This window comes from Trachurus japonicus, chromosome 12 (assembly GCF_045865225.1).
Source record: "Trachurus japonicus isolate A0001 chromosome 12, Traja_1.0".
Lineage (NCBI taxonomy): Eukaryota > Metazoa > Chordata > Actinopteri > Carangiformes > Carangidae > Trachurus > Trachurus japonicus.
Window position 1 is genome coordinate 3751887 of NC_140918.1, and position 142362 is coordinate 3894248.

General features: G+C 42.9%; 12 protein-coding genes and 1 pseudogene across 12 annotated transcripts; 2 read left to right on the forward strand and 11 right to left on the reverse strand.

Moving 5' to 3' along the window:
- Positions 1 to 20377: 20377 nt before the first annotated feature.
- Positions 20378 to 24728, reverse strand: cox5ba (cytochrome c oxidase subunit 5Ba). Its single transcript, XM_085792631.1, has 4 exons — positions 24611 to 24728; positions 23527 to 23597; positions 22370 to 22469; positions 20378 to 20952 (listed from the first exon to the last, which is right to left on the reverse strand). Exons 1-4 carry the CDS (start codon positions 24714 to 24716, stop codon positions 20840 to 20842), a joined length of 390 nt encoding a protein of 129 aa, XP_085648757.1. The 5' UTR covers positions 24717 to 24728; the 3' UTR covers positions 20378 to 20839.
- Positions 24729 to 25587: 859 nt separating this feature from the next.
- LOC146976861 (drebrin-like protein B) lies at positions 25588 to 37105 on the reverse strand. The gene is made up of 15 exons (XM_085794302.1): positions 36791 to 37105; positions 36652 to 36707; positions 35186 to 35298; positions 32670 to 32744; positions 31966 to 32109; positions 31712 to 31789; positions 30769 to 30920; positions 29977 to 30031; positions 29823 to 29888; positions 28756 to 28867; positions 28435 to 28670; positions 27232 to 27361; positions 26272 to 26375; positions 26109 to 26169; positions 25588 to 25862 (listed from the first exon to the last, which is right to left on the reverse strand). The coding sequence occupies exons 1-15, from the start codon at positions 37039 to 37041 to the stop codon at positions 25726 to 25728; spliced, it is 1770 nt and encodes a 589-aa protein (XP_085650428.1). The 5' UTR covers positions 37042 to 37105; the 3' UTR covers positions 25588 to 25725.
- A 9382-nt stretch (positions 37106 to 46487) lies between these two features.
- Positions 46488 to 47969, reverse strand: LOC146976862 (E3 ubiquitin-protein ligase TRIM39-like). The gene has a single exon (XM_085792632.1). The coding sequence runs from the start codon at positions 47967 to 47969 to the stop codon at positions 46563 to 46565; it is 1407 nt and encodes a 468-aa protein (XP_085648758.1). The 3' UTR covers positions 46488 to 46562.
- Positions 47970 to 55338: 7369 nt separating this feature from the next.
- On the reverse strand, positions 55339 to 56736 carry LOC146976863 (nuclear factor 7, brain-like). The gene has a single exon (XM_085792634.1). It carries the CDS (start codon positions 56734 to 56736, stop codon positions 55339 to 55341), a length of 1398 nt encoding a protein of 465 aa, XP_085648760.1.
- Positions 56737 to 65585: 8849 nt separating this feature from the next.
- On the reverse strand, positions 65586 to 66989 carry LOC146976864 (E3 ubiquitin-protein ligase TRIM39-like). Its single transcript, XM_085792633.1, has one exon. The coding sequence runs from the start codon at positions 66987 to 66989 to the stop codon at positions 65592 to 65594; it is 1398 nt and encodes a 465-aa protein (XP_085648759.1). The 3' UTR covers positions 65586 to 65591.
- A 1355-nt stretch (positions 66990 to 68344) lies between these two features.
- Positions 68345 to 70542, reverse strand: LOC146976865 (nuclear factor 7, ovary-like). Its single transcript, XM_085792636.1, has one exon. It carries the CDS (start codon positions 70013 to 70015, stop codon positions 68618 to 68620), a length of 1398 nt encoding a protein of 465 aa, XP_085648762.1. The 5' UTR covers positions 70016 to 70542; the 3' UTR covers positions 68345 to 68617.
- A 2-nt stretch (positions 70543 to 70544) lies between these two features.
- LOC146976866 (nuclear factor 7, brain-like) lies at positions 70545 to 73803 on the reverse strand. Its single transcript, XM_085792635.1, has 2 exons — positions 72989 to 73803; positions 70545 to 71672 (listed from the first exon to the last, which is right to left on the reverse strand). Exons 1-2 carry the CDS (start codon positions 73801 to 73803, stop codon positions 71066 to 71068), a joined length of 1422 nt encoding a protein of 473 aa, XP_085648761.1. The 3' UTR covers positions 70545 to 71065.
- Positions 73804 to 80755: 6952 nt separating this feature from the next.
- LOC146976867 (nuclear factor 7, brain-like) lies at positions 80756 to 82258 on the reverse strand. The gene has a single exon (XM_085792371.1). The coding sequence runs from the start codon at positions 82256 to 82258 to the stop codon at positions 80858 to 80860; it is 1401 nt and encodes a 466-aa protein (XP_085648497.1). The 3' UTR covers positions 80756 to 80857.
- Positions 82259 to 83309: 1051 nt separating this feature from the next.
- Positions 83310 to 84707, reverse strand: LOC146976868 (nuclear factor 7, brain-like). Its single transcript, XM_085792637.1, has one exon. The coding sequence runs from the start codon at positions 84705 to 84707 to the stop codon at positions 83310 to 83312; it is 1398 nt and encodes a 465-aa protein (XP_085648763.1).
- A 3548-nt stretch (positions 84708 to 88255) lies between these two features.
- Positions 88256 to 89652, reverse strand: LOC146976869 (nuclear factor 7, ovary-like). The gene has a single exon (XM_085792638.1). It carries the CDS (start codon positions 89650 to 89652, stop codon positions 88258 to 88260), a length of 1395 nt encoding a protein of 464 aa, XP_085648764.1. The 3' UTR covers positions 88256 to 88257.
- A 1448-nt stretch (positions 89653 to 91100) lies between these two features.
- Positions 91101 to 92530, reverse strand: LOC146976870 (nuclear factor 7, ovary-like; annotated as a pseudogene).
- A 13728-nt stretch (positions 92531 to 106258) lies between these two features.
- Positions 106259 to 133149, forward strand: LOC146976871 (transcription factor 7-like 2). Its single transcript, XM_085792640.1, has 12 exons — positions 106259 to 106752; positions 108387 to 108456; positions 109804 to 109943; positions 120737 to 120814; positions 121244 to 121349; positions 122343 to 122424; positions 123975 to 124031; positions 124354 to 124476; positions 128269 to 128437; positions 128962 to 129069; positions 130346 to 130394; positions 132431 to 133149. Exons 1-12 carry the CDS (start codon positions 106555 to 106557, stop codon positions 133147 to 133149), a joined length of 1899 nt encoding a protein of 632 aa, XP_085648766.1. The 5' UTR covers positions 106259 to 106554.
- A 2974-nt stretch (positions 133150 to 136123) lies between these two features.
- Positions 136124 to 141139, forward strand: casp17 (caspase 17, apoptosis-related cysteine peptidase). The gene is made up of 4 exons (XM_085792372.1): positions 136124 to 136334; positions 138076 to 138239; positions 138370 to 138499; positions 140624 to 141139. Exons 1-4 carry the CDS (start codon positions 136142 to 136144, stop codon positions 140938 to 140940), a joined length of 804 nt encoding a protein of 267 aa, XP_085648498.1. The 5' UTR covers positions 136124 to 136141; the 3' UTR covers positions 140941 to 141139.
- Positions 141140 to 142362: the final 1223 nt, after the last annotated feature.

Genomic DNA, 142362 nt, shown 5'->3' on the forward strand with positions numbered 1-142362 from the left:
GACTTCATCTGAATCACCCTTAAAAGAAAAAAGGAAAAAAATCAATACTTCTCATCTAACAGAGACACTTTTCTGAAATATATGGGGTTAATAAACACAGACAGATGCTTCACTTCTCCAGTATTACAGGCAGTAAAGTTTATGGCAGGCTGATGTGAGCTCTGATCAGATTCCCGAGGTGTCGTCGTCGTCGTCGAGCCCAGGAGGGGATCAGACGGCTGAACCGCCGCCAGGCAGCACGCAGCAGACCGATCCAAACCGGTTTGTTTTGTAGCTCGCTTCCTGCCAAAGAAGACGGAGCAGCCGAGTGTTTAAAGCTGTCGGAGCGGAGGCAGACAGACAGATGGGATGAAGAGCTGCCACCACCGGCGAGCAGCACGAGACGCAACGAGCTGCGAAAACATGAAACACTCAGACAGGAGAACCGAGGATGATGGATTCATCCACGACGCCGACGTTTCACTGACTGACGCACCGAGGCTCTGAGTCAGACGTTGGTCCGGATGGTCCACCGATGAATGAATGAACCCCTCGGATGGAGCAAATGTCCACCGAAAATTTAGGGGCGCACACTGTAAATCAACGTTTTTTTATTATTTTTTCTATTTAGCACAAACAATATCATATAAAAACCAACATGAACAATCAACATGGCTGGGATGTGCAAAGGGGAGGTATGAAACCCAAAAGGGCTTATATGAAAACCTCACCCACATATTGAAAGATCAAATTTGTTACGGTTTGTAATGGGAAATTTTGGTGTAACCCAGTGTATGCTTTAAGACTAGAGCACAAACATGTTGTTCAAGTGAACATTCCTGTGCTGACAATTTATGTGGCCTTATCAGGGGAAGCAATATCCACACAGAGCAGGCCCGAGGTCAGGACCTGAAGAATCTCTTTGACACAGTGCCTGTTCTGTGTGGATTTACCACTCTCACTATCAGGTGGTAAAGCCAGGCATAGCTGTCAGGGCGCCATATATTTTGTCTGTTCAAAGCTTTGTTTTACTATAAGATAGCGTGTCTCTAAACTTCTTCAGCTCACTCACTCACTGACTGTTCTCCTGTTCGGTTGTGTGTGTGACTCCATTCATGAATGCCTTTTATTAAAACTCAAGAAAGACAGCTGACGTGTCCAGTTATCCTTTTTTTTTAATACTTTGGTGAAGGAACAACATTTTTTGCCACCACAGGTTTAAAAACAATAACATAGGAAAATAATTAAACAATAATGAAAAATAAGTAGAAAAGTAATTAAACAGTAAATATAAGGAAGTAAGGAAAAAAAACATACATAAATGAATAATACAAAACAAAAATAATGAATGAGATGATAAGGAAAGAATAAGTGTGAGACTTCCAAAGCAAATATTGACATTTCCTTTTCATTCATGATCCTCACACACTTTGACCTCACACCTGTAATGACAGACACCAGATTCCAGATTGACTAGCCGGTCCAGTCTGCACGAACTGATGAAGCCACTTGGATGAGGGGCAAAATGTCTTCAAAGACAAAAACAAAGTCCAGTTGCCTAGAGATGCCTTTGACCTGGACAAATGAGAATTTGCACAGACGGATTTTCCAGTTTCTTTGAGTCGCCCCTTCCACATTTCACCAATGTTAAAAAAAAAACACACATCAAATTTACTGGTGCAAGTCGATGAAAAATTTTTAAATTTTAGGGGCCAAATGTGTCTTGAAGCCCTGATTCAATACAAAATAAATAAATAGATGTCTGTCCATTTGTGTCTTAATGAAGTACTTAATGAGTACTAGTGCTAGTGATGACATAACTCTGAGTTTTTATGCAAACTTTGCTATGTTTTTGTTGTGTTTTTCTATGTTTTAGTGGTATTTTATCAACTACTGATGGATACCTTTGTGGAGAGAGGAGATTCTTCAGGAGAGGAGCTTCTTTCATTGAAAATGGAGAAGATGTGGAGGACATCACCCTGTTCCAGCTGAGATGAAGAGGTTCTTTTGTGGTTGCCATGCTGCAGGGATGTACCTGAACCCGAATACGTTATTTGGAAGTAGGCTACACAAATAATGCTTTGATCCAGAATAGTTTTTCTGTCCAAAGTTTCTCCTCATTGTTCAGGAGCTATCTTCTAAAGAAAAAGAAACGTTTGGATGCGTGTTTTGAGCATGATTTTCAGCTAACTACAAGAGATAAAAACAAAACAGAACAAAAAAAAACATGTTAATGCGTGTTTTGAGCCAATCACATCCATGCATGAGACACTGCCACAGTTTGGTTTTGGTGCAGACAGCCCTCAGTCTCAGTCGACTACGTTATCGCACAGGAGCAACAACAGCACATAAACGGGTGACTTGGTTCACACTCCAACACAGTAGGTGGCGCTAATGCACCTTAACGGGAAAAGAAGCGGCTAAAAACGGTGGATACATTTTTTTGAGTGTCACTAGAGCACTGGAAAAGAGAGTAACAACACGCATTGGTTCAATGGCAGCGCCTCCTGGTGGAGGAATATGGGTTTTGCAGAAGCGCCCAAGAACTGACATCTCTGCATTGTTGGTGGATGAGCAAGTGTGGTGTTTTCAATAATTTAAGGACATTTATAGATCACCCACGTTAATAGCATCATTGAGGATCCTTTACAGATAAATATTAAAGCAGAAGGAAGTGGTCCGGTCGTTTTCGCTAATGCTGCGTTCCAGGCAGGCTTTTGAAATCGTAAATTACAGCTTCAAGTCACAACTTACGACTTTGTAGCGTTTCAGGCAACCCACTCGTGTTTTTCCGACCTGTTTTACCGGTGAAAGTCACTATAACGGCCACTCGTAACTTCTGACCCATGAACTTGTACCAGATCGAACTGGTACCACTTCACGGTCGGAAAAATACGAGTTTCCTTGAACGCACCATAACAGTCCTCGTCCCTACGTTGCCACATTCACGGCGTTTCTTGGCTGCACACACAGCCCTGCATGCCGTTCTCTCTCCTCATTGGATAAAAACTGTAGGATACGATAAATGTTTTCTCCTCGGCTCAGAGCAGAGCAGAGTGACTGACAGACCTGTGTTTCAGACCAAACACTCTATGTAAGTGATTGCTGTCGGAAGATATAACTATTTAAGACTTATATTAACACAAATATATCACTTACTTCTGCTTTAACACATAAAAAAAACAACAACAAAAAAAATAGTCTACAAATGTTTCAATCTACATTTTGTAATAAACAAATTATAAGTATAGTTTGATATGACCAAGACACCTAAAAACAAAAACACGGCCGTTTTCATCAACTTACAAGCAAGTGGGCAACACACATACATTGGAGTGAATGAGTTTGGGCGCTTTTGCAATACCCATATCCTGCCACTCGGGGCGCAAAACCGTTACCACGGGAGTCAATGATGGTGTCATTACTCTCTTTTCCAGGGCTCTAAGTGTCACAACCCCGTGAAAAAACTTGTTTCACTACCAGAATTTGATCCATTCAGTTTATAAAGTCTAGAAAAGCTGCATGATTCTGCTAGCTCGGCGGAAGTCTCCAGTGCGCCCACTTCCGGTTTCTTCCCAAATACGAATAACCTCTTGATCCTAATCTGAAGTTTATTTTAAAAGCCTGAATCCAAACTCGAATACAAATAGTGTATTGCCTGTGCTGCTAGTCGTGCAAAGATGAAGGCTTTGAAGTGGAGATGAACTGGAGGTCCTTTCTGCCATCAGTCATTATGGGAAATATCAACTCTCAGCTCAGATCATCCACGGTGGGAGATCTTTACACCTACAGACATCCGGCTTTTTAATTCTTCTGCAAATGGTCGATGAGCTGACAGACAAATGAATTTCCCTTTGAGGATTAATAGAGTAATTCGTATTCGTATATATCATAAAAAAGTTTCCTTTGGTGCTTTCTGAGAGAAACCAGAACTAACCGGATCAAATATAATATAGGCGACGGAGCAGAAACACCAACCTTGGTTCAGTCTGCTAATTAACAGACTTTTTTTCTTAGAAATCTTGTTAAGACCAGAGTCTGCTTCTCAAATAACCAGCTGGAACTCATCACCATCCGGAGCAGAAAAGTCCGTGTTCTTACTTTAGTTAAACAGATTTTACAAACGGCTGCACAGACACCGACACCGAGACATGAAAGAAACACAAAGATCCGGCTCTGCAGCTCTGCAGGGAAACGTTCAGATCCGCCAGTGGTGAAACACCAGTTGTTAACTGGGCGCACTGGGACCGACAGGTGTCAGACTTAATTAATGGAGCAGCAGCGTTAGAAATCTGAATGAGACAGAAGATGCTGAATTTAAACAGGAGGAGGAGGATTCTCTGTGAATAATTTTCTATTTTCTCCAGCGTTTGAAGAGAAGATGGAATAAAGAGTAAAGTCGACAGCTCTGATGTGTGTGTGTTTTTTTTTTTAACTTTAGCAGCTTCTTCTCTTTTTCAGTCTTTATACGTTAATCTGACAGCAGCTAATTCAGCCGTGATGTGTTCAAGTGCAGGCTGAAGTGTCAGTCAGAGCCGGAGCAGTGACACCGCTCCACCCGGCCTGCAGAGAGCCGTCATCTTCATCCTCATCATCACCTTCATCGACGTCTTCATCATCATCATGTGATGCTGTTGTCCAAGGTGACCGGAGACGTCTGGACGGTGTCAAGTGTGATGTTCGTCACAGAGAAGTAGAGCCGCCGCCTCCTCCTCGTGGTCGTATCCATCCGCCAGCGCCACTCAGACTATAGTCCCAGGTTTCTTTTTCTCTATTTATGAACCTTTTATGTGAAGGTCTGTCATAATACATCTGTGGGCCCAAAGTGTCACAGAGATAAATAAATAGATTTTCTGAGGTGATTTTGACCAATGACCCATTTGACTCTTTAACATTTAGCCGCTAAAATAAAATGAGCTGATCCCTGAGTCCAAATGAGTGTTTGGGCCAAATCTGAAAATGTTCCATCAAGTTTTTCCTGAGATAGTGAGTCCATGACGATGGGACAGACGAAACAAAAGGAAACGAAACTAAATGAAATGAAACAAAATGAGACGAAATGAAACGAAACCAGACGAGACGAAACAAAATGAAACAAAACGAAATTAAACGAAAAACGAAACTAAACGAAACCTGAACTAAACTAAACTAACTGTTCCATCAAGTTTTTCTGAGATATTGTGTCCATGACGATGGGGCAGACGAAACGAAATGAAATGAAACAAAACAAATCAAAATGAAACGAGACAAAACTAAACTAAACTAAACTGAACTGAACTGAACTGAACTGAACTAAACTAAAGGAAAGGAAACGGGGAGCTGGTGGAGACCAAACACGGAGCTAAAAGACACTGAGACTCACCAGGTGAAAAACAAACACCTGGACGTCACACATTTCAGGATTTGCCTGATTCTGATTGGCTGCCAGTACTGTCAATCACATCAACGTGGGTATAGCCTCATTCTATTGGCTCTAACGGTTCGAATGAGCTGTCAATCACTCGACTCAACCAATCCGCTGCAGAGACAGAGCCAGGCGTAACTGCACCCAAATAAGCTGCTCTCAGGGCAGTTTTACACAGAGGAGGGCCGAGGAAGGAGCTGTTATTTAGTAGGCTACCGGTTGATGCTTTTTCAGTTAGTTTATGCAAATTGTGTGAAAATGAAGATTAAACAATGGTTTATAGTGGTAGGTGGTTCCAAGCTGTGCCAAAAATTGACATTTTGGAAAGTCCGCCCGAGTATTTTGTAGTAAAATCTCAATAATTTTGTCCTGCTTCACTTTATCAGAATCAACCACTGCAGAGATAATGTCCATACATCGTGCAATCATTTAATAGAGGTTTTGAGCTTTATTAGCATCATTCTGAAGGACACTCATCTAAAATGTGATTTTTTGGGGGGCAAATATTAATTTTATTTTTTTTTTCTGTGTGCCATCTTCATTTACTCTTCACCAGTAGGGAATAGGGATGTCACAATTATAGATTTTCTTGGTACGATTATTGTCAGAGAAATAGTCATGGTATTACGATTATCACGATTATTATGCACCAATAAATTTCACAACACTATGAATGTGTAAAATCAATTATAGTCAAAATATAATTACATTACTAATCTCTTACAGTTTTTCTCTATTGGTTTGGCTCAATTCTTGAAACAGAAATTACATTCTCAAAATAACATGGACAAATCTCCAAACCACCTTGCAAATGTTCACAACAGAATGGCATTTCTCATTGATTTCATCAAATTGCAAATGTCTTAGTACATGTCTCAAGTGTCTTAGTGCATCTTTGCAAATGGTTATGTACAAGTACCCTAGAGTTAGCACAATGAGCATACATTTAGCACATTTTCCAAATGAATAGATCTTGCTGATCTAAGCTGATTAGTTGATTCTCAGTCTAATGGTTGCTCTCTCCAAAACATGTCAGCATGATTTCACTGTGTAAATCATGCACAATAGTCTGTTCAACTGTCAAAATTAGTCAACATACTGTAGGCTAATACCATGAAAACCATATGAATTTCTTGCAGCATTTCATAAATTCATGACAGTAATTGACAGTCAGGTGAAATTAGAACTTGACTAACGAAGGAGGAGTTCCTACATCTCAGATGACCAATCAATCAGCTGTTTAGCTACCTGACTGGTGCTGTCTATGATTGTGAATGCTGCCAAACGCGTATATACTGTATAGAGCTTGGCTAGGGCCTGTACCTTTTGGGCTCTAGGGTGATGTTGATGAAAATATGTGGCCAATCAGAGCGCAGCGTATGGATGGTCAGGAGGATGAAGATGGTGGCCAGGAGACAGAGGGTGATGACAGTGATGACCAGTGAAAATGTCTCTATTCGTGAAACTTTGTTTACTGCACTATAGACTTGGTATATTTTTTCTGTTTTTTTTTGTGTTCATATTTCATACATGTAGCCTACAGAGAACTGTAGGCCTATACATTTTGTTTTTACAGTACATAATCTTGAGTTACTTTATGTAGGCTATATGTGAATAAAAATGGTTACAATTTCCTTGGCAATATGAGTGCAGTGTGTGTGATGTCAAACTTTGGAGGCTGCTCTTACTGTAAAGTCCTTTTCTTAGGTTTTATACGTCTCTGCCATAGTGACAAAACATCTAAGCATTTTGACTTGCAGTGCTCACAGAATGCCACAGGGATGATGCATTTTGGGGGCACTGACTACTTACATGAGAAAGAAGTTTGGTTTTGACACATAAGTAAACTGTTTTGGGAGAGATATGAGGTTCTGCAGCTCATCCATGGTGTTATGCTGAACCATCCAGTTTATTTTTTGTAAAAGCACTAAGTGACTGCAAATGAGCCAAAAGCAATTGAGAAAGATCTTTGCCATTTTGATGGTACTGACACTTTACATGGTAAAGGAATCTAGTTTTGAAGCATGTGTGAACAGTTTTGGGAGAGATATGCGCTTTTGCTAGTGAGCTGTAATGTTGTGCAGAACTGTAAGACTGTTTGGCCAAATGGTCTTGTAGTTTTAAGAATGTAATTTCTGTTTCAAGAAATGAGCCAAACCAACAGAGAAAAACTGTAATATAGGTCCAGTTATTAACCCCCCGGGGGAAGTGTTTGACATATTTAAGTCATTAATTCTCATCTATACCAAATGTTTAAGTTTATTTTAATCATTTTTTACAATAGGCTACAAATAACAAGCTAACATTTAAATTCCTACCAATTCAGTGTTACTTTAGATAAATGGACCAGTATCTGTGCATTTACCTTTACTTTGGCGCACATTTGCCAATATGGTTCCGACATAATTTTTGTGTGACGGTATTTAGGAATCTTTGCGATCAATTAATTGTGGCGTTTAATACCGCAATTAATTGTGAAAACAAGTAATTGTGACATCCCTATTCACCAGTAACACAGATATACTCATTTTATTATGAATATGCAATTTTTGACAAAAGGCCTAGAAAATAGGCTTGGTTTTTAACACGATACCAAACCAAACTGGAACAGTTCAGTAGCAGCTGCTCTGTGATCGTCCTGATTATTGTTGTTGAATTATCTCACAACCACCAGGTGCAGGATAATCAATCAATCAATCAATCAAAAATCTAACACGTTTTTATAATAAATTGATTCAGACGAGCAGTAAAACAGTTCAACAGATGAGAAAATGTTGTCAAATCAGCAACACCGACTACACAACTTGTTTGTTTTTTTACTTTTCATTGAAGAACGTGTTCACAAGACTGACTGTAACATAAAACAGACGCTGTGACTTTAAAATATTTAGATTTATTCGTCTCTTTAGTCGTTTGCTTTCTCTACATCTTCATGCTTCACACGGCGCGGCGGCGGCAAAGAGGAAATGAAGCCAACAACAACACAACTTCCTGTCCTTCGCTGTCAGACGTAGAAACCCGTCTCTCTCATGACATTAAAGTGATGCACAACGGTGTTGAAATAAAACAACAAAAAGAAACTTCCTCCTCCTCTTTGCTCACTCACATCGCTCCGTTCAAACAGAGTCGTGATGAGTTCTATTATTATTATATCAGTATTAAAGTCAACACTGGTGCATGTGCACGTCTGAAACGACCTAATAATCTCCTATACGTCCTCCACCGGCGGCAGCAGGAGATGATTTGTATGTAAATTACAGGATCCTCCCCTCTGAGACTCGGCTCTCAGCTCCGTGATAATCTCTCTCTCCCTCTCCTCTCTCCTCTCTCTCTCTCCCTCTCCTCTCTCCTCTCTCTCTCTCTCTCCTCTCTCTCTCTCCCTCTCTCCTCTCTGCCGTTGTTTGTCGGCTGCTGGTTGAGTGACAGTCGGGGACATTTTCCCTCTTGATCCTAAATAAGATTTAACTGAGGGGAACAGATCGTCCTTCACTCGCAGTCCTCCCAAAACTTTATTTATTTATTTATTTCTCTGAGTCTCTGAGTTCTGCAGCGACTCTTCTCACACTCCATTTCTCTTTTTTACCCCTTCCCCTACCCCTTGCCCCTCGCCCCTTGAAACGGAGCTACAAGGGGTAGGGGTAGAAAGTCAACCCCTATGAATTGGGACACCCCTTCAACAATCACATACGTCATCACGTAGTCTTTTTTAGAGCTTTTGCCAGAAATCAAATAGCCGTGTACCATATAACTTAATCAAATAAGATAAAACTTAATGCAGACTGATCAGTTCATTGTAAAACATTTATTTACTGATGTAAATGTGGTGATTTCTGTACGTACAGAGCCTAGAGGCAGCACTGCCTGCTCCTCTGTCTGATACACACATGAAGCTTCACTTTTCATTCAAATAAACTAATGCTACTGCCACAATTGTCAGATTTCATCAATGAGACCAACATTTAAATGCTAAAAAGAATTTAACCAGCCGGTGGTAAACCTCTAAAAACCCGCGGATAAGTTAATTAGCGATCGTCTTTTCCCCCGGGATGACGACGGAGGTTGGCCGGCGGAGCAGCTCTGCAGACCGGCTGCTGCCTCTGTGAGGAGCCGCTCCTCCTGGAGCTTCACTTCTCCGAAAAAACGTCGGAGCAAACTTCTAACCCGCCGTCATTTGGGTAAACTAACCGCACATTTGGGACCTAAACAGTTACTTTCTCGCAAGAAAAAATATTAAAACTTAATAAAGTGACGTAATAACAGCGCTAGAGCGGGAAATAAAACAGCTTTTCGATTTACAGCCACCGCTGCCGGCTGCTGCAAGATGCATTCTGGGAAACTTTTCATACCCCTCTGTTTGGAGTGTGCCTCTGAAAAATCTCCGTTTGGAGGGGTATGTAGCCCTACCACTTCCTCCTACCCCTCTGTCCTAATGGGAATTAGGACCCCTACCCCTACACGTGAACGCGCAAAACGGAGGGGTAGGGGTAAGTGGTAGGGCCAAGGGGGGAAATGGGATTGGGCCTCAGAGTTTTAAACCTCGTTATAACGTTCACATTGTGTTTTTATATGATGAGTGAAATAATCACCAGCGTCTCACCACTCAGTAGCTGAAAAAAAACTAATTATGGCCTTGATCCATCTCTAACTGGACAAGTTAAGTGCCTGTAAACGCGTTAGTACAACCAGTGCTTTAATAAAATGAAAAAAAAAACAAGTGCCAGTTCTCCTCTTATTCAACAGTTGGCTGGTGAATTAGGCGGTGGGCGGTCGGTACCAGAGGATTATTGAGTGATACATTCAAATACTAGAACAAGATACTGATTCTTTTTTCCTTTTAAAAAGAAGTAAAGTAATTTTACTGAACTATCCATGGAGAGTTTAACGAGTGTTTTTTTGTTAAAATCCATCTATGAATAATCTATGAAGACAAATGAATCTATGTTTGTCATTTGAAATTCACCCACTTCATAGAAGGTGTCTCTATCCTACTGAAAAGTCCTTTCTCAGTGTTGTGCACTTGAATACTGGCCCAAGGGAGGTCTTCAGGGGGGGTCCTCAAGTAGCTGCACTAGAGGAGGCTGATGGACATGGGAGCTCGAACTGGCACTAACCATTCATTCCCTGTGGACACACACACACACACATTAGTAGATGGATAAAAGATGGTGACCAGGCATGGAGAAAATTGGAGAAGTAAGCTGCAGTTGACAAGTAAATCAATCAAATGACATATTCCTGTTTGTTTCTATTGTAACAAAACAGTAGACAATGACTGTCTATTGTTTAGTGTAACTTTAAGGGATAGTTCAACATTTTGGCAAATTCGCCCATTGCCATAATCCCTATAGTCATAGCAGTAGGTTCATTACCTTTAATTGTCGGTGCATGTTGTTTTGTGATCAGCGGGGCAGACACGCTAACTGCATGGTATTTCCATGTTTCCCTCATTAAAACTCATCAAATACACAATCCAACAACTCCAAAACGCTCTGGTGGACAAGTTGTGACCTGCACATTCACCACGCTATGAGATAATCTTGTATAGCTACGACACATGACACAAATACTCAGAACTAGCCTACTTGCGCTTTCGAAATCCCTCCGCCCAGCAGTTGTGTAGTTCCGGCTGCATTTACCTCTAAAACAACTCTGTCTCGTTACATGATCATTAGCTAGCTGACTACGCTAGCTAACATTAGCTAGTAGCTAATGCTCAATCTCCGCCGATCTCCCGTTTCTCCTCGTAAAACTTCACAAAGTCCGAAAGACATTAGCAACGATAACGTTACGTTTGCTAGATAACTAAGGTTGAAGGTTTTTTTTTTTTTTTTTGTATATTTTTTGGCTTTTTCGCCTTTTATTTGATAGCACAGTAGAGATAGACAGGAAAGGGGGAGGCAGAGAGAGGGGGAATGACATGCAGGAAAGGTCTGCTTGACGCGGGACTCGAACCGGGGACGCCTGCGTTGAGGACTGTAGCCTCTACATGGGGCGGCCGCTTTAAAGGTGTACAGAAATGGCCGTTTGTCCTGTTTGTCGCGCCGAGTTGTCACGAGCTGCAACACGAGTTTACCCGAGTAAGGAAAACGAATTTGATTGGTCGTTATCGAGCGGGCGGGATATTCAAAGCTTGGGGTGAGACCGAGCTCCGTGTGTCTCAGACGTTTGAATGACGGATGATGGATCCAATATCAGTGGCTGATGAATCGTGAGCAGGCTGACGTATAATCCGTGCGCCTGCATTATCCAATGCGAAAAAAAACAACCACACTTTCATCCCAGATTTACTCAAAAATAGAATTTTGCACAAAGTTTGGCCTACATCGTCTGATAGATGAGTTATTACATTAATTTTATGATCCAGAGTGGGCTTAAATTCAGTTTTCTTTTCTGTACACCTTTAACCACTGCACCACGCACCGCCCCTAAGGTTTAAGGTTAACGTAAATATTATTGCTGGAGGATGGGTTGAATGTGGTCTCCCACAGAGCCGTATCCAAATGAGACATTTCTCATGTCTTGGGTTTGGGGAATGGGATAAAAATGACTCTGGGAATACGTTCTGGATATGGTGAGTCACTGTTGCAGGAACCCCAGGCACATCTTAAAAAGTAGTTTTTGCCAAAATAATTACAGTCTACCTAGCTTTTTCCTTCGGCTTCCTCCCAGGGTTTTCCAGCCTTAGAACATTGCGCACCTCGTAACGTGGGGAGAAGCACTCTGATTGGTGGATCATCATCAGACCAATCAGAAGGCCAACAAAGGGTCGATAGCTGCTTATGTTGTGTGTTTGTAGGAATAACAAAACAGACAAACTGCTCCTTTTGGACATAAAACACACACCTGAGGAGGTGAAGATGAAGATGAAGATGAGCTGGTGCAGATGAGGGAGATTCAGCAGCAGAGACGCCGGCGCTGCTGCATGTGTGATGATGAACCTGTGAAATTAATGATGCGTGTGATAAATCCTCACGCTCCTGTTGTGATTGGACACAAACACAGAGAGGAGGTCGACATGTGGTGTCAGCGGGGGAGGGGGGGTGGTGAGGGGGGGGGTGAGGAGGGGGAGGCAGAGAGGCCGGCTGTCAGAAACACATCAACCTCCCCCTGCATTAGCCGCCGGAGCTCCACGGCGCCGTGACCCAGAAGAAGATCGGACTGGACGGTTTGATCTGCAGACGGCTCAGCCTGAGGCCGAGAGACACAGAGAGACACAGAGAGGAGGGAGCGAAGGATGCTGGGAGACGAGTGAAGAGGAGGAGCTGGTTAAAGGGATAGTTCACCCAAAATTCAAATTTCACTCATTATCTAGGCCTATCTATTATCTCTAGGGCTGGGAGAAGTTTCAGAGTCCTCCGTGCCTTCTCTGAGTTACGGGTGGGTCCGTGCAGCAGTATTTGTCCGTATCCCAAACAGAATAAAGATGTTTTGTGCTAGAGCTAAACATTGGCTTAAGCAGCAGCAGAAATGTGAACATTAAAGGGGACATATTATGCAAAACTCACTTTTTCATTGCTTTAGTATGTGTATTTGCGTATCTGGAGTGCCTCCTCACCCCTTAAACGTAAGTTCTGACAACTACTTCAACATTTTGTAAACTACCATAGTCAGAAAATGTGTCTCTTAACAAGCCGTTTTAATTTCACCCGGCTTATTACATCACAAGCCGGGTGATGTGAATATTCAAGCCCTCGCTCCCATGGTTACCTCAGCTACCAGAGCGAAGACTCTAAACCGACCGTTTAGAGCAGGGCTGTGAAACTGGTGTGTAGAGAACCCAGCTGTGCTCAATCTTTTGGTTTTTCTGGCCAAAGCATGTTACTAACATTACTTTTAGACATCAATGTCAAGAAGCAGAAATGAGCATAATATGTCCCCTTTAACTTCTCTCAAGTCACTGTCAATACAGCATTTTACTAATGTTTAATGTATTTAATCTGTGCAATTTCTTAATCTAAATTTTGTAGCTGTGTTTATTTATTCATGATACCTATTCACTGTATTATTCACTGTATTTGTATTATTGCACTTATTGTATTCAGTATCTTTTATCCGCCTGACCAGGGACAAAGACTGCAAATTAGCTGAAGCTAGACGTCTTGTATGCATCGCATTTTTCATTCTTTGTGGCAATGTTGTATGTATCGTCCCTGTTAAATAAACATTAAAATAAAATAAAAAAATATAATGATGTTGTGAATGGATACCAACTTTCAGACAACAATTTCTCATGTCGGGGCTTCAATACAAGACAGACATTACATACGAGCAGCATGGAGGTATTTGGATGTTTTTTGGTGTGTCTTTTTGTTACGAAGACAGTTGGTATCCATTTGCAGCCGTTATATTGACATGCACTGCTACGCCGAGACCCCCTGTAACTCAGAGAAGCCACGGAGGACTCTGAAACTTCTCCCAGCCCTTAGTCCACATGAGGGGGAGGAGATGATGAGATGATGAAATTTCAATTTTGGGTGAACTATCCCTGAACTCTGTGTCTCCGTGTGTCGTACCTGTGTCTCTGCTGAAATGTGGAGGTGTTTTATTCTGAAAGGCCGGTGTGTCTGACGTGCAGCAGCTCGTTATCTGCAGCTCAAAGACAGGAAACACTTCTCGCTCCCGTCAGGACAGGAAGTCCCGGGTCACACGTGTTCGGGGCGGTCAGCGTCTTATCAGCTCCGCTCCGTGTTCACAGGAAAAACTCACAAACTCATTTGCACTTCATGCTTTTTTTTTTTCTTCTTATTATTACATTTTGGGAGAAAGCCAGAAGCTCCGTGACTCCGTTAATTAGATGGTTAAACGAGCAGCTGCAGGTCGACTGCTCCCTGGATATTTTCTAATTGGAAAAAGAAAAAAAAGAAAGAAGTTTGGTCTCATAGTTTGAAGTTGCAGAACAGAACGATTTAAGATGCAGCTGGAGAAATGAAACATGATGGGTTTTTTTTCTTTAGGCTACAACAGTCAGGTCGAAAACATTAAACCTGGACTTAAAGGGATAGTTCAACATTTTGGCAAATTGGCCCATTGCCATAATAAACCCCTATAGTCATAGCAGTAGGTTTGTTACCTTTAATTGTCGGTGCAAGCTATTTTTAGAACGGCGGAGCAGAGCCGTGAGCTGAGGCTCATGGGATTTCTTGGTTTCCCTCATCAAACTCATCAAATACACAATCCAACAACTCCACAACGCTCTGGTGGACAAGTTGTGACCTGCACATTCACCACGCTATGAGATAATAACACAACGTTACCACACAGAGTTGTTTTAGAGGGAAATACAGAGACTGCTTGATGAAAAACTGTCCCTGAAGGCAACGTGCATCAGCGGTTTTGCATGAATGTGAGTGGAACTAGTTTAAGTGGCGGAGGGATATGACCACGAGGAGGAGGAGGTGACTCTATTATCTCTTTGTAGCTAATGAGCCTTCACATTATTGATTAATCTGTTGATTATTTTCTTGTTTAACTGACTGACCAGTGACCTCACTAAACGAAAGACTTAACAGAGAGAGAGAGATAGATAGATAGATAGATAGATAGATAGATAGATAGATAGATAGAACGATAGATATATAGATAGATAGATAGAACGATAGATAGATAGATAGATAGATAGAACGATAGATATATAGATAGATAGAACAATAGATAGAACGATAGATAGAACGATAGAACGATAGATAGATAGATAGAACGATAGATAGAACGATAGATAGATAGATAGATAGATAGATAGATAGATAGATAGACAGACAGACAGACAGACAGATACTGTAGATAGATGGATGTTTTTTAAAAGGAAAGAAGAGTTGAAACACATCAAAATACAGGAGTTATGTGAAAATATTGATCGTCTGTAACCTGGGAAAACACACAAAATGAATAAATAAAGCAGAAAGACGAGTGTGATTTTAATAAAACCTCATCATGACCTGGCTGGAACTAGTTTCAGCGGCGGAGGGATACGACGAGGTTGTAGTAGTCGTAGTTTTTCAGCCAAGGCCTCAGCTCTGTGATGGATGTCGCCACCTTGGTCTGACGGCAGCGTAAATTGGGTGGAACAGGAAACTGTGGAGCTCCTCAGGGTCGTCAGGGGGGGGGGAGGGGGGGAGGAGGAGGAGGAGGAGGAGGTGATGTGGTCTGTGATGTGAACTGACCTGCACTGTCGCTGTTTTTATCTTTACAGCTTCGTGTTTACACTGAGACAAGACAAGAGTTTATTTAATAATCATTAATAATTAATAATTAACAGTCAGATATAAGAGATAATAAATGAGCCAGTGTATGGAAGACAAAACATGGCTGAATTATGAATAAATACATTAAAAAATGTAAAAATAAATCCAGTATTTCTGTTTTTATACATTTATACTTTTATAAATGAATAAATCATATAAAAAATAATGCAAACTGTTTTAATTCCACATTATTTCTGTGTTTCTTGGAAAACGTTACACCCGTTTCATTTATTCACTTATTTATTTGCCAATTTGTATTTGTTTATTTATTCACTTCCACATTTCTGCTTTAATTTATTCATGAATGTCTTATTTTTGTTGATGAAAAATGCTTTTCAGTTTTATATATTCATTTATTCATTTGTGTGTGTTTATGTATTTATTTTCCCATTTCTGGTTTTAAATATTTATTTATGTACCGGTATTCATTTTCATATTTCTGCCTTTATTCATTTCTGTACTTCTGTGTCTGTACGGTAATTAGCAGAAATGTGAAAATGTTTATGTCTTTATGTATTTAAACTCTCGTCATGTTTTATCTTCCGTATCTGTTTGACTTTTTATTGAAACATGAATCCTCTCAGTTTTTTGGGGTTTTTTGTTTCACGACTTTGAGCTGCTGCAACTTACGAGCTTCCTGAAACACTGAGGTCCCTGCTGAGGCTGCGTTTCTATGGCGACCAAGAGGACAGTGATGCTCCATTACCCGTGTTGCCAAAACCAACCTCCCCCCCCTTCCACCTCCTCCTCCTCTTCCCCCTCTTCCTCCTCCTCCTCCTCCTCCTCCTCCTCCTCCTCCTCCCCAGATGCAACCCACGTTTGAACCTCCAGTAGATAATGTAACTGCACTACACACACACACACACACAGAGTCGATCACTAAACACAGTGAAGAGGCTCCGACTGACAGATCAACTACAGAGAGAAGAACTTGTCAGTTTTAGAGCAGAGGAGGAGGAGGAAGAGGAGGAGGAGGAGGAGGAGGAAAAGGAGGAGGGGGAAGGAGAGGAGGGAGATAAAGAAAGAAAAAGAGGAGGAGGAGAGGGAGGAAGAGAAGTAGAAGAGAATGAGGGGGAAGAAGAAGAGGAGGGAGAGAAAGAAAGAAGAGGGGAAGGGGAGGAGGAAGTAGAGGAGGAGGAGAAGGGGAGGAAGAAGAGGGGGACGAGGAGGACAAGGAAGAGGAGGAAGAAAAAGAGGAGGAGGAAAAGGAGGGGGAGAGGGAGGAGGACAAGAAAGAGGAGGAAGAGAAAGAAGAAGAAGAGGAGGAAGAGTAGAAGGAGGAGGAGGAAGAAGGAGAGGAGGGAGAGAAAGAAAGAAAAAGAGGAGGAGGAGAGGGAGGAAGAGAAGTAGAAGAGAATGAGGGGGAAGAATGAGGGGGGAGGAAGAAGAGGAGGGAGAGAAAGAAAGAAGAGGGGAAGGGGAGGAGGAAGTAGAGGAGGAGGAGAAGGGGAGGAAGAAGAGGGGGACGAGGAGGACAAGGAAGAGGAGGAAGAAAAAGAGGAGGAGGAAAAGGAGGGGGAGAGGGAGGAGGACAAGAAAGAGGAGGAAGAGAAAGAAGAAGAAGAGGAGGAAGAGTAGAAGGAGGAGGAGGAAGAAGGAGAGGAGGGAGAGAAGGAAGAGAATGAGAGGGAGAAGGAGGAGGGAGAGGGGGGGAAGAAGGAGGAGGAAGATGAGGAAGAGGAGGAAGAAGAGGAAGAGGAGGAGGAGGACGAGGGGGAAGCGGGGAGAAGGAGGAAAAGAAGAGGAGGAAGAAGAGGAGGAGGATGAGCTGTGAAGTGAAGCAGCTGAGCGTCAGAGGAACTAAACTGATCCGTCGTCTGTTTTTACTTCACCTGGCAACTGATGATGTCACACACCTGTTGTCATGGGAGACGACGACATCAGGAGTTCACTCAGCTTCTGCTTCTAGTTTATCAACACCTCCACTAAAACATCTGGCTGGTTGTAGAAGCAGCCAGATGTTCACGATGTGTCTTCCTCTTCTCCTTCTTCCTCTTCCTCTCCTCCTTTTTTATTCTTCTTTTAATGAACAGAGAGAAAAGTTGAAGTTTTTTTTCCTGAAGACAAAGAAAATGGTGGCGATGTCCCTGAACGCCTCGCCGTCTGCACAAAGAAGGAGAAGAAAGAAAAGAAAAGAGAAGAGAAAGAAGAAGAGGAAGAAGAGACTCGGTCGTCTGATCTCAGATCAGTTCACAGACAGAAAATTAATTGGCCACAGTTAATTATATTAATGAGTGTTTCCATGGCGATAAGAGCGGAGACGTCTGTGAGGATGAAGGAGATAAGAGACAAAGAGACGCTACACAAACCTGGACACACACACACACACACACACACACACACATAGAGACACACTCACACACACACACACACACTGATGTTGTGTTTGTTTGTGTTTGTTGTTGTTGTTAACGAGCTGATGTGTGAAGCTTCAGTCAATGATTCATTAAACATCAATACAACCATTTATTACACACACACACACACACACACACACACACTCCTCCTCTTCTTCCTCCCCCTTTTCTTCCTTCTCCTCCTCTTCCTGTTCTTCTTTTCCCTCCTCATCTCTTCTTCCGCCTCTTCCTCCCTCTTTTTCTCTTCTTTTTCCTCCTTCTCTTCCTTCCCTCTTCTCCTCCTCCTCATCTTCCTCCATTTTCTCTACCTCCTCCTCTTCTCCTGCTTATTCTTCCTTCTCTTCCTCCTCTCTTCTTTTCTTCCCTTTTCTCCTCCTCCTCTTCCTCCCTTTTCTCTACCTCCTCCTCCTCTTCTCCTCCCGCTATTCTTCTTCCTTCCTCTTCTCCTCCTGCTCTTCTTTTTCCTCCTCCCCTCTCTTCTCTTCCTTCCCTTTTCCTCCACCTCTTCATCTTCCTCCCTTACCTACTCCTCTTCTCCTGCTTATTCTTCCTCCCTCTTCTCCTCCTCATCCTGCTCTTCTTCCACCTCCTCTCTTCTCTTCCTTCCCTCTTCTCCTTCCTCCCTTTTCTCTACCTCTTCTCCTCCTGTTTATTCTTCCTTCCCTTCCTCCCTCTCCTCCTCCTCCTCTCTCTTCTCCCCCTCTTCACTTCTCCTCCTGCTTCATCCTCCTCCTCCTCTCCATCTGTTCCGGTCTTTTATTCTGAAAGGACGCCACATTTAGAAGAACCTGTTTTATATGAAACATTGAAGCAGGAAACAGTTGATTGTCTCAGACTCAGAAGAGTTGAACTGAGTTCATGAGAGACTGAGTGAGCGGCCGGCGCCCCCTGCTGTTTAACACCAACACACACTGTTTCATCTAAATTAAGAGTTTAGGAACATAAGCCGTGTTTCCACTGCAGGAGTTCCTGGTAAAGGGAGGGGGTAGGAACTTCTACAGGAACCGTCCTCTCACTCGGCCCTCTCGGTGGCCGTGTTTCCACTGCAGAGTAGGTTCTGGTTTGTGTGTTTGTGCGCATGGCGGTTGATTGTAATCCTGCTTGAGTTTTTTTTTTTTTTTTTTTTAACTTTTCACGGCATTGTTTTGCGGCGTGATGGATCCCCAGTGTGTCGAGGTGTGCTGATATTTGAATTTCGCCGCAATGACTCAAACCCCCTCTGAATCTCCTCGGTGCTGTAGACTGCATCAATGTCTGCACCTCACCGTCGGCCCATTTGTGTACATCTTCCTGCTGCTTTCTTGTTGTTTACAGCGGTGTCTGCTAGGCTAATGCTCCCCTTCTGCTCCCCCTTTTAAAAATGCCGGTTGTTTTGGTGCTTTCTGGTGGCGTCAGAGATCTAGCTTTAGCCAATCAGTGCCGGGTTAACCTCGAGCCCCACCCAGGAGCTTTTCAGGGCCGAACGGAGTACCTACCCTGGAGTAGGTACTCCGTTGGCCCCTGTAAAAGTTCCTGTAAATGGCCCTGTGGGGGAGGTTCCTGCAGTGGAAACACGCACCTACGGGGCTGGCCCCGTAAAATTACCCCGAAGTTCCTGCAGTGGAAACACGGCTTAAGACATGAATGAAACCAAACAGTTTTAAAAAGTTGATCTGAACCATTAAACTTCACTGACTTTCATATAAAAATGTTTTATTGTTCAGATTCTTCACCGTGGAGATTTCCTGCTTTTCCTTTTTTAACCATAGTGTTTTCTTTACAGTGTTAAAGTTTCACTATTTCTTGAAGCTTCATAAATTATTAAATCACTTCCAGATTATAGTATATATTGAATCATATATAAATATAGAAGGGGTGGGATTTAATAAGTTCCGGCTTCTTCCCACTTCTATTGAATATAAATGTCAAGTTTTGTTTTATTTTTGCGTTGTCGTCTTATATCTATCGTTTGCTCTTATTTTGTTCTTTTATTGTGTTTAAATAAACTTGTATTCACATTAATTCATTCAGATCAATCCAGACTGATGATCATTGGTTTCAGTGTTAAATGCAATGACTATAAAATGCTCTTAATACATTTGTTTGTATTTGTATAATTAACATTTTCTTTTTTTTCCACTGAGCAGCTGTTTCACTATGTTTTAACCAACTGCATGTGTTTGATGTATATTAGCATTTATTTATTAGCATATCTACTCATTTTTAATTGATTAATATATTTTCTGAGCACAGCAGCTTTACAGGAAGTCAGACACTTTGAATTTGTGATCACTTGTCAACTTAAAAACATTTGATTTATATGTATATTAAAACACTTGAATTAATCCATTTATGTCCATTTTTGTTTGTTTCACTGTAGACAACATAACAACAAAGGGCGCAGCAGCAGCAGCAGCTTTAGGTTGAAGACTTTATTGTTCAGTAAGAGCAGTAATGGACCGAGTGTAACATGGTACAGTACATGTGTGGATGTAAACTGCAGTTCAATGGAAATGTTTGAAAAGTCGTTGTCGTTGTTGTGTCCCAAACCAGATCTGATCCCTGTGTGAGGTCACGTAACATCATGTAAAGCAAAAGACTGACGAGGTTTGCAAGGTGGGGTCAAGTACTCGGAGTCAGAACGAGCCCGAGGACCAATCAGACCGCGACGGACTCACTCAGGTAACTCGATTAAGACCAGGACGTAGACCGAGCCGCAGCCCTAGATCCTCCTGGAGACTGGAGACGTCGCGGTCTGATTCTCCTCGCACTCGTTCTGATGGAATATTTCACAAAAAGAAGCTAAATGATGCTGCGCCGAGCCGACGCAGCAGTGAAAACAAACGTCTAACGATAAGAATAACTGATATTATTATAAGTTAGTGCGGGATCTGGCAGTGGACCAGTTTGTAGTAGGAGCCGCAGGACGGGCAGCGCTGGGCGTCGCCCTCGTGGATCCAGAACCAGACCACGGCCGTGTTGTCCTCCTCACCTGCAGACAGGAACATTCAAAATAAAAGTCAGCTCATCATCATCATCATCATCATCGAGGAAAAATGTTGCAGTACTGTAATGATGAAGTGGCTGGAACAACTTGTTTTGTCATGTGCAACAAAATTACCAATACAAACTAGGTATTTTATTGTGAAAATCTATTCAACTCATTGAGTGCCGCGCTCCTTTCCAAAGTTTTAGTCCAGTGTACCGGCAATTTAGACAATTTTTGACGATTTCTGCAGAGCCATAGTGTATTCTATATTATTGCCACCAACACATACTGTGGCTCATTTGAAAGGTGAAACTTTATGCTTCAAATGGCCACAAACCGTTTGTTTCTACGTGCCTCCGTTCCTGAGAAAAGTCAAGCTAAACATGGCTGGGTTTCACCAAAATCCCTGCTGCTTTTTTCCTAGAAAAGGAGATAGAGCATCTTTTATGAACGGTGCTCTGTTTGTGCCTGTCGCTCTTCTGACACTCGCATTTCTGGATCAAAGGGCTCGTGTAAGATAAATATACACAACAATTGTTGTTCTATTCACAAAACCACCATCGGGGGCGGGGGGGGCGCCACTAAACAACAATAACGCAGACGCACCGTGCCGTAAAAAATACACTTTTTAAATTATTAGTGTCTCTTGATTGTGTGTTTATCGTTTGATTTGTTTTTTAGCTACTTTCCGTTCTTTTAAATTGCCCGTTGGGGATAAATAAAGTGAATTGAAATTGAAAACTGAGCTGTTTGGTTGAAAGTTTTATTCTGTGAAAAAACTGTTCACCTCTTTTTAATTAACTCAGATTTCATTCTGTTGGATCCTGCTTTTTGTTTGTAAGTTATTTCCTGTGTGATTGAAGCACAACTGTGCATAACCACAGTCTCATTTGTGTAAAAAGTCCTTTTAATGTCTTGTATTGTAATATGTCCTTACTTTGTCCTTTTGTTACAGTAGTTTTAGCAAATTTTAATTAAAAAAAAGATAAAGAAATAGATCAGATTTGATCCTTTCAGCATCGTTCAAACATCTGATCAATAAAAACCTTTATCAAACCTGTTCAGCATCAAACTTCTGACACTTGTAGATGATTAAAAGTCAAACACGGAGGTTTAACTGTGAGTGAGAAGCTGTGAAGCTGCTTTAACTTTAATGTCCTGAAGGTTCTGGTTCATATTGTTCATGTGATTCAACCTGGAAAACCACACTGTTGTGTTTATTGGTTTCATTTTCACAGAATAAAACTTCATTTAACAAAGTTTTCTGTTGGCGAGTTGAGAAATCTGAACTCAGAATCACTTGAGCGCATCGTAACCGGCTGCTGTGAGACTGAACCGATCCGCTCCGTCTGATAAGAGGTTTAAACCCCCGAGCGTCGTCATTGATCAGCAGCAGATAAATAATCACAATCACACTCACAGATACATCCCACAACCCTCTTGTTGGTGATGGAGGGGACGATGTTGGGGTCGTCCTTGGTGCCGCTGTACGCCTTGGGCTTCAGCATGTTGTAGGGGTCCTGAAACAAGACGTAGAGGCAGTTAATTACACACTCAGTTTAATTACCTGTCCACACACACACAGACACACACACACCTGACACTGAGCGATGGGGAAACACCCCGACGGTGAGTAAACAGCTCGTGTGTGTGAGATAAGTGAGCAGCTGCTGGGCTCAGATAACGAGCCGGCGACTCGTTATCTCCTGGTTGCCGTGTCGACTCAGAACCGGAACCGACCGCTCAGAGCAAAAACTCTGATTGTGATCGATGTTCTGATCGTTGGTCCGTGTCCGAGGCCGGTGACGTATCGATCCGTCCACCTGCTGCGATCGTTATCACCTGATGAGCTCCCGCTGAGACCAGATCAACTCACTCTGTGTGTGTGTGTGTGGTTTAAATCAATGAGCTTCACCTCATCGGTTTCATTTAACTTTGCTCTTTTCAGATCATTATTCTCTTTAATAAGTAATTCACAACTCAATCTCCGAGTCGCTGAATGAAACAACAGAATAATAAAACACTTGATGCTTCAGCCTCATGTGAAGTTTTCCTTTAGAGTCTCAGTGACTAATCAATTCAGTGATTTCATTTAATTTATTTGTAATGGGACTCTGCATATTCATGAACATAAAAAAACTAATTTTAAAATAATATGCCAGATTTAGCTCAAGGGCTAATTTCCATCTGTAGTCCCACGGTAAATTAATTGATAGTTAATAATCATCAGCTTCAGACTCTAATTTATTGTCTTGGTGGGTTCTGTTGAGTTTCTGTGAATTCGAACAGTCTCTATTTGTAAGTTATATTGTGAATAGTAATAATGAAATTATAAAATAAAGTTGACTAGACCTGTATTTTCTGCTGCCTTGTAAAGCACTTAAAAAGTGCTCTATAAATAAAGATTATTATTATTTTAAACTTTAGTTTCATCTATTTTAATTGTTATTCTTTCCCTTACAGGGTTTATGAATGGCATTTTATTGTTGTTTGTTTCTTTAATGTTTATATTTGTACAGTCAATCACAGAGTGTGATTAACTAACAGACAGACGTCAGCCACGTCATCGTATCGTACCTTTCCCTCCTTCAAGTTATCCATGATGATCCTCTCCAGACCGGTGGCCTGCTCCTCATCGGTGGGGATCCCTGTGAAAAACATCAGCAAAAACACGTCTCAGGAGGAGGCAGTGAAGGCAACACGACAATCAATAACCCTCTGCTAACAACTTATCATCAGGGGACTACATAACTTATTCTTTTTTTTTTACTTTATGGTTCATGTTGAGTTTCTGTTTTGGATCACGGTTCTGTTGATGAAACCTGCTGTTTCTAACTTTATCTCTTCTAACAAACTAACAAATTACAGGTCGACTGTTTCCTGAATCTCCTGAGATTTACTTGAGTCTATTCTTCCCTCTGTCTGACCTCGGTGACACATTCACTGCCCAACTAGAGAACAACTAGAAAACAGGTCAGTAATAAGAACTGATTTATTTAGATTCCACAGTTACTGGTGAATTTCAGTGTCTCTTACTGAAGGAATATAAATACAACTCAACATTAATATAAAGAAAAGTTCATAATCTCAGTGTTTCATTTTCAAAAGTCACACAAACATGAAAGACTTTTAATCCCTGAACTCCTCACGTTGTTTTCCTCCTTATCACCCTCCGTGTGTCCGTGAACTCAGCACCAGTTCATGACCTTGTTGTAGTGTGAAGGTCTGGAACAACTAAACCGACCTGATACAACTTAATAGTCTATAAATGTAATAAAAATAAAGTAAAACAGCTTCAGTTTCCTGATCTAAAGGCACATTGTTATCTGCTTTAACACCACCGTTAGCCCTGTGTGGCTAATGTTAGTTAGCTAAGACAGGTTCTGTTAATGTGACTGAAGGTTAACGCGGGTTTCTTCCCGGTAAACCTCTAAACACACACACATACCACACATAAAACTGTGTATCTGTCACTGAAATTGTTAATTAACGTTATTTGGTTAATAAAAATCCCGTTTGACCTTTCGCCAAGATAGCGCTGCTGCTGCTAACGATGCTAATGCTAACCGGTGTCTTCCGCCTGTCACAAACCGCCGTTTTAAAACCTGGTTTCACCGCTTTTCTCCCGGTTCTAGAGTCTCGGTACCGGTTCGGTCCTCACCTCCTGCCGCCATGCCGCGGGTCAGAGCCGGGGCTCGGACAGCCGGGGCCGCCCTGCAGGCTGTGGCGGCTCTGACAGCGGAGCGGAGCAGTAACCTTGCAGCCATGTTTCCTTCTTCTCTGACACCGCAGTCTGGGCGCTGCGTGATGACGTCGGGGATTTTATCCATAGAGCGTCGCCACGTCTAAACGTCACGCCCGACGTTTAACATGGGAATCCAATGTAGGAAGTGAAAAAATATAAAATACAAATAAAAAGAGTACAAAATATTACAGGAATAGTAGTGTCCAAGTTATATTTTACATTTTGAACATTTATTTAAATGAAATGTGTTTTATTTATATATGTTAAAACTGCAGGACTAATTTCACTGTAAATATTTTTTAACCAATTATCAATATTTTCTCCTTGATGGTTTTATTTTACATATGAATATGAATTTATATACTAATTATGAATATAGGACATTAAAAAAAAGAATTTCCAGATAAAAAATATCTTAAAATACATAAATGATTTTGACATATATGTAGAGGGTTATTACTGTGAGTGGGATTTAAAGCAACACTATGTAGTTTTTAGACCTTAAAATAATGTTTCTAAATGCATTTAAGTAGTAGAAAAATGGGTAGGCTAATAGGATGAATCGTACCGGCAACGGCACTGTCAACAATTCTACGCGACCCCACTCAGACTGCAGCGGTGGCACGATTCATCCTATTAACTGTTTTTCTACCACTTAAATGAGTTCAGAAACATTAGGGTACTTTAGGGTACATAGTGTTGCTTTAATGTTCATTTGTACTGAAATTTCTCCTCTTTTCTTCTTTAATTAATTAAAAGATAATGATGAATGATGATTTTTTTTTTTACAGTGTGTCAGTTGAAGTGTTTTATTTGATCACGACTAGTAAAATAAACTATAAAATGTGTTTGTCAAGAGATAATTCATTTAATAACATTTGATATTAACATACATTCTGAATCCAGACATGATGTTACACAGTATTTGAACCAAGACGTGAGAAACAAGTTGATTTCATGGAAAACCTTCCCTTCCCCTTCCCCCTGAGCTTTGAGATGTAATGTGACATCATGACATAAGAAGATGAACGTTAAAGAAGCTCCACGTAATTGGCGGGAAACATGCCGTAGTGTCCGTCAGGTCCGTAGCCTCTCCACCAGCCCTCGTCCAGCATCTCTATCTCCGTGATGATGTCATCGGGGTCGAAGGTGATCTCAGAGTCGTCGGCTGTGGAGCCGGGAAAAGAAAAACAAAATATAAAATACAAACTATATAAACTATATGTGCACATCTACAATCTGCACATGCACATCTGTCTTGTCACTATCGTCTATGTTATATCCTTCATACCTCTACTTGTCCACCAGGTGGTGCTTATGACAAAACTGAGATTGCCACATGTCGGTGGTTCGATTCCCTGCTCTCCTAGTCCCCATAACACCCCAAATAAGTGTGTGTGTGTTTACAACATACCAGCCTGGTAGTCATACAGAGCTTTGGCGCGGATGTTCTGTCCGTTGGTCTCGGCCTGCTGCTCCTCATGTTTGACACAAATCAAAACATTTCACATCATCACCTTTTTTTTTCTTTTAAAGTTGATAATTATTAAACTTTGAACGTTTGAACTCAGACTCACTGTGTTCTGCTGCTGCTGCTGCTCGTAAACGTTCTCATACAGGCCCACATCCGTCTCCGCTGGCTCCTCGGCCTGATACAGGTCGGTGTGAGGCCGATACTCCGCTGTGGAGCAACATCAGGTTCATAGTGACGTTAATGATGTGACAGAGAGAGAAAACAAATGGTAACACTTCATAATAAGTAGTTAAGCATTAAATACTGAATTCATTCATAACACATATTCATTAGTATGTAGTTTATAAACACAGTTAAAAATGTTTTACTCATTATTGATCAGCACTAACTGTATCTGTAAACTACAAATTAATATTTATGCTTTATACATGAAGAATTCAGTATTTATTAATGCTTAACTAATGCTTAATAGTGTGTACTTATTATAAAGTGTTACCCAAACAAACAGATCCTCTGATTTCAGGAGGTGAATCTATGACACTTTCAACATCTGTCACATAGTTCAGTTCAGCACCTAAAAGCCTTAAAGGAGACATACTCTGCCCCTTTTACACAAATTAAAATAGTTCCCAGGTGTCTTAAAGACATCTGTCATCATATCTGAGACATGCTTTGGTCAAAATCCCCCAAGGATCAAACATCACAGCTCTTTTCATCCTCTCTAAACAGCCCTGTTCAGAACGGCTGGTTTCAGTGTCTGTCCCTTTAAATGCAAATGAGCCACTGCTCACCAGGCCCCGCCCCCTTCTACCCGTCCCAGGTAGGGGTGGTATAATGTAAATTTTAAAACTAATGACATCATTGTCAGACAACTGAGGGAACAGCTGGTAAAACCACATGGATTTCAACCTCAGGAGCCTGAAAATTACAGATTTATTTAGTCAATTCTCACATTTTTGGGGCCAGAAGGCAAAACAAACACCCAAATATCTGCCTCCAAAAAGTGATATTTACATAATATGTCACTGAATTAATTGATTGATTGACAGATCAGGTGTCGTACCTGGAGCCGCCTCCTCTGCGTCGTCCTCAAACTCGTCGGACCACTCCCCCTCCTCGTCCTCCACCTCGTCTGTGGAGAAACGACAGAGACACTGAGTCACATGACGATGATTCACCTGCTCAGGCTGCAGCTGCATGTGAGTCAGAAACTGTTGTTTGTTTCAGGTGAGATTAAACAGGTGTGAGGCCGAGGCTGGGCCGGGATTGGCCCAGAATGACGAACAAGTAACAACCAGAAAGAGGTGGGTCAGAGGTGGTTGTTTTGCAAGTTCAGACTTCAGCATCTTTCTGCAACTTTAAAGCAACTACAAATAACTTTTAACTGGATATGCAAAAGTCTCTGGTTTCTGCTGAAGTCTCTGTTTGACCTACAACAGTAAATGAGGCCATGGGTGGGAAGATGACCTGCTTCTAAATAGTGTAACTCTTTACCTTCAGTAGGCAGGTATATTTTTATCATGGTTGATAAGATCCACAAAGAGAAACACTACGCTTTTGTCCACAGGGGGTCACAAAAATGCTTTAAAGGCTGAACAAAGTTGCAAGTTGTTTCTGTTTGTAACTCTTGTTTTGCATTGTTTCAAAAACACACGTAATTTTTTTGTCAACCATGTCCGAGTTTTTGTACATGAACAAAACAATCTTTTGTAGCATGTTCACGCAGCAGTCCGTTAGCTTTTTAAAAAAAAATTCAAATCAAAAAACCTGCACCACTGTTATTCATTTGCACTTGTATTGCTGCTATTGTGCCTTCTACTTTTTGTTCTTTTAATGTTTTCTTTTTCTTTAGTTTAATATTCCTCTATTTATATATATGTTCGATTTGTAGACTGTCTTAAATGTTTATTGTCTGCACCGAGGGTCTGAGAGAAGTGTAATTTTAATCACCTGTATGTCCTATATGCTGTAAAACTGACAATAAAGCTGACTTTGACTTTGACTTTTTAGGTTTAGCTGCTCTAGCTATCCTTCAAACAAGGAGGATTCTGGGAAAAAAGCGTCTTCTCATTGGGAGTGAATGAATATCGTCGGTGTTGTTTGATTCAGAAGTGAAGGGAAATACTGATGTGCTTCATGAGGCTAAAGAACAAAACAGCGTTTAATATGTAAATCCATTATGATTTCAGGCTGACGCTGTGTTGGAGGTTTTGTTGTTGTGTGTCTGACCTGCTTCATGGTGGTGAACAGGTGAGCCTGTGGTCACCGGGGGCAACAGGGCCGCAGCAGGCGAGTACGACACCACAGGTGAGGCAGGCGCGACCGGAGAGGGCGGAGCCACGGCGACCGGAGAGGGCGGAGCCACGGCGACCGGAGAGGGCGGGGCCACGGCGACCGGAGAGGGCGTTGCCACGGCGACCGGAGCTGCAGGACGCTGGTGATGCTCAGCTGGTGTTTCTGTCTGGAAGGACTTCTGGGACATGAAGGGACTCTTCAGCTTCCCTGAGGGACGGAGCAGAGGAGAGGTGACGTTATCAGTCAGGTGAGTCACTTCCTGTCTGTTGTTGTTTACACCTGAGTTGTTTACCTGGTCGCGGCGCGGCGGGCGCGGCTCTGTCGCCGCCGTCGAAGCTCTGCTCCTTCTGCTTGAAGACGTCTCGAGGGTTGAACGACCTCTGGGAGATGAGCGACCGCGCCTCCTGTTGAACACACACGTTGAACAAAATACGTTAAATTTACGTTAAGTTTATTTTCATTGGGATTATTTATTTGTTTCAGACATTTTTGTAATAAGGAGAGTTCATTTTTATAGGAGCAAGACATGAGGGCGGAGGTTTAGAATACTGACACTTGTGTAGGTAATGTTTTTTAATAATAATGAGATAACTAGCTTAAAGGGATAGTTCAACATTTTGGCAAACTGGCCCATTGCCATAATCCCTATAGTCATAGCAGTAGGTTCGTTACCTTTAATTGTCGGTGCAAGCTGTTTTTAGAACGGCGGAGCAGAGCCGCGAGCTGCTCAGAGCTACGCTACGGAGGCTAATGGGATTTCTTGGTTTCAAACTCATCAAATACACAATCCAACAACTCCACAACGCTCTGGTGGACAAGTTGTGAGCTGCACATTCACCACGCTATGAGATAATAACACAACGTTACCAGACAGAGTTGTTTTAGAGGGAAATTCATGCAAAACCACTGATGCACGTTGCCTTCAGGGACAGTTTTTCATCAAGCAGTCTCTGCATTTCCCTCTAAAACAACTTCAACCAGAGCGTTGTGGAGTTGTTGGATTGTGTATTTGATGAGTTTGATGAGGGAAACAAAGAAATCCCATGAGCCTCCGTAGCGTAGCTCTGAGCAGCTCACGGCTCTGCTCCGCCGTTCAAAAAGTAGCTTGCACCGACAATTAAAGGTAACGAACCTACTGCTATGATGGTGATAGGCGAATTTGCCAAAATGTTGAACTATCCCTTTAAGTATTTTGTTTGAATAGTTGATATTTCAGATTTGTTATAATCTGTAAGAGTAAGTGTGTTTTGTGTTATAACTGGATGTAAGATGTTCATTAAGTACTGCCTTAAAAACATATTGTTACATTTTTTGTTTACAAAAACATCATTCTTAACTCTGTGTGACCTTTGACCTTACGTTAGCTTTCTGCACCGACGCAGCAGCGTTGATTCCCGTCTTCCTGTTCTCTGACTGCATCTCGTTCTGGAACAGACACATGAGGTTTGACACAGTGATGGGACACAAAGGGGACTATTTACAGCGGCGGATTGATACACGTTCAAGCTCTCACCCTCCTCTGCTGCTCCCGCTCTCGTTCCTCCTCCTCCCTCTGCTTCTGAGTGATCCTAACACACACACACACACACACACACACACACACACACACACAATAAATATGTTTCTAGATCGGTTGAGTGACACAAAATCGATTGGGAACAAATTTGGTAATTCGTTAATCCATTAAATAATTTTTAAAGGGATAGTTCAACATTTTGGCAAATTGGCCCATTGCCATAATCCCTATAGTCATAGCAGTAGGTTCGTTACCTTTAATTGTCGGTGCAAGCTATTTTTAGAACGGCAGAGCAGAGCCGCGAGCTGCTCAGAGCTACGCTACGGAGGCTCATTATGGGATTTCTTGGTTTCCCTCATCAAACTCATCAAATACACAATCCAACAACTCCACAACGCTCTGGTGGACAAGTTGTGACCTGTGAACTGCATTCAGGGACAGTTTTTCTGCAAGCAGACTCTGCATTTACCTCGAAAACAACTCTGTATTTGATGAGTTTGATGAGGGAAACCAAGAAATCCCATAATGAGCCTCCGTAGCGTAGCTCTGAGCAGCTCGCGGCTCTGCTCCACCGTTCTAAAAATAGCTTGCACCAACAATTAAAGGTAACGAACCTACTGCTATGACTATAGGGATTATGGCAATGGGCCAATTTACCAAAATGTTGAACTATCCCTTTAAGCAAAAAAAAATTAAAGTAAAAATCTGGATACTGATGCTAACATGGGCTCCAGTGGCCGTGGTGCGTTCAGGGACTCCCCCCTCCACTCTGTGATTCTGGACGCTCACCTCTCCTGTTCGATGTGCTGGGCTCTCTCTCTCTCCCTCTTCTCCCTGTCTCGCCTCTGTCTCTCGTCCAGCTCCTTCCTCTCTCTCTCCACCTTCTGTCGCTCCTCCTGCGCTCGTTTCTGCTCCTCCCGTCGACGGACCTCCTCGTCCCTCTGACCAGGAGGAGGAGGAGGAGGAGAAGAGAAGGAGAAGATGTCCCATGTTATTGAACTACGCACACTCAGGTTTGATGAAGAAGAAAAAGAAGGAGAATAGGAAGAGGAAGAAGATGAAGGAGAGAAAGAAGGAGAAGAAGTCGCTATCTCTCGTGATGATGTCACTTTTGGTATGATCTTACAAAACAAATATGATGAACTCTGTTGCAATTTAATTCTGTCTAGCAAAATTTTTCATCCACAAGAACAGAGTTATGAAGTCATCCCCCAAATGTATTGTCTTCATGTATGAATTTAAATTGTACATGAAATCACTAAAACTTGTAACAGAAATAAAGGCACAGAAACTTTATGATAATTTAAAGAATTTTCCCACTGAAATGAATAACTAAAATTGATTTGAATTCCCCCTTATGAAATCACTGTTTATTCTATTTTATATTTAATTTATTTTTGACTATTTATTTTGAGATGTTTATTTTAATTTTAATGTTTTACTGCTCTAAATGTATTCTTTTGAAGCACTAATGTGTATGTTCCTATTGTGAGTTAATTTGCACTAATGTTGAATGATGTTCATATGGCATTCCCTTGACACTTATGGTACTATGCACTATGAAAAATGCCAGTATTGTTTATTTTTGTACTTTTTCAATAAAAAATTAGGGAAAAAAAGAAGGAGAAGAAGTCGTCTCATGTCTTTATACTACACATACTCAGGTTTGATGAAGAAGAAGAAGACGAAGGAGGAGAAGAAAGAGATGAAGAAGGAGAAGACGAAGAAGAACCTGAGTCTGGTTCCAGAAGTCGTCCTTCTGGGTTTGTTGAATCTCCTCCACAGCGTTGACCTTCCTGTAGACTGAACCCTGAGGAGGAGAGGACCAGTTAGACATCACTCATCAATGTGTGTGTGTCCGTGTGTGTGTGTGTGTGTGTGTGTGTGTGTGTGTGTGTGTGTGTGTGTGTGTGTATGTGTGTGTGTGTGTGTGTGTGTGTGTGTGTGTGTGTGTGTGTGTGTGTGTGTGTGTGTGTGTGTCCTCACCACCGGGCCTCGGGGAACGTCTCTGAACTCGTTCTGTTGCTTGTGGAAGTTGAAGTTCGCTCCGGACGTTTTGGCCACTTTGGACAGGACGGCGTCCGGCTCCACGTCGTGGTCGCCGCGGGCGTTGATGGTCACGTGGGCGCCCTGGCAACGCAATGTTTTATATTATCAACATTTATTTAATCTAAATATGTTTTATTGAATCTGCAGGATTCATATTACTGTAAATATTTTATAGCCAATTACCAATATGGGACATTAAAAAAAACAAAGTCATTGATTTTGTCATGTGTTATTTGCCGTACAAGGTTATAATTTTGCGTTTAATTGCGATTTAATGGGTTAATGTATAATAAAGTTCCATTTGAATAAAGCAGCAGGTTCGTCCATTATTAAAAAATCACTTTAATGTTCATTTAGACTTGATTAGTTTGCAATTATCCACCACGACTGGATATTTTCATTGATCGACAGCCCTGTAGGATATAAAACATGATAAAAAGAAACACACACGTTGAACAAAAGGGGGGAGTTAAGCATACCGACACTTGTGTATGTAATATTTTTTAATAATAATAATGAGATAATTAGCTTAAAAATTCTTCTTTTTAAAAATATTTTATCTTTTATCTTTTTTTTTTTTACAATAAACAGGTCAAGAGAGAGAAGATATAAAAGGTCAAATAATAATAAGTCAGTCTGACCTTCAGGAAGTTGGCCATGGAGCTCACGTGGTTGGCACAGAGTCCTTTACGAGAATCCTTCACTCCTTCACCTGTCTGATGAGCAGGAACACACACACACACACACACACACACACAGGTGAATACAGGTAGAACCGTGTGTGTGTGTGTGTGTTATGTGTGTGTGTGTGTGTGTGTGTGTGTGTCTGTGTGTGTGTGTGTGTGTGTGTGTGTGTTTATTTCTTTATTTTATTTAACCTTTATTTAACCAGGAATAATCCCATTGAGATTCAGAATCTCTTTTGCAAGGGGGTCCTGGCCAAGAAAGCAGCACAGTACATCCACATCAAGTACACATTTGGACAACATCAACAAAACAAACATAAAAACAGCTAAAACAATAACAGCAAATCGCATCAATACATTATAATCACCAGCTGCGTTCGGTGAGAGAACATGTGCATTCAGTAGTCAAATAGTCCTTGATCCTATAGCTTTAAAATCTTCCATACTGGGGAGATAATCCAATTTAAGACTCTGTAATTTATAACAGGACGAGGGTGCGAATGCTTTGAAGGCACTTTCCCCAAAAACAGTCCGTGTACGAGGAATAGTAGATACATTATCAATCTATCGTGCCTGAGACGACAGCTTCTGGTGTTAAGGAGGCAAGTCACACAGGACGGCCTTATAAAGAAAACAATACCAGTGTTCCCATCTACGATTGTACAAAGAAGGCCAGCCAACACTCTCATAAAGACCACAGTGATGAGTACGAAAACCTAAATCTGTTACAAATCTTAATGCTGCATGATACACCGAATCCAGCATTTTCAGAGAGGAGAGATTTGCATGCATGTATAAGATATCACCATAGTCAAGTATTGATACATAAGTTGCCTGAATCAGTCTTTTTCTCGCATTAAAGGAGAAACAACTTTTGTTTCTATAATAGAAACCAAGTTTAACCCTGAGTTTCTTTGTAAGACACTCAATATGATATTTAAAAGACAGATTTTCATCCAAGTAAAATCCCAAGTACTTGTAGACTGAAACTCGTTCAATCACTTTTTCATTTTGTATAACAATCTGACAAGCATCATCTGTCTTCCCTGATTTTGAAAAGCACATCAATTTAGTTTTGTCAGAATTGAGCACAAGTCTTAATTGATTAAGATTACTCTGAACGACATTAAAAGCAGATTGTAGCTTTTGTATGGCACTTGTTAATGATGAAGCAGAACAGTACAAAATAGTGTCATCTGCATAAAAGTGAAATTTGGCATCATTTACATTTTGACACAAGACATATAAATAGTAAATAAAATGGGACCCAATATGGACCCCTGGGGGACACCATTTTGAGTCAACAAAGGTTTGGAGGATACACCATCAACCTGAACACTTTGTGTTCTGCCGCTCAAGTAGTTTCCAAACCACATGACAGCTTTTGAAGACATTCCAATATCTCGCAGTCTCTGGCAAAGGACCAAGTGGTCAACTGTGTCAAAAGCCTTTGACAGATCTAAAAACAATGCAGCACAGTATTCTTTAGAATCAATAGCACTTATGAGATCGTTTAAGACTTTCATAGTGGCAGTGGCAGTACTGTGCTTTTTTCTGAAACCAGACTGCAGTTCATTTAAAATGCTATTTGTTGTCAGAAAATCTTTCAACTGGTCACTTATAAGCCCTTCTAAAACTTTGGCTAAAGCAGACAGTTTTGATATCGGCCTATAATTATTAGGATTTGATTGGTCACCACCCTTCAATAAAGGAGTGACATATGCTGACTTCCAGACACTAGGAATTATTCCAGTTTCTATAGTCAAGTTGAAAATATATGTCAAAGGTTCTGCAATATGTTCAGCAGCAATTTTCAAGAAGTATGGGTCTAACCCATCAGGACCAGAGGATTTCTTGGTATTTAACTTAATGAGAGCATTGTATACCTCCTCTTTAGTAATGAGAGCAAGATCAAAATCACAAAGTACATTTTCACCAGACAGAGAGTAATCCACTTGACTCATATCTTGTTTCATTTCCTGCTCAAACAACAAACCAGAAGATATAAAATGCTGGTTTAAGGAATCTAACATACTTTTCTTTTCTGTAATGATCTCATCATTCAGCTTTAAAGTATTCGGAAGTACAGTGTCCCTTGTGCCTGAAGACAATGATTTAATCATCTTCCAGAATTTAGAAGGGTTGTTTGTGCTATCACATATTTCATTAACATAAAAATCTGCTTTAGCTTTACGTATTTGGGAGACACACTTGTTTCTCAGGTACCTAAAATGTTGCCAGTCTGACTTATTTTTGGATTTTCTTGCAGTTGCCCAAGCAAGGTCTCGTTCATGAATTAGTTCAGACAGTTGCTCTGAGAACCACGGGTTATCACGTCCTTTAATCTTGTGTTTTCTAAGAGGAGCATGTTTATTTATAATGTCTAACAATAATGATTTAAAATACTGCAATGCTATCTCGGGCTCTGGGATCAAATTTATTTTGGTCCAATCACAGAGATTGTGTCTCACCCAGTTGATGAGGACGAACTTGGACAGACCAGAGTTTGGGTCGGGGACTCGACAGAAGGCGTACATCACCTTCCCACTGCTGAGCTCCTCCACCATCTCCTCCAGACCGCCGGCTACACACACACACACACACACACACACCAACAGGTCAGTGAGTAAAAACAGAGAGAAACTCCAAGGCTCTGTGTCTTTAAATCAATAAAATGCTTTTATTTATCTGCCGTTGTCACAATATATCGAAAATAACTGCAGTATCAGGGAGTCAGACTGATCAAGGCTTGATGCTGAAATGCGTTGCAGTTATTTTCAATATATTGTGACAATGCCAGATAAATAAAGGCATTTTATTGATTTAAAGACACACTGCCTTGGAGTTTCTCTCTGTTTTTATATCTCCTATATCCCTCTCTAAAGAGCATCTCAAACTGAGAAACGACTAGTCCAGGAAGCGCTCCTGTTTGAACATTTTTTAAAACCAGTGAGTAACTAACATGAATCTTCTTGTGATGTGTTGTTTATATTTTTTACTAGTTGTGACCGGTGTCTTTATGTGAGTTAAAATATGTATTTCAGATCAAACTGAACTCTTTTTTTTCCAGGTTCATCTTTCTATTCTACTGTCTGCAGTAAAATCATCATTCATCAGGTCATAAACTGTTATTGACTTTTGACCTGTTGGTTTGTTCAGCCGTTACACAGTGTTGATGAGAAAAAGACGTGACGGATGCAAATAGTTATTTGCGGTAACCCTTTAATTTACAGGCCGCTAATTACGTGATAATGTAAAGAAATAACCTAGAAATAACAATTAATTACCTGATAATGTCAAGAAATAGCCAAGAAATAACAAACAACTTCATAGTAATGTCATGTTTTCCATAAAAGTAAAAGATTACACATGCTTTTCATGCTTTTTTCTCCACCAAGTCCTTGCAAGTGACCGATATTTCTGGGCTTTTTCTACGCAATCAATCATCATTTCCTGGCTTATATGACAGTGAACATTATTTCAATTTCTATTTCTATTTCTAGACATGATGACGCAATTACTTGTAATTTCTTGGCTATTTCTTGACATTATCACGTAGCTAGTAGTTATAGCGGCCTGTAAATGAAAGGGTTTCCTCGTTTGTTTGGTTTGCAGAAGGTTTTAACAGAAGCTAATGCTAATGCTAATCAGGAGCACAGTTTTACTGAAGCACTAATGACTCGGGGTCAATAATTATAATAGCCTATATAACACATATTAAAAGTCATATTATAATCATAATTTAAAGTTGGTAGCAAGTCGTTCTATGTGTCAGTTTCTATGTGTCTCTCTCCTGATTGGTCGACTTTGTCTCTCCACTTCCTGTTTTCTGTGACTCTGAATGAAGCTGCAGGTGAAACAGCTTCAACTTTAAAAACTTTATAACTTCATAAACGTCCACCACCTGTTGTCTCAGTCTGATGACATCATCTCTCACCTCCTTTCTCTGCCAGTCGGATGTCGTTGCTGTTTCCCTCGTAGGTGAACAGCACCCTACGAGGAACAGAGAGGAAAAGGTGATTCAAATAAACAGGAAGTGGAGTGTGCACCTGTTGTTTTCTAAATTGAAAACTCACCAGTTTGTGTCCGACTTGCCGTCCACCACCTCCTTGTAGGCGGCCATGAGAGCAGGACCGTTCTTACTCAGGTTCACCGCCATGTTGGTCCAGCTAGGTCTCCTCACACACACAGAAAAGTCCAGCTGTGTGTGTGTGTGTGTGTGTATGACAGAGGAGTGAGTGAGTGTGAAGTCTGAAGAGTTCAGAACCAGTCGGGGAGGAAAACCCAAACCTGATGAACCACATTCTGACAGAGTTCCTCCCTCCATCGGAGAAAACACACGTATTCATGAGAGTCCTGGGCGTGTCCTCTGATCAGTGTGTGTGAGAGTGTGTGTGGCCCAATTCCAATCCGACCCCTCACGGACTCACTGACTTAGAGGCGCGTTCACGGGAAGTCCGTGAGTGTGTGAGGGCTGTTCCATTGTCAGATCATCAAGTCAGTGAGTCAGTGAATGAGCCCTTACTGCCCCCTTACCGTAAGTCAGCACCGATGCTGACTTTGGGTAGGGGAATTACCCACAGTTCATAGCGTTGTGAAGTCAAACCATAACACATGGGATGCCGTCGGAACGCAAGTGTTAAAAAAAAAAGAAATTAACACAAGTGGACAGAGAGAGCTCCGCCAGTCTCTTTATTGTTAATGGACAGGAGCCAAAAAAAAGAAATAAATAAAAAGAAAAGAGTAAGTTTACTGTCAGTGTTAATGTGCAGTTTGTGATTATTGATGATGATTTGATCAGATCTGATCCAGTAATATTTTGTTTTGAGTCCGCCTCCCTCGCACACCTTGTGCGTATTGAAAGTACAGTAAATTTATCGGTCCAAGGGCAGAGTTAAAAACATTTTGTTGTCAAGGTAACGTGTCGTGAGAGTGTGTAAGTGCTGTTCCATTCATGTTTACAGCATCTGGACCCTCACAGACTCTCACACTCTGTCACTTAGAGCTGACGTCACTTTAGTCAGTGAGGGTTCAGGGCTTGAGTCTTTAGGGGGCGGATTGGAATTGGGGGCGTGTGTGTGTGTGAGAGAGAGTGAGAGAGAGTGTGTGCTTGTGTGTGTGTGGGATTATTCATGTTTGTTGTGCACAAAAAGCAGAGAGGAAGGAGAGGAAGAAGAGGAGGAGGTATCACCTGATGGTTCATGATGTGTTCAGGTGCAGTCGCTCACATCCGATCAGACCACAGATCTCCTCTGTTGTGATGTCACAGACACATTTGATGCTATTTTTGACTTTGTTCGATTCCCACGATAATGTGTGTGTGTCATATATTTGATCTCTGTCTGACTCAGTGGACGTGTGTTTTTGCAGGAAGCAGCAAAAAATAAACTCACTTCCCCATTGGACAGCGAGCTCCTCCTGCAGCAGGTGGGGGAAGGGAGGGGCCTCTGATGTAACTCTTCACTGCAGGTTTCTGAATGTGCAGGTCACAACTTGTCCACCAGAGCGTTGTGGAGTTGTTGGATTGTGTATTTGACGAGTTTGATGAGGGAAACCAAGAAATCCCATGAGCCTCCGTAGCGTAGCTCTGAGCAGCTAACGGCTCTGCTCCGCCGTTCTAAAAATAGCTTGCACCGACAATTAAAGGTAACGAACCTACTGCTATGACTATAGGGATTACCAATTTGCCAAAAATGTTGAACTATGCCTTTATGGAGCAAATTAATCCTTTTAAAAAACAAATTACTAGATGCAATATGTGTATTTTCAGATTTTTGTCATGATAACTGGATATTTTTGGTTTCAAATCTGCCTGCACGACAGTGAATGTTTTACTCAATTTATGAAGCCACGGTTGAATTGCCACTTGCCAATTATCTCAGAGTGATAGACGACGGCATTTGGTTGCAGAAGTTATGGGCTTGAGCTTCAACTGGTGCAAAATGAACATTATAATGTCAACTGTCTTGTCTTCGTATTCTCTTGTTTGTTGCTCAGTGTAACCCCTTTAAAGGCCTCATGCTGTGCACTTTTCTCTGGGTTTATTTACCTGCTGATATCCCTAACAAGATGTATCATTGGTTTTGAGTACCTGTGATCTGCTGATATATCGTTTCTACTGCCCCTTTCTGTTGCCTCTTTCTGGAGCTCTAGCAGGCACAGGTCATTTGGCCAATCAGAAGAGAGAATGAGAACCTCTCCTCTGATTGGCTGACTGCTTTTGAGTGGCATGTGGTCGGGCCAATCACAGGCAAGTAACTGAAACCTAAGCTGCATTCATAAAAATTGAAAAAAAAACCAACTGGTCACGGTGGGCGGAGTTGCCTTGTGTGTGACATCACAGAAAGGAGGAAGTGCTATCCGCTCGTCTTAAACAGAATGTTCCTACAAATGGGCGGTGTGTGTTTCTCCGTTTATGACCAGTTTGATGCATGGGGAAGTATACGTGGCTCAGAGACCTCCCCAAGCACGAAAAAATAACCAAAATCACATTTTTCATGCCATGGGGCCTTTAATATATTAGGCTATATAAATAAATTAGAAAAGAAAAGAAACGGAAATGAATGTATTATTAATCGTTTAGTTGAATAAGAAAACTGCATAATGTTCTCGTCCAGTATCGAATTTTCCCATGTTTTCTGTCCCCTGAATGCAGCAGGTCAGATTGGCCAATCAGAGAACTGTATACACAGTTAAGCCCCGCCCACCGGTTTGTTTCGAGGGTGTTGTGTGTGTGTGTCAGTCACAGACAGCATCAAGTTGGAGCAGAGTTTTGAGAAGTGAGCCAAGTGAGAATTGAAAGAAAGGAAGAAAACGATGAATTCAATGAAGTCAATGAGTCTACTGAAGGTAAATGAGCTGCCGGGGAGTGTTTGCTGAAAAAAAAAAAAAAAAAAAGCAACAGAAAGCGAGTTAATGATACGGTAGGTGTGGTAACGGCTGTTGTTTTTAGCCGTTACTGCCATTAGCCGTTACTGCTGTTGGCTCTTAACTACCGTTAGCTCGTCTGCTAACGTTTGTAGCCGTTACTACTGTTGGCTTTTAACTACCATTAGCTCACCGGCTAATGTTTGTAGCCGTTACTGCTGTTGGCTCTTAACTACCATTACTGTACCTGTCAACTTCTTTTAAATAAAGCTGTTGATTTAAAAAAAAAAATCTTAACTACCATTAGCTCACCGGCTAATGTTTGTAGCCGTTACTGCTGTTGGCTCTTACCGTTAGCTCGTCTGCTAGCCTTAGCTGTCGTTCCCAGCTCTCGTCTGTGTGTCTGTGTCAGCGTTGCCAGGTGGGAAATGTAGGATTATCGTACCAGAGGCATAAAATTATCGTATTTTGAGGGAAATTATCGTACACCTTTTATAACCAAAATAACAAGCCTATTGATGCACTATAGTCAAATATGCTGATGCACTATAGTCACTCTTGTGTATAATAGCGTCCTACAGGCACTCGCGGCTTTGTAACGTCAGTACGGAATGGATTTACGGCACCACATCACCCCCCCTCCTTTAACCATACATCCATGCTAACTAGTCGAGAAAAATAAAATGTTTGGTCATCCAATCCTTAAAGGACGTCAAGAGCAAATAAACCTAATTATGATCACACAGTTTATTTTAGTGGTGGTAGATTTTTAGCTCTCCTGAAGCCACACATTAAAAACGACAACCAATTTGATCCTTAACAGCGGCTGGCAGGCGCGCGCGCACGCACACACACACACACACACACACACACACGGAAGGACGGACGGATGGACGAACGAAATTTCAGAGTCACGATCAACATGACATGATGTCGAATAAACGTGCGGCGGTTTCGGACAAAAACACAACAACAACTGTGCAAGGGCCTTACTGTCTCCTTCAGGGGCTCTCATTTCATTTTCCCTGCTTTCTTCTGTTTTGAATTTCGCTCGCTTGACTTCTGGACCCGACCTGAACGCCTCATGGGGCGGGCGCAGCTGACCATTCAGCCAATCATGCTCGTTTTTCTGAGACAAACGTATGAACGTCACTCGTGATTGGCTGGAAACTTGTCACATGGGAACAGATGCCTTCAGGGTTCACAAAAAAAATCCGGCAGATAGTTGCGGCAGGCTGATTACAACCACACATTCACGAAATGGTCAAATTATCGTACATTTGGCCTTTTTTGGGATTATTGATCGTACATCGTACAGAGGGCCAAATTATCGTACAAATACGATAATTATCGTACACCTGGCAACACTGGTCTGTGTGTGGACAACTCCCCCCTCCTCTGCTTTCAGCAGCAAGGTAAAGGCATATTCCACAAACTATGTGTTCCCTTGTAATGTTACCGAAAGTACATTTGTTTATTAGTTTACTTTTTTTATTTAGAACCCCTGCGGCTATACCGGGTACCAGCGCCATTTTGTGCCAGTTCCCGCCGAACACAGAGACCGGTGAGCATAATTATTAGTTTTAATGAATTATTTTGTTTTATTTTACACTTAAATTAGTTCATGATTGTATTATACTGAATATAGCTGTTAAAATTGTTATTTACAAGGAACAGTTTGACCAAGATGTGCAATATTGCTCATTGTTTTGTTGCCATGGTAACTGTGAATGACGAACTGTATTACTGAATAACTGATGCTATTTCTCTGACCCCGTCTTTTGAAAGGTCAGGTTTTTTTTTTTTTTAATCTTTTGGATTTTGTTTTGTTAGTTTGGACCTTCCAGTGAAGTGACGCGATGGAGCCACCCACTTGACGTAGAGTGAAGTGAACCCCAGATATCCCGTGGTCACCGGACAGGTCATGCTACACTCTGTGGTATGGTAGGCCCAGCATCTGCCACACCCTCACACTCATCCCTGTCACACAATTCCCCCTACACTCAATTCCCCAGACTTACATTTTCTCCATTCCTGGAACACTGGACCTACACTCACCTTTTGGCTTTTCTTGGACCTTTTGTTGAAAACAATTCAGATTATTAGGGTGCACCCAAATCAGAATATTTAGCTAAATTAGATACTCACCTGATATTATTGTATGTAATATCTATTTAATTGTTTTTGTCAGGGAATTTTGTTTGGATTGTTTTAACTATTTATTTATCTATCTATATGTTTATCTATTTATCTGTTTACTCTATTCTATTCAATTCATTTTTTCTAACTTAAAGCCGGCATTACTTTTACATTTAAACCTTTGCCTCCTGAATCTCATTCTCACATTCCACGGTGCTCCAGTAGTCGAACCTATCTGATACACTAATCCAGAAGTCCTGGTATTGTGAAATCCCTCATAAGTGTTACATGTAAATTTAGAATTGTATAAATTTGCCAAAAAATAGCCCGGACCCGACCTATCGCTGTGCAGCAGCTACGATCATTAGTTGAGCCATGTACCAAGTTGTTAAACCACTTTGACCAACGACAACAGTAAAATGCTTCAGCACTGACATGATTGATCAGCCAATACTTTCCTGAATATAAATTAAGTGCAGTACTTATACCTGTGCAGAGAACTTCCTCCATCTCTGCTGCTAATTAGAAAGAGAATGTGATGTTGTGTAAATGCAGGAGACGTTAAAGACGAAGATGAATATGAATCCAAGTCAAGACAACATTTTATTATGTTGTTGACGAATGTACATTCAGCTTTTGTGATTAACTGACATGTTGATACATTTTAGATCATTTCATATGAACAGATACAAACTTTTCACATATGTAATTAAACCAGAATCACTTTTACTGTTTGACATTTTATCATCTGGAGAAGAAGAATCAAATGTTAAGTAATGTATAATTTTTAAACTCATCACTCCACACAAAGTCATAATAACAAATGTAATGTGAAATGACTCATAAAGATAAAAAAGAGTGAAAATATTTTACACATGAAAAGTAGATAAAAAGTGTAATAATGAGGCAGCAGGAGGACAGGTGCAGTTTAACAGGTTCAATTCACTGACTTTTCCCTTCAAGAAATAAACAACATTATAAATATAATCGTCCTCTTTATCTCTAACTGCTCTGCTCCACTGTCACTGACACCTTCACTGGTAACAGCTTCAAGGGGAGTTTATCAAAAGTGTAAATGTCTGGAAACATCTTCTGAGTGAAAGTGTGTGTGAAGGTGTGTATGTGTGTGTTAGTATCAGGATCAGAGAACGACAGTTTTCCTCTGTTCAAGTCCAGATTCACTCTGATCCTCTGGAACTTCTTCTGCTCTGGGAGAACAATGTCTGGGGCTGATGGTGACTTTGCTCTGTATTTATATCCATTGAACCATAACACCCATAATCCAGACCCTATGTTGTCTCCATTCCTCTGCACAGACTCTGTTAACACACCCAGTCTCCAGTTTGTATTGTCTCCAACATGGACATCCCAGCTGTGAGTCCCTGAGTTAAAACCCTCAGAGCCCAGGACAGAGCAGTAAGTATCAAACCTCTCTGGATTGTCAGGAAGCTGCTGTTCATCTCCTCCTCTCACACTGGTCAGATCTTCAGACAGGATGAGTCGTAGACCAGCAGTGTTTGGGTCCAGAACCACAGGACTGTAGGAGACCATGTCCTTCATCTTGTTCCAGATGTTGAAGCTCAGGTTGCCCAGGTGTTTGGCCTGGTCTATCAGAGCTCCTGAGTCCAGCTGTGGATCCTCCAGCAGGGGGCGCTGCTGGGCTCTTTCCACTGCAGCCTTGTAGTTGAGCAGGAATGAGACGTCTTCAGCTCTCAGCTCGTCCTCTGTGGCTCTGACTGTGTGTGAAAGAGCTGCTATCTCTCTGCTCAGAGCCTCCATCTTCTCCTTCATCCTCTGACTCTTCTGCTCCTCTTCCTCCCTCAGTGCAGCCATCCTGGCCTCCTCTTCCTCTTCTAGAAACTGGTGAAGCTTCTTAAACTGCTCCTTAATCTGCCTCTTTGTGTGTCGGGCCTGGACCTTAATGTGTTCTGCTGTTTGACCAAACTTCACTTGAACTTCTTCAAAACCCTTTAACTTCTTCTTTAAGGGCTCCAGAGTTTCCTCAAGTTCCTTCTTGAGGTCTGAAGAAGCTTCATCGATGGGTTTGATTCTATGGTTGGTGTGTGTTTCTGAATCTCTGCAGACCTCGGTACAGACCGGGCAGTAGAGATCCTCCTCTGGTCTGGAAGCCATTTAGTCTGTGAGTGAAGCTGAAAACACAGCAGACAGGAAGTAGAGTCAGTCATGGCTCCCCTCCCTCCTCTACTGACTTGACTGAATACCCAGGGGGCAAAGCAAAAAAACAGACACAGAGCGTTGTAAAAGGTTTGACACCAGAAATGATATCTAGGAACTTCAAGGATTAAAACCTGGGTGGACAACCCGGTCAACTAGCTGCTGGAAAGCTACAGGGGCCAAAACCCCTTTCTTGGGTAATTTTCCTGGTGAAATTATGTAAATGCAAATATTTAGGTACTACAATGGCATAAATAGTCATACAACTATAACATTTGGCAGAGAGTATCTTGACACATAGGGGGAGGCATGAAACAAAGATTCTGGGGTTTGTTGCAACTCAATTTTAAGATATCACCCTCAACATCCCAAAAAAGAAAGCCTAACATGTATAGAAAACTTCCTTAATTCATAAGCTTCCATTTGAGTCCAAGATAGCCTTTCTACTAGCTACTGGAAAGCTACAGGCTGTCTCCAAACAATGCAACACCTATTGTGAAAAACTACATGTTAACTGGTCTGATCAGAAACCATTCTATTTCTGGTCTCCCCAAAGTGAACAGATAGATAGAGAAGACCGTCGGCCACAGCAAGTGGGGCTTCTGAGATAGAAAGGCTATCTTGGACTCAAATGGAAGCTTATGAATAAAGGGAATTTTCTATGTACATGTCAGGCATAAATATTCTCCATAAAGTGCTGAAAAATCATAATTTTCATGAGAATTTGTCAGGCGAACAGTACTTTGTTTTTTGTCTTTTTTGGGATGTTGAGGGTGATATCTTAAAATTGAGTTGCAACAAACCCCAGAATCTTTTTTTCATGCCTCTCCCTATGTGTCAAGATACTCTCTGCCAAATTCTAGAGTTGTATGACTATTTATGCCATTGTAGTACCTAAATATTTGCATTTACATACTCTTGCCAGCAAAATTACCCAAGAAGAGGGGTTTTAGCCCCTGTAGCTTTCCAGCAGCTAGTTGACCGGGTTGTCCACCCAGGTTTTAATCCTTGAAGTTCCTAGATATAATTTCTGGTGTCAAACCTTTTACAACACTCCGTGTCTGTTTTCCAAAAAACTGGGATTTTGCCCCCTGGGTAGAAGTTTACTGTGACTCTGAGTCCAGGTTTTAGTCAAACTCACCTTCAGTGTGTGGAGTGTCAGCAGGTTGAAGCAGCGGTGTTGTAGCTGGACTCACTCACAGGAAGTTGTTGGTTTGGTCTGAAGCTGAATCTGATCGTCTCTTCTTCAGTCTGCGTCTCTGGGACTGACAAAGTCCACTGCACTGTTTCCTGGTTTATCTCAGGTGAGTCATGTGAGGGGGCGGAGCTTTGAAAAGTGACTGAATGAAGAACAGGTTAGTCCAGGTGAATGTAGAGGAGCAGTTCTGGGCACATGCCTCATATTGAAAAGGACCTTTTTGTGTGTTTTTTGATAAATAAATAAATTACTGTTGTGCATAGGGAAGTAAGAAACAAAGGTTATCTACTGTACTACACATTTACCTTGTAAAACCGTGTCATGTGTGTGTGGGAGTTAAGACATATAAACTCATGCACATTAATAACCCAAGCTCTGACAGCTTTGAAACTTGATATAATTGTGGTCAGCAAGTTGCTTTACTTGTTAGAAAAACTTGGGTGTGAATATCTTGATGGGTGTGACATATACCGACCTATATATACAGTATATAAAGAGATACACTTTTTTAGTTACTTTTACGTATTATTTTCATGTATTCTTTGTGTGGAAGGGAGCGACTGTTTAAAAGACAACAATAAAGAACATTGGTGGGGAAAATACAATAAAACCTCAGATTCCAGATGCTCATGTTATTTTATACATCCATATTTTGGGGAAATAAATTACACGTAATAATTGTGTGAAAGCAAAAGCCATTTTTGCTCGGGCAATAATTGTACCATCAAACTCTATCCCTAATGTATCTGTTCATATGTCATGCATTCAACATATTTGCCAAAAAAATAGCCCGGACCCAACCCATCGCTGAGCAGCTATAATCACTAGTTGAAGCCTTGTACCAAATTGTTAAACCACTTTGACCAACGACAACAGTAAAATGCTTCAGCACTGACATGATTGATAAGACAATACTTTCCTGATGATATATTCAGTAATATTCAGTGCAGTAGTTATACCTGTACAGAGAACTTCCTTCACCTCTGCTGCTAATGATAAAGAGAATGTGATGTTGTGTAGATGAGGAGACGTTAAAGACGGAGCTGAATATGAATCCAAGTCAAGACAACATTTTATTATGTTGATGAAAAACAGGAATAAATGAACATTCAGCTCTTGTGATGAAAAGACATGTTGATACATTTTAGATCATTTCATATGAACAGATACAAACTTTTCACACATGTAATCAAACAAGAATCACTTTCACTGTTTAAACATTTTATCATCTGAAGAAGAAGAATCAAATGTTAAGTAATGTATAATTTTTAAACTCATCACTCCACACAAAGTCATAAAAACAAATGTAATGTGAAATGACTCATAAAGATAAAAAAGAGTGACAATATTTTACACATGAAAAGTGTAATAATGAGGCAGCAGGAGGACAGGTGCAGTTTAACAGGTTCAATTCACTGACTTTTCCCTTCAAGAAATAAACAACATAAATATAATCGTCCTCTTTATCTCTAACTGCTCTTCTCCACTGTCACTGACACCTTCACTGGTAACAGCTTCAATGGGAGTTTATCAAAAGTGTAAATGTATGGAAACATCTTCTGAGTGAAAGTGTGTGTGAAGGTGTGTATGTGTGTGTTAGTATCAGGATCAGAGAACGACAGTTTTCCTCTGTTCAAGTCCAGATTCACTCTGATCCTCTGGAACTTCTTCTGCTCTGGAAGATCAGTCCATGCTTGAGTTGATGGTGAATGTGCTGAGTATTTATCTACATAGAACGATAACCTCCATGATTCAGACAGTATGTTGTCTCCCTTCCTCTGCACAGACTCTGGTAACACACCCAGTTCCCAATTTGTGTTGTCTCCAACCTGGACATCCCAGCTGTGAGTCCCTGAGTTAAAACCCTCAGAGCCCAGGACAGGGGGGTAAAAAGGAACATCAATCCTCTCTGGATTGTCAGGAAGCTGCTGTTCATCTCCTCGTCTCCCACTGGTCAGATCTTCAGACAGGATGAGTTCTGGATGAGCAGTGTTTGGGTCCAGAACCACAGGACTGTAGGAGACCATGTCCTTCATCTTGTTCCAGATGTTGAAGGTCAGGTTGCCCAGGTGTTTGGCCTGGTCTATCAGAGCTCCTGAGTCCAGCTGTGGATCCTCCAGCAGGGGTCGCTGCTGGACTCTTTCCACTGCAGCCTTGTAGTTGAGCAGGAATGAGACGTCTTCAGCTCTCAGCTCGTCCTCTGTGGCTCTGACTGTGTGTGAAAGAGCTGCTATCTCTCTGCTCAGAGCCTCCATCTTCTCCTTCATCCTCTGACTCTTCTGCTCCTCTTCCTCCCTCAGTGCAGCCATCCTGGCCTCCTCTTCCTCTTCTAGAAACTGGTGAAGCTTCTTAAACTGCTCCTTAATCTGCCTCTCTGTGTGTCGGGCCTGGACCTTAATGTGTTCTGCTGTTTGATCAAACTTCACTTGAACTTCTTCAAAACCCTTTAACTTCTTCTTTAAGGGCTCCAGAGTTTCCTCAAGTTCCTTCTTGAGTTGTGAAGCAGCTTCATCGATGGGTCTGATTCTGTGTTTGGTGTGTTTGTCTGAATCTCTGCAGATGAGACACACTGGCTGCTGATGGTCCAGACAGAAGAGTTTGAGTTTCTCAGAGTGCAGACTGCAGAGATCCTCTGAAGATCTCTGCTCTCTCTGCTGTAAGAAGCTCTCACACAGGTTCTTCAACACCAGGTTAACAGGTGGTTGTTCTCTTGAAGATCTTCTCTTACAAACTGGACACAGTGGATCTTGTTTCTCTCTCCACCAGCTCTTCAGACAGTTTTTACAGAAGCTGTGGCTGCAGGTCAGAAGAACAGGATCTCTGAAGACCTCCGTACAGACCGGACAGCAGAGATCCTCCTCTAGTCTGGAAGCCATTGAGTCTGTGAGTGAAGCTGAAAACACAGCAGACAGGAAGTAGAGTCAGTCATAGCTCCCCTCCCTCCTCTACTGACTTGACTGAAGTTTACTGAGACTCTGAGTCCAGGTTTTAGTCAAACTCACCTTCAGTGTGTGGAGAGTCAGCAGGTTGAAGCAGCAGTGTTGTAGCTGGACTCACTCACAGGAAGTTGTTGGTTTGGTCTGAAGCTGAATCTGATCGTCTCTTCTTCAGTCTGCGGCTCTGGGACTGAGGAGGAACAAACTGTTTCCTGGTTTATCTCAGGTGAGTCATATGAGCGGGCGGAGCTTTAAGAAGTGACTGAATGTTGAACAGGTCTGTGCAGGTGAATGTAGAGGAGCAGTTCTAGGCTCGTGCCTCCTATTGAAAAGGGCCTTTTCTTGTGTTTTTTAATGAATAAATATATTTCTGTTGTGCATAGGGATGTAAGAAAAAAAGTTTATCTACTGTAAACATTTCCTTGTCATTCTGTGTCGTGTGTGTGGGAGTTAAAACATATAAACTCATGTAGATTAATAACACAAGCTCTGAAAGCTTTGAAATTTGACATAATTGTGGTCAGAACAATTGAACAATTGGAGTCAATGTAACAATGGCATATTTAAACATCGGTTATTCACTTGTGGAGCAAATCAATCATTTTTAAAAACAAATAACCAACATCTCCATGCTGTCTAGATGCAATACGTGTGTTTTTAGATTTTTGTCTTGATAACTGAATTTTTTTGGTTTCAAATCTGCCTGAACGACATTGATTGGCTTACTCAGTTTATGAAGCCACTGTTGAGTTGCCACTTGTCAATTAGCTCAGAGTGATAGACGATGGTCTTTGGTTGCAGAAGATGTGGGTTTGAGCTTCAACTGGTGCTAAATGAACATTATAATGTCAACTGTCTTGTCTTCCTATTCTCTTGTTTGTTGCTCAGAATTGTCTAAATTTGCCAAAACAATAGCCCGGACCCAACCCATCGCCTTGTACCAAGTTGTTAAACCACTTTGACCAACGACAACAGCAAAATGCTTCAGCACTGACATGATTGATCAGCCAATACTTTCCTGATGATATATTCAGTAATATTCAGTGCAGTACTTATATCTGTTCAGAGAACTTCCTCCACCTCAGCTGCTAATAATAAAGAGAATGGGATGTTGTGTAGATGCAGGAGACGTTAAAGAACGAAGCTGAATATGAATACAAGTCAGGACAACATTTTACTATGTTGATGAAAAACAGGAACAAATGTACATTCAGCTTTTGTGATGAACTGACATGAATACATTTTATCATTTCATATGAACAGATACAAACTTTTCACACATGTTATTAAACCAGAATCACTTTTACTGTTGGACATTTTATCATCTGGAGAAGAAGAATCAAATGTTAAGTAATGTACAATTTTTTAACTCATCACTCCACACAAAGTCATAATAACAAATGTAATGTGAAATGACTCATAAAGATAAAAAAAAGAGTGAAAATATTTTACACATGAAAAGTAGATAAAAAGGAAAAGTGTAATAATGAAGCAGCAGGAGGACAGGTGCAGTTTAACAGGTTCAATTCTATTATTTTATTTAATTTATTTAAGGTTTAAAGGACAATTCCGGTCGAATTCAACACGGGGGTGTATTTTCATATCATTTTAGGTCTAAAAGAATGAATCTGAAGATTTTCAGTTTAATCGCTCCTGTTTTGCGGTAGCTGCGTATGTCCGCGCATCGCCACGGCAGCAATGAATGGGAGTGGATGTAAGTTCCGCTGTTTAGGCTGTTTCCAGCCCTCAAAGCCGCAATTTTTTTCCACAGACAGCGTCAGATGGCTACTCAAACATGCACCGAGAAGTTTATTTACTTCAAGCAAGCCGACATGTTTGTAAAACTAGATCTAATTCAAAGTCTCCCGGAGTCTCGCGCGAGACCCAGTTGCCGTGCGCGGTGTGTTCAGGAGCAGTGGGAAAAGCTACCGTTGTGTCATAAACACAGGAATATCAACTCTTGACTTGCTTCAAGTAAAAAAAACTTCTCGGCGCATGTTTGATTAGCCACCTGACGCTGTCTGTGGAAAAAAATGTACACTTCAAGCAAGTAAAGAGTTGATATTCCTGTGTTTATGACACAAGCGGTAGCTCCTACTGCGCCTGAATACACCAGCACTGCAACTTCGGGCTCGCGCGAGACTCCGGGAGACTTTGAATTAGATCTAGTTTTACAAACATGTCGACTTGCTTGAAGTAAATAAACTTCTCGGTGCATGTTTGAGTAGCCATCTAACTCTGTCTGTGGAAAAAAATTGCGGCTTTGAGGGCTGTAAACAGCCTAAACAGCGGAACTTACATCCACTCCCATTCATTGCTGCCGTGGCGATGCGCGGACAGACGCAACAACCGCAAAACAGGAGCGATTAAACTGAAAATCTTCAGATTCATTCTTTTAGACCTAAAATGATATGAAAATACACCCCCGTGTTGAATTCGACCGGAATTGTCCTTTAAGAATCAGGGACTACGGAAGCCGAGAACGGCCAGGTCCGTATACATTTTTTTTATTACCGTTTTCTCGTGATAACGACTTATTATTTCGTTATCTCGAGATAACAAAGTCCGTTTTCTCGTGATAACGAATTAATTTATTTCGTTATCTCGAGATAACAAAGACCGTTTTCTCGTGATAACGAAATAATCATAGAATGTGTCGTTGACATGGTTGCCTAGCAACAGAAGGCTACTGTTCAGCTCGAGCATGGGGCAGTTAACTTTTCTACTCTAGCCTACTCACTGGTGTGATTATTGTCCACACCAGCTGTCAACAATAACTTACCAGTAAGTTACACGTTAGTTTGTATAACGTCACTGTGCTGGGTTTATTTAAGGGGCTACCGGCCGGTGGTCCCATCTATCCTGTTTCAGCTAAGCTAACGTTAGCTACTGGCTGCTGCTGCTGTCAGAAATCACAACCTTATCTCCAACCATCAGACACCTGTTGCCTGCGACCACTGACATGTAGGCTAATGTTAATTTGGCAAGACAGCAGTGTTCATGAGCTTTATCTGAGCAGCAACTAGCTAACATTACCTTAGCTGAAGCTGCCATAACGTAGTCAACTCTCATGTGTTTATGCTAACCTGTAGCCCAGCTCAGTAAACAAACTAACGTTAAGTGTAACTTACCGGTACTTCATTGTTGACAGCTCCTCAGAGCAGACTAACGTTAGTGGCAGCTCTTGAAGGCTGAAATCAGGATGATGTGATCACATTAATCAGCTCACTGATTTGAGTTCTACACATGGTTTTGGGCAATTATCCCACGAAAAACATCTCTTCTGTTACGTTAGATCTGTAGATGTGTAGTGTTTCCAACAGACTCGCTTTAGTAGCCTCCTGCTACGAACATACAGCGGCTAACCAGCTGCTACCATGGATGTATTATATAAACCGTCTTTGATTATATTAACCCCGTAAACAGAAGCGATTGCACCGGGGAAACATGTTGCTAGGCAACCATGTCAACGACACATTCTATGATTATTTCGTTATCACGAGAAAACGGTCTTTGTTATCTCGAGATAACGAAATAAATTAATTCGTTATCACGAGAAAACGGACTTTGTTATCTCGAGATAACGAAATAATAAGTCGTTATCACGAGAAAACGATAATAAAAAAAATATTATGGACGTGGCCGTTCTCGGCTTCCGTAAGGGACAATGCATGTTAATAAAAACATTTAAACAAACGTAAACATGCTAGAATTAGCCAAAAGGCTATTTTACATTGTCCCTGGACTGGTGTTAAAAGTCACCCGAGAAAAGAATAGAATAACGTAATTATTGACATACAAATAATACATTCAATGATTAGAAAACTAAATCTTAATAGTGGTTAAAAGACAGAACTAAGCAAAAGTCCATCCATACACAAACTAACAAACTCAACTCAAACAGTATAGGCGCTGCAGACAAAACAGCAACATTAAGCAGCAGCAGCAACATCAACATCAACAAAACAAAATAAAACAAAACAAATACACAAGGCACAATAACAAACTAGCAGGTCACAAACAAGCAAAACATAAACACTAATCACACTAAAAACCATGCACAAAAAGCAACAGCAACACTAGACGACCAATACACTGACAGAAAACATGACGGCCATCAGAGGGCAGCAAGTGTGGGGGAAAAAAAACAGGATTTAATGTTCACAGCCTTGACCACTAACCAGCCACTTTAAAAAAAAAAAAAAAAAAAGACTTTTCCCTTAAAACATTAAGCAACATGATAAATATGATCGTCCTCTTTATCTCTAACTGCTCTGCTCCACTCTCACTGACACCTTCACTGGTAACAGCTTCAATGGGATGTTCTTACTAGTGTTAACGTATGGAAACATCTTCTGAGTGAAAGTTTGTGTGAAGGTGTGTATGTGTGTGTTAGTATTAGGATCAGAGAACGACAGTTTTCCTCTGTTCAAGTCCAGATTCACTCTGATCCTCTGGAACTTCTTCTGCTCTGGGAGAACAGTCCATAGAGTTGATGGTGAATATGCTGAGTATTTATCTCCATCGAACCATAACATCCATAATCCATACAACATCTCGTCTCCCTTCCTCTGCACAGACTCTGTTAACACACCCAGTCCCCATTGTGTATTGTCTCCAACCTGGACATCCCAGCTGTGAGTCCCTGAGTTAAAACCCTCAGAGCCCAGGACCGACCAAGTATCAATCCTCTCTGGATTGTCAGGAAGCTGCTGTTTGTCTCCTGCTCTCACACTGGTCAGATCTTCAGACAGGATGAGTCCTGGACCAGCAGTGTTTGGATCCAGAACCACAGGACTGTAGGAGACCATGTCCTTCATCTTGTTCCAGATGTTGAAGGTCAGGTTGCCCAGGTGTTTGGCCTGGTCTATCAGAGCTCCTGAGTCCAGCTGTGGATCCTCCAGCAGGGGGCGCTGCTGGACTCTTTCCACTGCAGCCTTGTAGTTGAGCAGGAATGAGACGTCTTCAGCTCTCAGCTCGTCCTCTGTGGCTCTGACTGTGTGTGAAAGAGCTGCTATCTCTCTGCTCAGAGCCTCCATCTTCTCCTTCATCCTCTGACTCTTCTGCTCCTCTTCCTCCCTCAGTGCAGCCATCCTGGCCTCCTCTTCCTCTTCTAGAAACTGGTGAAGCTTCTTAAACTGCTCCTTAATCTGCCTCTCTGTGTGTCGGGCCTGGACCTTAATGTGTTCTGCTGTTTGATCAAACTTCACTTGAACATCTTCAAAACCCTTTAACTTCTTCTTTAAGGGCTTCAGAGTTTCCTCAAGTTCCTTCTTGAGTTGTGAAGCAGCTTCATCGATGGGACTGATTCGGTGGTTTTTGTGTGTTTGTGAATGCAGACAGATGAGACACACTGGCTGCTGATGGTCCAGACAGAAGAGTTTGAGTTTCTCAGAGTGCAGACTGCAGAGAGCCTCTGAAGATCTCTGCTCTCTCTGCTGTAAGAAGCTCTCACACAGGTTCTTCAACGCCAGGTTATTAGGTGGATGTTCTCTTGAAGATCTTCTCTTACAAACTGGACACAGTGGATCTTGTTTCTCCTTCCACCAGCTCTTCAGACAGTCTTTACAGAAGCTGTGGCTGCAGGACAGAACGACAGGATCTCTGAAGACCTCCTTACAGACCGAACAGTAGAAATCCTCCTCTGGTCTGGAAGCCATTTAGTCTGTGAGTGAAGCTGAAAACACAGCAGACAGGAAGTAGAGTCAGTCATGGCTCCCCTCCCTCCTCTACTGACTTGACTGAAGTTTACTGAGACTCTGAGTCCAGGTTTTAGTCAAACTCACCTTCAGTGTGTGGAGAGTCAGCAGGTTGAAGCAGCAGTGTTGTAGCTGGACTCACTCACAGGAAGTTGTTGGTTCGGTCTGAAGCTGAATCTGATCGTCTCTTCTCCAGTCTGCGGCTCTGGGACTGAAGAGGAACAAACTGTTTCCTGGTTTATCTCAGGTGAGTCATGTGAGGGGGGGGGGGGGCTTTAAGAAGTGACTGAATGTTGAACAGGTCTGTGCAGGTGAATGTAGAGGAGCAGTTCTAGGCTTGTGCCTCCTATTGAAAAGGGCCTTTTCGTGTGTTTTTTAATGAATAAATATATTTCTGTTGTGCATAGGGATGTAAGAAAAAAAGTTTATCTACTGTACACTTTTCCTTGTCATTCCGTGTCATGTGTGTGTGAGAGTTAAGACATAAATTCATGTAGATCAATAACACAAGCTCTGAAAGCTTTGAAACTTTACCTAATTGCAGTCAGAACAATTGAACAATTGGAGTCAATGCAACAATGGCATATTTAAACATCGGTTATTCACTTGTGGAGCAAATCAATCATTTTAAAAAAACAAATTACCAACATCTCCATGCTGTCTACAGTAGATGTAATATGTGTATTTTCAGATTTATGTCTTGATAACTGATTTTTTTTTCTTTTTGGTTTCAAATCTGACTGCACAACAGTGAACGTCTTACTGAATTTGTGAAGCCACTGTTGACTTGCCACTTGTCAATTAGCTCAGAGCGATAGACGATGGTCTTTGGTTGCAGAAGTTGTGGGTTTGAGCTTCAACTGGTGCTAAATGAACATTATAATGTCAACTGTCTTGTCTTCGTATTGTCTTGTTTGTTGCTCAGAATTGTCTAAATTTGCCAAAACAATAGCCCGGACCCAACCCATCGCCTTGTACCAAGTTGTTAAACCACTTTGACCAACGACAACAGCAAAATGCTTCAGCACTGACATGATTGATCAGCCAATACTTTCCTGATGATATATTCAGTAATATTCAGTGCAGTACTTATATCTGTTCAGAAAACTTCCTCCACCTCTGCTGCTAATGATAAAGAAAATCGGATGTTGTGTAGATGCAGGAGACGTTAAAGAACGAAGCTGAATATGAATCCAAGTCAAGACAACATTTTACTATGTTGATGAAAAACAGGAACAAATGTACATTCAGCTTTTGTGATGAACTGACATGTTAATACATTTTAGACAATTTCAAATGAACAATTAAAAACTTTTCACGTATGTAATTAAACCAGAATCACTTTTACTGTTTGATATTTTATCATCTGGAGAAGAAGAATTAAATGTTAACTCATCACTCCACACAAAGTCATAATAACAAATGTAATGTGAAATGACTCATAAAGATAAAAAAGAGTGAAAATATTTTACAAATGAAAAAAAGAAGATCAAAAGGAAAAGTGTAATAATGAGGCAGCAGGAGGACAGGTGCAGTTTAACAGGTTCAATTCAATGACTTTTCCCTTCAAGAAATAAACAACATGATAAATATGATCGTCCTCTTTATCTCTAACTGCTCTTCTCCACTGTCACTGACACCTTCACTGGTAACAACTTCACTGGGACTTTATCACTGATGTTAATGTATGGAAACATTTTCTGAGTGAAACTGTGTGTGAAGGTGTGTATGTGTGTGTTAGTATCAGGATCAGAGAACGACAGTTTTCCTCTGTTCAAGTCCAGATTCACTCTGATCCTCTGGTGCTTCTTCTGCTCTTGGAGATCAGTCCATGAAGTTGATGGTGACCATGCTCCGTATTTACCTACACTGAACCATATCATCCATAATCCAGACCATAAATTGTCTCCCTTCCTCTGCACAGACTCTGGTACCACACCCAGAGTCCATCCTGTATTGTCTCCAACCTGGACATCCCAGCTGTGAGTCCCTGAGTTAAAACCCTCAGAGCCCAGGACAGAGGGGTAAGAATCAAACCTCTCTGGATTGTCAGGAAGCTGCTGTTTGTCTCCTCGTCTCACACTGGTCAGATCTTCAGACAGGATGAGTCCTGGATGAGCAGTGTTTGTGTCCAGAACCGCAGGACTGTAGGAGACCATGTCCTTCATCTTGTTCCAGATGTTGAAGGTCAGGTTGCCCAGGTGTTTGGCCTGGTCTATCAGAGCTCCTGAGTCCAGCTGTGGATCCTCCAGCAGGGGGCGCTGCTGGACTCTTTCCACTGCAGCCTTGTAGTTGAGCAGGAATGAGACGTCTTCAGCTCTCAGCTCGTCCTCTGTGGCTCTGACTGTGTGTGAAAGAGCTGCTATCTCTCTGCTCAGAGCCTCCATCTTCTCCTTCATCCTCTGACTCTTCTGCTCCTCTTCCTCCCTCAGTGCAGCCATCCTGGCCTCCTCTTCCTCTTCTAGAAACTGGTGAAGCTTCTTAAACTGCTCCTTAATCTGCCTCTCTGTGTGTCGGGCCTGGACCTTAATGTGTTCTGCTGTTTGACCAAACTCCACTTGAACTTCTCCAGAACGCTTTAACTTCTTCTTTAAGGGCTTCAGAGTTTCCTCAAGTTCCTTCTTGAGTTGTGGAGCAGCTTCATCGATGGGTTTGATTCTGTGGTTGTTGTGTTTGTCTGAATCTCTGCAGATGAGACACACTGGATGCTGAAGGTCCAGACAGAAGAGTTTGAGTTTCTCAGAGTGCAGACTGCAGAGAGCCTCTGAAGATCTCTGCTCTCTCTGCTGTAAGAAGCTCTCACACAGGTTCTTCAACACCAGGTTAACAGGTGGATGTTCTCTTGAAGATCTTCTCATACAAACTGGACACAGTCGATCTTGTTTCTCTCTCCACCAGCTCTTCAGACAGGCTTTACAGAAGCTGTGGCTGCAGGACAGGAGAACAGGATCTCTGAAGACCTCCGTACAGACCGGACAGCAGAGATCCTCCTCTAATCTCGAAGCCATTTTGTCTGTGAGTGAAGCTGAAAACACAGCAGACAGGAAGTAGAGTCAGTCATGGCTCCCCTCCCTCCTCTACTGACTTGACTGAAGTTTACTGTGACTCTGAGTCCAGGTTTTAGTCAAACTCACCTTCAGTGTGTGGAGAGTCAGCAGGTTGAAGCAGCGGTGTTGTAGCTGGACTCACTCACAGGAAGTTGTTGGTTTGGTCTGAAGCTGAATCTGATCGTCTCTTCTTCAGTCTGCGTCTCTGGGACTGACCAATCCAATAAAGACTTTGTCCTCTCTGTTAATAACGACCTTGGTTTATCTTAGGTGAGTCATGTGAGGGGGCGGAGCTTTAAAAAGTGACTGAATGTTGAACAGGTCGGTCCAGGTGAATGTAGAGGAGCAGTTCTAGGCTCGTGCCTCATATTGAAAAGGGCCTTTTCGTGTGCTGTCGTGGTGTTATGCAGGATGTGCCAGTGGTGTTCCTGGGCTTTCCTTGGGCAGGGCAAGGGTGGCAGCCTCTCACTGTAAACCGGCTGGGGCTATTCCTGCGAGGACTGGCAGCCTGTTATAATACGAAGGGCGCTGTTAGTGACCGCATCAACCTTCTTGGAATGTGGGCATCTGCTCCAGGCTACAGAGAAGACGAGGGCTTGGGTAGAGATACGCAGTACCTTGGCAGAGGCACCCCAGGTTGTGCCAGCAAGGCGGCCAATAAGCGAGACCCTTGATGTTACTTTGGCCCTCACTTCTTCGATATGACGGCGTCCTGTCCAGGCGTACGCTGAGGTACTTCAGGGCCTGCTGGAACTCCAAACGGTTGTTGTCTGTGAAGACCTCAAGCTCCCCGTTGGCTTCCGTGTTATTGAGGAGGAATGCTGCCGACACTGTCTTCCCAGTGCTGAGCTGCAGGCGCCACTTGCCGAGGTAGGCAGCCAGTGTGACCCTGTCCTGGTCCTGGTCCTGGTACTGGTTCTGGTAGGCAGCCAGTGTGACCATGTCCTGGTTCTGGTCCTGGTTCTGGTTCTGGTCCTGGTCCTGGTTCTGGTAGGCAGCCAGTGTGACCATGTCCTGGTTCAGATCCTCTTCCACCGCCTTCACGTTGGTTGTTGTATCATGATACTTAGGTCGTCTGCAGACCCAGACCGTTTTGATGTTGTCTCCGGTAGCTCATAGATGTAGATATTAAAAAGCATCGGTGAAAGGACAGACCCGATGGCGGGACCTGTGTCCCTGCAGACGGGTTGGACAGATCAGCTCGGTTCTGGTCCTGGTTCTGGTCCTCTCTCTGGTCCTGGTTCTGGTTCTGGTTCTTCTGATGATCCTCTCTACTGTTCAGTTAGTGAACATCCATCCATCCAGTTCCTTCTTCTTACCCGGGTCCGGGTCGCAGGGGCAGCAGTCGGAGCAGGGACACCCAGACTTCCCTCTCCCCAGACTCTTCCTCCAGCTCTTCCAGGAGGATCCCAAGGCGTTCACGGGCCGACCGAGTGACATAGTCCCTCTAGCGTGTCCTGGGTTTTCCTCAGGGTCTTCTCATGCCCAGAACCATTTATCTGCACTGCTGTTCGAGTGGAAGAGAGTCCAGCGTAATGACACGTTTCTACCAGCAGGTGGCGCCAATAGACAACAACATCAGAACAGCAGGAGTGAAGCCACAGGTGGAGGAGGAACATGTAGCTCAGGTACAGACACACAACTGTATTTGTGTGTGTGTGTTAGTATAAAGTTCATGTTGACTGTCTGTTGCTTCTTGTGAACAAAGCGACACCTGCTGGTCAGGATGTGAAGTTATAAACACAAGCTAAACACAACAATATATGATTAATTAATTTAATATAGTTAAATTAATTATATTTTCTTCATTGAAGTCAGACTCTGAGTTTTTGTTTTAATTTGTTTAATGACAACAGAAAATATGATTTTATGAAAAACTCATTATTCATTAAATCAAATTGTTGAAACCTTTGGAGTCATTCAACTAAATGTGTTTAAATCTGATATTAATTACTTGTCCTTGTTTGCCTTCTCATGCAAAGTTCACGCACGCACGCACACACAAATGACATGTTAATACATTTTAGATAATTTCATATGAACAGATACAAACTTTATATGTAATTAAACAAGAATCACTTTTACTGTTTGACATTTTATCATCTGGAGAAGAAGAATCAAATGTTAAGTAATTTATCATTTTTAAACTCATCACTCCACACAAAGTCATAATAACAAATGTAATGTGCAAAGAATCATAAAGATAAAAAAGATTGAAAATATTTTACACATGAAAAATAGATCAAAATGAAAAGTGTAATAATGAGGCAGCAGGAGGACAGGTGCAGTTTAACAGGTTCAATTCAATGACTTTTCCCTTCAAGAAATAGACAACATTATAACTATGATCGTCCTCTTTATCTCTAACTGCTCTGCTCCACTGTCACTGACACCTTCACTGGTAACAGCTTCAATGGGAGGAGATCAAAAGACTGAATGTATGGAAAAATCTTCTCAATGAAAGTGTGTGTGAAGGTGTGTATGTGTGTGTTAGTATCAGGATCAGAGAACGACAGTTTTCCTCTGTTCAAGTCCAGATTCACTCTGATCCTCTGGAACTTCTTCTGCTCTGGGAGATCAGTCCATGGAGTTGATGGTGACTTTGCTGAGTATTCACGTCCATTGAAACATAACATCCATATTCCAAACCACATATTGTCTCCCCTTCTCTGCACAGACTCTGGTAACACACCCAGCCCCCACAATATACTGTCTCCAACCTGGACATCCCAGCTGTGAGTCCCTGAGTTAAAACCTTCAGAGCCCAGGACAGAGCAGAAATGATTAATCCTCTCTGGATTGTCAGGAAGCTGCTGTTTGTCTCCATGTCTCACACTGGTCAGATCTTCAGACAGGATGAGTCCTGGATGAGCAGTGTTTGTGTCCAGAACCACAGGACTGTAGGAGACCATGTCCTTCATCTTGTTCCAGATGTTGAAGCTCAGGTTGCCCAGGTGTTTGGCCTGGTCTATCAGAGCTCCTGAGTCCAGCTGTGGATCCTCCAGCAGGGGGCGCTGCTGAACTCTTTCCACTGCAGCCTTGTAGTTGAGCAGGAATGAGACGTCTTCAGCTCTCAGCTCGTCCTCTGTGGCTCTGACTGTGTGTGAAAGAGCTGCTATCTCTCTGCTCAGAGCCTCCATCTTCTCCTTCATCCTCTGACTCTTCTGCTCCTCTTCCTCCCTCAGTACAGCCATCCTGGCCTCCTCTTCCTCTTCTAGAAACTGGTGAAGCTTCTTAAACTGCTCCTTAATCTGCCTCTCTGTGTGTCGGGCCTGGACCTTAATGTGTTCTGCTGTTTGACCAAACTTCACTTGAACTTCTTCAAAACCCTTTAACTTCTTCTTCAAGGGCTCCAGAGTTTCCTCAAGTTCCTTCTTGAGTTGTGAAGCAGCTTCATCGATGGGTTTGATTCTGTGGTTTTTGTGTGTGTCTGAATGGAGACAGACGAGACAGATTGGCTGCTGATGGTCCGGACAGAAGAGTTTGAGTTTCTCAGAGTGCAGACTGCAGAGAGCCTCTGAAGATCTCTGCTCTCTCTGCTGTAAGAAGCTCTCACACAGGTTCTTCAACGCCAAGTTACAAGGTGGTCGGTCTCTTGAAGATCTTCTCTTACAAACTGGACACACTCGATCTTGATTCTGTCTCCACCAGCTCTTCAGACAGTCTTTACAGAAGCTGTGGCTGCAGGACAGAAGAACAGGATCTCTGAAGACCTCCGTACAGACCGGACAGCAGAGATCCTCCTCTGGTCTGGAAGCCATTTAGTCTGTGAGTGAAGCTGAAAACACAGCAGACAGGAAGTAGAGTCAGTCATGGCTCCCCTCCCTCCTCTACTGACTTGACTGAAGTTTACTGTGACTCTGAGTCCAGGTTTTAGTCAAACTCACCTTCAGTGTGTGGAGTGTCAGCAGGTTGAAGCAGCAGTGTTGTAGCTGGTCTCATTCACAGGAAGTTGTTGGTTCGGTCTGAAGCTGAATCTGATCGTCTCTTCTTCAGTCTGCGTCTCTGTGACTGACAGAGTCCAATGCAGTGTGTCCTGGTTTGTCTCAGGTGAGTCAGGTGAGGGGGCGGAGCTTTGAAAAGTGACTGAATGTTGAACAGGTTAGTCCAGGTGAATGTAGAGGAACAGTTATAGGCACATGCCTCATATTGAAAAGAGCCTTTTCGTAAATTACTGTTGTGCATGTAAGAAACAAAGTTTATCTACTGTACACATTTCCTTGTAAAACTGTGTCATGTGTGTGTTGGAGTAAAGACATAAACTCATGTAGACTAATAACACAAGCTCTGACAGCTTTGAAACTTAATATAATTGTGGTCAGAAAGTTGCTTTACTTGTTAGAAAAATGTGGGTGTGAATATCTTGATGTGTGTAACATATAGAGACCTATAGAGAGATACACATTTTTAGTCACTTTTACTTTATTTTCATGTATTTTTGTGTGGAAGGGAGCAATTGTTTAATAAGCAAAAATAAAGAATTTTGTGGGGAAAATAAAACCTCAGATTCCAAATGCTCATGTAATTTTATATCCATATCATAGGGAAATAAATTACACGCAATAATTGCGTGAAAGCAAAAGCCATTTTTGCTTAGGCAATAATTGTACCATCAAACTCTATCTCTGTATCCGTAAAGGGATATTCCGGCGTAAATTTAACCCATGGTCCAACGCACTGTGACACTGAGCAAGACCCCCCCTTGAGAGATGAAGTCTGCTAACCGCTACCTTCTCTAGTTGTAGCAATTTTAGCAATGACTGCATCATAACAAACAGCGCAGTCTATTGATCCACGCGCAACCGATCAAAAAGCCACTTATAGTCACAAATAAAACTCAGAACAGCACCAAACGTCATCAACAGTACAAACAGGGTCCCAGCACATAATATGAGGCATTAAACATCTGTTAGCTTAGCCTGGTTTCTATTGAAAAGAGAGGACAACAACTCACCTCTCCTCTAGTTATACGCTATGCAGCAACTTTTCGCGTCCAGCATAGAGTCCAGGCACTGACAACACACGTCCGAGTCCGACTGGTAGCACAAACATCTGGTTTCAGACTGACCACTTGATTCCCCCAGGTCCAGCACATAAACTCCACTGGCAGCTGCCCCTCTTTCACTTTTCTCCTCCATTTCCTTCAGTTTGTCTTCAGTAAACTCGGTCTCAAACTGATAGGGGCGCCCATCGAAATGAAACCAGTCGTTGTTATTCTCAGACTCCATAAACTCAGCCGTGTTGTCCCTACTGTGATGTCTGCTTAAGGCTTGTTCGAGATCCGGCAACGAACGTCGTCCTGATCGCACGTGTGACGTTGCGTCTAATCTCGCGCTTGTTTACGTGATTCTCTCTCGCAAATATCTAAAGTTATTAGAAACGCCCAATTTCGTTAATTTCCCTGTGAACACTCGATAATAACTTTTATAAACTGATAGGCAAGATACATAGGAACTTTGGCTGCATTATATGGAGTTGTACACACATTTTCATCCTTGAGCTGCGGGACTCTACTTCACTCGGTAATCGCCTCCACGCCAGCTGACTACCTGAAACCATGGCAGTAACAAGCAGACATCACAGAAGGGACAACACGGCTGAGTTTATGGAGTTTGAGAACAACAACGACTGGTTTAATTTCGATGGGCGCCCCTATCAGTTTGAGACCGAGTTTACTGCTGAAGGAAATGGAGGATAAGAGTGACAGAGGGAGAGCTACCGGTGGAGTCTATGTGCTGGAAATGGAGGAGAAAAGTGAAAGAAGTAGAGAGCCGGTGGAATCTATGTGCTGGACCTGGGGGAATCAAGTGCTCAGTGTGGTCCTGCCAGTTAAACCAGATGTTTGTGCTGCCAGTCGGACTCCAACGTGTGTTGTCAGTGTCTGGACAGTATGCTGGACACGGACTGGATGCTGCATAGCGTATAACTGGAGGAGAGTGGGTTAGTTGTTTTTGTCTCTTTTCAGTAGAAACCAGGCAAAGCTAACAGATGTTTGATGCCTCGTATTATGGGCTGGGACCCTGTTTGTACTGTTGATGATGTTTGGTGCTGTTCTGAGCATTATTTGTGGCTATAAGTGGCTTTTTGATCAGTTGCACGTGGATCAATAGACTGCGCTGTTTGTTATGGGGCGGTCATTGCTAAAGTTGCGGGAAGCATACATCAGTCCGACTGCCCAAAAGTCCGACGGCTCATTTCTCCGACTACCCATATTCTACAGTGTTAAGGTTAGGTTTAGGGTAAGGTTAAGGGTTAGGGCTAATTAATTCAGAGAAGTGAGAGGTCAGACTATTGGACGCAAAAATAAAGAAATGTATGGTCGGAGAAATGGGTAGTCGGACAGACGTCATGCGCCCAAAGTTGCTACAACTAGAGAAGCTAGCGGGTAGCAGACTTCATCTCTCGATGGGGGGTCCAGCTCGGTGTCACGGTGCGTTGGACCATGGGTTAAACTTACGCCGGAATATCATGTATCTGTTCATATGTAATGCATCAACATATTCCTGTCAGGTGACCTAAATTTGCCAAAAAAATAGCCTGGACCCGACCTATTGCTGTGCAGCAGCTAGTTGAACCATATACCAAGTTGTTAAACCACTTTGACCAATGACAACAGTAAAATGCTGCTTCAGCACTGACATGATCAGCCAATACTTTCCTGATGATATATTTAAGCAATATCACATGAGAGGGAGTGCTGTTGTACTGTATATCAGCACAGGTGTGATTCAGTCGTAGGGTTAGGATAGAAGAAGAATCAAATGTTAAGTGTAGCCTGGCTAAATTGAACCAGCACAGGACACAAAAATATCTTCTGGGGTCTTTAATTCTGAACAGAAGAATATGGTGTTCAAATAAGACAAATGATGTAAGTTTAAAACTCAACTGGCTGTTAGTCTTCAGCTGATCTACAGTACTAGTAGAAACAAAAATCAGCGACACCACACTGTGCCTGGCACACGGGACGCTTACTGTAACTCTGTCTAGTCTGCTATAATCACTGGACAATGTCCGTAAACCTTAAGTAATTATCCTATTACAAAAGAGTGCAAAAGTAAACAATATAGACTAGCACCAAAGAGTACAAAACGTGTCTTCTTAAAGGACAATTCCAGGCGAATTCAACTCAGGGGTGTATTTTCATATCATTTTAGGTCTAAAAGAATGAATCTAAAGATTTTCAGTTTAATCGCTCCTGTTTTGCGGTAGTTGCGTATGTCCACGCATCGCCACGGCAGCAATGAATGGGAGTGGATGTAAGTTCCGCTGTTTAGGCTGTGTACAGCCCTCAATGCCGCATTTTTTTTCCACAGGCAGCATCAGATGGCTACTCAAACATGCACCGAGAAGTTTATTTACTTCAAGCAAGCCGACATGTTTGTAAAAGTCGATCTAATTCAAAGTCTCCCGGAGTCTCGCGCGAGACCCAGTTGCCGTGCTCGGTGTGTTCAGGAGCAGTGGGAAAAGCTACCGTTTGTGTCATAAACACAGGAATATCAACTCTTTACTTGCTTCAAGTAAAAAAAACTTCTCGGCGCATCTTTGAGTAGCCATCTGACGCTGTATGTGGAAAAAAATGTACACTTAAAGCAAGTAAAGAGTTGATATTCCTGTGTTTATGACACAAGCGGTAGCTCCTACTGCGCCTGAATACACCAGCACTGCAACTTCGGGCTCGCGCGAGACTCCGGGAGACTTTGAATTAGATCGACTTTTACAAACATGTCGGCTTGCTTGAAGTAAATAAACTTCTCGGTGCATGTTTGAGTCTCCATCTGACGCTGTCTGTGGAAAAAAAATGCGGCTTTGAGGGATGTAAACAGCCTAAACAGCGGAACTTACATCCACTCCCATTCATTGCTGCCGTGGCGATGTGGGGACAGACGCAACTACCGCAAAACAGGAGCGATTAAACTGAAAATCTTCAGATTCATTCTTTTAGACCTAAAATGATATGAAAATACACCCCTGAGTTGAATTCGCCTGGAATTGTCCTTTAAGGTTCAGTACAAAAGAAATAAAAATAATAAATCTACAGACTGCTATCAGAGTGTACAAAAATGTCCTTATAAGCAACAATAGAGTGCAAAGAATTAACTACAGTGGCTCGACCCTAGAACACAAAGAGCCCACAAATTCACATTAAACACTCTTACATTCACAGGTCAAAACATCACAACGAATGTGCAGTATTGTAATACATAACGTTACTGACTTGTGCATTTTTCCGTAGGCCTAGCACAAACAGCACTGACGACGGCCTGCTACACGACAACCGTTGGGTCTCTCTCGTCGTCCGTTTGCCTGCCAACCACTAACACATACGCCCACATAAACAATAAACATTTCAGTCTGTAAACATGCATTACTCTTAAATATATCCCTTAGATACTTCATGCAAACAGACACATTTATATCATATTTACCCTCATTAACCTCGGAAAACCGTAGTGTGGTTGCACCGCTGCAGGCAAGATGGCGACCTCCGGTATCTTTCTACCTGCTCTACAACCAGTTCACCAAACCGAGAAAGCGCCCTCTGGTGGCGTTAGTAAGCAGTTGCACTACATTTTCCCACCCGGCTACATAAGTAATGTATAATTTTTTAACTCATCACTCCACACAAAGTCATAATAACAAATGTAATGTGAAATGACTCATAAAGATTTTTTTTTAAAAAAGAGTGAAAATATTTTACACATGAAAAGTGTAATAATGAGGCAGCAGGAGGACAGGTGCAGTTTAACAGGTTCAATTCACTGACTTTTCCCTTCAAGAAATAAACAACATTATAAAGATGATTGTCCTCTTTATCTCTAACTGCTCTGCTCCACTGACACTGACACCTTCACTGGTAACAGCTTCACTGGGAGGAGATCAATAGTGTCAATGTATGGAAACATCTTCTCAGTGAAAGTGTGTGTGAAGGTGTGTATGTGTGTGTTAGTATCAGGATCAGAGAACGACAGTTTTCCTCTGTTCAAGTCCAGATTCACTCTGATCCTCTGGAGCTTCTTCTGCTTTGGGAGAACAATGAATGAAGTTGATGGTGACTTTGCTCCGTATTTATCTCTATAGAACCATAACACCCATAATCCAGGCCATATGATGGATCCCTTCCTCTGCACAGACTCTGGTAACACACCCAGAGTCCATCCTGTATTGTCTCCAACCTGGACATCCCAGCTGTGAGTCCCTGAGTTAAAACCCTCAGAGCCCAGGACAGAGCGGTAATAATCAAACCTCTCTGGATTGTCAGGAAGCTGCTGTTTGTCTCCTCGTCTCCCACTGGTCAGATCTTCAGACAGGATGAGTTGTGGATGAGCAGTGTTTGGGTCCAGAACCACAGGACTGTAGGAGACCATGTCCTTCATCTTGTTCCAGATGTTGAAGGTCAGGTTGCCCAGGTGTTTGGCCTGGTCTATCAGAGCTCCTGAGTCCAGCTGTGGATCCTCCAGCAGGGGGCGCTGCTGGACTCTTTCCACTGCAGCCTTGTAGTTGAGCAGGAATGAGACGTCTTCAGCTCTCAGCTCGTCCTCTGTGGCTCTGACTGTGTGTGAAAGAGCTGCTATCTCTCTGCTCAGAGCCTCCATCTTCTCCTTCATCCTCTGACCCTTCTGCTCCTCTTCCTCCCTCAGTGCAGCCATCCTGGCCTCCTCTTCCTCTTCTAGAAACTGGTGAAGCTTCTTAAACTGCTCCTTAATCTGCCTCTCTGTGTGTCGGGCCTGGACCTTAATGTGTTCTGCTGTTTGACCAAACTTCACTTGAACTTCTTCAAAACCCTTTAACTTCTTCTTTAAGGGCTCCAGAGTTCCCTCAAGTTCCTTCTTGAGTTGTGAAGCAGCTTCATCGATGGGTTTGATTCTGTGGTTTTTGTGTGTGTCTGAATGGAGACAGACGACACACACTGGCTGCTGATGGTCCAGACAGAAGAGTTTGAGTTTCTCAGAGTGCAGACTGCAGAGAGCCTCTGAAGATCTCTGCTCTCTCTGCTGTAAGAAGCTCTCACACAGGTTCTTCAACGCCAAGTTAACAGGTGGTTCACCCTTTGAAGATCTTCTCTTACAAACTGGACACAGTGGATCTCGTTTCTGTCTCCACCAGCTCTTCAGACAGTCTTTACAGAAGCTGTGGCTGCAGGACAGAAGAACAGGATCTCTGAAGACCTCCGTACAGACCGGACAGCAGAGATCCTCCTCTGGTCTGGAAGCCATTTTGTCTGTGAGTGAAGCTGAAAACAGAGCAGACAGGAAGTAGAGTCAGTCATGGCTCCCCCCCCTCTACTGACTTGACTGAAGTTTACTGTGACTCTGAGTCCAGGTTTTAGTCAAACTCACCTTCAGTGTGTGGAGTGTCAGCAGGTTGAAGCAGCAGTGTTGTAGCTGGACTCACTCACAGGAAGTTGCTGGTTTGGTCTGAAGCTGAATCTGATCGTCTCTTCTTCAGTCTGCGGCTCTGGCACTGAAGAGGAACAAACTGTTTCCTGATTTATCTCAGGTGAGTCATGTGAGGGGGCGGAGCTTTAAAAAGTGACTGAATGTTGAACAGGTCAGTCCAGGTGAATGTAGAGGAGCAGTTGTAGGCTCGTGCCTCATATTGAAAAGGGCCTTTTCATGTTTTTCTTATTGAATAAATAGATTATTGTTGTGCATAGTGATGTAAGAAAAAAGGTTATCTACCGTACACATTTCCTTGTAAAACCGTGTGTTTGTGTAATGTGTGGCCTCTGTCAAAAATGCCAGGGCCTCTTTTTGGTACTAGTCCACCACTGTATACCTGCAAATTCTTGGATTTTTCTCTCATGTGAACAATTGGAGTCAATGCAACAATGGCATATTTAAACTTCACTTATTCACTTATGGAGCAAAGCAATCCTTTTTAACAACTTGGTACATGGCTTCAACTAATGATTATAGCTGCTGCTCAGCGATGGGTCGGGTCCAGGCTTTGTTTTGGCAACAAACAAGAGAATGGGAAGACAAGACAGTTGACATTATAATGTTCATTTTGCACCAGTTGAAGCTCAAACCCACAACTTCTGCAACCAAAGACCGTCGTCTATCACTCTGAGCTAATTGACAAGTGGCAACTCAACAGTGGCTTCACAAATTGAGTAAGCCAATCAATGTTGTGCAGGCAGATTTGAAACCAAAAAAATTCAGTTATCAAGACAAAAATCTGAAAATACACATATTGCATCTAGACAGCATAGAGATGTTGGTAATTTGTTGTTAAACCACTTTGACCAACGACAACAGCAAAATTCTGCTTCAGCACTGACATGATTGATCAGCCAATACTTTCCTGATGATATATTCAGTAATATTCAGTGCAGTACTTATACCTGCAGAGAACTTTCTCCACCGCTGCTGCTAATGATAAAGAGAATGTGATGTTGTGTAGATGCAGGAGACGTTAAAGAACGAAGCTGAATATGAATCCAAGTCAAGACAACATTTTATTATGTTGATGAATAACAGGAATGAATGCACATTCAGCTTTTGTGATGAATTAATATGTTAATACATTTTAGATAACTTCATATGAACAGATACAAACTTGTTTGACATTTTATCATCTGGAGAAGAAGAATCAAATGTTAAGTCATGTATAATTTTTAAAGTCATCACTCCACACAAAGTCATAATAACAAATGTAATGTGAAATGACTCATAAGGATAAAAAAAGAGTGAAAATATTTTACAAATGAAAAAAAGTAGATAAAAATGAAAAGTGTAATAATGAGGCAGCAGGAGGACAGGTGCAGTTTACCAGGTTCAATTCACTGACTTTTCCCTTCAAGAAATAAACAACATGATAAATATGATCATCCTCTTTATCTCTAACTGCTCTGCTCCACTGTCACTGACACCTTCACTGGTAACAGCTTCAATGGGAGTTTATCAAAAGTGTAAATGTATGGAAACATCTTCTGAGTGAAAGTGTGTGTGAAGGTGTGTATGTGTGTGTTAGTATCAGGATCAGAGAACGACAGTTTTCCTCTGTTCAAGTCCAGATTCACTCTGATCCTCTGGTGCTTCTTCTGCTCTGGGAGAACAATGTCTGGGGCTGATGGTGACTTTGCTCTGTATTTATATCCATTGAACCATAACACCCATAATCCAAACCATATGTTGCCTCCCTTCCTCTGCACAGACTCTGTTAACACACCCAGCATCCAGTTTGTATTGTCTCCAACCTGGACATCCCAGCTGTGAGTCCCTGAGTTAAAACCTTCAGAGCCCAGGGCAGAGTAGTAACCATCAATCCTCTCTGGATTGTCAGGAAGCTGCTGTTTGTCTCCTCGTCTCCCACTGGTCAGATCTTCAGACAGGATGAGTCCTGGACCAGCAGTGTTTGGGTCCAGAACCACCGGCCTGTAGGAGACCATGTCCTTCATCTTGTTCCAGATGTTGAAGGTCAGGTTGCCCAGGTGTTTGGCCTGGTCTATCAGAGCTCCTGAGTCCAGCTGTGGATCCTCCAGCAGGGGGCGCTGCTGGACTCTTTCCACTGCAGCCTTGTAGTTGAGCAGGAATGAGACGTCTTCAGCTCTCAGCTCGTCCTCTGTGGCTCTGACTGTGTGTGAAAGAGCTGCTATCTCTCTGCTCAGAGCCTCCATCTTCTCCTTCATCCTCTGACTCTTCTGCTCCTCTTCCTCCCTCAGTGCAGCCATCCTGGCCTCCTCTTCCTCTTCTAGAAACTGGTGAAGCTTCTTAAACTGCTCCTTAATCTGCCTCTCTGTGTGTCGGGCCTGGACCTTAATGTGTTCTGCTGTTTGATCAAACTTCACTTGAACTTCTTCAAAACCCTTTAACTTCTTCTTTAAGAGCTCCAGAGTTTCCTCAAGTTCCTTCTTGAGTTGTGAAGCAGCTTCATCGATGGGTTTGATTCTGTGGTTTTTGTGTGTGTCTGAATGCAGACAGATAAGACACACTGGCTGCTGATGGTCCAGACAGAAGAGTTTGAGTTTCTCAGAGTGCAGACTGCAGAGAGCCTCTGAAGATCTCTGCTCTCTCTGTTGTAAGAAGCTCTCACACAGGTTCTTCAACGCCAGACTAAGAGGTGGTTGGTCTCTTGAAGATCTTCTCTTACAAACTGGACACAGTGGATCTCGTTTCTCCTTCCACCAGCTCTTCAGACAGTCTTTACAGAAGCTGTGGCTGCAGGTCAGAAGAACAGGATCTCTGAAGACCTCTGTACAGACCGGACAGCAGAGATCCTCCTCTGGTCTGGAAGCCATTTAATCTGTGAGTGAAGCTGAAAACACAGCAGACAGGAAGTAGAGTCAGTCATGGCTCCCCTCCCTCCTCTACTGACTTGACTGAAGTTTACTGTGACTCTGAGTCCAGGTTTTAGTCCAACTCACCTTCAGTGTGTGGAGTGTCAGCAGGTTGAAGCAGCAGTGGTGTAGCTGGACTCACTCACAGGAAGTTGTTGGTTTGGTCTGAAGCTGAATCTGATCGTCTCTTCTTCAGTCTGCGTCTCTGGGACTGAAGAGGAAGTGCAGCAGTTTCCTGGTTTATGAACCATGTGAGGGGGCGGAGCTTTGTCAAACTGAAAGTGCTGCAGGATGATGTAGCAGCTCTGTTTAGTTTCTGTTTGTGGATCATTTAACGTCTAAAGAGTCTTAATTCATTAGTGGAGAACTTCAAACACAGGCCTGCAGTGAAGAAATGAGTTCAAGACACCATGACGACAGAAACGCAGCATTTATCAAACGTTTGCAGGATGAGCTTCAGTGACAACTTAAAGGAACTAAATTCATACTAACTTTCAAGCTCAGTTTGGGAGAATTTGTACTGAAACTCGTCCACAACATTTATTGTTGTGTAGATGCAGTAGACGAAGCTGAATCCAAGTTAAGACAACATTTTATTATGTTGATGAAAAACAGGAATAAATGAACATTCAGCTCTTGTGATGAAAAGACATGTTGATACATTTTAGATCATTTCATATGAACAGATACAAATTTTTCACACATGTAATCAAACAAGAATCACTTTTACTGTTTGACATTTTATCATCTGGAGAAGAAGAATCAAATGTTAAGTAATGTACAATTTTTAAACTCATCACTCCACACAAGGTCATCATTACAAATGTAATGTGAAATGACTCAAAGAATAAAAAAAGAGTGAAAATATTTTACAAATGAAAAAAAGAAGATCAAAAGGAAAAGTGTAATAATGAGGCAGCAGGAGGACAGGTGCAGTTTAACAGGTTCAATTCACTGACTTTTCCCTTCAAGAAATAAACAACATGATAAATATGATCATCCTCTTTATCTCTAACTGCTCTGCTCCACTGACACTGACACCTTCACTGGTAACAGCTTCACTGGGACTTTATCACTGATGTTAATGTATGGAAACATTTTCTGAGTGAAAGAGTGTGTGAAGGTGTGTATGTGTGTGTTAGTATCAGGATCAGAGAACGACAGTTTTCCTCTGTTCAAGTCCAGATTCACTCTGATCCTCCGGAGCTTCTTCTGCTCTTGGAGATCAGTCCATGAAGTTGACGGTGACCATGCTCCGTATTTACCTACACTGAACCATATCATCCATAATCCAGACCATAAATTGTCTCCCTTCCTCTGCACAGACTCTGGTACCACACCCAGAGTCCATCCTGTATTGTCTCCAACCTGGACATCCCAGCTGTGAGTCCCTGAGTTAAAACCCTCAGAGCCCAGGACAGAGGGGTAAGAATCAAACCTCTCTGGATTGTCGGGAAGCTGCTGTTCATCTCCTCGTCTCACACTGGTCAGATCTTCAGACAGGATGAGTTCTGGATGAGCAGTGTTTGTGTCCAGAACCACCGGCCTGTAGGAGACCATGTCCTTCATCTTGTTCCAGATGTTGAAGGTCAGGTTGCCCAGGTGTTTGGCCAGGGGCCTCATTTATCAAAGAGCGTGTAAAAGTCCTCTTAAATTTTCAGTACGACGGAAAGGCAAAATGTGCGTACGACCAAAAAATATACACTCTTTTCAGATCTATCAAACTCCGCGTACACACGGCTGCACGGTATTTCCCTTGATAGATCACAGAAAAGCGTGGATGAGAACACGCCTCATACCCAGCCCCCTAAACGGCCCCACGCAACCATATGTGGTCAATGCAAATCAGTTACGTGCATATTAAGTAGCCATGTGCACTCTGGAAACGTGTGGAATGACGTCAGTGGAAGACGGTGAAGACAACAGACGGACGGAGAGCGGAGAAAGAAGCGGAATTTCTCTGAAAGCGAGATACACGGTAACACGGCAATATCAGTCAGAAACATCATCTTGCATTGAAAGGCTTCAATAAAAACAAAAAACTCCCAAATCTAAATGAAACAGAACAGAAAGAAGAAGAATCATATTTATTCTGCCCCTTATTTTAGATTATGTCATAATAATTTAAAGCAGGGTTTCCACTGCCAGTCAGTACTTTGCACCCCTTTCCACTAACCCCCAACTTCCATTCACTGGAAGACTTTGATTTTCATTTGTGCATAGCTATATATTAAAAAAAAAAACATTGAAGTCCACCAGTCTGTGACTTTTCCTAAAATGATGTTGGGCAGCACCCATTTTTGTTAAATACAATAAATATTATTCACACAAAAAATATCGATCATGTTTTCTCATTTGCTTTGATTTGTGCCGACATTATTGGGCTTGCTGCTTGCTTGTGTGTGTCCAGTCTGGCTACGTAACACACGCACGTCGCAGAAATTATTTTCCAGACTGGACAGACGGGTTGTGGAAGAGTTGTAGCCTACATGCAGGGGAAAAATATCAATATGATATCAAAAGAAAACGAAATTCGTTTTATAAAGCCAGTATTTAGGAGCAAACTAGTGTAAATGCACAGGGGAAAAATCTGAGTCGCTGTGCTTTTCATGTAAAGTGCCGACGTCAACACGTGTGCGGTGGTGGTGGTGGTGGTGGTGGTGGGGGGGGTCATCATCACCACCACTTGCTACTTCAAACAGTGTCCGCGCTCCTCTCTCCCTCGCATACTGCAGTTCTCTGACTCTGCAGCGGCGTCGCCAATTCCTCCTGTTCTTCAAAAAGCGTGTAAATGCCGGTACGCCATGGTCGGACTGGTCGTAAATTTTTGCACTTACTCCCGACAAGTTTTGGTTTGATAGATCCCAAATTAGGCGGAGAAAAGTGCGTACGCACAAAATGGGGGAAAGAGCGTGTAAAAAAACGTGTATCCACAATGATAAATGAGGCCCCTGGTCTATCAGAGCTCCTGAGTCCAGCTGTGGATCCTCCAGCAGGGGGCGCTGCTGGACTCTTTCCACTGCAGCCTTGTAGTTGAGCAGGAATGAGACGTCTTCAGCTCTCAGCTCGTCCTCTGTGGCTCTGACTGTGTGTGAAAGAGCTGCTATCTCTCTGCTCAGAGCCTCCATCTTCTCCTTCATCCTCTGACTCTTCTGCTCCTCTTCCTCCCTCAGTGCAGCCATCCTGGCCTCCTCTTCCTCTTCTAGAAACTGGTGAAGCTTCTTAAACTTCTCCTTAATCTGCCTCTCTGTGTGTCGGGCCTGGACCTTAATGTGTTCTGCTGTTTGACCAAACTCCACTTGAACTTCTCCAGAACGCTTTAACTTCTTCTTTAAGGGCTTCAGAGTTTCCTCAAGTTCCTTCTTGAGTTGTGGAGCAGTTTCATCGATGGGTTTGATTCTGTGGTTGTTGTGTTTGTCTGAATCTCTGCAGATGAGACACACTGGATGCTGAAGGTCCAGACAGAAGAGTTTGAGTTTCTCAGAGTGCAGACTGCAGAGAGCCTCTGAAGATCTCTGCTCTCTCTGCTGTAAGAAGCTCTCACACAGGTTCTTCAACACCAGGTTAACAGGTGGATGTTCTCTTGAAGATCTTCTCATACAAACTGGACACAGTCGATCTTGTTTCTCTCTCCACCAGCTCTTCAGACAGGCTTTACAGAAGCTGTGGCTGCAGGACAGGAGAACAGGATCTCTGAAGACCTCCGTACAGACCGGACAGCAGAGATCCTCCTCTAATCTCGAAGCCATTTTGTCTGTGAGTGAAGCTGAAAACACAGCAGACAGGAAGTAGAGTCAGTCATGGCTCCCCTCCCTCCTCTACTGACTTGACTGAAGTTTACTGTGACTCTGAGTCCAGGTTTTAGTCAAACTCACCTTCAGTGTGTGGAGAGTCAGCAGGTTGAAGCAGCGGTGTTGTAGCTGGACTCACTCACAGGAAGTTGTTGGTTTGGTCTGAAGCTGAATCTGATCGTCTCTTCTTCAGTCTGCGTCTCTGGGACTGACCAATCCAATAAAGTTGTTCCTGGGACTTTGTCCTCTGTGTTAATAACTACCTTGGTTTATCTTAGGTGAGTCATGTGAGGGGGCGGAGCTTTAAAAAGTGACTGAATGTTGAACAGGTCGGTCCAGGTGAATGTAGAGGAGCAGTTCTAGGCTCGTGCCTCATATTGAAAAGGGCCTTTTCGTGTGCTGTCGTGGTGTTGTGCAGGATGTGCCAGTGGTGTTCCTGGGCTTTCCTTGGGCAGGGCAAGGGTGGCAGCCTCTCACTGTAAACCGGCTGGGGCTATTCCTGCGAGGACTGGCAGCCTGTTATAATACGAAGGGCGCTGTTAGTGACCGCATCAACCTTCTTGGAATGTGGGCATCTGCTCCAGGCTACAGAGAAGACGAGGGCTTGGGTAGAGATACGCAGTACCTTGGCAGAGGCACCCCAGGTCGTGCCAGCAAGGCGGCCAATAAGCGAGACCCTTGATGTTACTTTGGCCCTCACTTCCTCGATATGACGGCGTCCTGTCCAGGCGTACGCTGAGGTACTTTGGGGCCTGCTGGAACTCCAAACGGTTGTTGTCTGTGAAGACCTCAAGCTCCCCGTTGGCTTCCGTGTTATTGAGGAGGAATGCTGCCGACACTGTCTTCCCAGTGCTGAGCTGCAGGCGCCACTTGCCGAGGTAGGCAGCCAGTGTGACCCTGTCCTGGTCCTGGTCCTGGTACTGGTTCTGGTAGGCAGCCAGTGTGACCATGTCCTGGTTCTGGTTCTGGTCCTGGTTCTGGTTCTGGTCCTGGTCCTGGTTCTGGTAGGCAGCCAGTGTGACCATGTCCTGGTTCAGATCCTCTTCCACCGCCTTCACGTTGGTTGTTGTATCATGATACCTAGGTCGTCTGCAGACCCAGACCGTTTTGATGTTGTCTCCGGTAGCTCATAGATGTAGATATTAAAAAGCATCGGTGAAAGGACAGACCCGATGGCGGCACCTGTGTCCCTGCAGACGGGTTGGACAGATCAGCTCGGTTCTGGTCCTGGTTCTGGTCCTCACTCTGGTTCTAGTTCTGGTTCTGGTTCTGGTTCTTCTGATGATCCTCTCTACTGTTCAGTTAGTGAACATCCATCCATCCAGTTCCTTCTTCTTACCCGGGTCCGGGTCGCGGGGGCAGCAGTCGGAGCAGGGACACCCAGATTTCCCTCTCCCCAGACTCTTCCTCCAGCTCTTCCAGGAGGATCCCAAGGCGTTCACGGGCCGACCGAGTGACATAGTCCCTCTAGCGTGTCCTGGGTTTTCCTCAGGGTCTTCTCATGCCCAGAACCATTTATCTGCACTGCTGTTCGAGTGGAAGAGAGTCCAGCGTAATGACACGTTTCTACCAGCAGGTGGCGCCAATAGACAACAACATCAGAACAGCAGGAGTGAAGCCACAGGTGGAGGAGGAACATGTAGCTCAGGTACAGACACACAACTGTATTTGTGTGTGTGTGTTAGTATAAAGTTCATGTTGACTGTCTGTTGCTTCTTGTGAACAAAGCGACACCTGCTGGTCAGGATGTGAAGTTATAAACACAAGCTAAACACAACAATATATGATTAATTAATTTAATATAGTTAAATTAATTATATTTTCTTCATTGAAGTCAGACTCTGAGTTTTTGTTTTAATTTGTTTAATGACAACAGAAAATATGATTTTATGAAAAACTCATTATTCATTAAATCAAATTGTTGAAACCTTTGGAGTCATTCAACTAAATGTGTTTAAATCTGATATTAATTACTTGTCCTTGTTTGCCTTCTCATGCAAAGTTCACGCACGCACGCACGCACACACAAATGACATGTTAATACATTTTAGATAATTTCATATGAACAGATACAAACTTTATATGTAATTAAACCAGAATCACTTTTACTGTTTGACATTTTATCATCTGGAGAAGAAGAATCAAATGTTAAGTAATTTATCATTTTTAAACTCATCACTCCACACAAAGTCATAATAACAAATGTAATGTGCAAAGAATCATAAAGATAAAAAAGATTGAAAATATTTTACACATGAAAAATAGATCAAAATGAAAAGTGTAATAATGAGGCAGCAGGAGGACAAGTGCAGTTTAACAGGTTCAATTCAATGACTTTTCCCTTCAAGAAATAGACAACATTATAACTATGATCGTCCCCTTTATCTCTTAACTGCTCTGCTCCACTGTCACTGACACCTTCACTGGTAACAGCTCCAATGGGAGGAGATCAAAAGACTGAATGTATGGAAAAATCTTCTCAATGAAAGTGTGTGTGAAGGTGTGTATGTGTGTGTTAGTATCAGGATCAGAGAACGACAGTTTTCCTCTGTTCAAGTCCAGATTCACTCTGATCCTCTGGAACTTCTTCTGCTCTGGGAGATCAGTCCATGGAGTTGATGGTGACTTTGCTGAGTATTCACGTCCATTGAAACATAACATCCATATTCCAAACCACATATTGTCTCCCCTTCTCTGCACAGACTCTGGTAACACACCCAACCCCCACAATATACTGTCTCCAACCTGGACATCCCAGCTGTGAGTCCCTGAGTTAAAACCCTCAGAGCCCAGGACAGAGCAGAAATGATTAATCCTCTCTGGATTGTCAGGAAGCTGCTGTTTGTCTCCTGGTCTCACACTGGTCAGATCTTCAGACAGGATGAGTTCTGGGTTAGCAGTGTTTGTGTCCAGAACCACAGGACTGTAGGAGACCATGTCCTTCATCTTGTTCCAGATGTTGAAGGTCAGGTTGCCCAGGTGTTTGGCCTGGTCTATCAGAGCTCCTGAGTCCAGCTGTGGATCCTCCAGCAGGGGGCGCTGCTGAACTCTTTCCACTGCAGCCTTGTAGTTGAGCAGGAATGAGACGTCTTCAGCTCTCAGCTCGTCCTCTGTGGCTCTGACTGTGTGTGAAAGAGCTGCTATCTCTCTGCTCAGAGCCTCCATCTTCTCCTTCATCCTCTGACTCTTCTGCTCCTCTTCCTCCCTCAGTGCAGCCATCCTGGCCTCCTCTTCCTCTTCTAGAAACTGGTGAAGCTTCTTAAACTGCTCCTTAATCTGCCTCTCTGTGTGTCGGGCCTGGACCTTAATGTGTTCTGCTGTTTGACCAAACTTCACTTGAACTTCATCAAAACCCTTTAACTTCTTCTTTAAGGGCTTCAGAGTTTCCTCAAGTTCCTTCTTGAGTTGTGAAGCAGCTTCATCGATGGGTTTGATTCTGTGGTTTTTGTGTGTGTCTGAATGGAGACAGATGTGACACACTGGCTGCTGATGGTCCAGACAGAAGAGTTTGAGTTTCTCAGAGTGCAGACTGCAGAGAGCCTCTGAAGATCTCTGCTCTCTCTGCTGTAAGAAGCTCTCACACAGGTTCTTCAACGCCAAGTTACAAGGTGGTCGGTCTCTTGAAGATCTTCTCTTACAAACTGGACACACTCGATCTTGATTCTGTCTCCACCAGCTCTTCAGACAGTCTTTACAGAAGCTGTGGCTGCAGGACAGAAGAACAGGATCTCTGAAGACCTCCGTACAGACCGGACAGCAGAGATCCTCCTCTGGTCTGGAAGCCATTTAGTCTGTGAGTGAAGTTGAAAACACAGCAGACAGGAAGTAGAGTCAGTCATGGCTCCCCTCCCTCCTCTACTGACTTGACTGAAGTTTACTGTGACTCTGAGTCCAGGTTTTAGTCAAACTCACCTTCAGTGTGTGGAGTGTCAGCAGGTTGAAGCAGCAGTGTTGTAGCTGGTCTCATTCACAGGAAGTTGTTGGTTCGGTCTGAAGCTGAATGTGATCGTCTCTTCTTCAGTCTGCGTCTCTGTGACTGACAGAGTCCAATGCAGTGTGTCCTGGTTTGTCTCAGGTGAGTCAGGTGAGGGGGCGGAGCTTTGAAAAGTGACTGAATGTTGAACAGGTTAGTCCAGGTGAATGTAGAGGAACAGTTATAGGCACATGCCTCATATTGAAAAGAGCCTTTTCGTAAATTACTGTTGTGCATGTAAGAAACAAAGTTTATCTACTGTACACATTTCCTTGTAAAACTGTGTCATGTGTGTGTTGGAGTAAAGACATAAACTCATGTAGACTAATAACACAAGCTCTGACAGCTTTGAAACTTAATATAATTGTGGTCAGAAAGTTGCTTTACTTGTTAGAAAAATGTGGGTGTGAATATCTTGATGTGTGTAACATATAGAGACCTATAGAGAGATACACATTTTTAGTCACTTTTACTTTATTTTCATGTATTTTTGTGTGGAAGGGAGCAATTGTTTAATAAGCAAAAATAAAGAATTTTGTGGGGAAAATAAAACCTCAGATTCCAAATGCTCATGTAATTTTATATCCATATTATAGGGAAATAAATTACACGCAATAATTGCGTGAAAGCAAAAGCCATTTTTGCTTAGGCAATAATTGTACCATCAAACTCTATCTCTGTATCCGTAAAGGGATATTCCGGCGTAAATTTAACCCATGGTCCAACGCACTGTGACACTGAGCAAGACCCCCCCTTGAGAGATGAAGTCTGCTAACCGCTACCTTCTCTAGTTGTAGCAATTTTAGCAATGACTGCATCATAACAAACAGCGCAGTCTATTGATCCACGCGCAACCGATCAAAAAGCCACTTATAGTCACAAATAAAACTCAGAACAGCACCAAACGTCATCAACAGTACAAACAGGGTCCCAGCACATAATATGAGGCATTAAACATCTGTTAGCTTAGCCTGGTTTCTATTGAAAAGAGAGGACAACAACTCACCTCTCCTCTAGTTATACGCTATGCAGCAACTTTTCGCGTCCAGCATAGAGTCCAGGCACTGACAACACACGTCCGAGTCCGACTGGTAGCACAAACATCTGGTTTCAGACTGACCACTTGATTCCCCCAGGTCCAGCACATAAACTCCACTGGCAGCTGCCCCTCTTTCACTTTTCTCCTCCATTTCCTTCAGTTTGTCTTCAGTAAACTCGGTCTCAGACTGATAGGGGCGCCCATCGAAATGAAACCAGTCGTTGTTATTCTCAAACTCCATAAACTCAGCCGTGTTGTCCCTACTGTGATGTCTGCTTAAGGCTTGTTCGAGATCCGGCAACGAACGTCGTCCTGATCGCACGTGTGACGTTGCGTCTAATCTCGCGCTTGTTTACGTGATTCTCTCCTGCAAATATAAGTTAGAAATGCCCAATTTCGTTAATTTCCCTATGAACACTCGATAATAACTTTTATAAACTGATAGGCAAGATACATAGGAACTTTGGCTGCATTATATGGAGTTGTACACACATTTTCATCCTTGAGCTGCGGGACTCTACTTCACTCGGTAATCGCCTCCACGCCAGCTGACTACCGGAAACCATGGCAGTAACAAGCAGACATCACAGAAGGGACAACATGGCTGAGTTTATGGAGATTGAGAACAACAACGACTGGTTTAATTTCGATGGGCGCCCCTATCAGTTTGAGACCGAGTTTACTGCTGAAGGAAATGGAGGATAAGAGTGACAGAGGGAGAGCTACCGGTGGAGTCTATGTGCTGGAAATGGAGGAGAAAAGTGAAAGAGGGAGAGAGCCGGTGGAGTCTATGTGCTGGACCTGGGGGAATCAAGTGCTCAGTGTGGTCCTGCCAGTGAAACCAGATGTTTGTGCTGCCAGTCGGACTCCAACGTGTGTTGTCATTGTCTGGACGGTATGCTGGACATGGACTGGATGCTGCATAGCGTATAACTGGAGGAGAGTCGGTTAGTTGTTTTTGTCTCTTTTCAGTAGAAACCAGGCAAAGCTAACAGATGTTTGATGCCTCGTATTATGGGCTGGGACCCTGTTTGTACTGTTGATGATGTTTGGTGCTGTTCTGAGCATTATTTGTGGCTACAAGTGGCTTTTTGATCGGTTGCACATGGATCAATAGACTGCGCTGTTTGTTATGGGGCGGTCATTGCTAAAGTTGCGGGAAGCATACATCAGTCCGACTGCCCAAAAGTCCGACGGCTCATTTCTCCGACTACCCATATTCTACAGTGTTAAGGTTAGGTTTAGGGTAAGGTTAAGGGTTAGGGCTAATTAATTCAGAGAAGTGAGAGGTCAGACTATTGGACGCAAAAATAAAGAAATGTATGGTCGGAGAAATGGGTAGTCGGACAGACGTCATGCGCCCAAAGTTGCTACAACTAGAGAAGCTAGCGGGTAGCAGACTTCATCTCTCGATGGGGGGTCCAGCTCGGTGTCACAGTGCGTTGGACCATGGGTTAAACTTACGCCGGAATATCATGTATCTGTTCATATGTAATGCATCAACATATCCCTGTCAGGTGACCTAAATTTGCCAAAAAATAGCCTAGACCCGACCTATTGCTGTGCAGCAGCTAGTTGAAGCCATATACCAAGTTGTTAAACCACTTAGACCAATGACAACAGTAAAATGCTGCTTCAGCACTGACATGATCAGCCAATACTTTCCTGATGATATATTTAAGCAATATCACATGAGAGGGAGTGCTGTTGTACTGTATATCAGCACAGGTGTGATTCAGTCGTAGGGTTAGGATAGAAGAAGAATCAAATGTTAAGTAATGTATACATTTTTAACTCATCACTCCACACAAAGTCATAATAACAAATATAATGTGAAATGACTCATAAAGATTTTTTTTAAAAAAGAGTGAAAATATTTTACACATGAAAACTGTACTAATGAGGCAGCAGGAGGACAGGTGCAGTTTAACAGGTTCAATTCACTGACTTTTCCCTTCAAGAAATAAACAACATTATAAATATAATTGTCCTCTTTATCTCTAACTGCTCTGCTCCACTGTCATTGACACCTTCACTGGTAACAGCTTCAATGGGAGTTTATCAAAAGTGTAAATGTATGGAAACATCTTCTGAGTGAAAGTGTGTGTGAAGGTGTGTATGTGTGTGTTAGTATCAGGATCAGAGAACGACAGTTTTCCTCTGTTCAAGTCCAGATTCACTCTGATCCTCTGGAACTTCTTCTGCTCTGGGAGAACAATGTCTGGGGCTGATGGTGACTTTGCTCTGTATTTATATCCATTGAACCATAACACCCATAATCCAAAGCATATGTTGCCTCCCTTCCTCTGCACAGACTCTGTTAACACACCCAGCATCCAGTTTGTATTGTCTCCAACCTGGACATCCCAGCTGTGAGTCCCTGAGTTAAAACCTTCAGAGCCCAGGGCAGAGTAGTAACCATCAATCCTCTCTGGATTGTCAGGAAGCTGCTGTTTGACTCCTCCATATCTCACACTGGTCAGATCTTCAGACAGGATGAGTCCTGGACCAGCAGTGTTTGGGTCCAGAACCACAGGACTGTAGGAGACCACGTCCTTCATCTTGTTCCAGATGTTGAAGGTCAGGTTGCCCAGGTGTTTGGCCTGGTCTATCAGAGCTCCTGAGTCCAGCTGTGGATCCTCCAGCAGGGGGCGCTGCTGGACTCTTTCCACTGCAGCCTTGTAGTTGAGCAGGAATGAGACGTCTTCAGCTCTCAGCTCGTCCTCTGTGGCTCTGACTGTGTGTGAAAGAGCTGCTATCTCTCTGCTCAGAGTCTCCATCTTCTCCTTCATCCTCTGACTCTTCTGCTCCTCTTCCTCCCTCAGTGCAGCCATCCTGGCCTCCTCTTCCTCTTCTAGAAACTGGTGAAGCTTCTTAAACTGCTCCTTAATCTGCCTCTCTGTGTGTCGGGCCTGGACCTTAATGTGTTCTGCTGTTTGATCAAACTTCACTTGAACTTCTTCAAAACCCTTTAACTTCTTCTTTAAGAGCTCCAGAGTTTCCTCAAGTTCCTTCTTGAGTTGTGAAGCAGCTTCATCGATGGGTTTGATTCTGTGGTTTTTGTGTGTGTCTGAATGCAGACAGATAAGACACACTGGCTGCTGATGGTCCAGACAGAAGAGTTTGAGTTTCTCAGAGTGCAGACTGCAGAGAGCCTCTGAAGATCTCTGCTCTCTCTGTTGTAAGAAGCTCTCACACAGGTTCTTCAACGCCAGACTAAGAGGTGGTTGGTCTCTTGAAGATCTTCTCTTACAAACTGGACACAGTGGATCTCGTTTCTCCTTCCACCAGCTCTTCAGACAGTCTTTACAGAAGCTGTGGCTGCAGGTCAGAAGAACAGGATCTCTGAAGACCTCTGTACAGACCGGACAGCAGAGATCCTCCTCTGGTCTGGAAGCCATTTAATCTGTGAGTGAAGCTGAAAACACAGCAGACAGGAAGTAGAGTCAGTCATGGCTCCCCTCCCTCCTCTACTGACTTGACTGAAGTTTACTGTGACTCTGAGTCCAGGTTTTAGTCAAACTCATCTTCAGTGTGTGGAGTGTCAGCAGGTTGAAGCAGCAGTGTTGTAGCTGGACTCACTCACAGGAAGTTGTTGGTTTGGTCTGAAGCTGAATCTGATCGTCTCTTCTTCAGTCTGCCGCTCTGGGACTGAAGAGGAACTGCAGCAGTTTCCTGGTTTATGAGCCATGTGAGGGGGGCGGAGCTTTGTCACACTGAAAGTTCTGCAGGATGATGTAGCAGCTCTGTTTAGTTTCTGTTTGTGGATCATTTAACGTCTAAAGAGGCTTAATTCATTAGTGGAGAACTTCAAACACAGGCCTGCAGTGAAGAAATGAGTTCAAGACACCATGACGACAGAAACACAGCATTTATCAAACTTTTGCAGGATGAGCTTCAGTTACAACTTAAAGGAACTAAATTCATACTAACTTTCAAGCTCAGTTTGGGAGAATTTGTACTGAAACTCGTCCACAACATTTATTGTTGTGTAGATGCAGTAGACGAAGCTGAATCCAAGTCAAGACAACATTTTATTATGTTGATGAAAAACAGGAATAAATGAACATTCAGCTCTTGTGATGAAAAGACATGTTGATACATTTTAGAACATTTCATATGAACAGATACAAATTTTTCACACATGTAATCAAACAAGAATCACTTTTACTGTTTGACATTTTATCATCTGGAGAAGAAGAATCAAATGTTAAGTAATGTACAATTTTTAAACTCATCACTCCACACAAGGTCATCATTACAAATGTAATGTGAAATGACTCAAAGAATAAAAAAAGAGTGAAACTATTTTACAAATGAAAAAAAGAAGATCAAAAGGAAAAGTGTAATAATGAGGCAGCAGGAGGACAGGTGCAGTTTAACAGGTTCAATTCACTGACTTTTCCCTTCAAGAAATACACAACATTATAAACATGATCGTCCTCTTTATCTCTAACTGCTCTGCTCCACTGACACTGACACCTTCACTGGTAACAACTTCACTGGGACTTTATCACTGATGTTAATGTATGGAAACATTTTCTGAGTGAAAGAGTGTGTGAAGGTGTGTATGTGTGTGTTAGTATCAGGATCAGAGAACGACAGTTTTCCTCTGTTCAAGTCCAGATTCACTCTGATCCTCTGGTGCTTCTTCTGCTTTTGGAGATCAGTCCATGAAGTTGATGGTGACCATGCTCCGTATTTACCTACACTGAACCATATCATCCATAATCCAGACCATAAATTGTCTCCCTTCCTCTGCACAGACTCTGGTACCACACCCAGAGTCCATCCTGTATTGTCTCCAACCTGGACATCCCAGCTGTGAGTCCCTGAGTTAAAACCCTCAGAGCCCAGGACAGAGGGGTAAGAATCAAACCTCTCTGGATTGTCAGGAAGCTGCTGTTCATCTCCTCGTCTCACACTGGTCAGATCTTCAGACAGGATGAGTCTTGGATCAGCAGTGTTTGGGTCCAGAACCACAGGACTGTAGGAGACCATGTCCTTCATCTTGTTCCAGATGTTGAAGGTCAGGTTGCCCAGGTGTTTGGCCTGGTCTATCAGAGCTCCTGAGTCCAGCTGTGGATCCTCCAGCAGGGGGCGCTGCCGGACTCTTTCCACTGCAGCCTTGTAGTTGAGCAGGAATGAGACGTCTTCAGCTCTCAGCTCGTCCTCTGTGGCTCTGACTGTGTGTGAAAGAGCTGCTATCTCTCTGCTCAGAGCCTCCATCTTCTCCTTCATCCTCTGACTCTTCTGCTCCTCTTCCTCCCTCAGTGCAGCCATCCTGGCCTCCTCTTCCTCTTCTAGAAACTGGTGAAGCTTCTTAAACTGCTCCTTAATCTGCCTCTCTGTGTGTCGGGCCTGGACCTTAATGTGTTCTGCTGTTTGATCAAACTCCACTTGAACTTCTCCAGAACGCTTTAACTTCTTCTTTAAGGGCTCCAGAGTTTCCTCAAGTTCCTTCTTGAGTTGTGGAGCAGCTTCATCGATGGGTTTGATTCTGTGGTTGTTGTGTTTGTCTGAATCTCTGCAGATGAGACACACTGGCTGCTGAAGGTCCAGACAGAAGAGTTTGAGTTTCTCAGAGTGCAGACTGCAGAGAGCCTCTGAAGATCTCTGCTCTCTCTGCTGTAAGAAGCTCTCACACAGGTTCTTCAACACCAGGTTAACAGGTGGATGTTCTCTTGAAGATCTTCTCATACAAACTGGACACAGTGGATCTTGTTTCTCTCTCCACCAGCTCTTCAGACAGGCTTTACAGAAGCTGTGGCTGCAGGATAGGAGAACAGGATCTCTGAAGACCTCCGTACAGACCGGACAGCAGAGATCCTCCTCTAATCTCAAAGCCATTTTGTCTGTGAGTGAAGCTGAAAACACAGCAGACAGGAAGTAGAGTCAGTCATGGCTCCCCTCCCTCCTCTACTGACTTGACTGAAGTTTACTGTGACTCTGAGTCCAGGTTTTAGTCAAACTCACCTTCAGTGTGTGGAGAGTCAGCAGGTTGAAGCAGCAGTGTTGTAGCTGGACTCACTCACAGGAAGTTGTTGGTTTGGTCTGAAGCTGAATCTGATCGTCTCCTCTTCAGTCTGCGTCTCTGGGACTGACAAAGTCCAATAAAGTTGTTCCAGGGACTTTGTCCTCTGTGTTAATAACTACCTTGGTTTATCTCAGGTGAGTCATGTGAGGGGGCGGAGCTTTAAAAAGTGACTGAATGTTGAACAGGTCGGTCCAGGTGAATGTAGAGGAGCAGTTCTAGGCTCGTGCCTCATATTGAAAAGGGCCTTTTCGTGTGCTGTCGTGGTGTTGTGCAGGATGTGCCAGTGGTGTTCCTGGGCTTTCCTTGGGCAGGGCAAGGGTGGCAGCCTCTCACTGTAAACCGGCTGGGGCTATTCCTGCGAGGACTGGCAGCCTGTTATAATACGAAGGGCGCTGTTAGTGACCGCATCAACCTTCTTGGAACGTGGGCTTCTGCTCCAGGCTGGGGCGCAGCACTCGGCTACAGAGAAGACGAGGGCTTGGGTAGAGATACGCAGTACCTTGGCAGAGGCACCCCAGGTCGTGCCAGCAAGGCGGCCAATAAGCGAGACCCTTGATGTTACTTTGGCCCTCACTTTCTTGATATGTTGTCTGTAGGACGGCGTCCTGTCCAGGCGTACGCCAAGGTACTTTGGGGCCTGGGCTGGAACTCCAAATGGTTGCTGTCTGTGAAGACCTCAAGCTCCCTGTTGGCTTCCGTGTTATTGAGGAGGAATGCTGCCGACACTGTCTTCCCAGTGCTGAGCTGCAGGCGCCACTTGCCGAGGTAGGCAGCCAGTGTGACCATGTCCTGGTTCTGGTTCTGGTCCTGGTTCTGGTAGACAGCCAGTGTGACCATGTCCTGGTTCTGGTTCTGGTCCTGGTTCTGGTAGGCAGCCAGTGTGACCATGTCCTGGTTCAGATCCTCTTCCACCGCCCTCCACGTTGGTTGTTGTATCATGATAGCTAGGTCGTCTGCAGACCCAGACCGTTTTGATGTTGTCTCCGGTAGCTCATAGATGTAGATATTAAAAAGCATCGGTGAAAGGACAGACCTGATGGCGGCACCTGTGTCCCTGCAGACGGGTTGAACAGATCAGCTCGGTTCTGGTCCTGGTTCTGGTCCTCACTCTGGTCCTGGTTCTGGTTCTTCTGATGATCCTCTCTACTGTTCAGTTAGTGAACATCCATCCATCCAGTTCCTTCTTCTTATCCGGGTCCGGGTCGCAGGGGCAGCAGTCGGAGCAGAGACACCCAGATTTCCCTCTCCCCAGACTCTTCCTCCAGCTCTTCCTGGAGGATCCCAAGGCGTTCACGGGCCGACCGAGTGACATAGTCCCTCTAGCGTGTCCTGGGTTTTCCTCAGGGTCTCCTCATGCCCGGAACCGTTTATCTGCACTGCTGTTCGAGTGGAAGAGAGTCCAGCGTAATGACACGTTTCTACCAGCAGGTGGCGCCAATAGACAACAACATCAGAACAGCAGGAGTGAAGCCACAGGTGGAGCAGGAACATGTAGCTCAGGTACAGACACACAACTGTATTTGTGTGTGGGTGTGTCAGTATAAAGTTCATGTTGACTGTCTGTTGCTTCTTCTGAACTGAGCGACACCTGCTGGTCAGGATGAGAAGTTACAAACACAAACTAAACACAACAATATATGATTAAATTATTTAATATGATTAAATAAATTATATTTTCTTCATTGAAGACAGACTCTGAGTTTGTGTTTTAATTTGTTTAATGACAACAGAAAATATGAGCTAAAAAGATTTTATGAAAAGCTCTTTTATTCATTAAATCAAACTGTTGAAGCCTCTGGAGTCACTCAGCTAAATTTAGATCTGATATTAATTACTTGTCCTCGTTTGCCCTCTCATGCAAAGTTTCCTCTATTAAATATAATGACTTGTTTTAGGGAAGCTAGATTCGCCACAGGCCAGACACACACACACGGACGCGCGCACGCACACACAACTGACATGTTAAAACATTTTAGATCATTTCATATGAACAATTACAAACTTTTCATGTAATTAAACCAGAATCACTTCTACTGTTTGACATTTTATCATCTGGAGAAGAAGAATCAAATGTTAAAGGGCAACTTCGGTTTTTTTCAACCTGGGCCCTGTTTTCCTATGTTTTTCTGTATATGTGAGTGATGGATAACACTTTTATTGAGGTGGCTGCAGTATTGAGCCCGGCAGGCAGCCTGCAGCCCAGCTAACGCTCTTACATGGGGCAAGTGGCTCCCGTCAAAGTTCGCGGTATAAACAGGCATTTTTTTCAAATTGACAGGCTCAGATAGTTACAATGAGTGTCCGACAACATACCAGACCCTGTGGTCGGCACGGCCTCGCTGAAATTGTCTGCCGCTGCGCTGGAATCTTGATTGAAACTCAATGTAGGCTACGGTATGGAAGCTCAGCGGCGCTGTTTTCAACTGGTTCAACTCGACCGCAGCAGGAGGGGTGTGTTTGATTTCAGCTCCGGGCCAGACCGCAAGATGCCGTTGATGCGCGGCTTGCTTGTGTACCTGCGGGGGCGGGGCTCATTGGGGCTCATAGACTCCGCTCCGTTCAAACCTGGTGCTGAGTGTAAACACACCCCACCGGCACAGAGCGTGAAGAGAGAGAGAAGGAGACGGAGACGGAGAGCTGCAGCTACAAAGGTGGCTGTTTAACCCGGATAGATCTCCATGGTAATTTATTATTTATGTTCAGAGTTTCATCCTAAAATCAGCTGTAAAAACGCGGATGTTACACTATTACAGCTGGCGGCACCTTTACCTTGCAGTGGATGTGGATCAGGACGGGGCGTTTGACCGGAGGGAGAGATACGTATCCCTGCGGCCGCCTCAACCCAAATTTTGGCCAGAAAAAACCCTGAATACGTTAATTTCTCCTTTCTAGTATGTTGTCGGACATTTATTGTAACTATCTGAGCCTGTCAGTTTGAAAAAAAATGCTCGTTTACGGCGAACTTTGACGGGAGCCACTTGCCCCATGCAAGAGCATCAGCTGGGCTGCAGGCTGCCTGCCCGGCTCAATACTGGAGCCACCTCAAAAAAAATATTATCCATCACTCACATCTACAGAAAAACATATGAAAACAGGGCCCAGGTTGAAAAAAACCGAAGTTGCCCTTTAAGTAATGTACAATTTTTAAACTCATCACTCCACACAGTCATAATAACAAATGTAATGTGAAATGACTCCTAAAGATAAAAAAGATTGAAAATATTTTACACATGAAAAGTAGATAAAAATGAAAAGTGTAATACTGAGGCAGCAGGAGGACAGGTGCAGTTTAACAGGTTCAATTCAATGACTTTTCCCTTCAAGAAATAGACAACATTATAAATATGATCGTCCTCTTTATCTCTAACTGCTCTGCTCCACTGTCACTGACACCTTCACTGGTAACAGCTTCAATGGGAGTTTATCAAAAGTCTCAATGTATGGAAACATCTTCTGAGTGAAAGTGTGTGTGAAGGTGTGTATGTGTGTGTTAGTGTCAGGATCAGAGAACGACAGTTTTCCTCTGTTCAAGTTCAGATTCACTCTGATCCTCTGGAACTTCTGCTCTGGGAGATCAATCCATGGAGTTGATGGTGAATATGCTCTGTATTTATCTCCATAGAACAATATCATCCATAATCCAGACCATATGTTGTCTCCCTTCCTCTGCACAGATTCTGGTACCACACCCAGTGTCCATCCTGTGTTGTCTCCAACCTGGACATCCCAGCTGTGAGTCCCTGAGTTAAAACCGTCAGAGCCCAGGACAGAGCAGTAATGATCAAACCTCTCTGGATTGTCAGAAAGCTGCTGTTTGTTTCCTCGTCTCACACTGGTCAGATCTTCAGACAGGATGAGTTCTGGATGTGCAGTGTTTGGGTCCAGAACCACAGGACTGTAGGAGACCATGTCCTTCATCTTGTTCCAGATGTTGAAGGTCAGGTTGCCCAGGTGTTTGGCCTGGTCTATCAGAGCTCCTGAGTCCAGCTGTGGATCCTCCAGCAGGGGGCGCTGCTGGACTCTTTCCACTGCAGCCTTGTAGTTGAGCAGGAATGAGACGTCTTCAGCTCTCAGCTCGTCCTCTGTGGCTCTGACTGTGTGTGAAAGAGCTGCTATCTCTCTGCTCAGAGCCTCCATCTTCTCCTTCATCCTCTGACTCTTCTGCTCCTCTTCCTCCCTCAGTGCAGCCATCCTGGCCTCCTCTTCCTCTTCTAGAAACTGGTGAAGCTTCTTAAACTGCTCCTTAATCTGCCTCTCTGTGTGTCGGGCCTGGACCTTAATGTGTTCTGCTGTTTGACCAAACTTCACTTGAACTTCTTCAAAACCCTTTATCATCTTCTTTAAGGGCTCCAGAGTTTCCTCAAGTTCCTTCTTGAGTTGTGAAGCAGCTTCATCGATGGGTCTGATTCTGTGGTTGGTGTGTTTTTTTGAATCTCTGCAGACCAGACACACTGGCTGCTGATGGTCCAGACAGAAGAGTTTGAGTTTCTCAGAGTGCAGACTGCAGAGAGCCTCTGAAGATCTCTGCTCTCTCTGCTGCAAGAAGCTCTCACACAGGTTCTTCAACGCCAGGTTAACAGGTGGATGTTCTCTTGAAGATCTTCTCTTACAAACTGGACACAGTGGATCTCGTTTCTCCTTCCACCAGCTCTTCAGACAGTCTTTACAGAAGCTGTGGCTGCAGGACAGAAGAACAGGATCTCTGAAGACCTCCGTACAGACCGGACAGCAGAGATCCTCCTCTGGTCTGGAAGCCATTTAATCTGTGAGTGAAGCTGAAAACACAGCAGACAGGAAGTAGAGTCAGTCATGGCTCCCCTCCCTCCTCTACTGACTTGACTGAAGTTTACTGTGACTCTGAGTCCAGGTTTTAGTCAAACTCACCTTCAGTGTGTGGAGTGTCAGCAGGTTGAAGCAGCAGTGGTGTAGCTGGACTCACTCACAGGAAGTTGTTGGTTCGGTCTGAAGCTGAATCTGATCGTCTCTTCTTCAGTCTGCGTCTCTGGGACTGAGGAGGAAGTGCAGCAGTTTCCTGGTTTATGAGCCATGTGAGGGGGCGAAGCTTTGTCAAACTGAAAGTTCTGCAGGATGATGCAGCAGCTCTGTTTAGTTTCTGTTTTGGGATCATTTATCGTCTAAAGAGGCTTAATTCATTAGTGGAGAACTTCAAACACAGGCCTGCAGTGAAGAAATGAGTTCAAGACACCATGACGACAGAAACACAGCATTTATCAAACTTTTGCAGGATGAGCTTCAGTTACAACTTAAAGGAACTAAATTTATACTAAATATGAACTTTCCAGCTCAGTTTGAAGGAACTTGTACTGAAACTACACCACAACATTTATTGTTGTGTAGCTGCAGGAGACAAAGCTGAATATGAATCCAAGTCAAGACAACATTTTATTATGTTGATGAAAAACAGGAACAAGTGAACATTCAGCTTTTGTGATGAACTGACATGTTGATACATTTTAGATCATTTCATATGAACAGATACAAACTTTTCATACATGTAATTAAACAAGAATCACTTTTCAGCTTTTCATGCTTGACATTTTATCATCTGGAGAAGAACTGAAAATAACATTTGATCAGTGATCAACTAAGCAAATGTTAAGAAATGTTTTTTTTTTCTTATCATGACTCCATACAAGTAATAAAATCATAATAATGAACATAATGTGAAATGACTCATAAATATAAAAAAAGAGTGAAAATATTTTACACATAGAAAAGTCGTAGAAAAAGGAAACGTGTAATAATGAGCCAGCAGGAGGACAGGTGCAGTTTAACAGGTTAAATTTGGGGCTGCAACTTACGATTATTTTCATTATTGATTAATCTGTTGATTATTTAAACGATTAATTGATTAGTTGTTTGGTCAATAAAATGTTAACAAATGTTGAAAAATATCAATCAGTGTTTCCCAAACCACCAGATGACGTCCTCAAATGTCTTGTTTTGGCCACAAACAAAAGAGAGACTCAGTTTATTGTCATAACAGAACGAAGAAACCAGAAATATTCACACTTTAGAAGCTGGAATCAGAGAATTTGGACTTTTTTTCTTTAAAAATTATTCAAAAATGTTTTTTTCGGTTATCAAAATAGTTGACCATTAATTTGATAATAAATTATTGTTCGATTCATCAGTTAATTGTTGCGCCTCTAGTTAAATTAAATGACTTTTCCCTTCAAGAAATAAACAACATTATAAATATGATCGTCCTCTTTATCTCTAACTGCTCTGCTCCACTGTCACCGACACCTTCACTGGTAACAGCTTCACTTCATCACTAATGTTAATGTATGGAAACATCTTCTGAGTGAAAGTGTGTGTGAAGGTGTGTATGTGTGTGTTAGTATCAGGATCAGAGAACGACAGTTTTCCTCTGTTCAAGTCCAGATTCATTCTGATCCTCTGGAGCTTCTTCTGCTCTGGGAGAACAATGTCTGGGGCTGATGGTGACCATGCTTTGTATTTATATCCATTGAACCATAACACCCATAATCCAGACACAATGTTGCCTCTCTTCCTCTGCACAGACTCTGTTAACACACCCAGCATCCAGTTTGTATTGTCTCCAACCTGGACATCCCAGCTGTGAGTCCCTGAGTTAAAACCCTCAGAGCCCAGGACAGTGGGGTAAGAATCAAACCTCTCTGGATTGTCGGGAAGCTGCTGTTTGTCTCCTCGTCTCCCACTGGTCAGATCTTCAGACAGGATGAGTTCTGGATCAGCAGTGTTTGGGTCCAGAACCACCGGCCTGTAGGAGACCATGTCCTTCATCTTGTTCCAGATGTTGAAGGTCAGGTTGCCCAGGTGTTTGGCCTGGTCTATCAGAGCTCCTGAGTCCAGCTGTGGATCCTCCAGCAGGGGGCGCTGCTGGACTCTTTCCACTGCAGCCTTGTAGTTGAGCAGGAATGAGACGTCTTCAGCTCTCAGCTCGTCCTCTGTGGCTCTGACTGTGTGTGAAAGAGCTGCTATCTCTCTGCTCAGAGCCTCCATCTTCTCCTTCATCCTCTGACTCTTCTGCTCCTCTTCCTCCCTCAGTGCAGCCATCCTGGCCTCCTCTTCCTCTTCTAGAAACTGGTGAAGCTTCTTAAACTGCTCCTTAATCTGCTTCTCTGTGTGTCGGGCCTGGACCTTAATGTGTTCTGCTGTTTGATCAAACTTCACTTGAACTTCTTCAAAACCCTTTAACTTCTTCTTTAAGGGCTCCAGAGTTTCCTCAAGTTCCTTCTTGAGTTGTGAAGCAGCTTCATCGATGGGTTTGATTCTGTGGTTGGTGTGTTTGTCTGAATCTCTGCAGATGAGACACACTGGCTGCCTGCTGATGGTCCAGACAGAAGAGTTTGAGTTTCTCAGAGTGCAGACTGCAGAGAGCCTCTGAAGATCTCTGCTCTCTCTGCTGTAAGAAGCTCTCACACAGGTTCTTCAACACCAGGTTACAAGGTGGTTCATACTTCGAAGATCTTCTCTTACAAACTGGACACAGTCGATCTTGTTTCTCCTTCCACCAGCTCTTCAGACAGGCTTTACAGAAGCTGTGGCTGCAGGATAGGAGAACAGGATCTCTGAAGACCTCCGTACAGACCGGACAGCAGAGATCCTCCTCTAGTCTGGAAGCCATTTAGTCTGTGAGTGAAGCTGAAAACAGAGCAGACAGGAAGTAGAGTCAGTCATGGCTCCCCTCCCTCCTCTACTGACTTGACTGAAGTTTACTGTGACTCTGAGTCCAGGTTTTAGTCAAACTCACCTTCAGTGTGTGGAGTGTCAGCAGGTTGAAGCAGCAGTGTTGTAGCTGGACTCACTCACAGGAAGTTGTTAGTTTGGTCTGAAGCTGAATCTGATCGTCTCTTCTTCAGTCTGCGTATCTGGGACTGAAGAGGAACAAACTGTTTCCTGGTTTATCTCAGGTGAGTCATGTGAGGGGGCGGAGCTTTGATAAGTGACTGAATGTTGAACAGGTCGGTCCAGGTGAATGTAGAGGAGCAGTTCTAGGCACATGCCTCATATTGAAAAGGGCTTTTTCGTGTGTTTTTTTAATAAATTAATAAATTACTGTTGTGCATATGTAAGAAACAAAGGTTGTCCATTGTACACATTTCCTTGTAAAACCATGTCATGTGTGTGTGGGAGTTAAGACATATAAACTCATGTAGATTATTAACACAAGCTCTGACAGCTTGAGCAACTTGATATAATTGTGGTCAGAACGTTGCTTTACCTGTTAGAAAAACCTGGGTGTGAATGTGAATATCTTGATGTGTGTAACATATAGAGACCTATATACAAAGAGATACACTTTTTTAGTTACTTTTACCTATTATTTTCATGTATTCTTTGTGGGGAAGGGAGCATCTGTTTTAAAATGCAAAAATAAAGAACATTGGTGGGGAAAATACAATAAAACCTCACATGCAATTTTATACATCCATAATTGTGTGAAAACAAAAGCCATTTTTGCTCATCAGGCAATAATTGTACCATCAAACTGACTGATTGAACTGTATCCCTAATGTATCTGTTTATATGTCATGCATCAACATATTTCTGTCAGGTGGCCTAAATTTGCCAAAAAATAGCCCGGGCCCGACCTATCACTATGATCAATCTTATTTTTCAACTTACCCAGGGGGCAAAGCAAAAAAACAGACACGGAGCGTTGTAAAAGGTTTGACACCAGAAATGATATCTAGGAACTTCAAGGATTAAAACCTGGGTGGACAACCCGGTCAACTAGCTGCTGGAAAGCTACAAGGGGCCAAATCCCCTTTCTGGGGTCATTTTGCTGGCGAAATGATGTAGATGCAAATATTTAGGTACTACAATGGCATAAATAGTCATACAACTATAAAATGTGGCAGAGAGTATCTTGACACATAGGGGGAGGCATGAAAAAAACATTCTGGGGTTTGTTGCAACTCAATGTTAAGATATCACCCTCAACATCTCAAAAAAGACCAAAAAAAGTACTGTTCGCCTGACAAATTCTCATGAAAATTATTATTTTTCAGCACTTTATGGAGAATATCTATGTTTAACATGTATATAGAAAAATTCCTTAATTCATAAGCTTCCATTTGAGTCCAAGATAGCCTTTCTATCTCAAAAGCCCCACTTGCTGTGGCCAACGGTCTTCTCTATCTACTATCTGTTCACTTTGGGGAGACCAGAAATAGAATGGTTTCTGATCAGGCCAGTTAACATAGTTTTTCACAATAGGTGTTGCATTGTTTGGAGACAGCCTGTAGCTTTCCAGTAGCTAGTAGAAAGGCTATCTTGGATTTAAATGGAAGCTTATGAATTAAGGAATCTTTCTATATACATGTTAAGCATAGATATTCTCCATAGAGATTTGTCAGGCGAACAGTACTTTTTTTGGTCTTTTTTGGGATGTTGAGGGTGATATCTTAAAATCGAGTTGCAACAAACCCCAGAATGTTTTTTTCCTGCCTCCCCCTATGTGTCAAGATACTCTCTGCCAAATGTTATAGTTGTATGACTATTTATGCCATTGTAGTACCTAAATATTTGCATTTACATCATTTCGCCAGCAAAATGACCCAAGAAAGGGGTTTTGGCCCCCTGTATCTTTCCAGCAGCTAGTTGACCAGGTTGTCCACCCAGGTGTTAATCCTTCAAGTTCCTAGATATCATTTCTGGTGTCAAACCTTTTACAACGCTCCGTGTCCGTTTTTCAAAAAACTGGGATTTTGCCCCCTGGGTAACTATTGTGAATGACTCTTACGAGTAATGACACGTTTCTACCAGCAGGTGGCGCCAATGGACAACAACCAATCAGAACAGCAGGAGTGAAGCCACAGGTGGAGAAAGAACATGTAGCTCAGGTACAGACACACAACTGTATTTGTGTGTGTGTCAGTATAAAGTTCATGTTCACTGTCTGTTGCTTCTTGTGAACAGAGCGACACCTGCTGGTCAGGATGTGAAGTTACAAACACAAACTAAACACAACAATATATGATTAAATGATATAATATACGCTAATTAAATAAATTATATTTTCTTAATTGAAGTCAGACTCTGAGTTTTTGTTTTACACTTTTTAACATTTAATGGTGACAGAAAATAAATAGATAGATAGATAAAAAGATTTAATGAAAAGCTGTTTTATTCATTAAATCAAACTGTTGAAGCCTCTGGAGTCGCTTGACTAAATTTAAATCTGATATTAATTGCTTGTCCTCGTTTGCCCTCTCATGCAAAGTTCCCTCTATTTAATATAATGACTTGTTTTCATAGGGAAACTAGATTCACCACAGGCCAGACACACACACACACACACACACACACACACACAACCAGCAGGAAACAGTAAGTCACACACAACAACTACACCTCATTTACATAAATTGGTCTCCTGTTGATTTAGAGCTGATGAAGAGACGTTCACAGACAGTTCGGTGTTTGTAAATCGACATGAGTGAAAAAAAAACCTTTAAAGGGATAGTTCAACATTTTGGCAAATTGGCCCATTGCCATAATCCCTATAGTCATAGCAGTAGGTTCGTTACCTTTAATTGTCGGTGCAAGCTGTTTTTAGAACGGCGGAGCAGAGCCGTGAGCTGCTCAGAGCTACGCTACAGAGGCTCATTATGGGATTTCTTGGTTTCCCTCATCAAACTCATCAAATACACAATCCAACAACTCCACAACGCTCTGGTGGACAAGTTGTGAGCTGCACATTCACCACGCTATGAGATAATAACACAACGTTACCACACAGAGTTGTTTTAGAGGGAAATTCATGCAGAACCGCTGATGCACGTTGCCTTCAGGGACAGTTTTTCATCAAGCAGTCTCTGTATTTCCCTCTAAAACAACTCTGTGTGGTAACGTTCTGTGGTCCCTATGACTATAGGGATTATGGCAATGGGCCAATTTGCCAAAATGTCGAACTATCCCTTTAAGTTTTTCCTGATGAGGAGCATTTAAAGCAGATATCAGTGGAATGTTTTTGTTAATATAAGTCCTAAATAGTCCTATTTTCCGTCAGCAATCACTTACATGAAGTATTTCAGCCTAAACACGAGTCTCTCCGTCACTCTGCTCTGCTGTAACCCGAGGAGAAAATTTTCCTTGTGGGATACAAGTGTTATCCAATGAGGGGAGAGAACGGCATGAAGGGCTGTGTGTGCAGCCAAGGGATGCGCGTGAATGTGGTGACGTAGCACGAGGACCAATTGATGCCTGACAAGGGCGGGGGCTGCTAACTCATGGTGCGTTCAAGGAAACTCGTACTTTGTGTTTTTCCTTCCTGTGAAGTCATACCAGTTCGATCTGGTACGAGTTCACGGGTCGGAAGTTACGAGTGGCCGTTATAGGGAACTTTCACAGACAACAGGACGGTAAAAACACGAGCTACGGGTTACCTGGAACGCTACCAAGTCGTAGTTGTGACTTGAAGCTGTAACTTACGGTTTCAAAAGCCTGCCTTGAACACAGCATTAGCCGAAACGGCCGTGCCGATGATATCTGCTTTAACTGGAGAAAAACACAACAAATAATCGATGTTGAAGGTAAACAAAGACACAAAGAAGAAGAAGAAAAAGAGTTTTGTTGACATCTGAGTCAGAAAAACGTAAAACTGTGAAGTTTCCACGGTGATAGACGCTGATGTCACACAGGTCAAAGGTCACATTCGCCGGTTTAACGCAGGGAATGTTGCACGTTGAGTTTTACAGACTTTTCTGCTGTGTTCCTGAACACACACACTTCGTCTCTGGTGTGTGTGTGTGTGTGTGTGTGTGTGTGTGTGTGTGTGTGTGTGTGTGTGTGTGTGATGCTGTGATAAGCTCGTCTTCCTCGTGTCTTCGGCCTCTGAATCTTTTGGTTCATTACAGAGAAAGAAAAAATAAACCGAGTCAGATTGTTCAGATTGTGATCACTGTGTATGTGTGTGTGTGTGTGTGTGTGTGTTTGTGTGTTTGTGACTGTGTGAGTAACGCTGAGGTATGTGCTCGTAATCAGATCACACAGTTCTCTCCTCCAGATCCAGAGCCAGGTTCCTCAAACGCATCATGAAGTTAAACTTCCTGGTTTATTTCCAGGTCATGGACATAATCAATCAATCAATTATTCAATCAATCAGATTTTATTACATAATTTGTTTGGCACTTTAAGTAACACAAAGTGCTTTACACAATAAAAGCAATAATACTTTTTTTTTTTTTTAAAGAAACACACATGCCTTTATAAACTACATTAAAAAAAGAGAAATATGGATTTTATATATCGACCAATATAGAAACATGTACCAGTATGTTTATATTGTAGACATATTTTACATATAAATGAGAATAAAAATAGAAAATCAATAAATAGAATCATTTATAAACATTTAAATCGTTCAAAAACATGCATTCTTTAAATAAACTTACATTTACTTAAGGTATTTTATATGTTATCATCTTATATTCATATATTTAGATGATGCCTATGTGAATAATACCTAATTATAAATGGTATAAACAGCTTCTAACGGACAAAGTGACACAAACCAAATCTTAAACTGACAGTAAAAAACATCAATTTATATAAAATATCAAATAAAAAACATAATAAAATCATTGAATGTCAGTGTGTGATTTGTTTTGACCTCTTTCTGCTCAGTTTGAAAGTTTTCTTGCTCCATAATTAATAAGAAAATGAGAGAAAATAAAAAGCTGGGTAAGGGTCCCTTAATCAATGTTAGTTAGTACATTATAAAGCATTAATATATAAACTAATGTGTTAATTAATTCTGAGTAATGCATACATAATGATAGCTAATTATTATTCAACTTTTATTATTACTTAATAATGTATTAACTAACTAATTAACTGCTTACTAATAGGCTCCATTAATTAATGTGTTTCCTAATCCTAAATAATACATAATAATGATTGTTAATATATCTGTAAACAGTTAATTAATGCTTAAAGCAGATATCAGTGGAATGTTTTTGTTAATATAAGTCCTAAATAGTCCTATTTTCCGTCAGCAATCACTTACATGAAGTATTTCAGCCTAAACACGAGTCTCTCCGTCACTCTGCTCTGCTGTAACCCGAGGAGAAAATTTTCCTTGTGGGATACAAGTGTTATCCAATGAGGGGAGAGAACGGCATGAAGGGCTGTGTGTGCAGCCAAGGGATGCGCGTGAATGTGGTGACGTAGCACGAGGACCAATTGATGCCTGACAAGGGCGGGGGCTGCTAACTCATGGTGCGTTCAAGGAAACTCGTACTTTGTGTTTTTCCTTCCTGTGAAGTCATACCAGTTCGATCTGGTACGAGTTCACGGGTCGGAAGTTACGAGTGGCCGTTATAGGGAACTTTCACAGACAACAGGACGGTAAAAACACGAGCTACGGGTTACCTGGAACGCTACCAAGTCGTAGTTGTGACTTGAAGCTGTAACTTACGGTTTCAAAAGCCTGCCTTGAACACAGCATTAGCCGAAACGGCCGTGCCGATGATATCTGCTTTAATAATGTACTAAGTAATGTTAATTAAGGGGCCCTTATTGTGAAGTGTTACCAAAAGCTGTTTAGTTTAATTCTGTTTCACTTCCTGTTTTCATGTGATGATGTCAGATGATTGACACATAACTATTTGTGTGGCCCCGCCCACACATGCTCAACAAGTGTTAATCCAATTGTCCAGTGTTACACTATTACTGTTACTGACATTAACGCAATTACACAGTGTTTTCCCTCTCTCACACACACACACTGACACAGGAGGGGAGGGGCCGGCAGACGATCCTGTTAGTAAATGAATGGGTGATTGATGGACTCTAACTCACGAGCAAATTACCCCCCGGGGCTGTAAACTCCCCTCCCCCCACTCTACCTCTAAAAACTTTTACCCCATTACCTCCTTCTGCCCCTCCTCCTCCTCCTCCTCCTCCTCCTCCTCCTCCTCCTCCTCCTCCTCCTCCTCCTCCTCCTCCCTTATCTACACAGGTACCATTAACTCTCTGATTCACACCTTTTGTGTGTCTGTGTGTGTGTGTTAACTGGTTGTTTATGGTGTGTAATGAAAAGCTGAACAGACTCTGTGGTGGATGATGAGTCGTCGTCGGCTCGGAGCTCCAGGTGCAGCTGCCTCTTCCTCCTCCTCCTCCTCCTCCTCCTCCTCCTCCAAGAGAAATAACCTTTCACTCCAGCTGTCAATGACCTCAGTCCTCAACCATCCAGCACACACACTGTACACACACACTACACACAGACACACACTGTACACACACAGAAAGAACAGAAAAACTCAGAAATAAATATATATAAAAAAAGAAGGAAAAAAAAGGAAAAAGCTTGAGGGAGACGTTTCTAATTTTGGAGAGAGTTTGTAAATGAGCTGCTGCTGTGAGCGAGTGTGTGTGTGTGTGTGTGTGTGTGTGTGTGTGTGTGTGTGTGTGTGTGTGTGTGTGTGTGTAGAAAGAGCGTGTGTGTGTAGAAAGAGTGTGTGTGTGTGTGTGTGTGTGTGTGTGTGTGTGTGTGTGTGTGTGTGTGTGTGTGTGTGTGTGTGTGTGTGTGTGTGTGTGTGTGTGTGTGTTTACACAGCTCATTACAGCCCAGGAACAGAGAGGAAATGAGACACTGTAAAAGCCAAACTCTCACTGTGTAAAACACACACACACACACACACACACACACACACACACACACACACACACACACACACACACACACTCTCTCTCCTTCAGCTTCTTCACCGTCTGACTACAGTACTGTGTGTGTGTGTGTGTGTGTGTGTGTGTGAGCCGGTCGGGCCGGTCTGGTTTGATCCGCGGCGTCGTATATCTGTGTATCTAAACATTTGAATGACGGCGAGGCGTTCAGGTTCCTCCTGTTTGTTTTACAGATGACAAACTCTGATTAATGATGAAAAACTCTTTTTATTTCTCTGCAGTTCACACGACACGATGAGACGATGAGACGATGAGACGAGACAAAGTGTGAGAAACTGATGTCACCTGACTGTCGCCTCGGAAACATGGGGCGTCGGTTTGAAGAGACACACAGGTACGTTTGTTTCTACGAAGAAGAAGAAGCCTTTAAACCGCAGGAGAAGAACAAGAAGAAGAAGAGGAAGTGAACAACAAGATGATGACAACATCAGTCTCACACATTAAAAACGAGAACTTACTTCATCTTTGATCTTTTAACTTCTCTTTTCTCACCAAACATGGCCGCCGCCTCAGCCTGACCTCTGACCTCTGGTTGTCCTCTCACTGTAAAAAACCATAATAATAATAATCATCATAATCATAATGATAATAATGATGATGTCATTTTGGTCCATTTAATCAATGGATCATGTGATAAAAATGACTTTAATCTGCTTTTTCTAATGGGGTTGGAGTTACGGCTGAATTTTCAAAATAAAAGTCACAAATTAAGGAGAAAACTACGACCAGAGTATTAGGGCCACATTGAGAAATATTTTTTTTTGACAGACTTCGAGAATAAAGTCATAATATTACAAGAATAAAGTCACAATTTTACACAAATAAAGTCATAATTTTACGAGAATAAAGTCACAATCTCACGGAAATTAAGTCACAATATTTCGAGAATAAAGTCACGATTTTTCAAGAATAAAGTCACAATCTCACGAAAATTAAGTCACAATTTTTCGAGAATAAAGTCACGATTTTTCAAGAATAAAGTCACAATTTTTCAAGAATAAAGTCACAATCTTACAAGAATAAAGTCACAATTTTTCAAGAATAAAGTCACAATCTCACGAAAATGAAGTCACAATTTTTCGAGAATAAAGTCACAATTTTTCAAGAATAAAGTCAGGTATCGATTCTTTTCAATGTCCTTATGGTTTGAAAAGAATATGCAAGAAAATGCATCTATTCTACAGAAAGAACCAGAACAGCACCATATCACTTACTGGTACCATTACGACTTTTTTCTTGTGAAATTACGACTTTTTCTCATAAAATTGCCACTTTATTCTTGTATAATTATGACTTTATTCTCGTAAAACTGTGACTTTATTCACAAATTCTGTGAAGATCTCGATGTAACCCTAACACACCGTTGGAGAAAACAACTCAAGATGATGTGTTTGTGTTGTTTTTCCCGTGTAGGAAAAAAAACTCACATGGTCACTCACTGTGCAGGCTGCACAGATAGACGTGTTTGTTTTTTCCAGTGGAAGATTTTTATCAAACTTTATTTTGTCAGTTGGGTTGAACAACGAGGAAACAACGACACCAGGTCACCGGAGCGTTTCAGAGCTGCAGCTTCCTTCTCGTCAGAAGAAAGAAAACACCGCTTTTTAGTTTTTTTTTTCATACATTTTTGTCATCAAAACAATTTTTTAAAATATTTTTTGTCACTTTTTTTTTAACTTACATTTTTTTTAGTGTACTATTGCTAATTTGTGATTTGTGATTCATAACATTGGACAGTATTCAAGTTTTTTCTGAGTTGAAAAATCTCAGTTTCAAACTTTTTTGTCCCTTTTATGACGCCGTAGTTGTCGACTGATCAAACCCTTGAAAGATAAAACACTATAATCTATAATCTATATTGATAAAAAAGCTCAAGTTTCCTAGAGAACATCTGATGAGCTGCTCAAACACCAGACAACAGGATGAATACTTTGAAATTTTCAGTTAAATGACCAGAGGATTTGTCTGTTGTGTTGATCTGAGCTCTTCATCCTCTGTGGGTTCGAGCCTCATGCAGGACTTTCACTCTGGAGTTTCTTTCTCTTTCTTTGTGTCTCAGACTCGGACTGAGAGAGAAAAACGACGACGACGACGACCAACATCTGCTGGAAAGGAAAACGCCCACGGCTCGGGTTTCACTTCCAGCGCTACGAGCAGGAAAAGAGGCGACGAACCTGAAACCTGCAGAGACGACGAGGAAATCCATCACATCCAGACGGACGGAGAGATGGAGAGACGGAGAGACAGACAGAGCTCCACTGGCTGTCAGGGTGATGGAGAGTAATGAGAAACACACAGAGACACACACACACACTGTGGCCAGACACTGAAACAGCCATTGTACACTGAACACACACACACAGACACACACACACACACCAGCAGCTGTGGGATTACAGAGGGGGTTCAGTCTCTGGCTCGGGTCCAGACTCTGAGGATCTTCTCGCTCTGTGTGCATACCTCACTTCAGCTGTAACTACCCCTCCCCTGCCCCCTGCTGTACTGACCCCCCTCCCACCCCATCACACATAACACACAGTGCACAGTGTGTATGTGTGTGTGTGTGTGGTGTGTTCGAGGGCCTGCATGTGGATGAGGAGGAAATCCCTCTTTTGTTTCCAAGGAAGGCAAGTGCACGCTCTGTGTGTTTAAGGGAGGAAGCTCAAATATGGTGGAAACGGATGGATGAAAACAGGGCTCGGTCTAACAGCTGGAGGGGACCGGGCCGAGTCCTGGAGGGGGGTGGAGGGGGGGGGGGGCATTGTCCTCCTCCTCCTGCTCCTGCTGCTATTTGTTATTTTAGCCAGGAATCATCAAGTCATTTTTTCTTATTCTTTTTTACAGTTTTTTTTTTTCATGTCAACTTTTTTGTACATTTAAAAGAAAAAGAAATTCTCTTCATTTTAAAAAAAAATTTTGAGGGTTTTTTTTTCTCCACAATTTTTCAGCTGTGTGTTTTTTTTGTTTTACTTTTTTCTCAAAAATTCTCGATTAAAAAAAAATATATATATATTTTTCATTTTATTTTATTGTATTTGTTTTGCAAACACTTGTTTTTTTTCCACAGATTTTTCATTTAATTTTTTTTTACAAATCTTTTTTTTTTTCTTGTAAAATTATCTGTTTCGTTTCATCATTTTTTAAATACATTTTTGAGTTTTCTTTCTCTGAATTTTTTTCTTCAAATTAAAATATTAATATATTTTTCTCATTCATTATTTACTTATTTTTGGGAGAAAAAAATTCTCACAAATTCTTTATTTTTCTTATTTTAATTTTTTCTTGTTTGCATTTTTCTTTGCTTTTTTTTCTGATTTTTGTGTTGTTTTCCCAGAATATTTCCTTTTCTTTCTCACATTTTAAACTTGATAACTTCCAGTTGTCGTTTTCTTATCAGGCTCTGACTGATCAACGCTTATAAGGATAAATGTTTAATGGATGAAGCTGAAGGATGAGTAAGGCTCTAACAGCTGCTCCTCCTCCTGATGTGCTTTAATAAATATGTTTCCAGAGAAACGTGATCGCTGCCTGGACTCAGTTTATCACCATGAATCCAAAGTTCATTTGTATTTCATATGAAAACTATTTGTCTGCACACGTCTCCAGCTAACAACAACACACAACAGCACCGTTGCATCACAGCCAACATCTGGCAGAGAGTCAGACATCTGGCCGATAAAATCACAGCCAGACTTCAGCTGATAGAATCTGAATAAATCTGCTGCTGCTGCTGCGTTCAGCTCCTTCACACACTGACTGGAGGCCATTTTGGTAAAGTTGGTGTTAAGACTTGATGCAACTGAGACGAGTTTCCACATCAGAGTCAGTACAGATGTTGTTGGACGAACAGATGTTTCACTGCAGAGCAACAGGTAAAAGTCCAGGTTCATTAACTCGTCTCAGTGAAGGAACTTAAACTTAAAACACAGAAACACTCAGAACATGGATGAAGTTTATAAGAGGTCGAACTAAACAAAGAAACGACAGAGCAAACAAAGACTCAGAGGGGGGAGAGGGGGAGGAGGAGGAGGAGGAGGAGGAGGGGGAGGGGCACGGGCCAATAGACCCTAATTACCACCAGGTTGTTCTCCACAGGGAGGCTACTATTGAGGTGCAAGTTAGTGTGTGTGTGTGTGTGAGTAGTATTGATTAATCATCTGTCTTTTATTACAGGTTGATCCTCATATTTCAAAGGAGGTTAAATCGTTTATTTAGTGGCTCATTAATGAAGCTGACGATCATCATGGAGGACGAGTTCACTGACAGGAACAGAGAGGGGGTTCATACAGATGTTCAGACAGATGTTCGTATCAGAAGATGTTTAGAGAAATGCTCACACACTGAATTATATGTTCATACAGATGTTCAGAGTGAAGGACACCGATACAGATGTTCAAGCAGACAGTGGAAGTGTCCACACAGATGTTCACAAAGAGAAGATGTCCAGACAGATGTTCAGACAATGAGGATGTTCATACAGATGTTCAGAAAGAAGATCTTGATACAGATGTTCAGGCAGTAGTGATGGTCATACAGATGTTCAAAGAAAACATGTTCATATAGATGTTCAGAGAAATTTTCATTTTCATACAGATGTTCAGAGAGATGTAAGATGTTCATACAGATGTTCAGAGAGAAGATGTTCATACAGATGTTAAGAGGAAAACTGTTGATACAGATGTTCACACTGATGTTCAGAGTCAAAATATGTCCAGGCAGATGTTAAAACAGATGTTCATACAGAAGATATTCATACAGATGTTACAAGGAAAGATGTTCATACAGATGTTCATAGATGTTAAGAGAGTGAGGATGTTCAGAATGTTCAGGAAATATGTCCAGACAGATGTTCATACAGAAGATATTCTGTTAAGCGGAAAGATATTCATACAGATGTTCAGAGAGAAGATATTCATACAGATGTTAAGAGGGAAGATGTTCATACAGATGTTCAGAGAGTGAGGATGTTCAGAGTCAAAATATGTCCAGGCAGATGTTCATACAGAAGATATTCATACAGATGTTACAAGGAAAGATGTTTATACAGATGTTCAGAGAGATATAAGATGTTCATACAGATGTTAAGAGGGAAGATGTTCATACAGATGTTCAGAGTCGAAATATGTCCAGACAGATGTTCAAACAGATGTTCATACAGAAGATATTCATATGTTAAGCGGAAAGATGTTCATACAGATGTTTAGAGAAGATGTTCATACAGATGTTAAGAGAGTGAGGATGTTGTCAAAATGAGTCAAAATATGTCCAGACAGATGTTCAAACAGATGTTCATACAGAAGATATTCATATGTTAAGCAGAAAGATGTTCATACAGATGTTTAGAGAAGACGTTCATACAGATGTTTAGAGAAGACGTTCATACAGATGTTTAGAGAAGACGTTCATACAGATGTTAAGAGGGAAGATGTCCAGACAGATGTTCAGAGAGAAGATGTTCATAGGCTACAGATGTGACTGTAAAGATGTGACAGATGTGACTGTGGTACCACATCACGTTTCTTTTGTTTACAGATGTTTTAATGATAACAATAGCCCAATGATACAGATGTTTTAATGACTTTATAAAGTACTAGCGGTGAACAGTGACGTCACAGACACGTGACGGGAGTTTGATGATGATGTCTGTCTGTCTGTCTGAGCCCCGTGGAGGAGTCTCTACCAGCGGCTCTTCCCTCGGAGCTCAGGCCGACAGAGGCGCCTCCTCGCCCGGCCAGAGCAGCAGCCTCTCCCCGCCCCCCCTCTCTCCCCCTCTCTCCCCCTCTCTCTCTGCTCCTTTAACTCCCCTGACTCCTCCTCCTCCTCCTCCTCCTCCTCTTTGTGCCTCCTCAGCAAACTAATGGGACCGAACCAACCAACCTGTTGTTTGTCGCCAGGTCTGGGATCAGTTCAGCCGCCGGCCGCCCTATGCACACAGGAGTTGGCTGAACTGATCTGGGGTCAGTGAAGATAAATATCCCGGGTCCTCCCCCCTCTCCTCTCCCCTCCCCTCCTCCCTCCCTCCTTTCCTCCTCCCTCCCTCCTCCCTCTTCGGTCTTTTCCTCTCAGTCCACTTCAGCAGCTCTTCTGTTTCCCACGCCTCCTCCTCCTCCTCCTCCTCCAACCTCCAGATTGAAAAACCTCTTGAATCAGCAAACACTGTGAAATGCGGAAACGGACACTGTAAAGCAAAAAAAAACAAAAAAACACACACACTCTCTGTCTTTGTGGGATTATTATGCACGTTTCAACCTGGACTAACGATGTAGGGATTATTATTAACCCAGACGACGGCCTCCTCCCCCTCCTCCTGCTGGACAAACTGCACCGAAGAGGACCGAAACTTTTCACTCGGTAGTAGCGGGCGGACGGACTCAGCGCTCGGCTTGGCTCGGCTCGGTTCTCCCCCACCACCACCATGCCAGCAGCAGCAGCTCCAGGCGGGCTAAATGAGTGACTTTCCTCCTCTGGTGGATTAATTTTTCATTTTCACATAAGGAAACAAGTCGGATTTTTCTTTTTCTTTTTTTTTCTCTCTCTTCTTCCTCCCTCCCAACACCTTAGGAATTTCGACGCTGAGAAATCGGAGCGTCCGTGAACGCAGCAGGTAGCAGCAGCAGCAGCAGCAGCAGCTAGCACGTTAGCTAGTTACTAGTTTACTGTTTGTTGTGTTTGGTTTTTAGACGTTTTTTAAACATAAAAAGACACAGAAAAGGGGACAAAACACTGCTAAACTTCACATTAACACCTTAAAGTGATGTGTCCGGCTCATAGTTAACCCCACGCGGGAGGTTTTCGGACAGGCTTCCCCCTGTGTGTTGTGGGTGTTTTTTAATAGTTTTGAACTGTTGCTGAACTGTTATAGTTAGCCGTTAGCTGCTAGCGGCGGCTAACGTCACATCATCCACTACTACTCCAACTCTAACAGACAAGAGGAAGGGACAATCTAACAGCAACAAGATGCCGCAGCCGCAGCAGCTGAGCGGCGGCGGAGGGGCAGATGGAGACGACCTGGGCGCCAGCGACGAGCTGATCGCCTTCAAAGACGAAGGGGAGCAGGAGGAGAAGAGGAACGACGTGTCTGCGGACAGAGACCTGGACGACGTGAAGTCCTCCCTGGTCAACGAGTCCGAGACCAACAGCGGGTCCGACTCGGAGGTGAGTTCAAGTCCGGAGTGGACCAGGCAAGACAAGAGATGAGATAAGATAAGACAAGGATAGATAGATAGATAGATAGATAGATAGATAGATAGATAGATAGATAGATAGATAGATAGATAGATAGATAGATAGATAGCCCTAATTAAGGTGGGATACTACAGGTGGATTAAAAAATAATTAAACTGACAGGTATCACTATGAAACTTCCCAAGTTAATTACAGTACTTAGATTAAAGGGATAGTCCAGAGATGCGAGCTGCTCAGTGAACACAATGGAAGTCAATGGTACTTTCGCATTTCCCTCATCAAACCCATCAAATACACAATCCAACAACTCCAAAATGGACAAGTTGTGACCTGCACATTCACCACGCTATTCCGAACGTCAAAAACGTAAGCCTGTTTTGCCGGTTTTGCTCTTCCGGTGGAATTTTATGTTCACATTTCCATGGTTTTGGTAGTCGCGGTAAATGCATGGATTTTTTTTTTCAGTGAAAATCTGTAAAACACATGGATCATCACGCCAGCTTTTGACAATGGATATCACACAAATTGACATCCGTGTTAAAAGCCAGCGTTAATAGATCCATGCGTTTACCGCAACTATGACAACGACTGAAAACCATGGAAACGTAAACGTACAATTCCACCGGAAATGCAAAACCGGCTTCCGGTTTTGACCATAGTTGACGTTCGGAAACTTGTGGATATTTATGTTACATTACGACACAAGAAGCAAATACAGGGAACTACTTGCGCTTTTGAAATCCCTCCGCCCAGCAGCCGTGTCTGGAATGTAGTTCCGGCTGCATTTACCTCTAAAACAACTCTGTCTCGTAATGTTACATGATTATTTCATAGTGTGGTCACAACTTCTCACCAGAGCGTTCTGGAGTTGTTGGATTGTGTATTTGATGAGGGACAGGGGACCTGTACCGTTCACTGAGCAGCTCACGTCTCTGCCCCGCCGATCTCAAAACAACATGCACCGATAATTAAAGGTAATGAACCTACTGCTACGACTATAGGGATTATGGTGAGAGGACAATTTGCAAAAATCCCTTTAAAGATTTGTATTGTAAAATTCCACAGATTGCTATTGTCAATGGTACTTTTATGATTTGTTGCTGATACAAAGGAAATGACAGTGAAACTTGACATGACATGGGTCAGACTAACGTTTGGTGAATTTAGGAGAAATTTACAGACAAAAGAGACAAAATGAAGTAAAATCAAATAAAAAACACTTTAATGTGGAGTTTCTACCATAAACAAAATAGCACAAAATCTCAAAATTGATTGATCGGTGCACAAAAAAGCAACGTTTATGCCTGTAGTGGTGTCACTAAGGTCACTGAAGGTGCCACAACACACAGTAAAAATACAAAATGCATAAGGCTACAAGGGGAATGCATGGAGGATGTAATAATTTGTCCATATCGCACAGCACTAGTTGATATAAATTACAGTTTGAGTGACTTCTAGTGTCAAAAGTCTGTGGATCCTGTGTGTGTGTGTGTGTTGGTGTGTGTGTGGCTGCTGCACAATCTCTACAATGCTGGTGAGGGTTTTGTTTACATTTTGTATCTGTGTGTGTGTGTGTGTGTGTGTGTGTGTGTCCGTCCATGCAGGCAGACAGACGGCCGAAGCCCGGTCCAGACCTGGAGAGCCGGGCCCGGCAGAGTCGACTGTTTGAGGAAGGTATGTATCAAGTTTATACCCCCATGTAACACACACACTTAACACACACACACACCTGGCTGCACAGGTAAGAGTCTGGTGGTGCAGAGGGAGGGGGAGGGGGGGGGGGGTCAGTCTGCAGAAGTTTGTGCAAAGTTTTTGTTTTTTGTTTTATCTCATGACTTTAAATCTGAGCAGACACTGAGCTGTGATTTCTGTCTGAGTGTGTGTGGGTGTAAAAATATTTCTGTGGGTGTGTGTGTGTGTGTGTGTGTGTGTGTGTGTGTTGTATTGACCTGCAGCTCAGGAAACACAAAACACACACACAGACAGACTGACTGAGGGAGGAGGGGTGAGGGGGGGGTGGGTCAGATTCCTGTAGAGCTCAGCAGATCCTGGAGGAAGAACCGACCTGGAAAGTGAAAGTGAAAAGAGGAGCAGACCTCAGAATGACCCTCCACCACAACACCTCCCACACACACACACACACACACACACACACACACACACACACACACACACACACACACACACACACACACACACACACACACAGTCATTGAACACACCATTAGAAACAGACAAGACTTGGTGTTTTTAAACCTTTACATGTTATGTTTTCAAACTGTTTAACCGTGTGATTTAAATCTTCTTTTAATTTCCGTCTGACTCCAGGAGTTGGATTCACTTTTAAAAAAAGAAAAGAAAAGGAAACCATTATCATGTTTTACTTAACTATTTATTGTTTAAATGAACCGCACTGATCAACAGAAGCTGGACGATGTGATGCAAAACACAATTTAGTTTTTATTTGACACATAAGAATGAATCTAAAAATTTGCACACATTTTTTCATCAACCTGCAGCTTAATGTTCTCACATCAGATCTGCTCAGTCTGCAGGACTTTTTATTATCATATCATATCATATCATATCATATCATATCATATCATATTACATTGTCATTATTGTTGTTATTATGAAGCAGACTGCAGGAGCTGTAGTTGAAGCTGTCAGGGATGGACAATAAATCACAGCCTGAACATTTAGAACTAAGCAAAATAAAGTAAATAAGTAAATAGAAGACTAAATGAATATATTTGGATAATTACTGAGTTTCATCTGTGTCGCTTTTAAATCTTCGTCTGACTCAGAAACTGTTCGTCCCACATCTCCATGGTCACTCGGCTCAGCGCTCAGCTCCTAATAATCAATAAAAACGATGTTTGACTCAGTCTGAAATGAAGATTCATTGATAACGACGACCAAAAGTCGCCGTCTTTAAAACTCTCTGATGTTACGGGGGTGATTCTCCTCCTGAACCTCTGATCGTTGACGCGCTCTGATGATGTCACTCCTGTCTCCTAGCGATGCGGCGGCAGCAGCAGGACGGCGCTCTGTTCCAGCCCTCGCCGTACGTCGGCTACCCCTTCTTCATGATCCCAGACCTGGGGAACCTGTGCAGCCCCTACCTCGCCAACGGAGCGCTGACGCCCGGCGGCCGCACGGTAACCACACACACACACACACACACACACACACACACACACACACACACACACACACACACGCGGTATCCAGCTTTGTTTGCCTCGTCTTGATGTCGTCCATCCTGGTTGCACCTCCCGCCGAGGAGGTGCAGTGACGTGAATGAAGCTGCTCCCAGAAAACTGAGATCTGAGTATGACCCAGTGCATCATGGGAGATTTTGACCATTTAAAGGAATAGTACAACATTTTGGCAAATTGGCCCATTGCCATAATCCCTATAGTCATAGTGGGTTCGTTACCTTTATTTGTCGGTGCAACGTTGTGTTATTATCTCATAGTGTGGTGAATGTGCAGCTCACAACTTGTCCACCAGAGCGTTGTGGAGTTGTTGGATTGTGTATTTGATGAGTTTGATGAGGGAAACCAAGAAATCCCATAATGAGCCTCCGTAGCGTAGCTCTGAGCAGCTCACGGCTCTGCTCCGCCGTTTTAAAAAATAGCTTGCACCGACAATTTAAGGTAACAAACCTACTGCTATATAGACTATATGGATTATGGCAATGGGCCAATTTGACAAAATGTTGAACTATCCCTTTAAAGACTAAAGAAGGATTAATCATTCAGTTTAGAAAACGATCACAGGAGTCGTTGGTTCCAGTTTTTAATAAAGAAGGAAAAAGTTCCTGCAGAGGAAAACTGTAGTTTACAGAGGAGAAGTGAAGGCAACACTTAAAACCTGTAGGTTGTTGTTGTTGTTCAGGAGAAGCTCGAGTCAATGCAACTTTTATAATCAATAACTATGGGTCTGAACTCGTGATGCGTTCAGGGCCTGAGCAGAGCGTGGGATGTTAGCAGGATGAGTCATTCTCTGCAGCAGAAACAGGAGCTTCTCTCAGTTCAAACCTCACACGACCTCCGACCTCTGGAGGAGCTTCTTCCCTGTTTTTAACTCCTGAAACAAACTCAACCAAACTCTGCCTGTGCAGGTCTGTGTGTGTCTGTGTGTGTGTGTGTGTGTGTCTCTGTGTGTGTTAGTATGTATATGTGTGTGTTAGTGTGTGTGTGTGACTCACCTCGACAGGTCGGAGCTGCTTCTCTCTGAGGCCTGACTCATCACCGTCTCTAAAAGCTGCTCTTTGTGCACTAGTATTTGATTTTCTCTGAGTGTGTATATATGTGTGTGTGTGTCTGTGTGTGTCTGTGTGTGTGTGTGTGTGTGTGTGTGATGGGACAGGCCTGGACACAGTGAGGCTGCTGCAGCAGGAATGAGCTCACACACACACACACACACACACAGATTAGCTGCTGCTGCTTGTTGCTCAATCTCCTGACGTCTCCACAGCAGCAGCAGCTTTAAGGAGGCTGATCTGGATTAGACCAAAACCAGAACCAGGACTAGATCCAGGTCCAGGTCTAGGACCAGTACTGGTTCTGGTTCTGGTTCTGGACCTGGTTCTGGGCCTCCAGACTCAGAGCTGTGGATCTAAACGGGTCCTGGTTGCTGGCAGAGGGAGGAATTTAAAGCTCGGTCCAGGACAAACATGAAGCAGAGGAGGAGGAGGAGTGGTGGTGGTGGTGGTGGTGGTGGTGGTGGTGGTGCGTTCAGGTGTCAGCTTGTTGCTCTGGAGTTTACAGCTCTGTGGTAACAACAGGTTTATTAACTGTTTATTACATGTTTATTGACTCCAGACTCAGAGCTGCAGATCAGTCATCCACACACGCTCTCTCCTTCTTACTCTTTTTCTCCATCTTACTCTCCTTTTTTTTTTTTTTTTAATGGTTTTTTTTGGCTTTTTGCCTTTATTTGAGGTCACTTCCGGTCACAGTAAAAAATGGCAACTGACAAACAAACGCTTTTATTGCAAATGTTGAAGCGCAGCCAGGTGACGGAGAAGACGTTTGCAGAGGTTATGGTCTGTCTGACCAGTCGAATTACCACACTGACGTTCTGAGCCGACCAATCACAGTCCTTGTGGTTCGCGTCGCAACGCATCAAAGCGACGAATAGTCAGGATTTTTTGGAGGTGCGCGTCAGGCTACGGCGTAGAGTCCGTGTAGAGGTCCGCTACGCCGTTGACGTGACGCAGAAGCATAAACCAGGCTTTACACTTTTTCTCCTCCTTACTCTCCTTCTTCTTACCCTTTCTCGTCTCCTTACTCTCCTTCTTTTTCGTCTCCTTACTCTTCCTCTATTTCTCCTCCTTACTCTCCTTCTTCTTACACTTTCTCGTCTCCTTACTCTCCTTCTTCTTACCCTTTTTCATCTCCTTACTCTCCTTCTTGCACTTTCTCGTCTCCTTACTCTCCTTCTTCTTACCCTTTTTCTCCTCCTTACTCTCCTTCTTCTGACCCTTTTTTGTCTCCTTCTTCTTACACTTTTTCGTCTCCTTACTCTCCTTCTTCTTACCCTTTCTCGTCTCCTTACTCTCCTTCTTCTTACCCTTTTTCGTCTCCTTCTTCTTACACTTTTCGTCTCCTTACTCTCCTTCTTCTTACCCTTTCTCGTCTCCTTACTCTCCTTCTTCTTACACTTTCTCGTCTCCTTACTCTCTTTCTTCTTACACTTTTTCGTCTCCTTACTCTCCTTCTTCTTACCCTATCTCGTCTCCTTACTCTCCTTCCTCTTACCCTTTTTCATCTCCTTACTCTCCTTCTTCTAACACTTTTTCGTCTCCTTACTCTTCTCCTCCTCCTTACTCTTCTTCCTCTTCTCTGGTTTGTTTTGAAAGTCTTTTCCTCTGTGGATTTGGCCCACACACACACACACTCTCTCTCACACACACACACCTGCATTCCTCAGCTTTGTAATCCCCCCCCTCTCAGTGTTTGTGGGTCATTGTTGTCATTAGCAGAGTCTGAATGGTCCTAATGCACGGCTCCATGGGAGGGAGGGGGGGGGGGTCGTTACATCTCATTATACCTAACAAACTGCCTGTGGCTTCTCTCTACACACACTCACACACACACACACACACACACACACACACACACACACACACACTCTCTCTCTCCTCCGTGTGACTCAGCCTGTTGCCTTGAGACAACACACTCCTCCTCCGACTCCTCCCTCACATTTCTCTCTACACACTGGAGACCTTGTGTCCCGCGCACCGGGCCAGAGAGAGGTGTGTTTATAAGAGAGAGAGAGAGGAGGGGGGTGTGTGTGTGTGTGTGTGTGTGTGAGGGGGGGGGGGTGATGAGCCTCCTGGCAGTCTGAAGCAGCTCAAGGTAAACACACACACACACACACAACACACTGACGCTGACTGGACGCTACCTGAACCATAACACACACAGGCTGTTTACTGGAGGAGGCAGGAAGCTCCGACTACCTGTCTACACACACACACACACAGTGACACACACACACACACACACACACACAGTGACACACACACACACACACACACACACACACACACACACAGTGACACACACACATCAGGCTCCAGATCATTTGTTTGAGCTTCTATTAACTCGACCGGGACAATTGAACACAACCACATTCAAATAACACAATGAAACTCAGTTAATGTAACTAAACTGTTATTGTTGAGGAGTTTATTATTATCATCAGTATTATACTGATTCAGTATATATCATATTATATATATCTATATATATACAGTATTGTGCAAAAGTATTAGGCAGCAGTGAAAAAGTGCTGTGAAGTGAGAATGTTTTCATAAATCTGAATGAAGGCTGGTCACACCAGTAACCATTTAGTTTAGATTTCTCTTCTGTTCGTTCACTCCCTTTGTTAATTGATGAAAATAAATTATTGACACTTCCATTTTTTTTTAAAAGCATTCCTAGTTTACAGCATTTTTTCACACCTACCTAAAACGGTCTATAATTTTTTGCACAGTACTGTATGTATATGAAATAATAATTGGTCATAAGGAATATAAGGAAATAGAGAGTGAGGGTAGGAGTTAATAAGTTTTGACCTCTTCCTACTCATTTTCAAACATGTTTAACTTTATTTAATTTATTATTATTAGTTAATTAGTAGTAAAATTTGTCATTTTTACATATTCTTTTTCTTTTTTTCTCTGATTATGGATAGTTAGTTAGTTTTGATTCTCTGTTCACTGCTCAGACATGTTAAACATTAATCAAAACTCAAAACAACACAACATAACCTGAACAACACACACACACTGAGTGGTGACGACACATCTGGACGGTGCGTTCAGGGTCAGTGGGTGAAGAATCTCTCAGGTTGAACTCATGTCGTCGTTCATGGAGGAAAAACTTTACCACAGGAGGAAGAAGGAAAAAAAAGATGGTGGTTGACTGTTTAAACTTGTCACACACACACACACACACACACACACACACACACACAGCTTCATAGCAGTGTCACACCTGAGCAGCAGTGAATGGCAGCTGGAGATGAACTGATCAGACTCACTGGAGAGTCTCTGACCGGCCGTGTGTGTGACAGTGTGTGTATATATGTGTGTGTTTAACAGTGTGTGTGTCTGTGCTTGTTTAGGTAAAGTGGGTTCCTCTGGACAATCCCAGAATTCCTCTGTTTACTCCACATTGTCTCCAAAGTCTTAAAATACCAGCCTCCTACACACACACACACACACACACACACTTACAGACACACACACCTATATATACACACACACACAGACACACACACACTAACACTGTGGTTTTACAACACAACACACACTGCACAGTTGTTTTCACCTCAGTCCACATGTTTGTGTGTGTGAGCAGGAAATCTACAATAACTGTAAATGGGTTTGTTTAAGTGTTGCAGCTGCACTCAGAGTGTGTGTCTCTAAGTGTGTCTGTGTGTGTGTGTGTGTGTGTGTGTGTGTGTGCGTGTCTCTAAGTGTGTGTGTGTGTGTGTGTGTCTCTGTAAGTGTGTGTTGTGTAGTTGTTTCCTGCAGTTCCAGCTGTAACTGAAGCTCTGAAACACACAACAACTCCACATTAACCCTCTGTCTCTCTGTCTCATGATTAAAGGACAATTCCGGGCAAATTCAACTGGGGGCTGTATTTTCCTAACATTTTAGGTCTAAAAGAATGAATCTGAAGATTTTTTCAGTTTAATTGCTTCTGTTTTGCGGTAGTTGTGTCTGTCCCCGCATCGCCACGGCAGCGATGAACGGGAGCGGATTGAAGTTCAGCTGCTTAGGCTGTTTCCATCCCTCAAAGCCACAGACAGCGTCAGATGGCGACTCAAACATGCAGCCAGAAGTTTATTGACTTGAAGCAAGTCAAGAGTTGATATTCCTGTGTTTATGACACAAACGGGAGCTTCCCACTGCACCTGAACACACCGAGCGTCAACTTGGGTCTCGACTCCGCCAGACTTTGAATTAGATCTAGTTTTACAAACATGTCGGCTTGTTGAAGTGAATAAACTTCTCGGACAGACACAACTACCGCAAAACAGTAGTAATTAAACTGAAAAGCTTCAGATTCCTTCTTTTAGACCTAAATTGTTACACTGACGGAGTAGTAGGGCCACATTGAGGAAAAAATATGTATCAGACAGAGAATAAAGTCATAATTTTACGAGAAAAAAGTCACAATTGTACGAAAAAAGTCATAATTTTACGAGAAAAAAGTCACAATTGTACGAAAAAATTATAATTTTACGAGAAAAAAGTCACAACTGTACGAAAAAAGTCAAAATTTTACGAAAAAGGCACAATTTTACAAAAAAAGGCACAATTTACAAAAAAAGTCAAAATTTTACGAGAAATAAGTCATAATTTTACAAGAAAAAAGTCACAACTGTACGAAAAAAGTCAAAATTTTACGAAAAAGTCACAATTTTACAAAAAAAAGTCATAATTTTACGCGGAAAAAGTCACAATTTTACGAGAAAAAAGTCACAATTTTACGAGAAAAAAGTCACAATTTTACGGAAATACAGCCCCGAGTTGAATTTGCCTGGAATTGTCCTTTAACCCTCTGTCTCTCTCTCTCTCTCTGTCTCATGATTAACGTCTCCAGTGTGATCGCCCCGTCCGTCACACTCTTCCTCCATTACTACGACGACGACGATGAGGAGGAAACTGTGGTTTCCACGGGAACAAAGAAGGGATGTCTTTGTCTTTGTCTGGGAGCCGGGGTTTAATTCATGACTTTTAAATTGTTTCTAATCAACAGTAAAACATCCCATCGATCGGCTGCAGCAGCTTAGACCCAGTCTGTCCTAGTGTGTGTGTGTGTGTGTGTGTGTGTGTGTGTTTCACATCTGTTACCCTTTGTCTCAAGTGTGTGTGTGTGTGTGTGTGTGTAGTATTTCATAAACAGCAGTCAGCCTAATAACTTCTGCCTCTAGTCACACGGTGATTTTATGCTTCCCCCTGTAATAGAGTGATTGTGCTGTGTGTGTGTGTGTGTGTGTGTGTGTCTAAGTGTGTGTGTGTGTGTCTGTCTAAGTGTGTGTGTGTGTGTGTGTGTGTGTGTGTGTGTGTGCGCATTGATTTTCCTGGTATTTCCAACAGCTGGATCCAGTTAGCGCTCTCAGCCGGAGCTTCCTCGGGCCTCTGGACGGGGGACGGGACCGAGCTGCAACTCTGTGTTTGTGTTTCTAGAGAACAGGATTCCTGGTGTGTGTGTCTGTGTGTGTGTCTCTGTGTGTCTGTCTGTGTGTGTATCTCTGTGTGTCTGTCTGAGTGTGTGTGTGTGTGTGTGTGTGTTCTTGTATGTTGGACAGTGCTCTGCTTGTGTGTACAGCCACGGTCCTCAAATGTCACGGGGTTTTCTGCAGCGGTGAAGAGGGGGAGGAGGAGGAGGGGGAGTGGGCGTGGTGGTGGGGTGTGTGTGTGTGTGTGTGTGTGTGTGTGTGTGTGTGTGTGTGTGTGTGTGTGTGTTTTTGTGTGTGTGTGTGTGTGTGTCAGCGTGCACGTGTCCGAGGCCCAGTGAGTGAGATGAGCTGTGGATAAGAGGGAGAAATGTAATTAGTTTCACATTCAACATGGCGGCTGTTTGGTTCCTCGTTCGTCGTTTCCCTCTTTAACAACGACTGAGTTCACGATGCGTTCACTAACCTCCCGTTCCCACAAGTTGTTAAAATTTAGAAATAATAATAATAGTTCTCCCTCATCTCCATCTTAACCACAAGTTTTTACTAATTGTTTATTCAGATTGATCACCTTTTAAAGGGATAGTTCAACATTTTGGCAAATTGGCCCATTGCCATAATCCCTATAGTCATAGCAGTAGGTTCGTTACCTTTAATTTTCGGTGCAAGTTATTTTTAGAATGGCGGAGCAGAGCCGTGAGCTGCTCAGAGCTACGCTACGGAAGCTCATTATGGGATTTCTTGGTTTTGCTCATCAAACTCATCAAATACACAATCCAACAACTCCACAACGTCCTCCTCCTACACGCTCTGGTGGACAAGTTGTGACCTGCACATTCACCACGCTATGAGATAATAACACAACGTTACCAGACAGAGTTGTTTTAGAGGGAAATGCAGAGACTGTTGATGAAAAACTGTCCCTGAAGGCAACGCACATCAGCGGTTTTGCATGAATTTCCCTCTAAAACAACTCTGTCTGGTAACGTTGTGTTATTATCTCATAATTAACAAACTGACTATAAGGATTATGGCAATGGGCCAATTTGCCAAAATGTTGAACTATCCCTTTAAGATCATTAATGACTCTTCAGGTTCTTCTGATGTGATACATTCAGGTGCTGTGGAAAAACACACACTCCCGTCCAATATGAGGCTGCGTTCACTTTTATACATTTTCCTTGAACCAGTTTTCAGCTCCAGAAACACTGCCAGGCCTGTTTTATTTTGAAAATCCATTGAGGCTGTGTCTTATTTTGATTTTTTTTTTAAGGAATTCAGCATCATTTTGAAAACTTTGGGGGTTGAATGTTATTTTGGAAGCTCTGGGGTTTGTGTCTTTATTATGAAAATTGCATTGGCATTTGGTTTTATTTTGAAACCCTCGAGGGCTGTGTTTTTATTTTGAAAACTCTGGGGTTTAGTTTTTTATTTAGAAAATTCCAGGCTTTCGTTTTATTTTGAAGCCTCCGGGGTTGTGTGTTTTTATTTATTTTATTTTATTTTTTGAAATGTCAGGGGACAGAGATTGTGAGTCGATAACGTCACGTCGACGCCCACGGTGGCTCCTGATTGGCTCGTCGGCCTCCACCGCTCCCTCATGAATAAGTGGAGTCGACCTTCTGCAGATCTACTTCCTGTTTACTTCCTGTTTACCTGGACGGGACAGACTGAGACACTGATGACATCACTATGACGTCATCGTTTCTCTCTAATTGACTATTGTTGGTGAAGGAGGAGAAGGGGGAGGAGCTTGTTGCCGTGTCTGTTAACGTCGCTCACGGTCCAACGAGCAGCAAAGACCGCGTTTTATTGTCTTCTGCTGTGTGTGTGTGTGTGTGTGTGTGTGTGTGTGTGTGTGTGTGTGTGTGTGTGTGTGTGAAGGGGGGGTTGGGTTGGGGGTCTCTGTTCTCACAGTCTGGACTCTGGAGGTTTTCGGGGGGTGGGGGCAGGGCGGGCGGAGGCAAAACTTTCTGGACTCTTTGTCTTTGTCCAAGTCGAGAGCTTCAACACACACACACACACACACACACACATCTACACACACACACACACACACACACACACACTCTGATGGTGATTTTTCCATCTGACCTTCAGCTCGGTGTCTTTTAAAAAAAAATCTTTTATTCATAACTTAGTTCTCTTTCTGTCGAAGTGTGTAGGTGTGTGAATCTGTGTGTGTGTAGATGTGTGAGTGTGTGCTTGTGTAGATGTGTGTGTGTGTGTGTGTGTGTGTGTGTGTGTGTGGAATGTAAACATGTGGGAGATGAGCAGCGTTATCTCACCTGGTATCAGATCAGCATCAGCAGCGACCGCAACATCCTGCTCACTCGGATGTTTCCAGGTCCTCACAGTTTGTTGATGACGAGTGTGAGTGTGTGTTTTTTTCTGTGTGTGTGTGTTTGTGTTTCTGTGTGTGTGTGTGTGGGTGTGTGAATATTTCCTATAATAGATGTCAAATACACAAAATAACCCAGCAGCAGCTGATGCTTCGGGGTTTTTATTTTACAGTAAACTGAACTGAACATGTGACTGACAAGTGATGAGTTCAGGTGCAGTCGGGAAGAATCAGTTTTGCTCGTTATCAACAACATCTCGTTAACGCAGGCCGGAGAGTTCATGTTGTTGTTGTTGTTCAACTCATCGACCGATTCCAACGAATCAGATTAAAACCACTGAGTCGGTTCCCAACCTTTTTTGCCTCGCGACCCCATTTTGACCTCACAAGTTTCTGGCGATGATGGCGGCCGTCAGTCACGCTTCAGCTCAGATGGTTTTATATGCTGCATTTTATTTGAACTCAATTTATATTCGAGAAAGTGAAAGTATAGAATACAGTTGTTTAAGATTGTGTGTGGTGTTTTTAATCATAATTTTTAAAAGAATAATAATTAGTTAAAGGGATAGTTCACCCAAAATTCAAATTTCACTCATTATCTACTCACCCTCATGTGGACTAAGGGCTGGGAGAAGTTTCAGAGTCCTCCGTGGCTTCTCTGAGTTACAGGGGGGTCCGCGCAGCAGTATTTGTCCATATAATGGTTGTGAATGGATACCAACTTTCTTCGTAACAAAAAGACACACCAAAAAACATCCAAATACCTCCATGCTGCTCGTATGTAATGTCCCTCTTGTGTTGAAGCCCCGACATGAGAAATTATTCCGAAAAAAATTAAATAAGTCTATATTTTAAGCTTGTTTGTAGCGGAAGCTACTGTGTTTGCACTGACCGGCGAAACAATTTCTCATGTCGGGGCTTCAATACAAGAGGGACATTACAGACGAGCAGCATGGAGGTATTTGGATGTTTTTTGGTGTGTCTTTTTGTTACGAAGAAAGTTTGTATCCATTCACAACCATTATATGGACAAATACTGCTGCACGGACCCCCCCTGTAACTCAGAGAAGCCACGGAGGACTCTGAAAATTCTCACAGCCCTTGGTCGACATGAGGGTGAGTAAATAATGAGTAAAATTTGAATTTTGGGTGAACTATCCCTTTAAAAGAATATTTTTTTTCAGTAATTTCAGGCGACCCCATTTGAATTCCAGGCGACCCCACGTGGGGTCCCGACCCTAAGGTTGAAAAACACTGGTCTAAACCCTGGTTTTAGTTATAAAACCTGATGATGATGATGATGAAGAGTTCTGGTTCTGATCCAATTCTGCAGATTTATTCAAATGATCTTTATTGGCATGAATGTCACAAAGACTATGTTGCCAAAGCGTCAATGAAACAAAACAAATACAACTGACAGAACTAAATATATTCAAATGAAATTAAAAAACCGCACCGACAGCCATGTGGCTCAGCCAGCCAGGTGACGCACACAGCACAACAACACACAGCTTTTTGAAATTGTTTTTGCACATGTTTTCATTCATAAAATGACCAAAAATTAACACTATAAACAAATATATAAACGTGCCTTGGAGTTTTTCTTTGTTTTTCTACTATAAATGAATTATTTAAACAGCATTTGTATAGAAATGATTCTGTCCCAAGCCTTTTGATCCATATAAGCTGTTGATTACAATATCCGTGATCACCAAGCGGTTTCCACTGTATAATGAAAAAAATAGTTCATATTAAATGATGATAAAACAAAACAACCACAACAATATTATATTATAGCAATAATGGTTGTGATCAGCATCGTGTGTTTCTCTAGTCTCATGGGTGTTACATGTTGTGCAGCTAACTTTATAAATTGTGGATCTCTCTCTCTCTCTCTCTCTCCAGTATCTACCGTTCCAGTGGCCTCTGCTCGACGTCCCTGGAAGATCGGCGATGAGAGACTCTGCTACTCCTACACACCTGGTAACACACACACACAGACACACACACACACACAGACACACACACACACACACACACACACACACGCTGCCGTTCCACAGAAAACCACCACAAGTTCCTAGAAAGTTCCTCTGGTTCCACAGAAGCAGAAGCAGAAACATCATCATGTGACGCTGGGTCTCGACCTGTCAATCACTCACTCACTCACTCACTCACTCACTCACTCACTCAGTCACTCAGTCAGTCAGTCACTCACTCACTCAGTCACTCAGTCAGTCTGAAGCTTTTTGTCCCTGCTGAGCCTCCGTCCAGTCCGACTCAGAGACAGGAAGTGAACTGTGAGGGTCTGACGGTCTCAGGTTGAGTCTGACTGCCACCTGGTGGACAGAGGAGGAACTGCAGCTGCACTCACCACCTGTCTCCTGTGTGTGTGTGTGTGTGTGTGTCCAGTCCAACAGCGTGCACCCCCACATGACCCACCTGCACCCGCTGCTGTCCTACAGCCCCGAGGCCTTCTCCCCCCAGAGAGCCTCGCCCGGCTTCTCTCCTGACGCAGGTAAAGACTCAACACTCCACACACACTACAAACTACACTACATTACATCTGTGTCTTTATTATTCAACCAAAAGAAAAGTTGATTCAAACAAAAGAGATATTTTCAATCAAAACAAACTTCACTTCAATCAAAAAAACCTTTTCAATCAAAAAAAAAAGAAAAGGATTTGAATGCAAAAAAATATCTGAGACTCACAAAATTGCATTTAAAGGGACACCGAGGAGTTTTGGAAAAGCGAAGTGTTTTCACACTACATTTATGAGCCTCCGCACCGTGAAATTCTTTGACCGGCGCAAGACAGACTCATGTTTTCATTCATCAAGAATTAAAATCAGAGGTTGGAAGACGATCACATACCGTCGTAGTTCCCACCATAAACGGCGATTCGGCGGCGTTATTCTCATGACTCGCCACGAAACCGAAAGTAAAGTAACGCTGGTCGGCTCAACCAGCATTTCCACCATTAATTAAAATAACAAAATAACGATAGAGACAAAACGATATATTGATCGAAAATGGAACCATTAACAAGTGTGGGTAACGTAGATTCATCCACATTAACGTGATACTTTTTTATAACCAAATAGAAACTCCTCATTGTCCCTTTAAATACAAAAAATATGACTTTAATCCCAAAAAATATTTTCAATCAAATAATAACTCACCTCAATCAAAAAGGAAAAAAGTGCTCAAATGCAATTTTTTGGGTCTCAAATATTCTTTTGCATTCAAACCCTGTTTTTCTTTGATTGAAATGTTTTGCTTTTGATTGAAGTGAAGTTTGTTTTGATTGAAAATATTTTTTTTGTTTAAATCAACTTTTCTTTTGATTGAATAGTAAAGACACAAATGTACCTCCATATAATCGTCCAATCAGATCCCTTCTATAAACACACACACACACACACACACACACACACACACACACACACACACAGACACACACACACAGTGAACATGTGACTGACTGCTGTGCTGCTGTGTTGGAGCAGGGATGTCCCGGTCGCCTCACGCTGCCTGTTACCCCGTCTCACCTGGAGGGATGGCTCAGATCCCACACCACCTCGGATGGCTGTGAGTACCACACACACACACACATACACACACACCAGGATGTGACGCGTATTCACATGAGGAAAAGTCCCAATTTGGTGCTGTTCATATTTACGTTGCATTTTTTTTTTTACAAGCAGACCGACTCTGTAAATAAAAGCACATGTGTCTCACAGTCGCTCAGTCATTGGATGAAACTTATCAATGGGACCTTGCATTAAAAAGGAGCACAATAGTAACACAATGGAGGTCATGTATGCGTTTCTTGCTTTGAATGCGGTATTTCCGGTCACATGTGTGCATTTATGTCACTTGCACAAAAAGAGACGGCTACAGGTAGGGCTGAACGATTTAGCATTTTCTAATCGAAATTGCGATTTTATAGTAAATGCGCTATATCGCGCTAATTGTACAGTGTTGAAATTACCGCATTAGAGCAATGGCATTTAAAGGGATAGTTCACCCTAGAATGATATTTCGCTCATTATCTACTCACCCTCATGTGGACTAAGGGCTGGAAGAAGTTTCAGATTCCTCCGTCCCTTCTCTGAGTTACAGGGGGTCTTAGCGTAGCAGTGCATTTCAAGGCAACGGTTGCAAAGGGACACCAGAGCTCTTCGTAAAAAAACACACACAAAAAAACATCCAAATACCTCCATGATGCTCGTATGTAATGTCCGTCTTGTGCTGAAGCCCCAAATTGCGTAATTGTCCCGAAAAAAATTAAATAAGTCCACATTCCAAGCATGTTTGTAGCATTAGCTCTGTGTCTGTTGTCCGGTCTTCCGCTGCCAGCGCGCATGCGCAACCAGACTGAGACTCGAGTCGGTCTCAGTGCGAACCTTGCGCATGCGCGCTGGCAGCGGAAGACCGGACAACAGACACAGAGCTAATGCTACAAACATGCTTGGAATGTGGACTTATTTAATTTTTTTCGGGACAATTACGCAATTTGGGGCTTCAGCACAAGACGGACATTACATACGAGCATCATGGAGGTATTTGGATGTTTTTTTGTGTGTGTTTTTTTACGAAGAGCTCTGGTGTCCCTTTACAACCGTTGCCTTGAAATGCACTGCTACGCTAAGACCCCCTGTAACTCAGAGAAGGGACGGAGGACTCTGAAACTTCTTCCAGCCCTTAGTCAACATGAGGGTGAGTAGATAATGAGCGAAATATCATTCTAGGGTGAACTATCCCTTTAATGTTTTAATGGTATGATGTAATTTTTTTGTTATGTTTGTAAATGTTACTGTACATTATGAATATTGCACCGAAGCTTGATTTGTAGAAAATCGTGAATCAAATCGAAATCGTAATATCTGCCAGAAAAATCGCAATTAGATCTTTTCCTAAAATGGTTCAGCCCCAGCTACGGGTGCGTCCTCTCCTCTCTGGCTCATTTTGACTGGCACGGCACTAATGAGTGATGATTTTCTGCATTTTCTGTAAACAACTGAAGTCTGTTAGATCAGAAAAGGTTCACTTGATTGGTGGTTTGTGTCCGCACCACGGGAAAAGTCCATTTCCAGTGACCTAAACCAGTCTGGTGTGTGTCGTCCTGTGTTCAGGCCCGGTCAGACCATGTACCCCCTGGCTGGAGGCTTCTCACCTGCTGCTCTGTCCAGGTGAGTCACAGCCGCCATCTTGTCTTTGTCTCGTCCCGACCATGTCGTCTCGTCCTTGTGGACACAATATCTCACAGACAATTTGACTGTATGAAGAACTGATTAGACTTCTGGGGTCAAAGGTCAAAGTGACCTCGTAGTTGAGTTAATTTTGTAACTGTAAATCACTGGAGAGAAAAGTTTGTTTTATTCTTTGTGTCTTTTATTTTGAAGGTTTAGTGCAAAAGTTTTATTGTGACGAGTTTGTCGTCTGTGGTGTTGAATTAACGTGTGTGTGTGTGTGTGTGTGTGTGTGTGTGTGTGTGTGTGTGTGTGTGTTCAGTCTGGTGTCCGGTGGCTTCTCCCCCCGTCTGGTGCCGACCCCCCAGTCCTCCATCCCTCACCCGGCCATCGTTACCACGGTGAAGCAGGAGCCGGGGACCAGCAGCAACAACAACCAGCCGGGGTCAGGACCTATACTATACTATACAGTATACTATACTATACTATACTATACTATACTATAATAATACTACAATACTACACTATACTATACAATACAACAACAACCAGCCGGGGTCAGGACCTATACTATACTATACAGTATACTATACTATACTATACTATACTATACTATAATAATACTACAATACTACACTATACTATACAATACAACAACAACCAGCCGGGGTCAGGACCTATACTATACTATACAGTATACTATACTATACTATACTATACTATACTATAATAATACTACAATACTACACTATACTATACAATACAACAACAACCAGCCGGGGTCAGGACCTATACTATACTATAGAGGGTATGCACATGACGTCACGGTACTCGGAAGTCGCTGTGGAACGTCCACTGAGCGGCAAAAAGACGAGTGGCAGAGCCGTCAAAGTTCAAAAACGAGCAAGTAACGAAGCGATTTCCTCCGAGCCCACACAAGTCTGACATGTCTAACTTAGCATTGCCAGCATGTAAAGCAGCATGACCTAACAGAGCTGCTAGAAATCTTGAGGATACGTCTCACTTTGACCGAGTTACATTCAAGAACCTGTTCTCAATAACGGAAAGTAAATTCACTGGAGCGGTCATTGTTTTCGATCGATCAGCTGTGTTTACAGTTTCAGGTGTCGTAGTTCTGATGTTTAGACAGATAAATTAGTCCTCTAACACATCCTACAGTTTGACTGGTCAGAGTTTTTCAGAATAAAAGCAGCTCGTGTTTTAGTGTCGGGAGTCACTGTCAGGACGACAGTAACAGCTGTAATCTCGTCCCTCTGCACAGTAACAGTGAGCCTGTCAGTCACTCTGCAGGTGCCGCGGTCACACTGCGTGTTACAGGAAGTGTCCGTGGAGCAGACAGTTTTGTGGAGCTGGTTGTCGATTCTTTTTGACATCAATTTGTTTTCATATAAGATATTTTATCCAGTTTATGTGTCCATCGCTATCCGCCAGCACGGTGAGGAACGCTTGTTTTGCCACTCAGTCCGATCGAACGGGGCGTTGCCGAGGGCAACGTGACGTAAACGCATACCCTCTATACTATACTACACACTATACTACATGATACTATACACTATACAGTAATAATAAATAAGTTTTGCAGTATATAGCGGCCTTGTGCCTACGACCGAATCACACCGTGCTGATATACAGTACAGTGTTTCCCCCAGAAAAGTTGTTAGTTAAGGTGGTGTCTGACCTGTCGACGGGGGGGGGGGACGCACCGCGCCGCGGTATTAAGTTTCGCTTTCAACACGCGCTGCTGTTATGCATGCGCGCTTCTCTGTGGTGTGTATGTGTGTGAGACAGTGTTGGGCAAGCTACTTGGAAAATGTAGTGAGCTAAGCTACAAGTTACTCTACATGAAATGAAGCTTTACTACACTGAAGCTACCCACCAGAGAAATGTAGCAAGCTACGCTACAATAAAATGACAAAAGTAGCTTAGCTACATCAAAGCTATTTTTTTTAGAAGTTAAATAAAGTTTTTCATTTATATCGGCCCATTGTGAGTGCTGAAAGATCTATGCAAGTACATTCCAAAAAAACCCAAGTGTCTTTTCAAACAGTGGTTCCTAACCTTTCTTGGTCAGATTTTTTTTAAATTCATCAATTAGGCTACTAGACATTTCAAGCGACCTCATTTGAATCTCAGGCGACCCCACGTGGGGTCCCGACCCCAAGGTTGGGAAACACTGTTTTAAAAGCTGTCGGCCACGGACGGAGTGGGCGACATGCTGGGACGAGGAGCTTTCGTTTTAACTGCTGCAGCCGTCTCTCCCTCTCTACTCAGCATGCTGTTCAGGGTGTTTGGTTTGATTCATTAAAAGGCGCGTTCCTACAGGAACGGTCCCCTCACTCAGCCTCTCAGTGGCCGTGTCTCCGCTGCAGACAGGCAGAGCCGTAGCTGGACAACTTTATCGCTGCACAGCGACCGCGCGCACCGTTGCACGTCGCTCCAAGAGCCCGGTGCGTACTGATCAATTAAATAGCTTAACTACTGAAAAGCTATTTGATGTAGAAAACAGCGACGCTACGACCACGCTACTGAGAAATGTAGTTAAGTTACTAACGACGCTACTTGTAGTAACGTCGCTACTGCCCAACACTGGTGTGAGAGGATGCGGCCATCGTCCGACCGGGGGCGGCGGCGGCGGCGAATATCGCTACATTTTTTTTTTTTTAAGACGTTAGTTTAGGCGGCAGCTCTTTGTTGTTAAGGCGGCCGCCTTACGCCTAGGATCCACTGGCGTCAATGCGATTTCTTGCCGGACGCGACGCCTCCAAAAAAACGGACGCTTCGGTAGGCGGGAACACAGACCGGCGAGTTAACGGACAGTGGACAAACAGACCCCCGCCCCCCCGAGCTGTTCTCTATCTCGCTCCCCATTGGACAGTGACCCTGCGTCGGACGCATTCATTTGCATAAAGTTGAGCTGCGGTCAACTTTTGGACGCGCCGCAACTGCTCGAACGGACGCGCCGCGTACCCAGAATGCTTTGCGGGCGCGTCATAACGGTTTGACGCGTCCCATAGAAAATGAACTGGCAGCCGCGTCGCGTCGGACGAAACGAACGCCAGTGGATCCCAGGCGTTAACAGGAAAGCGCTGCGGGAAACCCTGCAGTACAGCAGCACGACCTCCAGTGTGATGTTGCTTTTCTACAACAGTGCTACGAGATCATTTTATTAGTTAACAGTAATAAACTACAAAAGATTATGATTTGTTTGTTTATTTAATCATTTATTTGGCTCCGCCAACAGAAATAGTTCCGCAACTGGAAGGGAGACAATGCTGTTGACAAGCAACACATAAACATTTCGACTAGCTAGCTTACCAGTGGCCCCTTTTCCACCGAGCTGCTTCCAGTGCTGGTTCTGGTTCTGGTTCTGAGCCCGTGTCTGATTAGCACCGGAGCAACAGGACCAGCGTGAAGACACACAGAGACGTTATCAATACCGTATTACATCTGTTTATCTGCTATGTAATCAATATAAACACAGTTGAAGCTAAGTAGCTGAGCTACGTGGCTAACAACAGCTAACGCTAATATCAAAACACATCGCCGTCAAAACGTAGTTGCCGCCGCAGCGATTTTTTTTTCCAGCCGGGTTTAGTAGAGATTTATCTCGAATTAGACGGACCAGGTCAGGTCCAGGTTTTAATGTTCAGGTCCGTTTCTAACTGTAGTAGCAGCAGAGAGATGGTTTAATGTTCAGGTTTATAACTGTAGCAGCAGCAGAGAGATGGTTTAATGTTCAGGTCCGTTTATAACTGTAGCAGCAGCAGAGAGATGGTTTAATGTTCAGGTTTCTAACTGTAGCAGCAGCAGAGAGATGGAGCAGCTCCTGTATGGGGAGCCTGGCTCTGACTTAGCTCCTGTCCAGCTGAACAGTGGAGTGATAATGTCTGTAAAAAGTCCCAGTGCTGTTATACTGTATATCAGCACTCATGGAACGTCTCTTGTCCAATAAAATTGCTCGGTCGGGACCGGTCGGAACTAACCTAACCTAATCTATAATATACTACACCTTACTGTACGGTACTGTACTGTACTACACTATACTATACAAAACTATACTACACTACTCTATACAAACTATACTATACACTACACTATGCCGTACCATATTACACTACATTACGCTACACTACATTACACTACACTGTACTACACTACACAGCTGGTCACATGACCTCTAACTCTAACTGTGTGTGTGTGTGTGTGTGTGTGACAGGAAGTCGATGATGTTGGACTCTCAGCAGGAGAAGGAGGAGGAGAAGAGGCCGCACATCAAGAAGCCGCTCAACGCCTTCATGCTGTACATGAGGGAGGAGAGACCCAAGGTGGTGTCGCAGTGTAAAGTCAAGGAGAGCGCCACCATCAACCAGATCCTGGGACAGAGGGTCAGACTCACACTACACACTAATAATACACACTTCTACTGTTATTATCATTATGACAACATCAGATAAAAACTCTTAGCAGTGTTTTATTCATGTTTCCATGAGGTTTAGAGTCACATTTATCTTCACAAACACAAACCACAGTGTCGCTGAAATAATAAATATCAGAAACATGAGAGAGAGGGAAGTTGTAATGTTTGTAGAATTAAGTTTAAAAAAAAGTTTAAAGGACAAAACAACGAAAAATGTAGAGAGAAGTTGTGAAATGAGTTTTAAAAAAGTAACTTTTGTAGAATAAAATCAGAAATAAAGTCGTTTTATTATTATTTTTTTCAATATTTCAGTGTCCAGCATTGTTTCACTTTTAGTCAGAACAAATACAACATGTATTTGTGTGTGTTATCAGTGTTGTGTATCTGACAGTGTTTGCGTGTTATCAGTGTGTAACAGTGTGTGTGTGTGTTTTGTTTTATCAGTGTGTATGTGTATCTAACAGTGTGTGTGTGTGTGTGTTGCGTCCACAGTGGCATTCTCTGACCAAAGAGGAACAGGCCAAATATTACGAACTGGCTCGTAAAGAGAGACTGCTGCACTCCAAGCTCTACCCCGGCTGGTCGGCCAGAGACAACTACGTGAGTACACACAATACAATTCAATTCAAAAAACTTTATTTATCCCCGAGGGCCAATTCAAGAGCAGTTCAGCACTTAGACATACAGTATACACACACATACACACACAAAACCACAAGCATAAAATAAATACAACTTTAAAGTGTACTGCATTAAAGGAATAGTTCACCAAAAAATGAAATTCAGTAATTAGTAACTCACCCTCATGCTGATGAATACTCCGGAGTAGTTTTTTATTCCTCAAAGTGCATCTGGAGACCTGGGAGGCCGGTTCCTAGTCCAACGAAAGAAGAATAATGGGACCCGACACAAAAACGTCCATAAAACTACACAAAAACCCTTTAATATTCCTCCACACTGCTCCTCCACTGCAATCCAAGTGTCCTGAAGGGAGATAGTCCAGAGTTTACTGGAAATCTACGTAATTTAGGACATTTTTACAGCCTGAACAGTCCTGTATTAGAGCAGACGAGCAGTGTGGAGGAATATTAAATGGTTTTTGTGTAGTTTTATGGACGTTTTTGTGTTGGACCCTATTACTCTAAGATAAAGTTTTCGTTGGACTATGAACCGGCCTCCCGGGTCTCCAGATGCACTTTGAGGAATAAAAAACTACTCCGGAGTATTCATCAGCATGAGGGTGAGTCAATAATGACATTTCATTTTTTGGTGAACTATTCCTTTAATGCACTGCACTGCACTTTAAAGTTGTATTTATTTCATGCTTGTGGTTTTGTATGTGTGTGGGTCTGCGTGCTCTTGAATTGCCCCTCGGGGATAAATAAAGACTTTCTCCGGAGTATTCATCAGCATGAGGGTGAATTTCATTTTTTGGTGAACTATTCTTTTAATATCCATTAAGTCCAGTCCATTTAAAGGGACAACGAGGAGTTTTGGAAAAGCGAAGCGTTTTCTCACTACATTAATGAGCCTCCGCGCACCGTGAAATTCTTTGACCGGCGCAAGACAGACTCATGTTTTCATTCATCGGAGGTTGGAAGACGATCACATACCGTCGTAGTTCCCACCATAAACGGCGATTCGGCGGCGTTATTCTCATGACTCGCCACGAAACCGAAAGTAAAGAAACGCTGGTCGGCTCGAAAATGGGCCCATTAACAAGTGGTAACGTAGATTCATCCACATTAATATGAGACTTTTTTATTGTTGCGGAATTTTTCGTTCTGCCGATGGAGAAACTCCTCGTTGTCCCTTTAATACACACACACACACACACCAACAACATGTGAGACTAAACGTGTGTGTTTCGTTCAAGGGGAAGAAGAAGAAGAGGAAGAGAGCGAAGAGCGAGACTCAGTTTGAAGGTGAGAGCGTCGCATTATTGATTAATTATTGATCAGTTATTAATGACAAGTTAATTAATGACTTCATGAACTCTGTGTGAATAATCATGCTGCTATGAGCACTTTGCACTTTGTCCACTACACATAGAGTTACTGTACTGATGTGTCCACCACACATACAGTTTATGACAATCAACATCTTGCTGCTATGAGCACTTTGCACTTTGCCTACCTCATACATGTTGTTGTCTAAATGTTGTCCATTGTCATTCTGTATCTGTTTATGCCTCATCTTTGTATAGTAGCTTGTATTCTGTGTATTTTATTACTTTTATGTTATGTGTAGGGACTACAGATGGAAACTAGACAAAGTAGCATTTCCTGATGGAAATGCGTGTGAATGCTGAAAGCAGCTGAACGTTATTGCAGAATTAGCAAATAGTGCAAGCAGTGATCACCATACAAATGTTTGACCGTGGCCGTGCTGACAGTTTAGCCAGAAAAATTTGAGAATGTTTTTTTGCCTCTCTCCACTCTGGCTGACGATGTCACCACTCTAGCTCTGCTCGTTAGACGCAACACACACCCATTATAAAGCTGGATTTTGTCAAAAAACTTAATGATTTTAAAACTGCCAAATATCAGAAACTGTTGAAGATATCAATAAGCTGAGTCATAGAGGAACACTTAAAAAGTTTGTCTACAGCTTAGAATTTGAATGAAGTCTCTAGCAGAAAGTATGGTGAAGCTTTAGTGGCTGAAAGAAGTAAGAAGATTTGAAGAGTTTGAAGACTGTTCCAATGCATTCTCTATGGGGAAAAAAAAATCAGAAATAGTTGAATATTGCAAAAAGTATGAATATTTGAAAAGTCATTCCGATAATGTCCAGAAAAAGCTGCACGATTTGATATATGACTTGTTGAAATAGCACAAAGTATGAAGGACTAGAAGAAGACCGTAAAAAGGCGGAAGAAAATGGCCGAACAGAAGAACAATAGTGTGAATGCTGAAATTAGCTGGGAGCTAAATCTGGTGCAACCATCTTTTCATTTTTTTTTTTAAATGATTAATGTAATTGCACATTGTCCCGTATTAAAGCAGAAGTAAGTGGTCCGGTCGTTTTCGCTAATGCTGCGTTCTAGGCAGGCTTTTGAAATCGTAAATTACAGCTTCAAGTCACAGCTTACGACTTTGTAGCGTTTCAGGCAACCCACTCGTGTTTTTCCGACCTGTTTTACCGGTGAAAGTCACTATAACGGCCACTCGTAACTTCCGACCCGTGAACTCGTACCAGATCGAACTGGTACGACTTCACGGTCGGAAAAATACGAGTTTCCTTGAACGCACCACCAACAGTCCTCGTCCCTACGTCGCCACATTCACGGCGTTCCTTGGCTGCACACACAGCCCTGCATGCCATTCTCTCTCCTCATTGGATAAAAACTGTAGGATACGATAAATGTTTTCTCCTCGGCTCAGAGCAGAGCAGAGTGACTGACAGACCCGTGTTTCAGACCAAACACTCTATGTAAGTGATTGCTGTCGGAAGATATAACTATTTAAGACTTATATTAAAGGGATAGTTCAACATTTTGGCAAATTGGCCCATTGCCATAATCGCTATAGTCATAGCAGTAGGTTCATTACCTTTAATTGTAGGTGTAAGCTATTTTCAGTACGGCGGAGCGCAGCAGCTGGCTGCTCAGAGCTACGCTATGGAGGCTAACGGAATTTCTTGGTTTCCCTCATTAAACTCATCAAATTCAACATCCCAAAACTCCACAGCGCTTTTGTAGACAAGTTGTGACCTGCACAACCACCACGCTATGAGATAATGACGGAACGATACGAAACGGAGCTGTTTTCGAGGTAAATTCATACAAAACCGCTGATGCGCGTTGCGTTCAGGGACAGTTTTTCAGCAAGCAGTCTCCGTATTTACCCTGTATTTACCTCGAAAACGGCTCAGTTTCGTATCGTTCCGTCATTATCTCATAGCGTGGTGGTTGTGCCCGTAAATGAATAAACTAAACTAAACTAAACTTTCTGTGTTTCAGCTCCTGCAGCGGAGAGTTTCCCTCCCCAGCTGAAGCGGCCTCGCCCCTCCTCCTCCCCCGGCCCCGAGGACACGCCCCCCCCCTCCCACTCCCACTCCCACCACCACACCACCGTGCTCACGCCGCCGCCCCCACACGCTGCACACACTCAGCCCCGCCCCCACCACCACCCGTCACAGTCACAGCCGCCGCAGCACGCCACCATGTCCCACCTGACGCACACACACCTGTCCCAGGCGAGCCCCGCCTCCTCGCTGGACTCGCCGGCCACGCCCACCACGGCGCTCGCCTCGCCCGCCGCCCCGGCACCGACACACACCGAGCACAACACGCACTTCGGCCACACGTCCCCGTACGGCGGCGGCGGCGGCGAGCAGCTGCAGCCGCTGTCCCTCACCACCAAGCCCCACCGGACGACCACGCCCCTCCTCCCCCCGCTGAGCCGCAGCACCGCCGTTACCATGACGACGGGACCGTCCACGCCCTCCTCCTCCTCCTCCTCCTCCGACACGCCCATCTCCTCGCCGCTCGCCGCCTCCTCCTCCTCCTGCAGGAGCTCGCCCCTCCCCCCGCCCTTCCTGGTCCCGCCCCCCACCTCCTCCTCCGCTCACCACCACCACCACCACCAATCAGCAGCGGCGAGCAACGCTCACAACGCTCACAGTGGTGCCTTGATGCAGTCGCAGCCGCTCTTCCTCAGAAGAACCAATCAGCTGTGAGCGTCTTCCGTTTTTTTTGTTTTTTTTAAAGGGATAGTTCAACATTTTTGGCAAATTGGCCCCATTGCCATAATAATCCCTATAGTCATAGCAGCAGTAGGTTCGTTACCTTTAATTGTCGGTGCAAGCTGTTTTTAGAACGGCGGAGCAGAGCTGTGAGCTGCTCAGAGCTACGCTACGAACGGAGGCTCATTATGGGATTTCTTGGTTTCTCTCATCAAACTCATCAAATACACAATCCAACAACTCCACAACGCTTTCGTGGACAAGTTGTGAGCTGCACATTCACCACGCTATGAGATAATAACGGAATGTTACGAAACTGAGCCGTTTTCGAGGTCAATACAGGGTAAATACAGAGACTGCTTGCTGAAAAACTGTCCCTGAAGGCAACGCGCATCAGCAGTTTTGCATGAATTTCCCTCTAAAACAACTCTGTGTGGTAACGTTGCGTTATTATCTCATAGCGTGGTGAATGTGCAGGTCACAACTTGTCCACCAGAGCGTTGTGGAGTTGTTGGATTGTGTATTTGATGAGTTTGATGAGGGAAACCAAGAAATCCCATAATGAGCCTCCGTAGCGTAGCTCTGAGCAGCTCACGGCTCTGCTCCGCCGTTCTAAAAACAGCTTGCACCGACAATTAAAGGTAACGAGCCTACTGCTATGACTATAGGGATTATGGCAATGGGCCAATTTGCCAAAATGTTGAACTATCCCTTCAAAACGCTGTAAATACGACGCCTCGTTTTTTTTTTAAACTTGTTTTTTTTTTTTTTATAGATGTATCACTTTTATATTTAGTATGAAAACTGGTCAATATTTGACTCTCTCTTCTTCAGACGCTGTATTTTTTTTGTCACTTTTTCTAAAAACCGTTTTCTGATGGATGAACAATGATGTCACAGGTTCGCGGTGCTTCACTGGGTCCTAAAGAGTCTGTTGTTTCTGGTTCCTCTGTGTTAATAAATCTCACCGAGTTCTGACGGAGATGCGGGGGCGTGGTCTCTTTGTTCATGTTTGTCTCATTATTATAAAATCCCTCTGACGAACCAAAAATACAAAACTAGGAGTAGATAAATATTAAAGGGATAGTTCACCCAAAATTCAAATTTCACTCATTATCTCCTCACCCTCATGTCGACTAATATAAGGGCTGGGAGAAGTTTCAGAGTCCTCCGTGGCTTCTCTGAGTTACAGCGGGGCTCCGTGCAGCACTGCATGTCCATATGACGGTAGCGAACGGGGTTCACTTTTCTTCGTCCAAAAAGACACACCAAAAAACATCCAAATACCTCCATGCTGCTCGTCTGTAATGTCCCTCTTGTATTGAAGCCCTGACATGAGAAATTGTTCCAAAAAAAATTAAATAAGCTATATTTTAAGCTTGTTTGTAGCGGAAGCTCCCAGTGTTGCTCTGCCAGAATCTTGTGCGATTTGCAGAGCCGTGAACTGGGGGTCAGTGCAAATCACGCGAGATTTGGACGTACCAGGAAGAGCAATGCTGGGAGTTTCCGCTACAAACAAGCTTAAAACATAGATTTATTCAATTTTTTTCGTTGCAATTTCTCATGTTGGGGCTTCAATACAAGAGGGACATTACAGACGAGCAGCATGGAGGTATTTGGATGTTTTTTGGTGTGTCTTTTTGGACAAAGAAAAGTGAGCTCCGTTCGCTACGTCATATGGACATGTAGTGCTGCACGGAGCCCCGCTGTAACTCAGAGAAGCCACGGAGGACTCTGAAACTTCTCCCAGCCCTTAGTCCACATGAGGGGGAGGAGATAATGAGAATGAAATTTGAATTTTGGGTGAACTATCCCTTTAACTATTATTTATCTATTATTATTTGATCTTCTAAATATTTTAGCAGTTGTAGATATTTTACTAGAATAAATATTAATCTACTGAATAATAATGTTATTTATTTACCAGAATGAACGGCTTTAGATTGAAACAAAGTTCAATAATAAAGCACAAGAGGTGATAATTAATGTTAATAAAGCATCTTCATCATACTTCACATGAAGTTCACGAGCTATTCTACTTTACATCAGCGCTCATAAACTGACTCTGGATCAGTCAGATCATTGATCAGAAATAACTGCTGCATGAACATTGTGGTGATTAAGTTCATTAAACTTTAAAACACGGTTAAACTGCTGTTTAAAGCCATAAATTAATCTATAAATCCACTTGTAAATCACTGCTGAACTTCACTTAAAGCTCGAGCATCAGTCACCAGGATATCCTATGATGCACCGCCACAGACCGGTTTAATGTGCAGAATTTCCACCGTAAAAACATAACTTAACTTGACTTGACCCAGTTTAACGAGAGTTTAAAGTTTCCCAGAATAATAATAAAAAAACAAACAGAGAAACTAAAACAATAAAAAATCCACAATCAAGCAGAAAATCAGGAAGTATAAAACACCTCTGTGGTTTTTTATTATCACAGCTTCACTTCCTGTTTTTGAACCTGCAGCTCGTTCAGTTCTCATTCCTCTGAACTTTCCACATTTTTTAATGTCACATATAGTTCCTGATGTTGAAGTTCAAAGCTGCTGAATAAATCATGTTTTATACTTTACAATAATATTCTCATTAATATTTTGTTTTTTATCTAGGCGATAAATGATCTCAAAAGCTTCTCTGAAACAAACTGATAAATCATAACTGAACAGCGCCGCGGCGACGCTGTGATGACGTCCAATCAGCTGTTGCCTCACCTGCAGACATACTGTACCTGAGGGAAAACACGTGCAGCCGTTTCCCGGCACAGCTAGGGAAGGAAAAGGCCAAATTATGCAACTCTACATGACAGCAGCTCATGTGACTCATCTACAGCCTGGGAGGAAGCTCCATATACGGTCGTACAGCTGCAGGTGTAGGTGATGAGGGGGCGTGGCTCTGAGTTTACAGCTGCAGAATGAAAGAAAGACAGAAAAGTGGACGTGGATCCAGACAGTGAGACTCAGTCAGAGCAGCAGAGATGCCGCACGCAGAGCAGAACCGAGCGCTGATCGTGTCCGTCGCAGAGTTCGATCCCGGGGTCGAGCTGGGCCGCAGACCGGGGGCCAAGAAGGACGCCAAGAGGCTCCACCGCACACTCAGCAAACTGGGCTTTGAGGTGATTCGCCACGATGACCTGAGTGGCCAGGAGATCGAGCAGCTGTTCAAGAAAGGTAACACAACACACACACACACAACAACACACAGATGTTTCAGGACTTTGTGTGTTTCTGCAGCAGCTGCTTCTTTTCTAGTTTGAGGTTCAAAAAGTCAAAGTCAAAATCATTTATTAGTCTCCCGTGGGAGAAATTTCTCTGGACAGAGAGCAGTGCTGCTTCACAACAAGACAAAAACAGTACAAAAGAAGAGTAGCAGGAAAATACTAAAAACATACAGTCAAATCATTCAAGTGCAATATACCTCAGAGAGTACTAGTGGCAGATGTATGGACACGCAAACATTCATACACATCATCACACAAGCTGCTCATTCATAAATTGAATGGACAGAGGGATGAAGGAGTTTTTGAGGTGATTGTGCCTGCACAGAGGGACTCGGTATCTTCTAGCTGAATTTAAGAGCTCATATTCATGGAGAAGTGCGTGCATAGGATCTGCTAGAATAGAGTTGGCCAACCTGATGGTGGCCAGTTCAAACAGATCTTGAGGTGAGCGTGGGACAGGGGAACCCAAGATTTTGCTATAGCCATCTTGACTAGATTAAGTATTTGAGATTTGGCTTTTACTGTGAGATTACCGAACCAGGACGTAGCCTAACGCCGTATCTCAGGATGGACTCACTGGCAGCGCAATAGAAGATGTTCATGATGTTAGAGCTGTGTAGTCGCCTGAGAAAGTGGAGGCTTTCAAAAGTTCAGATCCTTTTGGGTTCTGGACGATTCACTGATTGACTGTTTAAATGCCTTAAAGATGTTGCAGCTGCTCAATGTGACACGTTCTGAAGGAACCAAAGTGTTTCAGTGACGAGTTGTTGCACCAAGAACCTTCTTAAAGGGACAACGAGGAGTTTTGGAAAGCAAAGTGTTTTCATACTACATTTCCCATGAGCCTTCGCGCGCACGGTGAAATTCTTGGACCGGCGCAAGACAGACGTATTGCCAAAAATGTTTTCATTCATCAAGAATGGAAGTCGGCGATTCGGCGGCGTTATTCTCATGACTCGCAGGGCAGCGTCCACGAAACTGAAAGTAAGGAAACTCAGAACGACAGAACGATATATTTATCTAAAATGGAGCCATTAACAAGTGTGGGTAGCGTAGATTCATCCACATTAACGTGAGACTTTTTTATAACCGAATACAAACTCCTCGTTGTCCCTTTAAGGAGTTCTAGGAGCTCCTGAGGAACAACTACAACCTCCACAAACCCCCAAACCTTTAAGAACCTCTATGACCTTCTCACCGAACGGTAAAACTACACGTAGAACTTTTTTAACGAACAGAACCAGAACCAGAAACCTTTCTTCTTTCTTCTTTCGGTTCTCTGATGATCGCCCCGTGAGTCAGAGGTCACATGGTGCAGGATGTTGTTCCCATCATGCACCAGGATGTTGGACTCTTATGAAACCTCCCAGATATCAAACAACCTGAAGGTTTTACAGCTTCTTATCACTAATAGGAGATAAAACCGTCTCCTCTGATAAACTGATGTTCAAGTTGTGTTCACGTAACACACTGTGTTAGTGTGTGTGTGTGTGTTTACACCCTGCTGAGTAAACACACTCCTGGCTGATGAACACCGTGTACTCAAACGCCTCGTCATGTCACCCTGTCATTACTGGTCTGTCTGCACGCTGACTAATAGATACTGACAGAAGTGTGTAATTTACTGAAGACGTGTGTGTCTTGTTGTGTCGTGTGTGTGTGTGTGTGTGTGTGTGTGTGTGTGTGTGTAGAGAGCAGCCGGCCGGTGAAGGACTGCTTCCTGGCCGTCCTGTCGTCTCACGGCGAGGACGGCTGCGTGTTCGGAGCCGACGGGGAACCGGTCCAACTGTCCCGACTCTTCGGCTTCTTCGACAGCGACTGCATGGAGGGGAAGTCTAAAGTCTTCCTGGTGCAGGTGAACACAACACAACACACACACACACACACACACATAAACACACACAACACACGCACATAAACACAACATCATCATCATCAGACTGTTGTTTTCCTCTGGACGTGTCTGACTTCTTGTCGTCCCTCAGGCCTGTCGGGGACACGGTCTGGACCCGGGAGTGGAGGTGGATTCGGGCGAGGACGAGTTCTCTCAGTCCAGCTTCTTCCAGCATCGCTCCGTTCCCATAGATACGGCCGTGATGTACGCCACAGCACCAGGTACATCCCTAACAAAACCACTGAACAAACCAAGTCTTGTTCCGTTGACCTTTAAACACCTTTAACGATCCAGAGAACCTCCTTATTAATGACAAAAATCTTGTAAATAACCTTTACAATAAACCACTGAAACTTCCTTAAACAGTTTTTACCTTCAAAACAACATTTTGTCAAATTGGCCCATTGCCATAATCCCTATAGTCATAGCAGTAGGTTCGTTACCTTTAATTGTCGGTGCAAGCTATTTTTAGAACGGTGGAGCAGAGCCGTGAGCTGCTCAGAGCTACGCTACGGAGGCTCATGGGATTTCTTGGTTTCCCTCATCAAACTCATCAAATACACAATCCAACAACTCCACAACGCTCTGGTGGACAAGTTGTGACCTGCACATTCACCACGCTATGAGATAATAACACAACGTTACCACACAGAGTTGTTTTAGAGGGAAATTCATGCAAAACCACTGATGCGCACACACACGCACACACCTGAGTCTGCACCTGTCTGACGGCCGCCTTGAAAAATATTAAACTGATCAACATCAACACACTTTGTTCACAGGTCACAGTATCAGTGTGTGTCTGCTCCATAAAAACATAAAAACATAAAACAACATGAAGGAGAGCGACATTAAAAACTTTTTATATAAGCAGCTTCAGGTAAGATAAAAAAAAAAACTGTTCACATGATCCAACAATTCATCAAAAAACTATTTAGCTGTTCTTCTTGTTCTTGTTGTGACCAGAACAAAACCAGTTGCTCAGAGGGAAACAAATGAAATCCAACATGTTTCTCTTCACTCTTGTTTCAGTTTCATTACAACGAAACCAAAGTGATTATTGGGTCTAATCAATGATCAATCATCAGTGATTCAGATAATCAGTTGATCATTAACTGAAAAAGTAACATATTAATAAAACACCATGTAATAGTTTAGTCACTTTTTTTGTGTGTGTGTGTGTGTGTGTGTGTGTGTGTGTGCATCTCTTTAATCACATGAAGTTACCTGTGTGTGTTTGTGTGTGTGGGAGAGGAGTGTGCGCATGTGTATGTTACCAGTGTGTTTTGGTGTGTGTGTGTGTGTAACTGTAATCACATGAAGCTACCTGTATGTGTTGGTGTGTGTGGCTCCAGGATTGTTTATAAAGTTAATGAGCTTTGGCCTGAGGCTCAGAGGTCACCACGGCAACTTGAGGTGGTTGCCAATGACGATAGGGGCCCCCCAGGCTGAGACAGACAGAAACGTTGAGAAAAAGAGTGATTTTCTGCCTCTGCACCGGTCTCACATTTAGGCTTACTGTGACAAAACGGTAACTCCTATCAGAACAAAACACAGATCAACGTTGCTCTAAGGACTTCCTGAAAAATTTGGTACGATTTGGTGTTTCTACAGTAAATATTTTGGAGACGCTGGCAATTTTAAAACATCGGTCCGTTCTGCTTTTCTCAGAAAATCTTTGTATTGGAGTCAATGAGGAGCAGAGACAGACGTGGCCGCACTCAGAGGCTGATAATTCAAATTCTGTAAGTCTCTCTGATATTTTGAGCACATGGTGAGAGAGATAACAAGACTGTCTACAAATTTGGAAAAAAACATGTGTGTAGAGTGCAAATTGTGGCCGGGCCGAGTGTGGAAAGAGAAAAAAACTGGAATTTTCCTGGGCTCTCTCCCACTCTAACCGATGATGTCACACGCTCTGACACGAACATTCCGTGCAATACACACCCATTATAATCTCATAATTTCTCCAAAAATGATCATGGTCATTGATCGGGGATTGATCAAAAACTATATGACCTATCAAAACGTGGAATAATACGCCAATACACAAGACTTGTGTCTACTGTTTAAAGTTTAAATGGAGTCTCTAGGTGAAAGTATGCCTGAGCAGTAGACGTTTGTTAAACTCCAATGATTGGTCTTTTTCGGTCTTTTTTCCCCCGTCCCATTGACTTCAAAAATGGAATTTTAAACTGTTGAGAAAAGTAATAGCACACCGATCCCGATCGAACTGCACGTTTTGATATATAATTTGTCTATTAATATGTTTCTGTTTGAAACATATTAATAGAAAAAACTGATAAAAGTTTAGTGATTAACCTTCCTGCTTCCTGTCTCCCCAGGCTACGGTGCGTTCATGCACCCTCTGGGCTCCGTCTTCCTGCAGACCTTCTGCTCGCTGCTGGAGGAGGAGGACGGGAACCGGAACTTGGAGCTGACGCGGCTGATGACGCGTCTGTCCCACCGCGTGGCCTTCACCTTCCAGGCCAAAGGCCGCGTCCTGGGCGGGAAGAAGGAGATGCCGTGTCTGCTGACGCGTCTGACCAGGGAGGTGTTCCCGTTCGCCGAGCCGGGGAAAGAGGGCGGGGCCTCGGGGCTTTCTGCCACCTCATTGGTCGGCTCTGGGATGGCGAGGACACGGACACCATCCATCAGTTAAGCACCAGACACAACGTCAGCGACTGAAACTATCTCCATCTGCAGGAATGTAGACGACCGCCGCGCCTCTCTGACCTCACGCATCATCATCATCATCCACAGAGAAATATTTACATAGCTTGTACATATATTTAATTAATGTATAATTAAATGACTTTACCTGTGTGTTTGTAATAAACAAAAACATGATGACTCAGCCTGATGATGTCACTTGGTCTTTTCACAACTCATCATGGAAAAATACCTGCAGATCAACAGGTGTGCAGAGCATTTTTCTTTTTCTTTTTTTAACCTTTATTTATCCAGATAAAATATTTAAGAACAAAATCTCATTCACAAACATGACCTAAGATAAAAATTACACAATAAACATATCAACAACAAACAATGTAGCCTACACATGTCAAGGGACAAGCATAGGCAATGTAAGTGAGAATGTGTGTATGAAGCGCAGAATGCATGTATGTGTGTAGGATTAGATTAGCAAGAGCAACAGTCAACAATGTTTGATTTTACACTTGGAAATGGTAAAAGATAGAGACTGCTTGCTGAAAAACTGTCCCTGAAGGCAACACGCATCAGCGGTTTTGCATGAATTTCCCTCTAAAACAACTCTGTGTGGTAACGTTGTGTTATTATCTCATAGCGTGGTGAATGTGCAGGTCACAACTTGTCCACCAGAGCGTTGTGGAGTTGTTGGATTGTGTATATGATGAGTTTGATGAGGGAAACCAAGAAATCCCCAAATTAGCCTCCGTAGCGTAGTTCTGAGCAGCTCACGGCTCTGCTCCGCCGTTCTTAAAATAGCTTGCACCGACAATTAAAAGGTAACGAACCCACTGCTACGACTATAGGGATTATGGGCAGTGGGCCAATTTGCCAAAATGTTGAACTATCCGTTTAACTCACAGCTGTGCGTGTATGTGTGTGTGTGTGTGTGTGAAGAGGTGTGTGTGCTGCAGGACATGAATCAATGATTCACCACCAGTCGACTAAAAGTGAAAGTAACTCAGACTGCTGCACCTTTTCATACACAACACAACTGATACCTGAACCTCTGCCAGAACAAACACACAACTTCCCAGTAATAAAACACATAATTGTCTCATGAACATGACAGCTGTCTGCCAGGAAGTCAGATGATGACACAGTCTGTGACCTGTAGGTTTCCACCGGCTGTAAAGAGCTGTTAATGACTGGTTCCACTAATACCACAGACTGTATAGGTAATACTACTATAATACATAGGCTACTATAACACATCCTACTGTCTTTGGTCCAAACGTTAGCAGCTAAAACTACCTTTATAATGTCTAAATGTAAGAATTTTAGCAGCTAATAATTGTTTTTACTGCGTTAGTGAGATTCATGCTAATAGTTTCCAATGTGCAATGATAAAACTCTTTAGGATCAGAATCAAGTT

What these genes read in the sequence shown, in the direction of transcription:
- cox5ba (XM_085792631.1), bottom strand. Translation starts at nt 24,716, where the DNA reads ATGGCTGCAAGGTTACTGCTCCGCTCCGCTGTCAGAGCCGCCACAGCC. An exon ending in ATAACTTGAAGGAGGGAAAG is followed by an intron (nt 22,470 to 23,526) that starts GTACGATACGAT and finishes GTCTTGTTTCAG; the next exon opens with GACCCCTACAACATGCTGAA. An exon ending in GAGGGTTGTGGGATGTATCT is followed by an intron (nt 20,953 to 22,369) that starts GTGAGTGTGATT and finishes TCCTGTCTGCAG; the next exon opens with GTGAGGAGGACAACACGGCC.
- LOC146976861 (XM_085794302.1), bottom strand. Translation starts at nt 37,041, where the DNA reads ATGGAGGGAGGAACTCTGTCAGAATGTGGTTCATCAGGTTTGGGTTTT. An exon ending in CGTCGGTGCAGAAAGCTAAC is followed by an intron (nt 28,868 to 29,822) that starts GTAAGGTCAAAG and finishes TGTGTTCAACAG; the next exon opens with GAGGCGCGGTCGCTCATCTC. An exon ending in TCTGTATGACTACCAGGCTG is followed by an intron (nt 25,863 to 26,108) that starts GTATGTTGTAAA and finishes CCGGCTCCACAG; the next exon opens with CCGACGACTCTGAGATCACC.
- LOC146976862 (XM_085792632.1), bottom strand. Translation starts at nt 47,969, where the DNA reads ATGGCTTCCAGACTAGAGGAGGATCTCTGCTGTCCGGTCTGTACGGAG.
- LOC146976863 (XM_085792634.1), bottom strand. Translation starts at nt 56,736, where the DNA reads ATGGCTTCGAGATTAGAGGAGGATCTCTGCTGTCCGGTCTGTACGGAG.
- LOC146976864 (XM_085792633.1), bottom strand. Translation starts at nt 66,989, where the DNA reads ATGGCTTCCAGACCAGAGGAGGATCTCTGCTGTCCGGTCTGTACGGAG.
- LOC146976865 (XM_085792636.1), bottom strand. Translation starts at nt 70,015, where the DNA reads ATGGCTTCCAGACCAGAGGAGGATCTCTGCTGTCCGGTCTGTACAGAG.
- LOC146976866 (XM_085792635.1), bottom strand. Translation starts at nt 73,803, where the DNA reads ATGGCTTCGAGATTAGAGGAGGATCTCTGCTGTCCGGTCTGTACGGAG. An exon ending in CAGGGGCCTCATTTATCATT is followed by an intron (nt 71,673 to 72,988) that starts GTGGATACACGT and finishes TTGATAAATGAG; the next exon opens with GCCCCTGGCCAAACACCTGG.
- LOC146976867 (XM_085792371.1), bottom strand. Translation starts at nt 82,258, where the DNA reads ATGGCTTCCAGACCAGAGGAGGATCTCTGCTGTCCGGTCTGTACAGAG.
- LOC146976868 (XM_085792637.1), bottom strand. Translation starts at nt 84,707, where the DNA reads ATGGCTTTGAGATTAGAGGAGGATCTCTGCTGTCCGGTCTGTACGGAG.
- LOC146976869 (XM_085792638.1), bottom strand. Translation starts at nt 89,652, where the DNA reads ATGGCTTCCAGACCAGAGGAGGATCTCTGCTGTCCGGTCTGTACGGAG.
- LOC146976871 (XM_085792640.1), top strand. Translation starts at nt 106,555, where the DNA reads ATGCCGCAGCCGCAGCAGCTGAGCGGCGGCGGAGGGGCAGATGGAGAC. An exon ending in TCACCTGCTGCTCTGTCCAG is followed by an intron (nt 124,032 to 124,353) that starts GTGAGTCACAGC and finishes GTGTGTGTTCAG; the next exon opens with TCTGGTGTCCGGTGGCTTCT. An exon ending in GAGCGAGACTCAGTTTGAAG is followed by an intron (nt 130,395 to 132,430) that starts GTGAGAGCGTCG and finishes TCTGTGTTTCAG; the next exon opens with CTCCTGCAGCGGAGAGTTTC.
- casp17 (XM_085792372.1), top strand. Translation starts at nt 136,142, where the DNA reads ATGCCGCACGCAGAGCAGAACCGAGCGCTGATCGTGTCCGTCGCAGAG. An exon ending in CGAGCAGCTGTTCAAGAAAG is followed by an intron (nt 136,335 to 138,075) that starts GTAACACAACAC and finishes GTGTGTGTGTAG; the next exon opens with AGAGCAGCCGGCCGGTGAAG. An exon ending in CTAAAGTCTTCCTGGTGCAG is followed by an intron (nt 138,240 to 138,369) that starts GTGAACACAACA and finishes GTCGTCCCTCAG; the next exon opens with GCCTGTCGGGGACACGGTCT.